This window comes from Mytilus californianus, unplaced genomic scaffold (genome assembly GCF_021869535.1).
Source record: "Mytilus californianus isolate M0D057914Y unplaced genomic scaffold, xbMytCali1.0.p SCAF_3, whole genome shotgun sequence".
Classification (NCBI taxonomy): Eukaryota; Metazoa; Mollusca; class Bivalvia; order Mytilida; family Mytilidae; genus Mytilus; species Mytilus californianus.
The window spans coordinates 60,436,933-60,581,111 of record NW_026262679.1 but is presented as its reverse complement, the minus strand read 5'-3'; the positions used below and the strand labels follow the sequence as shown (position 1 = coordinate 60,581,111).

General features: G+C 32.1%; 5 protein-coding genes across 6 annotated transcripts; 1 reads left to right on the top strand and 4 right to left on the bottom strand.

Annotated features, from left to right (window-relative positions):
• Positions 1-25,962: 25,962 nt before the first annotated feature.
• On the bottom strand, positions 25,963-36,444 carry LOC127733073 (uncharacterized). Its single transcript, XM_052242350.1, has 3 exons — positions 36,275-36,444; positions 28,901-30,412; positions 25,963-27,462 (listed from the first exon to the last, which is right to left on the bottom strand). The coding sequence occupies exons 1-3, from the start codon at positions 36,275-36,277 to the stop codon at positions 27,079-27,081; spliced, it is 1,899 nt and encodes a 632-aa protein (XP_052098310.1). The 5' UTR covers positions 36,278-36,444; the 3' UTR covers positions 25,963-27,078.
• A 9,344-nt stretch (positions 36,445-45,788) lies between these two features.
• LOC127733082 (phosphorylated adapter RNA export protein-like) lies at positions 45,789-56,265 on the bottom strand. The gene is made up of 5 exons (XM_052242367.1): positions 56,124-56,265; positions 51,080-51,854; positions 50,127-50,218; positions 48,159-48,304; positions 45,789-47,114 (listed from the first exon to the last, which is right to left on the bottom strand). Exons 1-5 carry the CDS (start codon positions 56,187-56,189, stop codon positions 46,880-46,882), a joined length of 1,314 nt encoding a protein of 437 aa, XP_052098327.1. The 5' UTR covers positions 56,190-56,265; the 3' UTR covers positions 45,789-46,879.
• A 31-nt stretch (positions 56,266-56,296) lies between these two features.
• Positions 56,297-64,081, top strand: LOC127733086 (uncharacterized). 2 transcript variants are annotated; one of them, XM_052242378.1, is made up of 3 exons: positions 56,297-56,326; positions 59,698-60,356; positions 60,935-64,081. In XM_052242378.1, the coding sequence occupies exons 2-3, from the start codon at positions 59,778-59,780 to the stop codon at positions 61,223-61,225; spliced, it is 870 nt and encodes a 289-aa protein (XP_052098338.1). In that variant the 5' UTR covers positions 56,297-56,326; positions 59,698-59,777; the 3' UTR covers positions 61,226-64,081. The 2 variants fall into 2 exon arrangements, with proteins under 2 accessions (XP_052098338.1, XP_052098337.1); XM_052242377.1 differs by lacking the exon at positions 56,297-56,326 and adding an exon at positions 56,455-56,588.
• Positions 64,082-70,604: 6,523 nt separating this feature from the next.
• On the bottom strand, positions 70,605-104,467 carry LOC127733063 (uncharacterized). The gene is made up of 30 exons (XM_052242326.1): positions 104,362-104,467; positions 100,501-100,627; positions 99,975-100,040; positions 99,147-99,374; positions 96,687-96,801; positions 96,064-96,211; positions 94,998-95,118; positions 93,410-93,602; positions 93,085-93,229; positions 92,709-92,934; positions 90,988-91,152; positions 90,302-90,444; positions 87,375-87,491; positions 87,051-87,123; positions 86,639-86,694; positions 85,662-85,811; positions 85,289-85,397; positions 84,971-85,024; positions 84,214-84,581; positions 83,745-83,922; positions 83,366-83,506; positions 82,223-83,172; positions 80,716-80,955; positions 79,876-79,955; positions 79,388-79,493; positions 76,609-76,762; positions 75,651-75,851; positions 74,501-74,636; positions 74,054-74,254; positions 70,605-73,397 (listed from the first exon to the last, which is right to left on the bottom strand). Exons 2-30 carry the CDS (start codon positions 100,591-100,593, stop codon positions 71,515-71,517), a joined length of 6,840 nt encoding a protein of 2,279 aa, XP_052098286.1. The 5' UTR covers positions 100,594-100,627; positions 104,362-104,467; the 3' UTR covers positions 70,605-71,514.
• A 5,037-nt stretch (positions 104,468-109,504) lies between these two features.
• On the bottom strand, positions 109,505-130,146 carry LOC127733543 (chitin synthase chs-2-like). Its single transcript, XM_052242890.1, has 9 exons — positions 129,950-130,146; positions 129,080-129,156; positions 128,795-128,900; positions 128,287-128,443; positions 127,515-127,661; positions 127,008-127,143; positions 122,878-123,078; positions 118,431-119,559; positions 109,505-109,508 (listed from the first exon to the last, which is right to left on the bottom strand). Exons 1-9 carry the CDS (start codon positions 130,126-130,128, stop codon positions 109,505-109,507), a joined length of 2,136 nt encoding a protein of 711 aa, XP_052098850.1. The 5' UTR covers positions 130,129-130,146.
• Between the last annotated feature and the right edge of the window lie 14,033 nt (positions 130,147-144,179).

Sequence of the window (144,179 nt, the reverse complement as noted above, 5' to 3'; positions counted from 1 at the left end):
AGATTTCATACTATTCGTTTTGATCCTAGTAAAAACACTTATAAAACTGGGAAATCATGGTAAATTCATTACAACCAATGTAAATATGTTCGTTATTGCTATGTTTGTATTTCTATTATTGCTTTCTCTTATACCATTTTCGAGATAACACTTTTTATCTATGTATTTTGATACTTTAAGTTACACAGTGTGATAGCTGGGACTAGTGAACAAATGTATTAGTCCCAGGTGATAGTGACTTTATTCGATACATACGGGGGTCAGTTAATTCCATATGGGGCGAGAGCGAGTGTAGCTCACACCCAATTGGGAGTGTACAGATCCCGTTTATGTTCAACGGAAAACACATTTTCAATAGGCTTGTATGCAGACAAAACCACGAAATCAAATATCCACGAAAATACAATGTTCTATTAATCCACGAAACATTGGTACCCTCATTGATCGGAATTAAATTGTAAGGGTTGAGGTTAAAACACTTAACTAGTTTAATGACGCTACATATGTAAATTAAGACCATGACAGGAATCTCATCTTATTCAGTGTTTGTCTTCAGATATAATACATGTACCTTAATGATTTTGTCACTAAGGGAATTATGTTTCCTAGACAAAAAAGTCTTTGCATGTTGTATACACACTTGTAAATGATTATCACAGTATGTTAGTCTCTAGGAGTCTTTCGGTTTTTGTGTCGTGGAGTTTCCATCATATTGACATACTCTATCCATTTTCTCTTTTTATATTGGAGCATCGGTGGCCGAGTGGTCTAAGTAGTCGACTACTATACTTGTATCACTAACCTGTCAACACTGAGGTTGTGAGTTCGACTCCAATTTTATTTGACTAAGTTTGTCAGTTTTCCTACCTTTCATGTAGGTCGTTAGTTCTCCTTAAATATAATATTTTTCTCTTTATATAATGAAGTTCATAATTGACAAATTCAAGATATTTTATTCAAAATTGAAAAAAAGTATTTGTACGTTTACCAAATTTCTGTAATGATAAAATAACACAGAAAATATTTTTTTTACCAGATATTGTTTCTTTTCCTCTGATTTCTGTCAATTTAATCTTTTCATTGCCTTTTTGTATTTAAAATCCTCCTTCTGAATTTAGTAATTAACGGTAAAGCTGTGAAGGAAGTTTTCGATCCACCTAATCAATACCATAAGATGAGTTGGAAAATCCCGTATGGAACAATGAAGAAAATATATGATGTCAACGTCATAGAAGTGTTTAAGGTAAGTTCATAAACTGGTCAGTTCTGAAAGAGCGTTCATGTTGACACATAACTCCAACAAATATGTGCCCTCTAGCGGCCTGTAGCATATCGAGGTCATTCAAGCGTCAATGTACCAATCGGAGATTAGTTGCAAATCGGCGGCTACAACGACTGACATTATTCTGGTTAGTTGATACACAGTTTTAGAATATATAATGCGCCATCAATAAGTAAATATGTGTATCGGTTCATCAATAATAGTAAACACAAACGTCTTGTTTACGTCTTACAAATGCGTATAGGATATTGCTAAGTGAAATTTATTTTTCGAACGTGTTTTGTTATGCGTACGTAAATATATTTTTGTGTAATAATCTGCTTTATTTCGCGATTTTTTGTATCCCATGTTTTAGTTACCTTATGATATTACAGATTTATTTATATTTGGAATGAATTGAAATTGGTACTTTGTGTATTTTGTATTTTGTCTTATGTCAGTTGTTTTATCTGCCTAGTGCCAATCTGATAAGTCAAACCATTTCAAACTGTTCAGGCTGTTTTTGCATGAATTGGGCATTTTATAAAATTGAGAATGGAAATGGGGAATGTGTCGAAGAGAAAACAACCCAACCAAGAGCAGAACCAATGTTAACAAAAGGCAAACCAATATAGTTTCTTTTACTGTACGGAGATCCATATATATGATTAAATCAACTTCATTAGGACTCTTTAACTACAATGTTATTTCATATATTTCAAAATTTTGCTTTCCCGAAAAAATAAAAAATGAAACACTTGTGATTAAACATAACAATCTTTTTATAAATTATTTTGACATGATTTAATTATTGCTTTTTTCGTTCAATTGAAACCGGGAGATGTTATTAAAGCTGTTAGTCGTGCTTCAATTTGCGGTGGATCTTTGCAATTAGATACCGAACAAATAATTACAGGTTGTATATTTATATGTGCTGGTTTTGAAACCAATGATATTATTTGCGCTGTTATGCCTCTTGTGTCACGGTCCTAAAAAAATTGTGTATATAAAATATTATGGCAAATGAAAAGTGACAATTTGACTAATGTTATGTATTTACTGTTTATAAAAAAAATGTACATTTTCATTTGTTGAAGATAATTTAATGAACTAGTTATCTATATTTTCGTATTTAAATGACACTCTAAAAAAATTAAATGGATTAAAATCTTTTTCCATTTTTCGTTTTGGCACAACTTCAAGAATCTAAGTATTATTATTAAAGACACTAGCGTTTCAACTTCCTCAGGCAAAGTTGACGTTAGATGAATTTAACTAATTTTTTGAGGTTCCTTTTGTTAATATAGCTCTTTGCGTATTTGTCTTATAAATAATGAGCTTTCAAATTTTTGAGTTCTAGCGTTTCTGATGAAGGTTAATCCAGAAAAACTAGTTAGACGCACGAAGTAAGGTGTATAATTGTCAGTAACTGACACATTATGTTTTAAATGATATTCAACTTCGCCAATGATTTGTCTTTCTAAACATGTTTGGTTCGGTTACTACAGATAAGTCTTATATAAACAAATCACTTCTGCTATTATATCCCTTGTAACTTTGGTAAGGCATAACTGGGTTGATGTAACTGCTCGGCGAATTTTCGTCCCCAAAGGTGTCACAACCTCAATAGTTATCACTTCTGTGCGGACATGCCGAATCATTCATGCAGTTAATTTCAGTGCATTTACTTTCCCTCAAATAAGATATTGATTTCATTGTTAACTCTACTTTAAGGTGTAACACCACTAATTCGGCCCGGCCAGAAAGCACATACCAGAAAGTAGTACATATTTAACACAAAATAGTTCCTACGCATGAGTGTAACTTTCAAAATATGTAGAGTAATTAGGTATTGTTGGTATCAAATGAAAGCTGAATGACTGGTGATCATTGTAGAACACTTTTTGACTTATAATTTTGTATATTAATAAAACTGCACTAAATTTTATAAAGAGGGTACTTTTTGCCTGTATGTCAGATCTGAAGTACCTGTTTTGGTACATCCGAAGTTCCGGGAACCAGTTCTTTCTTATATGCCATTAAAGGTATGTTGATTTTTCCAGTACAAGACACCATAAAGTGTTGCTTTGACATGCAATGATTGTCACTTTATTTGAACTTGAAACAAAAGAGCTGTGTCTGCTTGAAATTGAGGAATTTAACATAGAAAGCAATGGGGCCATGAATTAGTGGTGTACTTCCTTAAGGCACAGATGGCCCCGGACATTTGTGGCAGGTACTTTTTGACAAGTTTTGATTGGTTAACAATGCTCTCCAACTGATCAATGTATTTAATATCTTAATTGTTTTGATTCGAGCGCCACTGATGAGCCATATGCAAACTCAACGGGTTTATGTTGTATTAATATATCATACGTCCTGTATCTTTGAATAGTTTTAGTGTAACCTGGTGTATATATACCACATCTTATACTTATATATATATAAATAATAAGATGTGGTAAGAGTGACAATGAGACAACTCTCCATCCAAGTCACAATGTATAATAAGTAAACAATTATAATTCAGAGTACGGCCTTCAACACGGAGCCTTGCCTTACACCGAACAGCAAGCTATAAAGGGTCCCAAAATGACTAGTGTAAAACAATTCAAACAGGAAAATCAACGGTAAAAAAAAAACGAAAAACACTTATGAACCACACCAACACACCATAACCAATGAACAACAGGCTCCTGACCTAGGACATTTAGGATTTAGGATATAAATATATTTAGCTAATCTGCAATCAATTCCATCTTCATGCCTAATATATCATGTACTGTGTTACAACTCTAGATTCTACTGACGAGGAAAGGTAACACTATGCCACCGAAAGCTGAATCATTAGTTTAGTCTAGGTGGCCGAGTGGTCTAGAGCGATGGATACAGTGCAGGCGGTGTTGTCTCGATATCCCAATAGCTTGAGTTCGAATCCCGGCGAGAGTACTTATGTATATATATATATATATAATAAGATGTTATGTATATATACATGTATATATATAATAAGATGTGGTATGGTTGATAAAAAGACAACTTTCCAACAGAGACCAAAGAAGTTCGTATTACTAATACATTTTTGTAATCGCTAAAATGTTTACACCGGGCGGAACTACAAATACAATTATATTACATGCTTTCCGGTTTTACATTAAAAAGACTAGCAAATACTAATAAGTCTTCTTTCCCCACCTATTTTGTTCAGGACAGTGTATATGGTGTCAAATGTATATTTTCTAAATTGATCGAATACTTTCTGCCAAAATACAAATTTCACATATGGTTTAACCTGTTTCTAGGCATAATTGGTTTTATGTTTAAGGCGGAGTTAATGAGAATAATCAGTTAACTTTTAATTTATGTTCCCACAAGGAACAAAATGGAGTGACACCTTTACAGTTATCAGGCTTGCGGGGAGAATACTCTTGCTAATGTTTAGTAAGTCATAGGTAATCCATAAATTCGGGAAATACTGTTGTAAGATATTACAATTGAAAATTTCATAAACAGTATTTTTTTTTAATTACTTACGAACGGTTTTCGATGAGTGTATTGATTCTAAATTCAATATGAATAATTCATCATACAAATTATGAATCGGCAGAGACTAAACTTGATAAAATTCAACGAATCGCAAATAATTTGGACAACACAGAGCTTACAACTAGCTGTAAAACTTATCTCCAATACAAATAACAGTGCAATAAAATTTATAACTTATCCATTCTTGACACTTTTATATACTTACTTCTTAGAGGATCTGAAAGTAATACATCTTTGTTTCACATCACATCAGCAAGTATTGAAGTTTAAGCCATATGTATTAGATACAATACAAAGGTAACAAAAAAAAAACAGGCCGGTAACAACTGTTGCCGGATAGTTTTTCTGCACGAGTAGCCAGGTGAAGGTCCGGCCTGTTTTTTGTTACCTTTGTTTTGTATCTGACTTGTACGACGTTTCAAGAAAGAAGTAGTACATTTTGCATTTAGAAGGGGTAGCAAAATTACACAGATTAGAAAACTTAAATGGCCATATACATGTACCAGTTAATGTAAGTTACAGTTTAAACAAACTTTTTTTCACTTTCCTTCAGCCGAGAGTTTTTTCTCGAGAAATTCAAGAATCTAATAATTTTATAAAAATGAACCATGCAAAGTAAAAGATGAATGTCGTACACATTTGAGACTTTTTAAAATGCAACTTCTCAAGTAAGTAATGTATGAAAAAGATTTCAGAGGTAAGCAAGCTAACATTTGATTTTTATTTGGGGGAAAACGGAAAGGGGGGGGGGTAAAATAAATTTAAAATAAACAGGCTTGATCCTTATTTTGTTGAAAAAAATGCAGGATGTACCATTCCATCCTCCCATTCCCACTTAAAAAAATAATAAAAATCGTACGTTTGCTCCCAAATATATGAATTCAATATATATGAATTCAACAAAAGAATGAATTTCATATATCATTAGTGAATGAAATGTTATGCAAAAAATAGATTGTGTCTTGTTATTGGATATATATAGGCATATATTTTGGATTTTTTTTAAAATGTTCATGCTTATAGGTTTGTATATGTCTCTGATAGTGTTGATCAGGATTAAACACGTGTCACAATGTGATCCAATCGCATCTTACCGTCCAAAATTGGTGACATAAGTTGGATGATTTTCTTCAAGATTTGCTGCCTATTTGAACATGTATTACATGGACACTTTTTATTTATAGGATCGATCGTCAATTGGTGAGTTGATAGGGATTTTATTTTTTGATTAGATTTGATTTTTTTTGTATACATTTCCTGTCTTTTTTATTGAAATATTAACGTCGGTACCAGCATTTCTTTACTTTCAGCATTGTCCAGAATACTATGCATGTCCATATATATAAAAAAAACAAAAAACAAAAAAAGAACATTTGTGGACCGAGCATATAGCTTCAAAAGGGGGGTATATTTTTCTGAGTAAGAAAATTATTTAGTTTTTCAACGTTATCACCCAAATATTTTTTTTCGAAATTAGCACTATTATATACGGTATTCGGGAAATCAGGAATTAGAACATTATTTTGTCATCTGCTTGACCACAGTATATTTTTTCTCATAAAATTGGGGATCAGAATATTTTTTTTAGGAAAAAACCATAACCCCCCTTTTGAAGTTAAATCGTGTACTGATAGGAATAGTAATATACTGGAATTGTTTGAAATAAATATAGTTATTGATGCCAACGTAAATATCTTAATAAAAAAAGACAGGAAATATGTCGGTGAAAAAAAGGTCCAATCTAATTGAAATTTAAAGTGCCCATGAACTCACTGATCATGCACGAGTGATTCATTTCATAAAAAGTGTCCGTGTAACAACTAAAAAGTGTCCATGTAACACCCGTTAATGTACTGTTATTCTATAGCTCTGCTGGGGGCAAAGTCGTACAATTATATTTAAACAAGCAAATCATGATGCAGAAATAAAGTCCATTTTTCAATGAAAATATTTATACTAGTTATGTTAGGAATTTTCTTTACGATTTGTTTTTATTTTAGTAAAAATGTATAAATAGTTCACCATTCTCTGTTTCAAAAGTAGATGAAAAGGAAAAAAGCTAACCTTCATTTATTCAATTATGATATCACTTACACTATCCGGCGATTTTTGTTTTTATCTATTCTCAATTCTTATATATTTGTATAGTATTTGTTGCACTATAAGATTATATATATTCTTTGAATACACGAATCTAAAATAAATTATTTCTCGTGATTTTTACAGAAAGTACGTCCCAAAGAACTAAAGTGTCATCTATATACATTTTTTGGATACAATACTGGTTGTCTACTGAAATGCGAAATTAAACTGTAAAGAATTAGAAAATCAGAAATGTGAATGGGACGTAGACAAAAAGACAAATGTGTTAACATACCTGAAACTATATATAATTGTTAAATTTGAAAACAAAATACTGTATTTTGTTAAAATTAAAGAAAAAATAAAGGAACAGAGCATACAACATAATTGATTTCTTGAGTTGCTTTCATTTATGTTTGTAATTTGATTTTTAGTTGATATTTTACACTTTAATATAAGAATAATGAGACGCGGTATGATTGCCAATGAGACAATAATCCACCATAGTTCAAATGAAGTGGATGTCAGCAATTATAGACAACCGTACGGCCTTCGACAATGAGAAAAACACATACCGTATATTCGACTATAAAAGACCCGACATGAAAGATATGAAACAATTCAATTGTGAAAACTAACGGCCAAATTATAACAAAACAATTTACGAAAAATAAATATGACAGACATTAACCAATGACCACCACTGAACTAGGCTCCTGACTTGGGACAGGAACATAAAGAATGTGGCGGGGTTAAACATGTTAGAAGGCGCCAACACCCCCTACCCCTTCCCACACCTTAACATGTGACAGTGGTGTAAGAGTGCAACATAAGAACAAACTATAAAAATCAGCTGAAAATGGCTTAACTCATCAGATCGATTACAAAGCAGAAAAATATCTAACAAAAGCACAGACCGGACGGAGCAGGGTATTTCTACATCCCTCACAACAAAAACGACACAAAGTACAGATCTGAGAATATTCGCCGTTACTGGCAGCTAGTTCAAAGCCAATAACAACTAATAAAAAATTCATGAATCCAGGACTAAAATATCAATCAGTACACATCCAACATCCAATGGATTTTTTGTAAAGACGTCATTAACAATAAAAAGAAAAACGTGTTCATTGCACAATATAGGTATCGACAGATTGTAGTACAGTGAATGTGCATATGTGTATAACAATGATATTTAGTATGGTTTTAATTTACTGATAACCCAATCAATATTTATACCAATAAAAACAATATTCAAAGATCTAATTAGAGTGTTGAATTGCTAACATTTTGAAATAAGTTTATTAAAGGATTGATTAGTCTACCCGAATTGTATCTAAATTTCCGGGGTCCGTAAACAACATCACCGTAAAAAATAGGAGTTGCAATTCCGTTTGAAATACGTTTTGTTACACGTACAGCCAAACGTCCAAACCAAATCTTTGTATTTATTGAAGAATTTAGTAAAGGCTTAAGTAATTTGTAGTAATGAAATCCATGACTTCATATTTACCAGTAATACATAGATTACGCTCATTGAAATCCTAAACGCATCTATAGACACGGGCATAGCGAACGAGTTGGGATATATAAACATCATAAGACGGTGCCAAAGGAACATCACCGCCCAAAAAAGGATAATTGACAAAAGGGAAAGAAAAATCATCCCTTTTGTCGTAAATTTTTGTATAGAGTTTTTGCTTTCTCGTATAAAACTGAAGCATCTAAATCTAGGAAAGGACAGTTATTGCTGTTACATGTAATATTTGATTTATTTGAAATAAGTTCCTTTGGGTACATTTCGGCAGCATATTTAGATAATTTTTGATTATATAACGAAAAAAATATCACCAAGGTAACGGTAAGTGTTGTTGAATTTATCAATTAAATAGAATTTAGACGGGTATTTACTGAGCACATAACAGTACAGGAATAAGTCTGCTATTAAAGAAGCACAATTGGTGCCCATCGGAATACCTACAACCTTTCGATAAACTTTATTGCCGAAACGTACATAAATGTTGTCAAGGACAAATTTTACAGCTTTAATCATCTCATCACACATCCAGTAAGTATAATTTCATTCCTAAGGACTTCCGTGTAGTATTTACGTCATACCACCACCTCATTATTGGCTGCTTTGTCGGCCGGTTTGAATACAAAAAGCTTTGCGAATACTTCAGTTTTGTTTTTAATCCTAAAAATGGGCGTATTACTTACTCTTTTATTTATATCAAGACTTGTTCAACATTAGAATAAGGATTTTCGAATTACATTATATTTAAGTTATTGTCTGATAGTTTACTTCAACGTTAAATACAGACAAATACATATATGATGGGATTATATACTTCCGTTAATGCACCCGACAAATAATTAAGCGATTCAAATCACAAAGGAGAAAACAAGTAATCGTCAATACAGAATAAAATGTAGATTAAACTAGTCTTATTTTTAGTAGGACTGATATAATATCTTACAAGATGCCGATATTTGCGCGTGTCCCAAGTCAGGAGCCTATGGCCTTTGTTAGTCTTGTATGTTTTTTTTTTAAATTTTGGTTCATTTATATGTTTCGGAGTTTAGTGTGACGTCCATTTTCGCTGAACTAGTATACATTTTTGTTTAGGGGCCAGCTGAAGCCCACCTCTTGTTGCGGGATTTTCTCGCTGTGTTGAAGACCCTTTGGTGGCCTTTGGCTGTTTTCTGCTCTTAGGTCGGGTTGTTGTCTCTTTGACACATTCCCCGTTTCGACTCCCAACTTTATATCTACACAGTACTTCAGGAAAACAAAATTCTTCAACAACTCTGATATGTGTATGTCACGGCTTTAACTAATCAATTTATAAAACACATGTTAAAAAGTTAAAACATCCACATCGGGTATTGAATACAATAGACGCAAAGCAATGATATAAAAGTACTCACGATAACTGAAAGCTAGCTCAAAGACAATTACAACTGATAAATAAATCATATTCCCCCAGACTAAAGTTCATTGGGATATATATGTGAGGTGCAAGCATGTAATCCATGCAGAATGAGCTTCTTTTGTTTGAAGTGTTATGGACTCATGGATGCAACCAAACATCAATTTCTATGATTCACATCACAAGAAAAAAAATAAAACGTCAGTCCTAACCATATGACTGATGGTACAGATCTGTATATATTATATGTTTATACGTTTTAAAACAACAAGCTGTCTCTCAGAGCCTTTTGAAAAGATCAAGTGAAAGATTCCTTGCAATGTCTTTCCTAACTCTTCTCAATTGTGGTATCACCGAAGTAGGACTTGACATGGGCAACACAAAGGGTACAGCGTGTTAACCAGGATATGTTTTCTCTTCTGAAGCACCTAATATCATACCGGATTTTGGTCGGGTTTGTGTTACTCAGTCCTTAGTGTTGTCTCTCGGATGTCTTCTGTCCTTAGCCTTTTATAATCTATTTTGAGGCGATTTTAAGATCTGAAAGCGTTATACAACATTTGTTTGATATTTCTAAATATGGATGCATAATTAAAATGACTGATTATTAACACAGTGTTAAACATCGAACATGCTTTTTACCAGAAAAACGTGGCATAGACCTAGGTATGAGAATCACGTGTTCAAATCAAATATAAGGTGTATGAAATGATAAGAATTATTCGGTCGTAGGTCGTGACTGATCAAGGTTGTACATTAGTAACCAGACAGATAAAAGTAAGTAGATTTGTTTGTAAATAAATAATCTACAATGCTTTTCTCCATAAAAAGGTAACATACGCTACAAATTTATTGTTTTTGGATACAAATTCGACATATTTTGTGAAAAATTAACCCGCTTCACCAAGGAACAAGTTTTCCAGCAGGTTGTTCGCATTCCTTTTGCAACCAACTGTGCCCATCTCCTTGCCGACGATTTGTTATTTTCATATAAGTCGGAGTTCCTTTAGACACTTGTATAACAAGAAGATCAAAGAAGCTATATCATTTAATTTCACATACAAGAATATTAATGATGTTCTTTCCATAAACAATCCCATTAACTTTCCTGCTGGGCCCTATTTATATGTCCTATTGAACAAGATATTAAAGAAACAACAGATACAGCTTCCCCGGCCTCATTTTTAAAACTATATCTCGAATTTGAATACAGCGACCATCTCAGCACCAGATTTATGACAAATGAGACGATTTCACTTTTGAAACTATGAATTTTCCCCCAAGTTAGCAGCAATATTCCAACTTCACCCGCGTTTGGAGTGTAAACCAGACATTAGGTGTTTGATTTCAAAAACGTTTCACTACATGTATAAACTATGTGGTCTTCAAGTAGTTGTGACGTTATAACCATTAACTCCTGATTAAATTTTTTTTTTAAATCAGAAATTTAACATTCTTTTTTGCAGAAACAGGGTATGTAGTTGATAACTCTTTTGTTCATGTTGTCACTAATGCAGAATGTATGTTTTGGTTGCTCATGTAGACAAAAGAGACATTTGCAAGAGGCATTTTGTGAAAATGCTTTTGGTAATGTACCTATTAGAATAATGAAATAATTTAAAACTGATAACGACTAACAGAAAGTGTAACCTGATAACTTTATTAATCGGTAACCTAGCGAACAATTAATTGTGTTTCCAAAGTTTAATCAAATAAAGTCGGACCACAAAAATATCTTGAAGCCTTACACATTGACAGAAAAAAAGATGTATATGTATTATTGTGTCTTCACTTCCTTCAGTAAAAAAGAGGCCGAAGATAGCAAAGAATTATTCAAACTCATAATTAAGTGTTAGAAAAACTGGCAACTACAATGCAAAAAAAATATTATTTATCATAATGTTTGACTATTTGCAGTTAGCGCATGTAGTTTTAAAAGTATGAATGCCATATTAAATAAACAATCCGTCAATGTCTTTCGTTAACAAATACTAAAATTTTAAAATTCAGTATTTATATGTGGGATAAAGGCAACTCTTTAGTTCAAAGAGGGACAACCCGGATAAAAAAATTATAGTTATATAAACATCCTGATTGACTTAAAATTCGGGGTATTTTAATTCAAGTACTGTAACACTAGTTGGTCAACTCTGAGGTTGTGAGTTCGAGTCATGCACGTTGCAGGTGCGTTCGACTTCAATCTTATATGAAAAGAATTGTCAGTTTTTCTGCCGAAGGTCGGTGGTTCTATCCGAGCACTCCTGATTCCTCCACCAATATAAAACTGGCCGCCATGAAATATCCAACAGTGCTGAAAGTGGCGTTGAAACAAATCAATCAATCAATATAAGCTATAATAGCTGTAGTAACATAATAAAGTTTATGGTTATATTTAAAGACACACATGAATTTTTCCTGATATATATTTTAACCTTACTAGGACAAACATATGATGAAATATTCAAAACGTATTAATAGTATCTATATGTCTATATACTTTTGTTGAAAACACAACTGTGAAATTCAAATACTCGTACATCAAATAAGCAGATGTGCTTAGAACAGCAATGTCCTGGTCTTTCTGTCATACTGCTTTATTCAGTACTCTGATTACTCAAATTGAGCTAGAAACACCAAATCCCGTATTCTGATTGGTAGATTTCTGAGTCAGATTTGAAGATATACTGCATTTGCATAAATAGGGAAAAGGTCCATCATAGCCACACCATCACATGCAAAATAAAACCATCTGTTGGTGTCTCACCGTAACACCAATTTCTAACTTTATAATCTCAATATGCACAGAAGATTAGTTTACAATGAATTTCAATTCTTCAAATAGTATTTTCTAAATGAGAGGTGAAAGATAAATTAATTTTAATTCTTCAAATATCATTTTCTAAAAGACAGGATACAGATACCAAACTCACAATGCCATGGCTAAAAACAAAATACGACCAAAAGACAAACAACAGTACACAAAACACAACATAACCAACTAATGATTGAGCAAAACGAACCCCACCAAAACCTGGGTTTGATCTCGTGTGCATCGTAAGGGTAAGCAGATCCTGCTCCACATGTGGCACCCGTCGTGTTGCTCATGTAAGTTAAGTATAAACCCGGTGATAAGTTTAATTCGGTAGGTCACATTCGAGGAAAAGAAAACGGGATTGTGGTTTCGACAATTGGAACATATCCGTCGTCATCTGTGAAAAAGATATTTCATTCCAAATTTTTAGATAAATATCACGTTGATATTAGAAAGTTCTAAAGTTGATCAAATACTAGTTTACAATGACGGTGAAATAAAAAGAAAAAATGTAGAAGAAAAGGAGATGTGACACACACGTCAATGAGACATCAACCAAACGACAAAACTGACCATAAATGTAGAAGAAAAGGAGATGTGACACACACGTCAATGAGACATCAACCAAACGACAAAACTGACCATAAAACAGGAGCATAAGATACTAAGTGGACATTCAAACCCCATAAGTTGATAAGAAATTGACAATGCCATGACAAATTAGAATAACGACAAAACGATAGATAACAGAGTTCATAAAAACAAATACACAGAAAGATGAAAACTGAGCAATATGAATCTCATTGAAAACCGAGAATGGACTCATGTCTCATTGGCAATCATACCACATCACCTTATTTTATATCATGTGTTCCTGAAGGGTAAGCAGAGCATGGTATACTAGTGAAACCCGTTATGTTACTCGTGGTCAGTATAAATTCGCCGATAAGTTCGTTCGGTTATGTCACTTCCGAAGAAAATAGAGACAAAAGACATCTAGAAGACATCAGATATGACATAAGAATAATAGTATTTTTACCTATGATATTTCTGTCATTTTTACTTATTTATTTACATTTATTTATATGTAATTTATCAACATATGCATAATTATTCATTTATATTTTTAAGTTATCAATGGGAAAGCGATCAAGGACGAGCTGAAAAAACCTATTGATAGAGATTTGCCAAGCAGCATCGCTCCTACTCCCACTAAACTTCCACTATGGAAATTAGACAGGATATACGACGTCAACGTAACATAAGTGTTTAAGGTTGGTCAACAATGAATCGACACACGAAATAATTCTGTATACATTTTTAAATATTTAAGTTGTTTTGTTGGTTCATCTATCGGACGCCTGAAATTATTTTTAAAGGTCATTCAATAGAATGAATAAACCCTGACGAATACGTTAGATGTTGAAGAGCAAAATTGTTTAAATGAAGGAAACGCTTCGAGCTTTGTGTGTGTGTGTTTTTGTTTAGCGTTTGTTCATTTCTTGTTATCATTTCGCTTTTTTTTTCGCAAAATCTTTATCAGTGAGCTAAATAGAAGTATTTGTATCCCAATAAAAACTATTGCAAGCATCTAAAATCAAGCAAAAATAAATTGTACCATGTGGTCTTCGTGTGTATAAATAACATATGTAATTTTGTCTTTATTTATATGGTGTTGCATTGCCTTAGAAATTGGGGCTCTATTCTGCTCAACCAGAGTTGGCTCATTGACACTCATACCACATCTTCTTTTATCTATGTAAAGGACCGCATGTTTTTTCGGCTCACTGAAAACCTTGTATTGACGTTTGTATAAGATTAGGAATTGTCTGTTAACTTTTTGAATTCACTATAGCTAATATTATACACCGAATTGATCTAGATATAGGCAACCTGTTTGTTATTCCACTTTTAGTAATTTGAATACTTTTTTCTTTCATGAAGAGGTATGTCAATTTTCCCTGAATCTATATCACATCATGAATATTTTCAAAATGTCCTCCAATCTTTACTAAATTCCCAGTATCATGCACATTGCATGAATGTACTTAAAGGTTTAAACAAGATTTGTTGAATATATCCTAACATCTGAAAAACTTATGAATGCCAAAAGATGTCTCACTCAGAACTGCAATTGTGAGAGGAAAGTATTTAACCATTATGAAAATTATATCGGAAGGTTTCAATTTTTTTCAAAAAAAGGTTGAGGATAACATTTGGTGCCATTTTTTTTTTTTTACAAAAAATGCACACTTTGCAATATTGTTTCCAAATAGTAGTTATGCAAAAGCAAAATTTAACGCTGACTACGAGCTAGTTGGATTCTATGGTTATTTATACAATACTTTAAGCATCTTTTAGGTAAATAATATGTAATCTCTGTGATAATCAAATTGAAAATGATTAAGAAAGTCTTCCCTGTTATAATTTGATTGATGGTTTTGTCTTGTTTCTAAAATAATTCACATTTCAGACAGTGCTTGCATTTGATTTTGCTCAATGAACCTGAAATTAAGGATACTACTGATACTCGAAGGTCCGTTTAATATCTTGATCGTTTCCTTGATATTGACAATGATGAATGACTTTGAACTTAAATCTGTGACAAACGTTATTACTTCAGTTTTTCCATTGTATACCTTCATTTCTTATCAAAAATATTCCATCAGAACGACTTTAAGGTAGATAGGGGGTCTAAATTAAAATCCATAGAATTTTTTAATAATTTGTCAAAAAGTACTTTATGTCATGCTTTTTTCAAAAATATGATAAAAAGTATGGGTCACCGGGCTTTTTTTCGAGCTACAGGTTGTGCAAAATTGTCATATTTTGTATAGATTATGCATGGAAAACCCAATTTTTTGTGATAAAAAGAAAACTAAACCATAGAATTTTAAGATAAAATATGAGAAGATAGCTCTAATAGTATGCTTTCAGATAAGAAAAAGAAAATGTGGGGTAACCGAACTCGTTTTCTTGCTACGTAAATTCATAACACATTCTATAATTAAAGTTACTTTATCTGAGTTATCTCCCCTTATGTGGCACAGTTGAAAAAATTGAATTAAAAAAAAATCGATTTTTTGTAAAATATGATAAAACACATAATTTTCTATATTAACACGAAAAGTCTTACACATGAATTACATACTACTCTCGAAATTTGCACATTTCATTAAAGATCTATACCGATTGTTATCTGCTTTTCAAAATCCAAGATGGAGGAAGACACCCCAAGCTCCTTAAACGACTCTACTAAGTTTTCTGCTTACTGTCAACAAAGGTTTATAAAGATTGTTTTTCTGATGGTGGCTTTTTACTGAATGTGGAAAAGCAAGGCTGGTGATGCATGGATAGCAGTAGACACACCCTTCAATGTATCCGGTCTCGCTCCTTTCGGAGATCATGCGATCCCTTCAGGTTTTGATTTTTACCTTGAATTGTATGTTCTAAATGGATACACTGTCGTATTTAATTTTGTTTTTTGCATCAGGCGCCTGTAAACGTAGGATTAAAACCAGGAGATGTTATCCAAGCTGTAACTAACGCAGAAGGTTCAGTGTGCGGGGGATATTTACCATTAGATGCTGAACTTACAATTACAGGTCGTATATTGATTTTTGGTGGTTTTAGTATTATTAATTATTTTTACGGCCGTGAATGAACTCGAATAAAGTCTAACGTTACCGTAAATTAAATGTTAATCACAATCTTTAAGTAATAATGTGTTTGAAACACGTGCATACTTTCATTTGATATTTGCTGTCGATGGCGTTAATTCTGCCAATATCTGTATACAGAAATGAAACTTCAAATTTCGATTTGATTGTCGATCATTTTAAATGAGATTTGTGCAGACAATCGTAAATGCATGTAAAAAATGTTGTTGTGTGTTCGAACCTTAAAAATAAAATTCTGACACTCCAAATTGTTCACGATCTAAACACTGGAGATGTTTCGTAGTACGCATGCGAACATTTTTTACAGGTCATTATTGATTGATTTTTCGCAAAATAGAATGACAGGATTATATATCTTTTTAACTTTAAAAGTGTTTCATTTCATTCATCAAATATTCCCGGCTCACGAAACAAGCTGAGCATGCTGTATATTAGATATTCGCTTGCTTGATTATCATCAATATCATTTTTACTACTGTCCAGTATGTATAACTGCCGTGAAGGAGCTTTGCATATATTCTTATGTAATCGTTGTCTATAAAATATAAAGGCGGATGTCAAAGTTGATCATTCTTATAAAAACTGAGGGAATCGCATGAACTCCAAAAGGATCGAGACCGGGTACGTCGACAGGGTAAGTGTCTCCTGCTAAACATGCATCACCCGCCATGCGAATTTACACTTATTCAAAATGTCAATCAGTAAAAATACACTGCTGTATAAAGATCTGTAGTCTTGTTTCGGGGTAATACACACAAGAAACAATCTAAGGGTTACAGATTCTTTATTTCGAAGTATATATATCGCAATCCAAAATATTACCCTGTAATAACAATATATTATATTAATGGATGTAATCTAATTAGATAACTATTTAGCTTTAAAACATTATGTTAACAATTATGAACAAGGAAACTGTTTACTTTTCCAAGAATTTCAATAATAAAAGAATAATATAATTTCATTGAGTTCGAAAGTGGTGATCTCCAATTCTATTGTTTTATGGATATAACTTAATACCAAAATCTAATCATAATGCATATGTCGGTGCATTAGTAATACATAATAACAGTCATGTAATAAACTGTTAAATACCAAATTTAAATAAACATATTTAAAAATAACATATACATGCAAAGCTAGAATACACGTGAAAACAAAACATTAAGCACTTTCAAAAGCAGACATTACAATAAGCAAAACGCACATAGATTCAACATAACAAAACCTAGCTCACAGGTATTTGTGAAGGCTTGAAATACGACAATATTCAAATCACATGAGGTTGATGCCAACATGATGCATCATCAATATGGTGAATACCTGCAGTACAAATATTAAAATCATAACTAACCTATTTTAAATATAAAGCGCTACTACACGTACATATTAAAATACAAATATCCTAAAAATACCACTTTACCACACACTCCCCCCAGCTGTAAAATGACGTCCGTCATTTCCAGCTAGTGGTGGTTGACAATATCTAAGATGGTCCTTTCTGCATATCTCTCTGAGCCAGTGGATTTAAATAACGGTGTCTGTGCCAAAGACGAGATGTATTCAGCTTTCTGTCGCCACTCTGGAATACTAGTTGGTGCAACAGCAGCCATACTTGTCACAAACTGTCCGGATCGAAACCAAGCAGGTGGTCTTCGTTCCCTTCCAGAACGTCTGAGTTGTACCGGTGGTGATTCTTCAGCATCCCGAGGTACATCATCATCATCGATCGTAGTATCTTCTGATGCAATAATCTCAGCATCTTCGGAAGCGCTTCCAGTAGTTTCAGTCTCTTTAATCTGGGCGTCCCCAGGAAGACTGGTTACCTCATCAATGTTGTCTGTGTTGGCATCGGAGTCTTCAGCGAGAGATGGTTCGCTGTCCACTGTCAACACATATCCAACCTCGGAGTCCTCTGAAATCGTTGATGCTATGTCATAAGCTGATTCCTCCTTGGTTGCCTGAACCACTGGTAACTTCTGCTGCTTGCTAGCACGTGGGCGTGGGTCTCTGTTTGGTAGATTGTAACACTACTGTTCCTGGTCTCTTATGTAGCCGACTGGAAGAAGTAGGTTTCTGTGAAGCTTCTTTATTTTCTTCTTCATTGGATTCGGCATCAACTCTGTAAGTGGCTTACTGACCACGACCGCGAAAACATGCCGCTAATGAGTCGAGACACCGACAAATTGTATCGGTCAACCAATTCGTGAATGTGATCGTAAAACTTCGGTTGTGTCGATTTCAGTCGTTTTTCCTCATAACTCTGTCAGAGCAGTTTTTGCGTAAGGTGCACACCCTTGTAAATGACGAGAGTAACGTATTAACTGAGAAATTTAAACGCCATACGATATCGATGGAGCAGCCTTTTTCAACTGATTTTTATAGTTTGTTCTTATGTTGTGCTGTTACGCCACTGTCGCAGGCTAGGGGGAGGGTTGAGCGCTCACAAACATGTTTAACCCCGCTACATTCTTTATGTGCCTGTCCCAAGTCAGGAGCCTGTAGTTCAGTGGTTGTCGTTGGTTCATGTCTGTCATATTTGTTTTTCGTTAATTGTATTGTTATAAATTAGGCCGTTAGATTTCTCAATTGAATTGCTTCATATTTTTCATGTCGGGGCCTTTTATAGCCGACTGAACGGTATGGGTTTTTCTCATTGTTGAAGGCTGTACGGTTGGTTATAATTGCTTACATCCACTTTATTTTATCTTTGGTGGATAGTTGTCTCATTGGCAATCATACCTCATCTCCTTATTTTTATACAGAAGGTCTGTTTCTGCTAAGGAACGAGGAGTTGGTAATTGGAAATTTTAAATCATCGGGTTTTTCAAAGATTCTAGATGTGCTTAATCTATGTCATTAACACAATTTAGAATCAGAGCTTTGATCGGTTAGATGTTTGTGTCGCTTATGTGAGATTTGAATACCCCACAAGGAGTCATGTTCTGTTCAAGCATCCAATCAAATATTTGCCGACACTAGAGTTTGTATGTTTAACAGTGGGCTATCAAAAATATTGTAGGGTAAACTGTGAAATATTTCAGAAACTAGTCCGGAATTTTTATAATTTGATCTTTTAATTTCCAGACATCATTCCGATTTTATGCACCGACATAATTGTTAACATTTCATTGATTTGTTCAGTTTTTCAATTATTATTCGGTTAGTCCGTTAAATTATGTAATCAAGATAAAAGAGAGGCGAAAGATACCAAAGGGACATTAAAACTTGACTCGCAAGTCGAAAATAAACTGACAACGCCATTGCAATAAAATAACAATAACTTTACAATGCATTTTCAATCTATTTGCACCATTCTATGTTATCGGGGGAAATTTGTAAATAAAGTGCAAACGTGTGACAAGAAATGATTGATTGATTGATTAAAATTTTGCATATAAGGTCATACATTGTATTAACATGATGCATTATGGGACTCTTCAAATCTTACAATTTTCGCAGTTTTCCCGACAATATTTCTAAATACGAAATTATGTGTCGGATCGGATTCTTAAAGTTCATCGAACATGATCCGTTATAGCGTCTTTAAATCTTACACGAGCGACAAACAAATCTCACAGAACAAAATAATTATTTCCTTGAAATAATAGTCCGTAGGAAATACAATAGCGGTAGACTAAGCGTATATTCTGTAATGGTAATATTGGTACAACATTGTATAACCCGGTGTAGATTGAATCATAAATAATTCGACAACGATCATAACATAATTATAATACATAAATTTATAAGACTTATGTTATTAGGAACAATTGAACAAAACGTGTTACAGATAAATATCTATATTATGTGGATGCATGTTTGGTAGTTTGAAGTTATTAATTAAATTGAACCCGATATTAGATTTCGTTTCACAAACACCAAATACATTTGATATTCATCGAGCTTTTTTAAAAACATTGTGTAATTTGTTAGACATAACACACTGTACATCTTGATTACCTTCTACCTTTGTATATAGATATTAAAAAAATCTTATTAACGAATAATCGTTAAACTCATTTATTTCTAGTTTTTAAGTCAAACATTCTTGCTAAATATTTACAATTGCTTTACGTTTCAGGTGGAATCAATGACCATGGCCAGTTAACATTTGGTTTTTGTAGCCACAAGGAACATGGGCTGACGCCTTTTCAGTTAAAAGGTTTGAGAGGAGGTTACTCTTGTGAATGTTTAGTGAGTATTACGAAGTTAGGTAGTGACATGATTTAGAACTATATTTCTAAAATGCAATACCCCATTGATTATGTAAAAAAAATTACAAAGAAACTATGGTTCCAACTCCCTCGCGCAGGCAATGTTTACCGTAGCTGAATTTGGCCTATCTTTTAAGGTCCCTTTTGGTTATTTGAGGTTTAAAACAATGCCGGCAATGGTAGATCAATGGGTGTAATCCGGTACCCTTGACCCCTGATCTTCTTCAAGTTTAGGATTCCTTATGAATATAAACCTCGTACATACGCTAACTTAATTAAACTTGTCATTTAAATACCGTTAATGAGATCTCTTTTTGGTATGATTTAACGAGAATTAACGGATAACAGCTTCTTTTATATTGATTGATTGATTGATTGTTCTTGTTTAACGCCACTTTCAGCACATGTTGCAACGTCATGGAAGTCAGAGATTGTCGGTCGTGGAACGCTCCACTCAATGAATTGATATTTGTTTGTGAATAAGACTAAAGTGAAGACCCTACCTTATATTAAAAAATACATGGGCTATTGCCTTTGACAAAATGTATTAACAAAATCACTGAATTCCATAGTCAATTAAAAAATGGGGGAAACCATAAAACCTGACAAAACAAAACGCTCCACTATATCATGATCAATCAATGTGACGTCACGGCAGGAAAACTGACGTCATAATCCTGACTTGGAACAGGCATTTTCTGAAGAAAAAAAATGTGGGTTAAAACTGATTTTAAAGCTAGCTTAACTTCCCACTTATATGACAAGTGATCAATATTTGCGTGAAACAAAAACTATACTCTAAATAGGAGGAAATGCGAATAAATTAACATGCATGCCATTTCGAAAAAAAACCCCATCGAATCTGCTTTATTATCGATTGCAAGTGCCGTGCTGATAGCCCGTGATAGGGTGTGAAAAGAGGATGAAAATATATATGATAAATGTTTTGCCCTTTATTTATTCCTGCAGTTATGTTAACATTTATTTTCGTCGAATATAATTTACATTAAGTCTACTTCTATCGTAAATGGGTGTAGCTTTTTCTTGTAATATGTTTCCGTATTATGTTTTATTTGTTGCTTGATTATTCTGCATTTAATATTGGAAAGGTGAACTAGAAACCAAACAAATATACAAAGTTTCGTGATATTTACAGACAGGAAGCCATTCGTACAAAGAACTACAATGTTTGCTATATACACTTCCTGGATAGAACACAGATTGCCTACTGAAATATCATGGTACATGTAAAAAGGTACAAAATCAGACATGTGAATGGGAGGTAGGAGAACATGACGACTGTGTCTACAATCCAGTGATTGGTTAATTAAAAAAAAACTATTAAGATCTTAATAAACATATTCGGGTTTGTTCCTAGGGAATATGTTTATTGCAAAGTCTTAGAAATACGTTTATAAGGAACATTCACCCAGACATTCGCAAGTCGTATATTTTTTAACTCCCAGTATTGTGTAATATAAAATATTAAAAATGTCACGACTACGTCACTGACTATCTGAAAACTGGGTTCAAACGTTATATTAAACATATCATTACGTCATAAAATAGATGACATTTCGAACTTTCGCCTGAAGGCTTATAGACTTCCATTAATGTATCCACACACCAAGACATTGTATAATTAATATCACATAGAGTCAGAGCATGGGAGGTCCAGAGTCGTCAATAAATAAACTGTTGACACAGAGATATGTCTCGCCTGTCTGCATAAAATTCAGAAAAGACAATATGATGGACAGTGACATTGCTAATCAATTCAAAGTCGCTGGACCCTGAACTGGTGGGTAGGGCCTCGAAACGGTTAACAAACTGAGATGCACAGACAGTAATGTAACTTTATAGAAAATATTGTTGTCTATTGAAAGTAGTTGCTATCAAACTAACTTAAGCAGAAAATTTAACATTACAAATTGCCTGTTAATTCAAAGTCACTGGACCATTACCTAGGGATAGGGCCTAAAAATAGTCTTCAAACTGGTATGTACTGATAGTAATGCAACTTCATACAAAAATATAAATATCATTGATTTATCACAAGCAATTCCTATCAAACTAACTTGCGCAGAAAACTTAACATTGGAAATTGCTAATTCATTCAAAGTCCCTGGACCATGACCTAGGATCCAGGGCCTGAAAATAGTCGTCAAACTGATATGTACTGATAGTAATGCAACTTCATACAAAATAGCATTGATCTATCACAAGTAGTTCCTATCAAACTAACTTAAGCAGAAAACTTAACATTGAAAATTGCTAATTAATTTAAAGTCATTGGACAAAATATCATTGATCTATCAAAAGAAGTTCCTATCAAACTGATTTACCTAGGGAGCAAAATTTATATGTACTGATAGTAATGCAGCTCCATACAAAATATCATTGATCGATCAAAAGAAGTTCATATCAAACTGATTTACCTAGGGAGCAAAATTTATATGTACTGATAGTAATGCAGCTCCATACAAAATATCATTGATCGATCAAAAGAAGTTCCTATCAAACTGATTTACCCAGGGAGCAGGGCCTCAAAACAGTCATCAAACTTATACGTTCTGATAGTAATGCAACTTCGTATAAACTATTGTTGATCTTTCACAAATATTACCTATTAAATCAATTAAGTAGAAAACTAGCCAATTGTTGACGCCAACGACGACGGAAAAAGCAATAACTATGTCCCGCCTTCCTCGACTTACATAAAAAATGTAACAAAGGCAAGAATGAATTTTATATGTTAGGATATAGTACTTTACATGATGCATGTTTACACGGGATTACTGTTTACCCTGGATTACATAAAAGGAATCTTAACTTGGCTTTCGAGGATTTTGAAAGTCATTATTTGAATGAAACAATTTTAAAACACAACCACATAGAACTTTCTAAAAATGAAGAATGATAAAGTAATGTGTCTACACTCTTGACCTCTCGACTTCAGATGAAATTATTCACAGTACATGTAAACTGAATTCATATGAAATTCAAAAGATACCAGAGGGACATTTAAACTCATAAGTCGAAAAGCCATGGCTAAAAAAGAAAAAGACAAACAGACAAACAGACAAACAATAGTACACAAAACACAACATGGAAAACTAAAGACTGAGCAACACGAACCCCACTAAAAAACAGTGGGTGATTTCAGGTGCTCCGGAAGGGTAAGCAAATCTTGCTCCACATGTGGCACTCGTCGTGTTGCTCATGTTCTACATCTATACTATTGATCTTCAGTGTAAATCTATAACGCAGATGTTAGTACAAACTTGGTAATAAGTCTAATTCGGTAGGTCACATTCGGGATTGTAGTTACGACATTAGGAACATATCGGCTATCATCTGTGAAACGGATATTCCATAACGGTCAACCAACTCGTGATGGCGTCCGTAAAACTTTCGAAGGGATGATTTCAACTTCACCACTTGGAACTCTTGGTTTAATAGCTTACTTGTGAGCAGCAACCCTCTATCAAGGAAATCATGATAGGAAATACAAGCCCTGGAATATCGTACATGTATCAACTGGGAGATATATACTCCGTATGCAGGCGCTGCTGGAAAGTTACTACATAGAAATGGAATGTTCACAATTGGTAAGCTGAAATCCTCACTTTTGTCGTAAAGTTTTGTTTTCAACCGACCCTCATTGTCTATTTCTAAGTCAAGATATGAGGCAGACAACGAATACGACACAGAGATAAAAACGTAACAAACAAATAAAATACACAGAAAATATTACATAAGAAGACTATTACTTCACCTAATAATAGGCACTCAACAGTGTATACCATAAGTAATTGATTTCGACAAATTACCTGAAAGAATCTTTCAACCAAAATCTCGAACGATAGTATTAGATTAAACAGAAAAAAAAACATTCTGTAAATGTGTTCACAAAGTGAACTAGGTGTCCATCTTCAATGATCCAAAAAGAGGTTGCAACAAGGATAAAATCAAAATGTATCAGTTTGTGACATCCAGACAATACCATGACAAACTTTATTAAGTTACACGAACCCTCCTTAATACTGGATATGAAAACAGTTTCTGAAATGGTCGTGATGCTCTTTGCAAGTAAAAATACTGTTATAATTCTCATTTGGTGAATTCAGCATCGACAGGGAGGATCTGTAGTAGTTATGACAAGTAGAGAACTTTCGTCGTTATATATACCTGGTACAGATTTTCCATAACAGTAAACCAACTCATGATGATGTTTCATAAAACTTTCTGAGGGATGACTTCAACTTATCTATTAAGAACCCTTGGTGAAAATGCTTCATTTTAAGCATTAACTCTTTATCGGTATGGGTTTTGGTCATTGTAGAAGGCCGTATGGTGACCTATAGTTGTAAATTTCTGTGTCATTTGGTTTCTTGTGAAGTGTTGTCTCATTGGCAATCATACCACATCTTCTTTTTATAAATACTAGCGGAATTAAACATCAACACGTCAACGTGGTCTGGGACATCTGTGAGCGATAATTTCAGGTTAAAACATAAACATCTATGGGAAAGCACAACAAACATCTGGAACAACAATCTGACTTTGCTCTCTTATGCCATTTCATTATCATAAACGTGGGCGCTAAATGTGATCGGAGAGTAGGTGTTTACTAGGAAATCACATTATCACTTCCGTGACTTAAAAGCTCAGGACCTTTGTGTTGGAAGTCAGCTTTCTAACCGACTAAGCAAATGAATTACTCAGGCTTAAAATTGTAGGTGTTAATTGTGCATAATAGGTAACTACCATTGTAACTGCTTATAAAAGTGACTGGTATCACCATGAAAATAGCAGACAATTTCATGAGCGTCCAATGCGCTTTTCTAGATTTACCTTCATCAGAAACACTTAATACCAAACATTTGAAAGCCAAAGGTTGTATTTCTATTCATTTATGTAAGAAACATATGACCACAAGGGGCCCGATAGCAATAGTCACATCCATCTAATGTCTGCCTGAGATGTACGAACCTTAAAAAAAGTTTGTTTCTAAGTAATATGTACATTTAACATGGCGAGGTTAAGAAAAGTATCACTTCTTTACTTGATCCAACCTATTAAAACATTATCTGAATTGTGTACAACAAATGAGAAGTGTATTTTTAATATATATACAAACCTATCGCTCGGGATAAAATAATCGAAACTAATGCCAAACCCATGGTTAAATGAAAAACAAATCTACGGCTGCTATGAATTATTTCTGAAGTAATAGTGAGTACCACATGAAAGGGGGTGTTCTTAAAAACAAAATATTGTAGTGAAATATTAAGTTGATACTTGCAAGTGCTCTTTATTTGCAGGTCCAAAAACTACCTGAAAATTATCAAATTCTATGTATTTTTGGGAAAAAGCGTAGAACAGCCTTTTTTCAGATGCATTAACTGTGGCATCATGGATCCAAAACTACTTGTTTTTATTTTTACATTTTATTGAAATCAACTTTATAACAGACATAAATGGAAATCTTGATTAAAATTTTAAAATATAAGAAAACATTGGCTTTTTTGCACAATGTCCATTGCTGTGATATCTTAGAAAATAATTTTAAAGTAAGGAATGCATCTCCCTAATACATATCTCAAATGCCTTGTCTGGTTTATCTATACCTTTTGGTCCTTCTCTGTTATGTTAATCAGCTTTTTAAAGTCTTTGGCTTTGGACATCACTGAACAGTCGCCTAAATTGTTCTGGACCTGGCAAATCAGTCAAACCAATCAATGCTCTTATGATATGAAAGACAAGACATTTTTTAAAAGGAACCAATGAAAAATCTTCCACAAAAGGATAAAGAACCATGTTTCATTCAATTGTCGCCAATGTATTATATTGTCCCAACCAGAGTAACATTGTGTATTGTCAAAAATGAAAGCACACATTATCGAAACTCATTTTTGAAGCCAACAACATTTGGAATTAATCGGGTCTGTATATTGATATGAATTGATGAGGTTTTTACAGAAGATTTTATATGAAAATAAGGAGATGTGGTATGATTGCCAATGAGACAACTATTCACCAAAGTTCAAATGAAGTGGATGTAAGCAATTATAGGCAACCGTACGGCCTTCAACAATGAGAAAAATCCATACCGTATGGTCGGCTGTAAAAGGTCCCGACATGAAAAATATGAAACAATTCAATTGAGAAAACTATCGGCCTAATCTATAACAAAACAATTTACGAAAAACAAATATGACAGACATGAACCAACGACAACCATTGAACTACAGGCTCCTGACTTGGGACATGCACATAAAGAATGTGGCGGGGTTAAACATATTTGTGAGCGTTTAACCCTCCCCCTTATGTCATTTAATAAACATAATATATACACGCACATATGTTTCAACATTACGGGCACTATTTCAGCAATTATATAACCACAGACAGAGAATAACAGATGAAAATCAACTATTAAACTATGCAGATGGAAAGCTGGCAAGCACATTATCACTGATCAGATTTTATTATTAAACATTTAAAATGTCAAGTCTTGTTTAAGTAAATGTTTGCAAATAACTATTCATTCGTTAATTTTACACCATTTAGCAAAATGACTTGACCTGTTTTTGAAAGTGTTGAAGTTTTGTTCATCGAGTCGTGATTTTGCTCTTCTAACTACTTCTTCTGGTGGGTAAATATCACATCCGGTGTAATCGTGAACGAATATGTTTTGATCTGCAAGTTTGAAAATGAAATCTTCCTCTACTATGGTCCTAGTTCTAATGACCCCAGCATAATTGTAATGAACAACCGAACATTTGATGGTTTCGGGATATTCTACCTTAACAACTACGGCTTCGTGAGACATGCTATAGTACGTGAAATCAATAATATCTCCAGGGGAAAAATGTGTTATCTCTGTAGCTGTCTTAAATGGCAGTGTCTTTAGCTCAGTTTTCCCAGTCTGAAATATAACAAAACAGAAAACAGTCCTAGTTAGCTAGGGTACGCTCCTTTTGACTATATAAAAATTTCAAACAAAAAGTTACATTTTCTACCGATTATAGTGTTTCACTTTAATTGTAAAAGATGTTAAAACTTGTAAAAACATCGTCATCTAAAGGGCAATAACTCGTTTGATAATTTTGGTAAAGATAGTGAGTAGATTATCTTGTCATTCTGGCATTTTAACTTCTGCTATCTTTTCTGTATCTATTGTTGTTTTCAATATATTCATTTACTGGCATTGGATCGATACCATTGCTGGTTGATTGTACTGATAGGCTCAGTAGTCAGCTCAGTAGTCAGTTAACATTGGCTAGAGGTATAGGGGGAGGGTTAAGATCTCACAAAACATGTTTAACCCCGCCGCATTTTTGCGCCTGTCCCAAGTCAGGAGCCTCTGGCCTTTGTTAGTCTTGTATGTTTTTTAATTTTAGTTCATTTATATGTTTTTTGAGTTTAGTGTGACGTCCATTTTTAGTACAAAATTTTATTTAGGGGCCAGCTGAGGACCACCTCCGGGTGCGGGATTTTCTCGCTGCGTTGAAGACCCATTGGTGGCCTTCGGCTGTTGTCTGCTCTTTGGTCGGGTTGTTGTCTCTTTGTCATATTCCCCATTTCCATTCTCAATTTTATGGTCATTACAGGTCTTCTTCCGACAGGTAGTAAAACCGTTGCCAAAATGGGGCGTCCGTTTGGTTGTGCGGTGCTTTGGTACTAAAATGATTTAATAACATAGAACTACTCTTCTTAAAATCTCCGTTGAAAAAATAAGAAAATTTATTATTAAGAAACTTCTAATATCTTTTTGTCTAATATCTCCTAACATATGCATGTACTTATACATCATTGGCTTTTAAAGTTTTAGGTCTGAGCGTTACTGTTCAAGAAAAACGCTTTGGATGCACAAAATTATCAAGTATTATTTTCATTTACGAATTTTCTTCACTTAATCAATAAAATAGAATAAATTGTTTGCCTTTATTGGATATTAATAGATATCAGAAAAAGGGCAAAGGTTTGGTACCATTAAAACGTTTAAACCCGCTGCATTTGTTTGCACCTGTCCTAAGTCAGGAATCTGATGTTCAGTAGTTGTCGTTTGTTGATGTGGTTCATAAGTGTTTCTCGTTTCTCGTTTTTTATATAGATTAGACCGTTGGTTTTCCCGTTTGAATGGTTTTACACTAGTAATTTTGGGGGCCCTTTATAGCTTACTGTTCGGTGTGAGCCAAGGCTCCGTGTTGAAGACCGTACTGTGACCTATAATGGTTTACTTTTATAAATTTTGACTTGGATGGAGAGTTGTCTCATTGACATCCATACCACATCTTCTTATATCTATTCTCTTCAGTAAACCTTTATATTTGCATAAAGATATTAACATTTCTGTATCTTACCTTGCAGTGTCTTGACATATGACTAGATCTGTTCGAAAAAGTAGAGAAGTTCTGATCCCCACACCTGTCTAATGCTCTCTTAACTACATCTTGCGACTGAAAAGGTTTTTCCTGGCTGAAATCGTACACGTAAACATAATCTTTTTTCAAATCAAAGAAGAATACTTCTTTGACAACAGTTCGAGTGCCAAACAAACCTGGATAGTTAAAATGCACAAGCGTTAATTTTACTTCGTGTAAATCGTTGGTGTTGTAAGGGGAAACACTTGTTACAACACCTTCATGATTCAGACCAACATAAGGGAAGGTAATGACATCTCCATTCCGAATCATATTACATCGTTTCACCACTGGCTTTGGAATCTTTGATGCTGGTTGTATCAGGGGCATTATTGTGTCCATAACAAATGAAGAAACACAAGGTAAAGCAACAGCAATAGCCGCACTTACAGCGAAATAGAAACAGGAAACATGGAACATCACTGATATTCCGATACTTATTAAACAAAATATGAGTGACACCGTCATTTTTTTGTGTTCCTTTTCGTAGCATTTTAAACACATCAATCCTTTCTTTAACTTATCCTTTAATGTTGCCATTCTGTCGACCATGGAGAGTAAGCTAGCTATAACAGCTATATGAGCAAATCCTCTTATGAATGGTTTTATTCCTTCGCAAAATTTTATTGCACCTTTAAGCAATAGTTTCAACAACCATGAAATGGTATATTTCACATAATTCGCAAATGACGATACTTGGTTACTAAATTTTGAACCAGTCGCAATTTCATTTGATTTTTCTTCGCAGTTATTTCCAAATAAATTGTAAGATTCAGCATGTACATCCTGTTCAAATTTGTCAGCCATTTTATTTGCCCTGTCCACGATCTGTTCAGGTGTAAATGGACGCCACTGGTACCGTACAATTTCGATCTCCTCCTTCTCCATGTCATATTCTTTTGTCTCTCGTAATACCGTAATTTTTTGCGTACCTTTCTGAAAATGAATCAATGTCATTTTTCCGACTCTTTGATTCTGTTCAGCCTCCACGTCAGTAACGATGGCATGGTGGTTATAAACATTCCAACCGACGAATCTTTTATGGAATCTAATGTGATCTCCAGGACTGATCTGTGTAATCCGATGAACTTTTTCATACGTCATACATTCTTCACATGTAGGGCCTAGGGTCTCAATAAACTCGTCTATATTGTCATTACTTTGTCCAAGATTTGTAATATCAGAAAAATCGACTTGTTCAAGTTCTTGCAAAAATTCTTCACTGTCTAGGACTTCATTCGTTAAGCTGTCTAGCTCCGACTGAGAAAAGTTTAAGTCGACCTTCCTTATTTGTTCGTCAACAAATAAATGTGTTTGCTCTGATTGGAGTATACTTTGCAGCTCATTTTTACTGCCTTGAAAATGGGACAGCAGATTTGTAAAGGAGGAACTTTCATCTTCATCTTGCGGAATTGTACTTCCTGTTGGTAATATATGACGAAGCAATGCCATCTACAAAGAATTAAATGGTTCAATCGTTTTCGTGATGGTAAAGCTTTAAGCTCGAGGAAAGAAAATAGGTGTTGTCCCAGACTTTCGTAAGATTTTGCATACATGTTGGACAAGTACTAAAAATTGGAAAATATATTCAGTTTGACTGCTTTTCTAGTGTTTAATTGAATGAAATTTGCAAAACCAAAAAACTTTGGCTGATTAGCTGGCAAGGGTTGTAAACTAACCTTCCTTCCAAAACTATCTTCAGAGTTTTGTGATCAAATTTATTTTAAAACGACAAAAAAATACAATGGAACGTTTTAGCTGGACCACACATTTTATTGTGTTGATCCGCGACTGCAATCGTATAGAATGCATTTAAAATCGTTTAAATAATTCGTTTTCAAAGTTGATATCTAGTTAAAATTACAAATATGAGGTATAAATGTAAATATGGACATTTTGGTTATCTAATTTAGACAATAAAAGTTTATTGCAGTCGAATAATCTTAAGATTTTTTTCTACGTTTATACTATACTTATTGAGGATAAAATATTTTTTTCTAAACGTTATTTATGTGTAAACTGGGCCGATTAACTCACCAATTGAAAAAAAAAACGCATCGATAAGCTATAGAACAAATTTTTTTTAATCCTTATAATTCTTAATACAAACATCTATTGGTTTTTTTTCTTTTAATTTCAACCTACTGGAACCCAGTGTACTACGAAAACCAAAGTCGTTATGCTTTTGAATATATTTTAAAGTAAATCATCATCTCCATCGTCAAGGCCGTACGGTAGCTTATAATTGCTTACATCCACTTCATATGAACTTAAGTAGAGAGTTGTCTCATTGGCAATCATACCACATCTCCTTATTTTTATATACATGTATAGTTATTAATTTCTCGACAATTATTATTTTTTTTTTTTGAACTTGTTTTCTGATGATTTAACAGTTTATCTCTAACTTCTATAGTTTCTGCCAAAACACCGAAAAAATCACAGTGCAAGGGAAACACATGAAAGAAGTTAACTGACTATTTCAGTTTTGTTGACGTAATTACTGAGTCTTTTCTATTTTAATAGTTTTTGCTCTTTCTTCTTTAGTTTTTGCCAAAAACGTTAAAAAGGTAAAAATTGTCAGGGCAATCACTCATATAAGGAGTCGACTGACAATTTCGACCACGTTAACATATTTGTAGATCCTGTCCTGCTGATTATTTTTTCTTGTCAGTGTTTCTCTTTATCTTTAAATAATCGGGTTTAAGATAATATGACATAAATGGAGAATGTGTCCCCATGGACACATATGATGCCCCCGCTTGCATACAACATTATAAAGGGACATAACTCAAGAACAATAAAAGTGACGCTACCCAAATTTGTATTTAATCTGAGTTTTGTGGTAATAAGTATTGTGTAAAGGTTTCATAATGTTTGGTTGGGGCAAACTTTAGTTACAGAACGGAAACTAAAAATTTTGCAATTTTTCCATTTATAAAGCGGCATAACTCTATAACGGTTAAAGTGCCGCCACTAAAATTCAAACTTGATCTGTGTTTTGTGGTAATAAGCATTGTGTTAAGTTTCATAACATTTGGTTGAGGCAAACTTAAGCTAGAGAAAGGAAACTAAAAATTTGGTAATTTTTCCATTTATAAAGGGGCATAACTCTAGAACAGTTAGAGTGACGCTACCAAAATTCAAACTTGATCTGTATTTTGTGGTAATAAGCATTGTGTATAAGTTTCATAACATTTGGTTGAGGCAAGCTCAAGTTAGAGAACGGAAACAAATTTTGGGACGTACGGACGTACGTACAGACGGACAAGGGTAAAACTTAATGCCCCCTCCGCTACGGCGGGGGCATAAAAAAATCATTTGAGAACAATAACTCCTATAAGGTGTCGGTTGACGATTTTGGTCATGTTTGCTTATTTGAAGATCTTATCCTGCTGGCCATTGTTGCTTTTCAAAGTTTCTCTTTATCTACTAGTAATACATTTTAAAGATAATGAGTAAAACTAAAAATTAAGATGATAAATTTTAAGAGTAATAACTTCTATGGGGTGACGTCCGGCAATTTTTGACAAGATGGAAAAAGGTATGTGTTGACAGTCTCCACATTTCTGGCCCTGTCAAAATTTCTCTATTTATTAAGGTTTTCAAGACAACAGACACAACATGCATTGTATTCCTATGTTATATTTTTAGAAATCATGCTGGTTAGATTCAAGATTCAAGATTTTATCAACCAATAATGGACCCTCAACGGGCATACGTATAAAATACAACAATTTCACAATGATTATTATAGCATAACAAATTAAGAAAGGATAGAATATGTAAACTGTGCCACTTGCTTGAGGATGAAAAACACTTCCTCCTTGAATGTAAAATTAACAAAAAACTTAGGTATAATCTATTTGAAAATTGTTTACCTTCTCAAAATTTTATGTCTTTTACCCAAGAACAAAATGTAAAAGAAATGCTAAACCCCTCTATCATGGAACATGTTAAAAATATTGGCTCCTTTATAAAACAGTCATCAAGTTAGAACTGAAGTCTTATAATTTTTTTCCATGTGTTCATTTCTTTTAGAACTGTTATTTCTTTGCTATATTATGTTTATTTTTGTTTTTGGTCACACACTAATTATGTTTATATAACAATAAAGATATATATTAAAGGTACATTAATGGGTACCAATGTACCTTTAATAATATGTTATGCTATGATAATCACTACCGAAAGTCTAAGTTACCTATCAATTACGGGCATGGGCACACTTTTCCGTATTTGAGTACAGTCCCCTACGGCAAAGTTTTTATCCACTCCTAGTGTCATTGAAAGCTTGTTCCCGGCCCTTTTATTCATGAAAATGCCTGGGTGGGAAAGTGCACCGGTCCTTTTACATAGTATGGTAAAAATAATAACCATTGCCCTAAGTTCAAATAATGTGACAGTAATTTTATAACTATACATTACATTATCCTTACTTCTGGAAAAATTCAGCATACCTTTATTTCCGCACTGGTTTCCGGAAATTTGGAAGTACAAAAACAGGTACTTCTGATCTGAGCAACAGGGCAAATATTCCCTCCTTTATAATTTCTTTTTTTTTAATTACCCAAAAGAGACTTTCAACAATGGTCCTATAATGATCCCAAATCCTTAAGCTTTCATTTGATACCAAAATAAATCTAAAAATATTTATGGACAATTAAAGTTACAGCTAAATGCGTAGGAACTATTTTGTTTGAAACGTATACTACTTTCTTGTCTGGTCTGTTCTTTTTGACCGGGCCGATATAGTAGTTCTATACCTAAAGGGTTTTAAGGAAATACTTGATATTTGAGGATGCCGAGAGTATATAAAGCTATTATATGATTTTTTTTATAGCATCGTTCTTGTTCAGTTTAACTTTTTATTTATCTCACCGTAAATTGACATCTGCACTAAGATTGTTTTATTCTGTTTAAGAATACTTAATACACCTCTGAATCTTGAGTCATGGTTTAGCCGTTATGTACTAAGATGGCCTTTCATTAATTCAGTTATACTATATGTAGTAATTGTTACACGTTAGAACTCTTAGTTTAGAGTACCGCAAACAAATAACATTCCAGATACTTTTATTTTTTTTACTTGTTTTGTGGTTGCTTTTTTTGTTTTTATGTTTTTTTTTTGTTTTTTTTTTGTTTGTTTGTTTGTTTGGTTTTTTTTCTTTCCTTTTTAGCAAGGAACGAATATTTCGATTTAATAAAAATGTATAATGCCATGTAATATAAAATCTTCAAATACTGCATTACTGATTTAGATAATTAGCCTTGAGCAAGCACGCTACTCATGTAAATAGTTAGAAAGATTTAAATCCAAAATAAAACTTAAACAAAATTAATTTACTTTTTCCTTTCTAAAAAGTGCATGTATATAATATTCCGTCCCTACTTATCACAAATGTAGACATCTGTGGTCAATCAAACACTTAAAGGCGATATATAACGTACTGGTAGCTATATTTTTGTTTTATTAGAAGAACGTTGTAACATTATGTCAATTTGTGATTTTCAAACATATATCTCTGAATGTTTCTCTAACTTGTTAAAAAATTCTCATTGTAAACTTTAGTGATCGATAGAATTGGTCGCTAGCTTGATTGGTCGCTGGAATCGGTCGCTAGCTTGAGTCTGGTGATAATCACTTTGTGAAATTGTTGGGTGTTTTTTTTTTATATGTATGTGCCCTCTGAACAGCAGAACATGATGCTCAGGTATTTAATTGATTTTACACATTCCAGGGGAGTCCCATTAAGTGTGAATATGTCACGTAATAATTTTCCAGATTTATTAAATATTACAATTTTGGTTTTTGTTTATATTTACATTTAAGTACCAGTCATCACAGAATTTTTGTAATCTACAGAGCTTGTTTTGGAGGCCTAGAGCAGAATGTGATAGTAAACTAACGTCTGCATATATACATAAGACAATCAATTCTAAGTTTATTTAAAAATAATGGACTAGATGAATCGGATAAAAAATCTGGAAGGTTATTTATAAAGATTTTAAATAGATTTTTGGCTCGGTACATCCCCCTGCCTGACACAAATACTTGAGCCGAACGGTTCAGTAAGCTCATCAGATATTTTAACAGATAATGTTGATTTAGTATACATATCTTTGAACAAATTGTAAAATAACCCACCAACATTTGCTTTCATGAGTTTAATATACAAGTATATAGCAGTATGAATAACTGTGTCGAATTCCTTTTGAAAATCTACAAGACAGGCGTTATCGTTTTCTTCTTTGAGAAATACTTATCTATAAGGGCTTTGAGAACAAAAATATGATCTAATGTCCTTGATTCTTTTGAAAAACCAATTTGAACAGGATGGAAAAGGTTGTGTTTCTCCAGAAAGTTATCTAATATGTTAAGAACAGAATTAAGTAGCTTGCTTAGGACCATGTGACTGCAATACCCCTGTAGTATTTTGGTTTTGATAGATCTCCAGTTTTGGGGATTGGATAAATATACCCTTTTATCCATTTAGTGGGGTATTTGCCAACTGTTAAAATTTGATTAAACAAAAATCAAAGAGGGGATATATAAAAAAAATATTTTGACCTGCTTTAAGCATGTCATTAGTTATAAGTTGTAGATCTCCAGCCTCATTGATTTTAGAACGTGGAATCATGTTATAACTTTTTTAACTTGATACCCAATGATGATTGTGGTCAAGTTTGGTTCCAATTTGCCAAGTAACTCAGAGAAGGGTTTTGTAAAAGTTAACGGCCCACGACGGACGCAGTGATGGCAATATCACATACTGGCACTTTGGGGCCAGTTATTCTAATAAAAGAGATGTAGATTATACCACAGAGACTTGTGTAGCCCGTTAAAGTCAACGTTCGTTCATAAATTCACTATTCTTACTTTTTGGACCATTTTTCTCCTTGCTTTATTTTTTCACCAATTATTTTTTATCATAAAAAAACCATGCATATTGGGTTACTTTGGCAGTAACGAAAGTTGTTGGAAAGGTATCATGTTTAATTTGACGACATGATTGGAGAAGATTTATGACGAGACTTTTTAATTATTTCGAGGATTAAAAAAAAAACGTTTTAAATTACTAAGCAGCAATAATTGTCCAATTGTTCGGATTCATGAACCTAAAGAGAAAGTAAATCAATTTCAAATATATAACAACTTCTTATAATAGTATAGGTCGTAGAAGGCGTGTAGCGAAAAATCAAAAAAAAGTATTAAAAGAGGAGTATCGATACTTCCTTATATTAAGACAAAACGAAAGTAGATATGTGTATTTTTGTTTACGCTTTTTTATCATTTTTCGATAATAGACTTACCATAGAATCTCTAGAAGTTAAAACAAAACTCCAATGCGTCAAAATATTTGCTTTATAGATTTGGCTCTTTGCATGCAACGCAATACTTTTCAGAACTTTATCGGACGATAATGGATACTCCGACTACAACCATTCCGGATTGTTTTTTTATTTTTATTGTGTCTCCATTGTTTGTGTGTTAGTCTCTTTTATTATTTAGGTCATTCTTTTGTATTCTTTGTTTTTTTATCGCATTATTTTGTAGTCTTTATATTTTAGCACCGCATTATAGATCTCGATATATATATATATATATATATTCTCAATTCTTACTTTTTTTTGATCATTTTTCTCTCTGGGTTATGTTTGCCCTATTATTCTGTATTATGTAAATCCAGGGACGGATCCAGCCATTTTTAAAGGGGGGGGGGTCCTAACCCAGGATAAAGGGGGGGGTTCCAACTATATGTCCCCATTCAAATGCATTGATCGTCTAAAAAAAGGGGGGGTTCCAACCCCCGGAACCCCCCCCCCCCCCCCTAATGGATCCGCCACTGAAATCCCATGCAAACCTTCATAATAGTTTGGTTATTTCGGGACGGCATAAATAAAAGTTATTGGAAAGGTGTCATATTAAATTTGACGATTCGATTCGTGGTAAGGGGAGATTTCTGACGAGACATTTGATTATTCCGAGGACATGGAGGAATAAAAAAAAAGCTTTTCGCAGTCTTTTTTTTTTAATTATGTTACTGTAGTTTCTTTGGTGGTATTCTGGAGAATAAATGTATACAATATATGCTCAATGTCAGCAAAGTATCAACTTTTTTGTATGAGGCTTAGATACTGGAAAAGGCCGGTCTAATCAACGTTTATATTTTTCTTTATTTTAGGATTTTCTCTTTCTTTGAAGTTTGCTTGGAGTCTTTGATAGGCTCGGAAGTTTTAAACGTCGGTAGACTGTGAAGTAAAATACCCTTTTTAACCCAACCAACTTTTATGATAATCCGATATGGGTCAGAAAAATACAAAATATAACACAGTATCAAAACAACAGTCTACAATTACAAGAATAAACATAAAACAAAAAATTAGTCATGATAATGTGTTTATCCGAAATGCCTTTACGGCGGTATCAAGTTAAACAGTTCCATTGGTTGATAAATGGTAATGATTGTATAGGGTTTGCCTTGTTCTTGTGACTTTCTCTTTTTGTGAAAATAATAAACCTTCAGAGGAAACTCGTGTTGTGTGACACATACAGTGAAACCCGTTTTAAGAGATCACTTAATAAAGTGCAAAGGAGCGGTCTCATATGACAGGTGGTCTTTTGATAATTAAGGTTCAATCTTTATAAAATGCACTAAAGAGGGACCTAAACCTAATGGTCTTGTAACACAGGTTTTTGCTTAAGCAGGTTTGGCTGCACTTGTTCTTTTGTCGATCTAATGAGTTGGGGCTCCTTTCAAACGGTTACTAGTGTGCTTTTCGTTTGTTATGCTGTTACATCCCTGTCAAAGGTTGTTTTTGTTGGGTTTTTTTTCGGGGGGGGGTCAAGCACTATTTAAAATGTTATGTTTAAACACCATCTGTGTGCTTGATACAGGCAAGAAGCTTAAAGACTAGTGATTAGTCGTTTGTTGCCATATTGTTATTTCGTGTATTGTTTTAGCATAAATCAGCATGTCGGTTTAGCCTTTTCAAGTGTATTACATTTTGGCATGCCGGAACCTTACATAGTAGGTTACTGTTACTTTATAGTATTAATTTTGCTCATTGCTGAATGCTTCTTGGTAGCCTATATTAAATACAGAGATATAGTATGATTGGCATTGGGAGAACATTACTATCCAAATGACGTGGATTAAAGGAAATATAGGTCCCCGCAAAATTTCAAAAGTAAAAAAACCCATACCGTATAGCCAGCTATAAAAGGCCCCTGACATGACAAAATGTTTAACAATTAAAACGAAAAAACCAAGGGCCTGATTTTTGGCAAAGCAAATTGCCAATAAACGAAAAAAAAAAAAAATAGCAGACAGCAACAACGACAATCACTGAATTACAGGTTCCTAAGTTAGGACAGGCACAATCAGAATGTGGCGGGTAACCCATGCTTGTGAGCGCTCAACCACTGTCAACCCTCCACTGACCTTGGACAGTTGTGTAACAGCACAACATATAAACAAATTATCTGTTGAAAATGGCTCGACTCGGATAAAAAAATAAAGAACCCATTTTTGAAATTGATTTAAAATGTTAATGGATTGTTTTTGACCACCTGAGACTTCTATACCCATGTTATAGTAGTCTCAGGGACCACTAAACACAGGTAAAGGTCGATTTTTATCCGGCGTTTTCACTTTTACCGTTCCAGAATTATGGTCCTTGATTGTTGGAAAAGTTCAAAATTTAACAGGCCTTGTGAACAGGTGAACTATATATATTTAAAGGGGCTTATGAACAAATTAGGTGGGGATGTTTGTTTTTATTTGCTTGAAAGTCACCCGTGACCTTGTGATCTAAGTGGGTACCCTACTAGAGCCTCCTTTTTAATATTGGTTGAAATTTTAATGTAATATTTTGGGCCACTAAACACAAACTGTTAGCACAGAGATATGTCTCGCCTGTCGGCAGAAATTAGGTGGGGATGTTTGTTTTTATTTGCTTGAAAGTCACCCGTGACCTTGTGATCTAAGTGGGTACCCTACTAGAGCCTCCTTTTTAATATTGGTTGAAATTTTAATGTAATATTTTGGGCCACTAAACACAAACTGTTAGCACAGAGATATGTCTCGCCTGTCGGCAGAAAATTCAAATAAGACAATCTGATGGACAGCAACAATTCAAAGTCGCTGGCTATGACCTAGTGGGCAGGGCCTCGAAATAGTTCGTCAAACTGATATGTACTGACAGTAATGCAACTTAATATAAAATATCATTGATCAAACAAATTTCAGCAGAAAACTTAAAATTGAAAATTGCTTATTAGTTGAAAGTCGCTGGACAAAGGGGACAGGGCCTCAAAATAGTCGTCAAACTATTATGTATTGATAGTAATGCAACTTAATGCAAAATATCATTGATCTATCACTATAGTAGTTCCTATTAAACTAACGTAGGCAGAAAACTTAATATTGAAAATTGCTTATTAATTGAAAGTCACTGGAGCTTGACCTAGGGGCAGGGCCTTGAAATAGTCTTCCAACTGATATATACTGATAGTAATGCTCTATACAAAATATCATTGATCTATTACAAGTAGTTCCTATCAAACTGTCTTACGCAGAAAACTCAACAATTGTTGACGCATCCTCCATCGCCGTCGGAAAAGCAACATATATGTCTCGATTTCCGCGACTATCGTCGCAGACGAGACAACAATCGTGATTTGTCAGCTGCTGCGAGCAGGGGAATCTGGGATCAATAGATCACCTCTCTAGTTTCTATTTGTAATCACACATAATAATTTATACTGCAGATACTAACATTGGTCTAAAATTGTTATTTATAATTATGAAAATGTTAACCCACGATTAAAACTTATTTCCATTCCTATATATTCAGCCCCAAATTGTGAAGAAAAGTGATGTGATATGAAATTGATATTTCACAAAATATCCATTTGTTGCTATATTTAGAATATAGATAAGTGCTCTCGATCAGTTGAATTTTATATCTATGCCATAGGAATGATAAGTGCTCTCGATCAGTTGAATTTTATATCTATGCCATAGGAATGATAATTTCAACATTGCAACAACGAAATAGATACATTGAAAAGACCTTTACATAAACTGTTGACACAGAGATATGTCATACCTGAAAGTAATATTGATGATAAAATGAAAATGTTGATATTAAGATGGAAATGCTGTAATGTGATGATGAATAGCTGTTCAATGTCCAGCGGCAATTTAAATGCATATTCAGGACGAGAACATGTTAATGTCATATGAATATTAACCCTGCTTTGTACTAGACCAACATGCCTAAGCTAGATTTTTAACATGATAGTTCACAAGGTAACAGTCAACAAGAAGACGTACATGTCACCCTACCTGCACAAATTATTCTGTCTCCTAGCTAACCAGTCTTTACTCTTACTTCTTTTTGCCACGTGCTTAGTTGGGAAGCAGCAAATACCAATTTTAAAGTCTTTGGTTTGACCGTGCAAGGGTTTGAACCCAAGACCTCCCACTATGGAGACTTTATACTTTAATATGTAAACAATACAAAACATTTAAAGTCAATAAACCATGACTTAAGGTGCAGGGAATAATCATCTCTTTGAAAATGAGATATGCCAATGCTAATACAACTGCATACCAAATATCATTGATTTATAGCAAGTGGTTCACTTAAAACTAACCTAATCATAAACATTAACATTTTAACTACATGTAAAAGTTCATAAGTCAATAAACCAGGACTGAGGGTGCAGGTCCTAACAATCTCTATGCAAATGAGATGTGCAAATGCTTATACAAGTGCATACTAAATATCATTTACTTCCCGTTAGTGGTTCCCTTTAAACTGACCTAACCACAATCTTTAACAAATTGTTGATGCCTCCTCTATCGGAAACAGCACACCTTTATCATGCCTTCACGAATTCATTAAGGCGAGACAAAATAAGATATTCAGTTAAAAATGCAGTGCAGTTCCATTCCAATGTGCAAATTTTGATTTTCATTAGCTCAAGCTGGACAGGGAGTTCCAGTTGTTCCTTTTGGAAACAGATTTGACTCTGTGATTACTTTTCAGCAAATAGTCTATATGCAACTCATAGGTGACAAAAACTAAAGTGTTAGAAAAAAACCCAACATTTTAACCTGATGTTTAAACAGAATACAGAGGCAGACACTGTAACTAATAAGAGACAATTTGAATAAGATTAACTTTAATCAGACTCATATTTTGACCAATTTGTAATAAATGTTAACAACTATTAAAGGTTGACAACATTCTCATATTGTAGGAACTGGAAGCAACTAAGGTTTATAAAAATCTTATAACTCCAAAAAAATTTGATTTAACTGCTATTAATATATCTCAATGTCAAATATATTTATACCAAAATATGTAATATTTTTTTTTAAGTTATAATATTGTTGTACATGTATTACAATTCATGATAATTTTGTCTTAAAAATTCGCTTTACTACAAAAAAACAATAGTACAGTATTTTTGTGAACAGGTTTCAGAAATTAAATATGTCAGTCATTCGCTGTATAAAATTAAAAAAAATAAACTAGATATGGACAATGCCCCCCCCCCCCCCTTTTTCTACTCTGCCATATGCAGGAGTATAGTTCCACATATTTTAGATTTGACAAACAGTGATGTTGGCATACAACTTGAAATAGTTACGCTGTCTGCAAGACACAAATGATGCCCCCGCCTGACCATAGGAAATTATAAATTTAACACTATGTATGATGATGTAACTGTAGGAGGAGATAGCCGGACAAACCATGATCTCTTTATGCAGCTAGTACCAAAAAAATGACTAAGTCCAACTACCTGTCATTTTCAGAATATTTGAAAAAAATCAAAATCCTGTGGTCATGCACACCTTCATTATGTGTATGAACATCCTACAAAATATTAAATCTGTACCTCCAAAACTGTAGGAGGAGATAGCTGGACAAATAATGTATCCTAATCTGGATGGACGGATGGACGAACGGACAGACAGATGGACAGGGATAAGTTAATATGACCCTTGAAATTTTGTCGCAGGGGCATGAAAATGGTTAAGGCTTATGACCATCATAGAACTACATATTCTATTACCTTATTCTAGTAAATTCAAATTAAACAGTCTATTCTATCTCCATAGTTCAATTGATTCATATAAAACAATTGCACCTCCTCGTCAAAACAAAGTAATCAGTACTTGTTAAACTCAATTAATACAATAGATACAAATATCTCCTAAGTACAAACTATATTTGACTCATATATAAAAATAAAGGGGTATAACTTCAGAACAGTGAATGTGATGCACCCAAATTCTAACTTGATCTGCGTTTGGTGAAAAAAAGTGTTGTGTCTAAGTTTCATAACATTTGGTTGAGGCAAAGTATAGTAAGAGAACAGAAACTAATTTTGGGAAGTATGGAGATAGAGACAGACAAGGGTAAAACTTAATGCCCCCTCCACCAAGACAGGGGCATTAAAATTGTACTTCCCCTGTCAAGGCAGTCAAATCAGTAAAGCTAGTTTGAGTGCTACTGATGAGTCTTATATGTAAAGTATTAAAGGGTGTATTAAATTGTAATTTTGGCATTTTTTTATTTTCTGTAATCATTCAAATGAAGCAATCATTCTAGTTGGTTTGACTAGTTTGGCTGGTTTGATAGCGAGTTCATTTGAATCAGTTTTATAGTCAGCTGAGTCATTTGCAATATTCTATAATACCAATGGCTTGAATGGTTTTTACTTTTTTGGAAATTGAGTTCAATTAAATGGGACTGAACAGATTTATATGACAAACCCACCAATTTCAACGCCTCTTATGTCGATCAAGTTTTTGCTTAATCAATTGAACCAATTTTAGTATTGATTTGTAGACTTGCTTCTCAGGATTTTTTTCTGGTAACCATTTCAAACATGAAAGTTATCAAACAAAGCAATTACCACTTCAAAAGTAACTAAAGAGAAACATTTCTATCATATCTGTTTTTTTGTTAATTTTCAAAATGTGGACGTCATCAAGTACAATTCAAAATCAGTACCAGTAATCTGCAGACATATAAAACAATTTTAAGATTTTTATTCAATAAATGAAAATCATACAAAAAAATCTACATTTTTACAAATTTCAAACAAAGTAAATATTTTTTTCTAGATCTCTAAGTCATTCGCATTGAGAAGGAATGTTAATATAAAAGGTTTGAAAATTCAATATACAAATTATTTCAGCTATATTAAATGTCACAGCCTAGAATTCATTTTTACAAAATTCTATCATATTATAATCTTACTGTCATTAATTTATACTACAATAATAATAATTATAATCTTGTTTCAAGAGTTTAAGCTCAATAAGTACAAACACTACTCTCACTCGAGGCCCTCAATAATGACATGTATATTGCTGATTATTCAAGGCCTTATACTCTATTCCTTTAGTAATCAAGCAGAGGTTTCCAAATCTGTACAAGTGTATAAAAAATATTATTTTTTTCAATTTGTAAGATGAGGAGAAATCCTCACAAGCTCAGCATAAGAGTCATTCTTTTAATTTTTACCTCCCTTCAAATTAAAATGATTGCGAAAATACTTCAACATACTCATTAACAGCCTCAATGTTTGTCATAATGTAATTCTAGAAGGAAACTGATGTATTTTAAAAATACTATTTAAACAAGTGAAACTGTGAGCTACTGTTCACTGATGATACCCCCACCCAAATATTTCGGTAAACAGGAAGTTGTTGAGTGATGAATCTGAAAACGCATCACACCATATAGCTGACTCATATAAACCCTGAAACCAAATTTCAGAAATCCTTGTAATGTAGTTCCTGAGATAAATGTGACGAAAATTTTCAACTTCTTGGATGTCATGTGTAAAATGATGTAAATGTTCGGTTAACAGGAAGTTGTTGAGTGATGAATCTGAAAACGCATCACACAGTATACATGGTATAGCTGACTTATATAAACCCTGAAACCAAATTTCAGAAATCCTTATGATGTAGTTGCTGAGAAAAATGCGACAAAAAATATTCATGGGACAGACGGAAGGACAGATGTAAAACAGTATACCCCCACTTTTTTAAAGCGGGGGTATAATAAAAACAAGAAGGTGCCAATAAAGACTACAATGTTTCAAAATATTATGGTTTGTTGACAAGAGAGACCCATTCATAAAAAGGTTGGCTATTTTTTTCATAAAAGTAGTTTTCACAGAGCAATTGATCACAAAATATATATTCCAATATAAAAAAAAAAATTTCATAAATTTTAAATTGTATGTTATTTATTTTATGATATGTACATGTACTATAAGACATGTATCATTTTGCACTTTATCTTTTGTTTTTTCGTGCCAGCAGAAAAGCCTTCAGTGTTAGCAAAAACAGACTTATTCTCACTGACAGTTTCTATTGTACTGTAAATAGACATTAAATCATAAAAAATCCAAGAATTCCAAGTAAAAATAGACCATATAATACAATACATATGAAAATACCAATTCCCAACTGGTTTATCATATGCCCAGGCTAAAAGCATGAATACATGCATGAATAACAGAACCCAATGATTCATTTACTTAAAAAAAAACATTGCAGAAATTGGCTTCTGAAAATTAAAGCACTTTCACAGAACCATTGTTCAATATTCTTTTCAGCTAAAGCAGACATCTTAAAAATGATGATTAATTTGTAAGTGTGCATTTTGGTACAAAACATCTGTAATTTCTAAAAAATATATACTTTTACCTTTAATTACAATATTTATTATAGACTGAGTACAAAAAGAAACTGAATTTGTATCAAAATTTAAGGTTAGAGGCCAATGAATGGCAAAGTTTAACATGGCATCTCTACAAGGAATGGTTGAAAAAGCATATGTTACAGTAATTATTACATACAATAATATGTTGACAGCAGCCCTTGTATCCAAAAATCAGTTACAGAAAATGAGAGATATTTCAGAGTGATTTACACAAAATCAAAAGCATTCATATTGAAAAATTACCTTCAAGAGTGATTTTAACATGCTCACATTGTTTGTCCTGTACTTTAACAGTCAGGGATATAACTCTATAGGGTTATTACTGAAAAATAACATACATTTGTTATTGTGGACTAAAAAATCAAAGAACTGTGATAACATATGTATGTTACATGTTTCAAAGGGACAATATACATCACTAGTTTAGTTAAAATGCATACAAGTTCTATTGATATTACTATTGTCTTTATGTATACTTAACTATAGAAAGATATAACAGTTCATAGTTTGCCAATTTTGCATAGTACACCTATATGTTATTACAGAAAAAATATGCCTGTAATAACTAAAGGGTGTTATCACAGCTTCTCTATATCACTCCAAAGCATTTTCTCAGACATACATCATGCTTAATTACAATGTATTTTAATTTATTGCAAGAAATAATGACCAGAGCATGTAATGAGGTTCTGCACAAGCTTCCCAGTAATTCCCAAGTGTTTCATATAATAAGTTACATTCCTTTAATAACTAAGCTATGTCATTACAGCTAAGTTTATCCCTTAAAAGCCTTGTCTCATTGATTTACCATGGTTAATCAAAAATGTATTAATTTAATTAAAAAATTAATTATCAAGGCTATGCATTTAGTTTCTGCGCAAAGTCTCAAGAGTTCCCTAGAGCCCATTATAAATAAAAATATGTTTGATTTATTTTACAAATAACAAACATATGTTATTGCAGATTTAGAAAATTTAAGGAATAAAGAGTAGACAACTCATGAAAGTGTCTGTAATAAAACACGCAAGTTTTTTTCTGTAATAACCCTATAGACATGATAGAGTTATATCTCTGACTGTTTAAGACTTTTCTTCTTGAAAAATAATATAAAAATAAAGAGATGTCGTATGATCCCTAATGAGACATCTATCCACCAAAGTTCAAATGAAGTGGATGCAAGTCATTATATGCAACTATACGGCCTTCAACAATGAGAAAAACCCATACCGTATTGTCGGCTATAAAAGGCCCTGACATGAAAAATATGAAACTAACAGCCTAATTTATAACAAAACAATTAATGAAAAACAAATATGACAGACATGAACCAACAAAAACCCCTGAACTACAGGCTCTTGAATTGGGACAGACACAGAAAGACTGAATATTACTTTGAGGTCAAAAAGTAGAGCATGCCATATTCTACTCTTTATTAAAAAAACCCCTTAAAAATCAAGAACTCTGTAATCCATTTATAATTATGTAATTTACAAATGTATACAACAATAACACCATAGACAAGTCTGCTCTCTAATATAAAAAAAATACTTAATACAACAGACTAAAAAAACAGTACAAAATCATCACAAATTATAACTAGAGGTTCTAAGGAACATAAAATTTTGCCTCCTGGCACTTATGCATGATTTTCACCATGCTATGTAGTGAAAGACACCCTTGGGGGAAAATGGTCCTTTTAAAATAAGACAGTTTTAATGTCAAGCAGTGCACATTGCAGTGCAGTACTAGTGTTATTATGAACAGATTTACTCAGTTTTACCAACAATGGTGTTCATAAGTAGATTAGTCATAAAAAATTTCCAGAGGACTATTAAGTGACTGATTACCCGAAATTAGGTTTTGCAAATTGCAAGCTTTGCTGAGAAATTATAATCAAAAGTTTTCTTTTATTCCAATGTTCAATTCATCAAAAATGTCTCCCATGAAAGTTGGTTGAGGGCATCCTCAACAAAAAGTCTGAAGTAATATTCTGAAAAATTAGTTATCTTTAGTGGTTTCCAAGGAGAAATTTCTTGGAATTGCACAGAAAATGGATGACAGGCTCAAATTAATGACAATAGTTCACACTGGTCCATATTATGGATTTGGGCTGAGCTAGCTAACTATAAATCAAAAATGAACACTTTCTTTTCTTCATGCCATTTCATCTCCAAGAATAATGTCCAATTGTTCTTCCTCTTGGTTCAAAAAGTCCTCATCATTACTTCTAAGACTTGTATTTAATTTCTTTTCTGCATCTCCTGTCTCCATTTCTCCTTCGTCTAAATCCTTTGTTGCTTCATTTTTTCTCTCATTCCTTGCTTTATTACCACTATGCAAGAGACGGTTCTGGGGAAGCATTTTCATTAATTTTCTTCTATCCCTTTGTCTATAAAAAATATATAAACTAACAATAATATCTTTAAATACTTGTAAACCTCTTCATTATTCAAAATCCCCAGGTTTCTATTGGACAATGGCTTTTTATCCATTTCATGTGTATATATATCGTGTATATTGTCACTTGCAGATTGTGTCATCCTTGCCATTTAAATATAAAACAAAGTGATTTAACATCTTCTGTCACACATATTGTCCATTTTACTGAATGCTGCAAAAGCTGGTCAATACCCTTCAGGAAATACAAAGAAAAAAAGATTTACAGATTCTCATTATCATGCTATTTCAATATACTGTGAAAGTACTTTTATTCGTGGGGTACCAATATTCGTGGTTTTTGTGGATTGCTTAATCCACGAATTTAAGCGTCCAATGAAAGATAACAATGAGAAAAAAAAGTACTTAGACATTGCAGGGAGGCAAATTTTTTTATGGGATTGCTACAGACATTAGCATTATTATCATCAATAAAACTCTATAATGATTTAAGTAACAGTTCTATTTTATTAACAAAGCTCCAAGGAGCAATTTTGAAGGCATTGAACAGTTACTTTACATCTGTTCCTAGTAGATTTCTTTGTTTAGTTCTCAAGATAAAAGGTTGAACCAGAAAAAACTGACCTCCAGAACTTGGAGAATTTTAAGGGGTTGTAATAAAAATACTGTACTTGTACAAGTGATTTTTTTTTTTAGAAAATTAAGGGGAGATTATTCACACGATGAAAAGAAAATTAAAACCTTACAAATTTACTAATACAAGTAAATATTCCTAACATCTTCCAGTAAATAAACAAGTAAATATTCCTAACATCTTCCAGTAAATAAACATAACTTTTATATTAAAGTATTACCCCTGACAGCTACCAGGGGATAGTTTCTATTTTTATTCCTTTTTTATAAATCAAGGGGTAATTCAGAAATCAAATTTAATCCAACAATTCTTCTAAATTATCGTTCCAATTTCCATTTTATCACTGTCTAATGAACATTCAAAATAACTGCTCACTAACAATAAAACTATAAAATTGCAAACCTTTTCTTTGACTCAGCTTTTAATTCCTTTTTATATTTCTTTTGTTCTTCCGCAAATATTTCATCCACCATATCTTTGGTAACGTTTTTATCTTGTTTAATTAACTGTATATAAACACCTCCTGGTGTTCTTCTTCTTTTGCCATCCTACAATTTGTTTTCAAATAGGATAAAATGAATTTATAGTAAATTTAAAGCTATTTGTGTGGATGCAGATTTTCATTCAGTGACATTCAACAGTATAAAGCTATATATATAATTACTTTTCAATTACAAGCTGATTTACTTTGGATCTGTGTGTCCTTAAATGCATATTAGAACAAAAACATTTGCAAGTTTGAAAAAAGTACTGAAACTGTCTTGAACAACATTTTGGTTGGTGGATAAATATATTAATTTCTTTTTAAAATCTTTAAGCATTTGGCATGCTTGGTGTGACTTTGCCCAGAATACAACCGGGACCTAGCACACTCAAGCAAGCACACTACAATGAGACAATAAAGGTGGTTCAATTTCACAGATAATTGGACCATTTGGTTATTTACTGTTATCATAGACACCAAACATGCCAAATCTACAGATTTACAACCCTGCCAATGAAAATATGCGAACTTGTTTTTAACAGTAAACTAAATTATTAGTTTTCAACTTTCTCATAATACATAGTCATAGATCAGACACACACAAATCTATCTTTGTTTATGACTTATAGAAGTCAAATTATTTATACTTATATATGATATCAAGAATGTGTCAATAGTACATGGATGCCCCACTCGCACTATCATTTTCTATGTTCAGTGGACCGTGAAATTGGGGTCAAATCTCTAATTTGGCATTAAAATTAGAAAGATCATATCATAGGGAACATATATATGCATGTGCACTAAGTTTCAAGTTGATTAGACTTCAAATTCATCAATAACTACCTTGACCAAAAACTTAAACCTGATGCGGGACAGACGGACGAACGGAACGCACAGACCGAAAAACATAATGCCCCTCTACTATCGAAGGGGGGACATAAAAACGTACATGTATTTACAATTTTGGACTTGTTTAGGTCAGAAAATGATAGTTGTGTTTAAGTTAATTTACACTTCATAAAACAGGATGGAAACACATTATTTGACTTTGTTGTCAAAGTACATCACCTATGATTATAAAACTCCTTTGAAGAAATTACAAGGACATTAGCTATCTACAAGTAATGATCAGTCTGAACATATATTCCCTCACATCAAAGTTTTTATTTTCTTTTTCAATGAATAAAAAATTGCCTACACTAGTGTTTTTTTAGATCCCCACTAACAATGTTTTCTTAATTTCATGCAGATACAAGTCAATCTTTGGTACCAAAATTATATTTCAATAATAAAAGTTAGCTCAAGGGAATTACTGCCCTTTATAAAATGGTTCAAGTAAACATATCACATATTATTTATCAGTTGAGCTGTCATGCAATTACATATTTTTCAAAAGGTTCCATTTTTTTTTATTTCTAAATAAAACTTTTACCCCTAGTCAAGGGTCCTGAAATGATCATATAGTCAAACTGGTGCTAGGAGCCATCTTTGAGATGAAGAAGAGCAATAATAGCGCTGTTCCTTTACTTTTTGTGTGTTTTTTACTGTACATGTACTGATTTTATGTCATGGATAGATACCCCATATCCTTTGTTTTTCTATTATATCTATAATTAATAGTCATAACTGATTGAAAATGCTAGATTTTTACTGAAAGGAAATTCCTAGTTTTGGCCAATATGAAATTTTTATATTTAGGTAGATCAGACATTTTTAATGCAGCAGAAAAAAATGTTGCTATTTTTTCCAATCACACAAGATAATGATGCCTTGAAGTAAAACATTCATGGTGGCCATGGTGTGGAAAATATGTAAATGACTGTAAATGAGTATTTATGAGGAGTTAACAATAAACATTTGGAGTTTGAACTGTTTAAACTTACAAAAGTTTTCATACCACCCTCTTCTTCTATGTCCTCTGTAGCATACATCAACTCAATTGCTTTTTCTTTTCCAATCACACCTAGAATACGCTCTGAAATGGATAATTATTTCTTAGATTTTTTTTTTTTTTTCAATATATATATAAATATTAACTTGTTTTTGGCTCATTTCATAATACATCATGTACATATTACATGTACATGATGTATTATGAAAATGACCCAAAAACACCTTTACTACTTTTGCAAAAACCATTCTGTTTCTACAGTTGTTCTATTCATATCTTTACTTACACCATGTTTAAAGTCATATGATCATATGGAACATATTGAATCACTTGTAATCATTAGTATGAAATTAATGTTGATTATTCTGCTCCTTGTGGGCGCTGTGATTAGCAATAAAATATTTGTTTGTTTGTTTTTTTGTTTATGGAACGAGATATGATTAAAACACTGTATAATGTTCAGGTAATTATTGAACCACTGCATCATATAAAATTCTAAATACTAAACTAAGTCATCTGTGCTTGTTCTTTAAATTTTTTACAAATCCATGATGTAAAATTGACAAAAAAATTTCATTCTGTGATTGTTCATCTAAAATGTGGGCTGCTAATTAACCTTCAGGTTCTGGTGTCAAAGGTTATCGATTGCTACCTACATTATGTAGATAAACAATCAACACAAAATCATGGAGCACATGCATAATAAGTGAGATGATAGTGAATTGTTTATTTGTTTTTTTTTCCATATTATCAATGCATTTTAATTTGTTAATCAAACTTTTAGGTTGCAGTAGGTAAACTTCGGTAAAACCTGGTTTAAAGCAATTTTAAACTAAATCCCCTTAACTATAAGCATGATGTGTATATTGATACACATCCCAGATGATACAATTATAATACTTCTTGGATAGACATCCAGTTGGGCCTAAATCAAATCTTCCATACCTACGAGATAAGGTTTTTCTTCACGCAAATTTTCAACAATTGTTTGAACTACAGTTTCATCACTATCGTCAGGATTACAAGTACGGTAACGTTTCTGTCTTTTATTACTATGGTTATCGTGGTGTTTGTTATGCTGCTTTTTACGACGCTTATGTCCTCTTTTATTACTATCTTCTTCATTATCAGAGTCAATTACTTTCTGAAATGGGTCAACACTCTCTGGTTTCTTACTTGTTTCTTCGTCAAATGATCTATCATCCTCGTGGGCTTGTAAATAATCATAGGCTTCTACATTTCTATAACTGTTCAGAACATGATCTTTCCTTTCCACCCCTATTGACCCCATGGTCTGTGTTAAAGATTGTTCTGTAAGAACTGAGCCCCAAACATTATTCTGCCTTTTGCGCTTTTCCCCTGAACCAAAGTTAATATTTCTTCCGGATACGGTTCCATTTTGAGAAACACCATTGGTCGATGCCCTAATTGGTGACTTTATAACACTAGACAATTGAACATCTTTATTGTCCGTCTTTTTAGAAAAATATTTTGACTTTTTCAATTTCCACAAATCAGTGTCTTCGTCACTTGTAGCAGAAGAATCATTGTCATTGTCACTATTACTCATCAATGTACTTCTCTGACGATATGCATTATTCATGTTATTTGCAGAATCAGATGGACGTGTTATAACGGTATATGTATCTAAAGGATCTGGGTCAGGTTCCTTGTCACTAGCTTCTTCTTCAGATGAAGATTTTTTACTCTCTTCATTGTCCTGCAAATTAAAATCAAAAACAGAGTAATGCAATGAATGCATAGAAAATTCTAAATCACATATGTACTTTCTAGCGCTACATTGTATATCTAGTAAGTAAAAAACCAATATACATGATACATTGTTATAAGCTAGAAAGAAAAAAAATCAAGTTATTGTGGACAAGTTATGCTCAAAATGAAGTTAAATTACTCTTGTTAATAGTACATTGTATCAATTACAACAACCTCTATTGACATGATTGACATGATATTTGAAAGATTTGAAAGACGAAGAATTTTTTTTTTTACTTTGACTGCCAAGGGTAATACTTATACATACAAGTGTTTTTTTATTTACTTGTACAGGTCAATTATTTTGGAGGTAAAATTAAATCCCTTTTACCCTTAGATATTAAGTTTTTTTTTTCTTAATCAGTCAGGGGTGCTACTTAAACAAGTGATTTCATCATCACTTATTTCAGTGATATTAGTGTTTTCTTTGATCTTCAAATGCTAATTTCATTGATATTCCATATTTTCAATATCTTTTCTATAATTTTCCTACATAAATCAATTATCCCTTTTTCTTTGTATATTAATTTCACCAGTGCGCTTGGGCAGTAAGTTAGTGCAGTGCGCTAAAGCTTTTAAAAGTACCCTTGGGAATTTTTCTGTAATCAAAAATTCATTAACTACTCTTACTATCAGACAAAGATCAACAATATTAAGTAACCTGATTGGTTTTCTTTAGAGTTAGAATGATCTACTTCAAGGTTATGACCTGATCTACAAACTATTCCAGTTTTTGCATATTTTAAAAAAAACTGTAAAAGTGTCAGGCTTATCAAGCAAAAGACAATTTCTGTATATACATAGTTGTTTTTTCAATGGAATTGTTGTCTTTTTACCAATAAAAAAATCAAGCTTGTGGGAAAAATATCAAGAAAATGTTATTAACATTTATTAAAGTGATTACATTTTAACTTCTAAAATTACTTGTTTCAGTGATTTTAAAAAGTCTGTGTGAAAATTTTTAATATTTCACAGCCAAAATCACTCGAGGGAGTGATTCTGAAATCACTTGTTTAAGTACATGTAGTGCCCTGACTGTTAATATTTGAGTAAAATCTTAAAAATTAAAATTACTTTTCTTTTAAATTTCTCTGACTGCATTTCTATAATTTAATGTTTAATTGTCTGTCATTAAAACAAATGTCATAGAACTTTATCTTTACAATACATCATTGATCAAGTTAGAATATTGTTTTTGATCGCTACCAAATTTTTTTTTTATCAAATTGAAAATCTTTAAAAATCTGCTGTTAAGTCTAGAAAAACTCTTTTACTTGAGTTGATGCAAAGGTCAATAAGTATAAATGACATCATTGAACATGTTGAACAATCGGTTCTTACTGTGACATTACACATGTATTATGTTATAAGCAAATGCAAATTTGTCATAATCATGATAATATGACATCGTCTTAAACCAAACACTAGTTTAACCTGCCACATTCTATATGTGCCTGTCCCAAGTCAGAAGCCTGTAGTTCAGTGATTGTTGTTGGTTCATGTCCGTCATATTTTTTTTTGGTAAATTGTTTTGAATTAGGCCATTAGCAGTCAGAGATATAACTCTATAGGGTTATTACAGAAAATAACGCGTGTGTTATTACAGATACTTTCATGAGTTGTCTACTCTTTATTCCTTAAATTTTCTAAATCTGCAATAACATATGTTTGTTATTTGTTAAATAAATCAAAAATATTTTAATTTATAATGGGCTCTAGGGAACTCTTTGAGACTTTGCGCAGAAACTAAATGCATAGCCTTGATAATTTTCTAATTAAATTAATACATTTTTGATTAACCATGGTAAATCAATGAGACAAGGCTTTTAAGGGATAAAATTAGTTGTAATAACATAGCTTAGTTATTAAAGGAATGTAACCTATTATATGAGACACTTGGGAATTACTGGGAAGCTTGCGCAGAACCTCATTACATGCTCTGGTCATTATATCTTACAATAAATTAAAATACATTGTAATTAAGCATGATGTATGTCTGAGAAAATGTTTTGGAGTGATATAGAGAAGCTGTGATAACACCCTTTAGTTATTACAGGCATATTTTTTCTGTAATAACATATATGTGTACGGAAGCAAGTTAACTCGTACCATTGTTAACTCGTACCACGTAAACTCGTACCAAAAAAGTTAATTCGTACCAACGTAAACTCGTACCACTGGGAAGTCGTACCAATCAGAACTCGTACCACTGCAAACTCGTACCATTAAAAATATTCAAAAATACGAATGTTTTATGATTTTTTTTTTTGGTAAACTAAATAAAAAAAGTTGAATTACTTGAATTTTATACTAGATTTTAATGAAAACTTAGACAAAAATACGAATGTTTTTATGATTATTTTTTTTTTAAGCTTTATACAAAAAATTAAAATATCTTTGAATTTTATACCAGATTTTAATGAAAACTTAGACAAAAATACGAATGTAATTTCTTAATTACCATGCTTATACATATATTAAATTCCTTTGATTGTGTGATTATTGGTTGATTATTAACTAATCAACTTGTTTAATCATATTAGCATGATCATATTCTGCTAAAATGTGCTGAATATTGTATAAAAATAAATTTCATACTTTCTAACTGTTGGTCATAAACAATTTTAAACCTTTAAAACACAATAAATAAATTCTTTCATTAAATAAAATTCCTTTTAGAACCAATAGAAAAATACTATTCAATGTTACTGATTTGGAATGATTAAAAATTAAGTCAAATAGTTGTCAGTAAAAGTTTAAAAAAGAGTCTATTCAAGGGAGACAACAAAGCCAATCTGCCACGGTTTTCTCTATCCAATTAGACAAGGAAAATTAGCTACAAATTGGTCATTGTAATTTCAAATTATATACATTTTACAGACTTAAGAGGTATTGAGTGAAATTAAAGTATATATTCATCATTAAACACCATTTGAATGCATTTAAATAAGTTGGTACGAGTTTACAATGGTATGAATTTACCGTGGTACGAGTTAGTAGTGGTACGAGTTTGCATTGGTACGAGTTTTTTTTAGTGGTACGAGTTGACATTGGTACGAGTTTACAATGGTACGAGATAACTATAATTCATGTGTACTATGCAAAATTGGCAAACTATGAACTGTTATATCTTTCTATAGTTAAGGCCAAAAAAAATATATGTCTGTTTACGGTTACCCGACCTACCCTACTTTTGAGCGCCGACCCTAAGTAATTTTATTTCCGTCGTAAAGTGAAAAATAAACTGAACTTGTGTCAAAAGCGAAGTTAGTGTTGCAAATGATATAAATCAATTGCCTGATACATCCCAATGTTCACAATCGTGAATATGACAGCTGTTTTAAGGAAATTCGCAACTCGTGTGATGAAATAAACACTTTGCCGCCATTTTTTTCCAAGGGAAATAATCTGATCATCAAAAATACGGGTAAACTTGGCCCATGATCAGCTCGGACCTAGACAGGTCGAAACGGCACGACTCAAAATCATGTCACAAAAAATAAAATGAAAAAATAAAATGAAAATACCGACCTACCTACCCTATTTATTTAAAGTATGTAACCTTAAACAGACATATATTTTTTTTTGGCCTAAGTATACATAAAGACAATAGTAATATCAATAGAACTTGTATGCATTTTAACTAAACTAGTGAAGTATATTGTCCCTTTGAAACATGTAACATACATATGTTATCGCAGTTCTTTGATTTTTTAGTCCACAATAACAAATGTATGTTATTTTTCTGTAATAACCCTATAGAGCTACATCCCTGACTGATTAGTTTCTCAATTGATTTGTTACATATTTTAAAAGCCTAGGCCTTTTATAGTTGACTATACAGTATGGGTTTTTCTTTGTTGAAGACCGTACAGTTGCCTATAATTGCTAACATCCACTTCATTTGAACGGTAGTGGATAGTTGTCTCATTGGCAATCATACCACATCTCCTCATTTTTACTTTGAACAGTTGAACTGTATATCTATTTGAACCAAGCGTGTAGAAATTATCAATTCTTATATTTTCTGTTTATAATATTTTCTTCGTGGATCAAGTACTTGGACATCTCATACATCTATGCCCTGTCTAAATATAATTTATTTATCAGCATGATGGACAACGTATTATAAACGTTTCTGTTGTCTACGAACTTGCTTAATTTGTCAAATTTGGTGTGTATTATTTGAAACGATTCAGTCTCTACATATTGCAACCTTATTTTCTTGCTCGTCCTCATCAGAATCCAAAATTTCTCCCTCTTCAAAATCGTCCTGTTCCATGCTTCCACACCTTCTTAAAATCTGGAACTTGCAGTAAAACCAAAGGCTTACATATGTATTATCAAACCGGGAACCAGATGTAGTTCTTTATTTCCTCCTTTCGAAAGAAGAAAAATGTTTTTGACATTACAGTTCAGGTAGTTGTTAATCATTACTATGTTGACTTTAAACTATTTATAATACTTATACACATTCCCAAGCCATTTTATGTAATTTATTGTAGATTTTGATAATTTTCCGATTTTTGATATTTTTTAGACAGACGGAGAGATTCTGTGGTGTCCCAGATTTTGACAGGAGTTGTGCATTTTTTTACATACTTGCTGAGGCTGTCCAATATATATATACATATTTGCAGATCCAACACACAGGTCTCAAACAGTCAGAGATTAGTTACTTGTATGTGATAGTTTCTCAATGCAATTTGTATATGTTTTGCTGTTTGAAGCTTCTATTCGTAATACTTTTTTTTGTTTTTCTTCCACCAAATGGGGAATATGCCTAATAAATTTTGATTGATTCATTGTTGTTTACTATTAAAACGTCCAGTGGCAAGTATTTTATGCATCTTCAGGACAACAACAATTTAATAATAAGTTCAATAGGTAGGTCACAGGGTTTTTTTACAATTTGCCGGGTTTACTATCCATACGAACCCCGAAAAGGGTTCGTATGGATAGTAAACCTGGCAAATTGTAACAAACCCCTGTGAGTTGCAACAGGCCAAATCACAGACCCTTAAAGATTTGTTACAATGATTCTAAACAAGAAGAGAGTAGCACTCTCTCTCCACTTGTCATGGGATTCATTGTCCTCATTCTTACTAAATGTGGTTTCGAATAATTATACATCCTGCATAGCCAAACAGATGCTCCTTTTTTGCCAGGGATATCAATGTAATAGTGCAATGACATGTGAAACCTCGTAGCATAATAATGTTAAGCTTCTATTATATTGCCAACCAGTCGAAAAATTACGTGACTTGGTGACGTCACGGCGGAAATTTCTATAATACTGTTGATCGGAAGAAGACTAAGGGATGACCATCAGACCATATATATCAATTCCCCACTGGCCCAGTCAACACTTGAAACAAATGTTTGAGATACAGCTGTGTATTCTTCTTCTATTATAATTATATTCAGTGGCAAAATTACCTTCCTTTCACGTCAAAATTGTATCAAACACTAAGAAATAGCAATTTCTACTAGTCTGCAACTTGATCTTCAATGTTTGGCACTAGCTTTCTCTGGTCAAGTAGTACTTACTGTCAGAAATTTGCAGTTTATGTAAAAGATATTTAACATGTTCAGATGTTTAACACTGCACTCATTTTGGTAATATTCTTTTTTTAAACATTAAAAGAGTCCCATAAAAAGGTGAAGACTTACTTTAAATCCTTTTATAAATTTAATGAATAGCACATTACTTTTGTGGCAATTTTATAGGTACATAGACCAGTTAATTACCATCACTTATGAATCTTCATGTAGCTATCAAATGATTGAAATTTCCTTTTCATTTTTCATTAATCATGTTAATTATATCATACTTTTGTATTTACTTTTTTGTGGTAGGAAGAGAAGGAGGTAATTGAAATAAACAAGCACAAAAATTCCTAACCTCTTCCTTTCACTAAATTAGAAATGATTATAAATTTGTGTCACCTAAAATAAACGAGTGATTTTCATACATTTTTTTTTGTACATCAAACTCAAAGAGCTAGGAGCATAGAGATGATAGAACTATACCAAAAAAAATTTTTTTTTTTATTCATTCGAAGAAACTTCTTAATTGAATGACTGTGTTTGAAAACAGCAAGTTTTCTAGAAATCAAAGACTTAAAAAATTGAACTTTATAAAGTGATAATGCCATGTACCTGCACTTGCATCTACCCAGTGAGTGTTTAAAAACCCAGAAAAACAGAAAAATTGTCATTTCCTTATCTTTATTCGATAAAGCTAATTTTTACACAGTTTTTAGAAATAAAAACGTATTAGAATGAAAATAAAAGCAGTTTGCCATATGCATCTGTTTTTGCATAAAATGCAAGCTGATATTATTTGGTAACCTTGATCAGTACTGATTATTACCCCGTTATATAGTCATGATAGTCGACAAGATAAAGTCCTTGTAATAGTAATAATGAAAAAAAAAGTTAAAATAAAAACAGGAATACTATATTCTTGTTATGCATTCAAATGATTAGAACAGCAGGATATAGGACAAATAGGAGTTTTGTGTAATATGTTGTTACTTATGAGAATAAATTCCTCATGTACCACCCTCAATCTTTCTTCTCTACTGGCTTTATCAGTCGCTGGAACTCATCAATTTTAAATATTAATATAAAATATAAGGTCAGTCATAATGGAGTAATGGAACTTTAAATTTGTGTTTATGTTTTCAAAAGGCTAAAAATTTAGCAGAAATCTGATTGAAGATTCTTTCCACATCCCCCTTAATGACTTTTTTTTTCAGAGCAAAAAAAAAAAAACAATTTTATTTTTTTATTAATTTCTCACAGTTTTCTTTTATTTTGCAAGAAGTTTTCACCAAAAATCACAAAAATATAACTATCAAATTCGACCCCCTTGTTTATAAAAGTTGGATGAAAACCAAGGTTTTTTTTTTATAAATGACCTCATAGAACTTTCAAAGAAAGTCAATGGACTGAGTCATGTAAGCACAAAACAACCATATGTGACAGTATATGGCATAGAACTTAGAAAGTCTATTATCCATAATTATGTCAAAAGTATAGTCGGCATAAAGGTGAAGTACTGTAGATGTAATTGTATGGCATTTGTGTTTAATGTGAGGATGTTATTTTGGACTCTGCTTTTGTTCGACTCTGATCTTCATTGACCTTTGGATTGCAAGTTATCCTCAACAAGGTTTAAGGTCAACAAGTACTACAAGTATTCTGGCTTCCTCCTTCAATAAAACTGGCAGCCATAATACAAATATATACCCAAAAGTGTTGAATGAATAGATTAATATAATCTGGAAACTTTAGTGAAAAAAGGTCACTCATTTATGTCACTATGATGTCATAAACATGTCGAAATTTACATATTTGACCAAAAATGGCAATGAGTAACAGCTTTACCCAAAAAGATATTTTTTATCTACATCAACGTCTTTGTAAAACACATGTGTAGCAAAAAAATAAATGACGAGATATCAAAACGAGGCTATTTTGACAAATTTTTGCTGTTTTGCACTAAATGCCATGAATGTGAGAAATTGGAAGCCTGAACACAATGCTAAACATGCTTAATGCCAAAATGTAAAACAAAATCACCAAGTTTTTATACTGATGTCTAACAAACTAATGTCATCATAAACATCTGAAGGATGTTTTTTGGTCGATTGATAATACAAAAATAGGGGCTTTATCATACATGTACCTTCTCCTTTATCTATTAGATATCAGAGCAATATTTGCAAGATGTAAATTAATATTTCTAACATACATGTATTTAATATTATTGTATTTTTCAGTTTGCTATGCAATATGCCTCTTAGACAAACACATTGAATGAATCGAATATGAGCATACATATTTTTGTGAAACTGCTGTAATGGAAATTAATGTACAACAGAGGTCATCAGAATGGTTTGAGTTGAGAAAATCTGTTGAGCTGACAGCATCAAACTTTGGTGAAGCTTTGGGTGTTGGGCGAGGTAAACCATATGACTTTCTTGTTTATTACCTCACAGAAGAAGAGGAAGAAGAGACATCTAGTTCAGCTCAACATGGTATCAACATGGAAGTTATCATTAGTGAAATGTACCAGATTTTAACAGGAAACCAGACAAGGGAAACTGGATTATGGATACCAGTTAAGGGAGATGACCTAGAAGGTTTAGTTGGAGTATCTCCCGATGCAGTTATTTTGGATAATGCTAGGAAACCAGTTGGTCTATGTGAATTTAAAGCACCTGTCTTCTCACTGTATGGACAAAATGCTCCACATGGCATACCTAGACATTATATGGCCCAAATACAAGGTCAGATGGGTGTTTCTAAATTACCTTGGTGTGATTTTCTAGCTGTCTGTGTGAGAACCAAAAGTCTTATATTAAAACGGGTGCATTATTGTCAAGATTACTGGGGTAATGCTTCAAAAATGCTGAAAGAATTTTGTCTTGCAATAAAGGTAATGTTATCAGTTAATACTATTAACTTTTGATAAGGAATGTTTAGTTTAAACATATTTTGTTTGAAAACATGACATACAAAATTTGACTGCAGTATTCGGAACCAAGATTGTCCTTACCAGATATTAATCATTTTTTCTAATGCATATTTGGTCATACATGTATTATTATTTTAAGTTTAATCAAGTGTGTAGGGGATTTTTTTTGTACATGTATGAGAATTTGCTAAACATGATACAAAATTTAGATAATTCTGACTGGTGATTGTACAGTCTTTAGATACTGTTGTGCTAAATTATAAGGAAAAAACAAACCACAAAATATTGATAAAACAAACAAAAATTTGAATTGAAAATAGCAAATGTTCTTCATTTAATCATGTTAATAGTACAACCTGTTTATGGATATATTGCAAAAGATTGGTATTTGGCAGCATACAATATATGTTGTTTTTATGTAATGTGTGTCAGAAATGTTACTGACAGATTGCCTAAACATGTACATGTATATATATTCAAGTGTTTATAAACATGACAAAGCGCTTCAAAACATTTGTTTGTTCATTCATACATTATAGGAAGCCAGGCAGAATGGAGGCAATGTAGAAAAGCTTAACAATGAGTTCATCAACCAGCTGAAACAAAAAGGAACAAACTACTCTAAATTTCTGAGTGGAGAATCCAGTATACGTGTGGAAAACCTGCTTAAAGTAAATACCATTAACAAAACCTTCGCTGGACCTTCAGATGTTTGGTTTACATTTGATTGTTTGATGGGTAATCACATAGACTTCCCTCCTGCTACAAGAGACTTTATAGATCACAGAATTAAAGAAATTGACAGGGAGATTAGGTTTAAAGATCAATAATTTGAGACATAGGTTATTTCATGTATTGACTACAGAAATTTTAGACTTTCCGTTATAGAATTGTCCTATGGCAGCTTGAGTTATATCTAGATCTGTTATTATGATTTTTTTAGCAAATGAATTACTTAAGAGATATGACCTGATTAGTTAGTTCTTAAATCATTTGTAATTTATGAAAATGGCTTTGTAACAGGGGAATGTTTTATACCAGTAAAGGTATTTAGATAGTTAACTCTTTCAAATATTATATGATATTTTTGTACAAATGTATTACTATTTTATGGGAATATTACAGAAAATATACTTGTGTACAAAGAATATTGAAATGATGCTTACATGCTTGCTAGCTAGGTGAACCATAAAATCAATAAAACCTTTGTTTACTACCAAGTGGAAGAAGAGCAAAAGTTAATGCTAGCCAATCAAATTATGAGACAGGTATAAGTAAGAAGGTGACTGAAAAACCAGGCAAAAAGATGCAACTTTAGTCATGAAGTACCAGTTTTCATACAATTTGAATGATAAAAACCATGAAAGTGAAGTAATTATTTATGAACATACTTGTTTTTGTATGGGATGGAGTTAAAGAAAGGAAAGAGAAAGCACTAGAGATAATAATACCTTGCAATAATATTAATATACTGCTTATTCATGGCATTATCTATTGATTTCTTATCCTCACATTCGGGAAGAATTGATTCAAATGTATAGAAAAAACCCGTTAAAATAGGAAAAAGGAACTTTTCACATTAAAATGTTTCGTGACAATTCTACTTTTTGTAAACAAACCATTTATGGGTACATTAATTCTAAACAGGAAGTAAGATTTAATTGAGAAGTTTCCATTTCAGAACAGTATAATTTGATTAATATACTTGTTGTATTGTACAAAAGTTTTGGCAAATGAAATCACATTGGGTAGAGTAAATTCCAGTGTCAAACTGGTTCAACCAAGAAGAATAAAAAGTTGGCAACTGTAGCCTTATTTAGACTATTTCTGGGTGTTTGAAGGTACCTAGTAATTATATAATCAAAAATGGTCATAAAATGTGATCACATGATAATCAAAAATACCATTCTACTCTTGTGATTAAATTTTGTTAGTGAAAACTGCTTTGATGCTGCATAATGAAATACTGTTAATTCAGAAATTATTGTGAGGTTTTTATTAATGCAAATATATGTGACCTGGTGATTATTGCAATAATAAGAACTCTCATTCTGATATCTGTTTGCAGATTTTCCTGAAATTGCAATATACATGTATAATTAATCTCACATTTTTGTCTACATGTATATTCTTCAAAAATTGCAATAATAAATTCATGCAATAATTTCTGAATTTACAGTCACTATTGCATTTTTGAGTTGTTATATGTATTCTTACATTCATTCTTATAGCGACCAATTACAATTGTAATAAAAAAACTCATTAGAGGCCTTATTATTGGTAACTATATAAGGTTCATTAAATTGTAACTGATGACAAATGCCAGATCATTTTTTAAAAAGAAATTGGTTTCTGAACTAAGTAGTATTGTACAGCCTTGCCTTCCATTCTTGTGATGTAACCTTTATTTCCATCAATTTTTGTTGTTACGGCAAAGTTTACATACTTAGGTTACAGTTCAGTCTTTTACAACCAGCAAAATATATGCATTTTTTTTCAATTTAAATTGTAATTTCCTCACAAATTTGTCAACCCAATATTTGTTTGAATGATATGTTTAATAATTTAATTCTGATAACATTGTGGTTTTAATGATATGAAGTAGCTGGAGGTTATCATATATTTTTTACTGTTTAAACCGTTAATTTGAAATGAATTTTACTATTTATTTGATGTTTACAGTTATTGTACATGTTGTAAAGTATGAATGATGTATGAGTTATAATGAAAAACTAGATGTCTGCAGAGTCACCACAATAGGCTTAGTTTTTACCGCTTTTTTTCATTCTGTAGATGTTGAGATTTATTGATTTCTGCAAATAAACAAATCTGTTGACTTAATTTTATTTTCATATTTTTAAAACTGAAATATATATACAGCAATCATTTTTGAAAATAATTCTGTGACAGATTTTTGAGAAATTGCAAATAAAAGTGAAAATGCATATTTTTTGCTCCTTTTAGGTACACATGCCTCTCTATATTTGTTATTATTAGCAGTGATTAAATCATACATGATATCAAATGCTTTCACTTATTTCATCAGGTCATTGTGTCTTTCTATGACTTATAGTTTATTATCAAATCAAATGAACTATTTTTTTAATTGAGAAACAAGCTTAATATGATAATATCCTATAGTTTTTTAATCTTGAAAAAGCTCAGCAAAGTTCAGAACGTATTTAAGACGATTCATACATATTTCCTGGGAAGTTTTGAATATATAATACATTATTATATCCAAAGATAATATGTGTTTTTAGCTCCACTTTATATGCACATGATTTCATAAATTAGTGATAAATTTGATTTTTCATTATTTAATTCTGTATCTGAATGAATTGATTTTGAAACCTTGGATCATGTGGATAAAATGGAAAATATTTATTTATCAGTCCCAACTTATTATTCTAATATAAAACACTCAATGTATTAATAGTTAAATTATATTTACATGTACTTTACAACAACTTTTATTCTGACTTTGATAAAAAAAAAATGCTTTCAGTTAAAATGTTTTCATTAGTGCTTTTAAATTTCTTTTAGTTAAGTTTTGAATAACTTACTTGTTGCTTATTGTTTATTTATTATAATTTTGTATCTTTGATGACCTTAAAACCAGTTTGTCCTGAGGCTAATCCAATGTGGAGTAGCTATTTTGAAGAATTAAAAACAGATATAATATATTTACACGTTTTTCTGTACTTTTAATTAGCCTACATTCAGAAATTGACAATGACTTTCGGTTGAGATCGAAACCCTACAACCAAAGAAATATTTCAGCTTTCCGATTGTGAATTTTCAATTTCTTAAAATTATATGTAGCAAAATTTCAGCAGCGCCTGCATGTGAAGTATATTTCTCCCTGTTTAGTGTACAATATTTCAGAGCTATCATGATTTACTTAATAGAGAATTGCTGATTACACGGAAGCTTTTGAAGCAAAGGTTCCTAGTGGTAAGGTTGAAGTGATGCTTTAAGAAAATTTAAGATGCCATCATGGGTTGGTTGACCATTGTAGAAAATATTGTCATAGATAACCACTGATATGTTCAAATTTGCATAGCCACACTCCTGTCCTCTTTTCCTCTCCGAATGAGAATTAACACCAAATTTTGTACATGGTGTCCTATGTGCAGAAGGATTAAGGATCATCTCTGATTCCCCCCTCCCCCACATCACATATGGTGTTGCTCAGTACTTCTATTTTTCCATGAATTTGTTGGTCTCTCTTTGACTAAGTTTTTATTCTTCATTTGGTCTCGTCTGCCTTTTTATGCCCCCCACCGTCACTGGAGGGAGCATTAAGTGTTACCCTTGTCTGTCCGTACGTACGTAAGTCCCAAAATTGGTTTCTGTTCTCCAACTTTAGTTTGCCTCAACCAAATGTCATGAAACTTATACACAATGCTAACCACAAAGATCAAGTTCCAATTTGGGTAGTGTCACTTCTACCATTCTGGAGTTACGCATCTTTATATACAGAAAATTTTTTGAATTTTTCGTTTCCATTCTCTAAATTTAGTTTGCCTCAACAAATGTTATGAAACTTATACACAATGCTTATTACCACAAAACTCAGATCAAGTTCAAATTTGGGTGGTGTCACTTTTACCGTTCTCGAGTTATGCCTCTTTATAACATTATATGCAAGCCGGGGCATCATCTGTGTCCCATGAACACATTCTCCATTTTTTTATGCCCCACCCGTAGTGAAGGGGGCATTAAGTTTTACCCTTGTCCGTCTGTACGTCCGTCTGTCCCTACGTCCCGAAATTGGTTTCCGTTCTCAAACTTAGGTTTGCCTCAACCAAATTTTATGAAACTTCTACACAATACACAGATCAAGTTTGAATTTTGGTGGCGTCACTTTAACCGTTCTAGAGTTATGCCCTTTTACAAATAGAAGTATTGCTGTGTTTTTCGTTTCCGTTCTCTAACTTTAGTTTGTCTTTACCAAATGTTATTTAAATATACACAATGATTAAAACCACCAAATACAGATCAAGATTGAATTTTGGTGGTGTCACTTTTACTGTTCTAGAGTTATGCCCTTTACACAAATTGAAAAATTGCTGAATTTTTCGTTTCCGTTCTCTAACTTAAGTGTGCCTGAACCAAATGTTAAGAATCGTATACACAATGCTTATTACTACAAAACACATATCAAGTTTGAATTTTATACCGTTCTAGAGTTATGCCTCTTTTCAAATTGAAAAATTGCTGAATTTTTCGTTTCCGTTCTCTTAAGTTTGCCATAACCAAATGTTAAGAATCGTAAACACGATGCTTATTACTACAAAACACAGATCAAGTTTGAATTTTGGTGGCGTCACTTATACCGTTCTAGAGTTATGCCCCTTTTCAAATGGAAAAATTGCTGATTTTTTTCGTTTCCGTTCTCTTACTTAAGTTTGCCTCATCTAAATGTTATGAAACTTATACACAATGCTTATTACCACAAAACTCAGATCAAGTACGAATTTGGGTAGCGTCACTTTTAGCGTTCTTGAGGTATGTCCCTTTATATCGTAATATGGAAGCGGGGGCATCATCTGTGTCCCATGGACACATTACCCATTTTTTATACGACCGCAAAAAAATTTTGCAGTGCTATATTGGTATGACGTTGGCGTCGTCCGAAGACACATTGGTTTTCGCACTCTAACTTTAGTTTATGTGAATGGTTTCTATGAAATTTTACCATAAGGTTCAATACCACAAAAGGAAGGTTGACATTGATTTTGGGGGTTATGGTACCAACAGTTAAGGAATTAGGGGCCAAAAAGGGGCAAAAAATAACAATTTTTTGTAACTTCCAGACACAACTTGTGTGTTAATGTATGGATCTCTCTGACATTGTACCATAAGGTTCCATATCACAAAAGGAATGCTGGGATTGATTTTGGGGGTAATTGCCTCAAAATTTTAGGAATTAGGGGCAAAAAAAGGGGCAAAAAACAAGCATTTTTCTAGTTTCATGACAATAACTTGTGTGTAAGTTTATGGATCTTTCTGAAATTGTACTACAAGGTTCCATATCACAAAGGAAAAGCTGGAATTGAGTTTTGGGGTAATTGCCCAAAACGTTTAGGAAAAAGGGGCCAAAAATAAGCATTTTTCTAGTTTCCAGACAATTACTTGTGTTCAAGTGTATGGATCTCTCTGAAATTGTACTGCAAGGTACCATACCACAAAGGGAAGGCTGGGATTGATTTTTGGGGGTAATTGCCTCAAAATTTTAGGAATTAGGGGCCAAAAAGGGGCAAAAAACAAGCATTTTTCTAGTTTCAGGACAATAACTTGTGTGTAAGTGTATGGATCTTTATGAAATTGTATTACAAGGTTCCATGTCACAAAGGGAAAGCTGGGTGTGAGTTTGAGGGTAATTGCCCGAAACGTTTAGGAATTTGGGACAAAAAAGGGGCAAAAAAAACAAGCATTTTTCTAGTTTCCAGACAATAACTTGTGTTCAAGTGTATGGATCCCTCTGAAATTGTACTGCAAGGTACCATACCACAAAGGGAAGGCTGGGATTGAGTTTGGGGGTGATGAATCATAAGGGGGTTCAAAAAATTTGGGGGGGGATTTTTTTTCCCTTTTTTTCTTTTTTTTTTCCTTTAAAATTTTCCATTTTAAATTGGTTATTTCTGATTTATATATAAAAGCAAATAATAATGATATTGTTTGAATAGGTAAATTAAAAATTTGTAAGTTCTTAGACCACATTCATTCTGTGTCAGAAACCTATGCTGTGTCAAATATTTAATCACAATCCAAATTCAGTGCTGTATCAAGCTTGAATGTTGTGTCCATACATGCCCCAACAGTTCAGGGTTCGACCTCTGCGGTCGTATCAAGCTGCGCCCAGCGGAGCATTTTATTTCAATTGTTCTAGAAAAAGTTTTTTGGAGTATGTAGTTGCAACTGTTAGGACGTTAAGCAACCAACAATCAATCAATCACCTCTGTTACTGATGATTTCTAGATGGCTAAGTTTAATTTAACCTATATATTTCTATATTTGCATTAGTATTAATGACCATTAAACAGTTTGGTATGTTACTGATACTGATATGAAGTAGGACCATTTAAAATGAAAACCAGCAAAAGTTATACGATTGATTGATTTTGGTTGTTTAACATCCAGTAGTAAATATGATATGCACCGCGTGGCTTGTATATACCAATGTTGTTACATTAAAATAAGTTGTAAAATTTTTGGAAATCATTTTAAATTGAGAAATGTTTCCCACAGAAACATCGGAGTTGGCTTTACTTATGGTCTGTCTGCCCGTAACACATTTTGTCTACTACAAGTCATAGCTTCTTGATATATATAACCAGGCTTAATCTGGTTATGCCAAACCATATGGCACATTTTAGGTTCTTTCGATCTAATACCTATTAAAAGTGTTTAGGAGGAAATATGATACGTCATATGCTAGTTCGGTACCACTGCTGGTTCCCTATAAGGGTACCATCTGCACAGTTTTTCAAAATCACAACAAACTTCATTTTGCACAACATTGTATCTTACTGTAGTCAGACACAACTCTTAGTCTATGGGCCACTGTTTTGAGTTATTGCTCTTGACAACGGGCATACATTTTAAAAGTGAGCGAAACTTGTTCCTAATGGCCTCTTGTTTTTTTTTTAAATGAAATGTTAGTACCAAGTTACAAGATAGATCGACCTGTACATTTAACGGACTAGCATTTTTCAAAGTTTTACGTTGATATACTAAATTACATAAAAGAAGTTGCCATAGCAAGGGTATGTATGGTAGGTGAACATATGTGCAACGGTAGTTAATCTGATAAATCGATTAAGAAGATAAATCAAACAAAAACTGCGGGAATCGTATGCCCTCAAAATGGAGCAAAATGGGCTGCGTCGAATGGAAAAGCATCTTTTGCTATGCATGCGTCACTCAAAATGTGAATCAACACTCAGTCACAATAGGGAACAGAGCATATCAGTAAAATAACAGATTAGGCGACTATTCTTGTATCTGAAGTTTGAAGACTGCAAAACCATGTCGGCAGTGAGTTGAGACACTGACATATCATATCGGTCAAACAACGATGGTTATCATAAAACATGTATTGTGTCGATTCCAGTCTTTCTTCCTCGTAAGTCTGTTGGAGCAGTTTTTCTGTTAGATTAGGCCAATGTGTTCAGATTAAAATTTTAAAATGTGGAGAAGATATCAAGGGGGCAATCAGAAACAATAAGTCTATAATTTAATTTTGGATGTAACGCGTCTTCTGATTGGCTGACGTTGTTTTGTTTATCAGCTCATAGACATAATTTTGTCATGTGACCGTGACGTCATCAACGTTATTTCATGGTTTACTCCGGTTTAAAATGGAATTTAGAATTAAATTATAAGAAATGACTGTAATATTGTTTCTGTCTATTCGAAATTACATAAAAAATGTGGTGCACACTTTAAAATAACCCGTTACACGGGTTATTCAGTGTGCACCACATTTTTGATGTTATTTCTTAATAGACAGAAAAAATATTACAGTCATTCCTTAAATAAAGAAAGAAAACTATGATCAAAAGAAAGAATACGGAATTAATCCTGTTCAGCAGCTCATAAAACAATACACATACAACAAAAGATTGAGTAACATGAACCTCATCGAAAATCGGGAGAACTCATGCAGATGTTCAAGGAGAGTAAGTAGCTCTTGCTCTACTAGCAGGTATACATATAAAAGACACATAATGAACTGAAATATCTTGCACACGTCTATACGGTCATGATAGGACCTAACAATGTCATATTTCACAATTTCTAATAGAGGAGTAACAAAGAATACCGGTATTGTGGATACTCCTATTAAATACAAGGAATATTAACGAGATTGCCTAAGTAATATTTGAAAATCAGGATCAGTCATTTTGCAAAGTAAAGCAGTTTTGACATTTTTCAAAAACAAAAGTGATATGTCGATTTTAGCGGTTTCAACACTTGTTTCTTGAATATATGCCATGATAAATGCTTGAAACCAAACATTTGGAATTCCTAATGCATTTAACATTTAGAAGGATCAAGATCATTAGTTTATTAACAGAGTAGCCAATGTGTTGGTTTACAGAAAGGGAGTCGGAAGATACCAAAAGGGATATTTAAACCCATAAGTCGAAGACAAACTGACAACGCCATCGCAAAAATAAAAAAAAAATCAACCTAACGACAAGCAAAAGTCTTTAAAACATAACAGAGAAAATTAAAGTCTGAGCAACACGAAATCCACAAAAAACCGCTGTGATCTCAGGTACCCCCAGGGATAAGAAGATCCTGCTGCACATATGAAACTCGTCGTGTTGCTCATGTAAATACAAATTCGACGATAAGTCTAACTCTTGGATGTCACATCTGCTGAAAACTCGTGATGGCGTCTGTAAAATTTTCGAAGGGAAGACTCAACTTCACCACTTGGAATCAATGATTTAAGTTTCCTTGTAAGGAGTGACTGATAAGACAGGCCAATATGTATAATATAGAATATCCATCCCTAGTAAACTACCGTTGTTATTTTATATTTTTCCAATGTTTAAAAAAAAGTAAAATAAAAAAAAAAAAACTCCAAGGAAAAACATGATCAAAAGCTCAAATACATCAAACGAATAGAAAACAACTGTCATATTCCTAACTTGGTACAGGCATTTCCTTATGTAGAAAATGGTGAATTAAACCTGGTTTTATAGCTAGCTAAACCTCTCACTTGTATGACAGTCGTATAAAATTCCATTATATATACAACAATGTGTGAACAAAATAAACAGACATAATAGGTAAAAATGTCAAAAATTGGGGAACAGCAATCAACGTTGTGTTATTCTTAATTAAAGACATTCGTGGCTTTCTTAACTCCTGGCTATGAGAGTTACAGATGGAGGTTACTCCAAACATTGTTTATATAAATCTTGTAATACATCATGTTAACAATGCCCTTAAAAGATTTATATGCTGAGAGTTGGTTATACATTTCTAGATCCGAACAGGAACTGATAGTAATTCTGTCCTTGCTATATTTGTTTTCCATTTACAAAAACTAAATCGAAACAAGCAATTTTGGATTGAACTGAGCTCTAAATATTAAATCACTAAGTTCATAGGTAACAATCTGTATGGTGGGTATAGATAGATATGATTCTATGGGTAAACGATTAATTTGCTTCATTGAGGTGATCATGGTTATTTACATTTTATTCATATAACTATTTATAACATATTTAATTGAGACATTTGGTTTACATTTTGGTTCTAATCTATTAAAAGTGAGATTGCTTTTACAGGGTGATAATGTTATCATTAAAATTACACAAAATGAACCCGCATCCACAAGCTTTATAAAACAGTACACAAAAGACAGAGACAAGTTCTTTTCTGTTACTGGTTACACAGCGGAGGCAATTTCGGTGCATTTAAAACAAAACAGCATTATTTTGTAAAATAGCAATATGACTAAAACAACTACATGTTATTATGCCCTATTTTTTGTATCATGAATTTGATATTATACACGTTGTATATGTGACCTTTGGTTGTAAACGTTTGCTTATGAAAAAAAAACGACCGCCACATATTCTTACCTTCTTACAATATTTATAAACACAAAGCAGATATTCGTTAAGCAATACCTTTGTTTAAATAGTTGATTTAAAAAGCATTCCGAAAAGCATAATCGTTTAAAGTGAAAATATTGTCATATAATGTCAGTACAGTGTTATCATTATGATAAAAAGCTACTTATTCATTGTTATTGAACATTTGATATGTTGGATGAGAATTGGTTGCACGACTTCATACAATTTAAAACTCATGTGTGACCAATGAAGAACATTAAACAAACACAAACACTATAACTTTCTTTAAAAAGATAAAACATTTTTATCCTTCTCTTACAACAATTTCGTATTTGTTGATGTGTCAATACGATTCTGGAAAATCCACATTCCAAAATATTGAATACGTAAATACCGTATATTTTATGTCTTACGTTTTTTTTTTTATCATAATCACTAGTAGATTCTAAAACTGAAACTTGATCTTTAAAATTTCTATTGCTTGTATACTAACTCTGTATGTTAGTACAATGTTAAATGGTATCTATTTTGATAGCAGTATGAATGTTTTCGTCTGTGCTGTTCTTTTTAAAACTTCTTTTAAACATTTTCTCGCGCATAATATCATCTTTTTGTGAAAATCGGTTATCGTCAAATCTGTTAAAACGTCTTTTGTCACTATTTCGGAAGGCCAATGTACCTTGCTTCCATTTTCTATGAATATTTTCAAGTCGATCTTCAAATATTTGCTGGAGTAAAGGAATATTTGGGTCGCTAGGACCACTATGTCTTTTTCTTGCTTTTGGTTCCGATTTTATTGTGCCGTCCGGTGTTGGAGGTAGAGACGGAAGTTCGTCATACTGTTCATCGGGCATATTATATGTGGTTGTTGTAGTGTCATCGTCGTCATAGTCAGGTGGAAGATCATCATAATCAGGAGCTGGTTCCATTCTTTGTAAACGCTGAGCTTCGTTGACTACAAATCGAACAAAGTCCTCCTCTGTTTGTACTGTTTTTAACCAATCAATTCTTGTACTTGACATCAAATGTAAGAATGTTCCCCATCGGTGCATAAACATACTGAAGAACTGCAAAGTAATAGCAATGGCAAATATCGAAAGAAAAATTAAGGACAACGGTTCGTACTTTTCTATGATATAAAAATTTTTAAGCTCGTCCTCCATAGATTGTAACTGCAGTGTGATGACTGTCCACAGGAAGTTGATCATACAGTAGATGAACACTACGTTATTTTTTAGCGTAATGAGATCTTGCTTTATCTTTTCCTTGTGTTGCTTATCTTCATTGATGGGATACAAATATTTCTTAATCATGAATTTCCAAAAATCAGTTTCGTTCCTTGAAAGGTGCTTGACTGGACCTTTGCCCAAATCATCCATTTGTAACCAGTAAGGATTATCTGGATCTGGTTCCCATCCAGGAGGTACAACATCTTCGACATTCATATTCATTGATGTATCCTTTGATTTGACAGAGTTGCGACTATTTCTTGAAATAGTTCTTGCCAGACAATTATTTTCATCAGTTTGACATGAAGCGGAAACCTTTTCTGTAGCGGCCCTTGTTCCTAAGAAATTCTTTATTAAATCCCGTACATCACTGATTAAATTAGTGATTCCAAGACGATTCAGAAAGCTTTTACTCTCTTTCTTTTTCTTCTTATCCTCGTTTGCACGTTCTTGCTCTTCTTCTTCTTCCTTAGTAAGTTTCTTCGGTGTTTCCCTTGTTCCCCAAGAAACGTTATTAAGATTACACAGATAGAAAATAGTCAGGAGAATAAATGTCGACGGTACGACCATGAAGTATAAAGCACCATACACAAGACAGAAGAATTCCTGAGGATGAAGAATTCCAGCTATTAAAAATATTGTTGTCAGACCAGTCAAGAAGACTACATTTGGACTTCCAAAATTTTCAGTAACAATACTAATGACTGTTCCAACTGTTGCTATCATCATTATAACTGCATACAGAGCTGTAATGACTGCCGCTGCCAATATCTGAATGTCACTTTTCATAGTCAAACAAATTCCTAGATATATAACAACCGGTAATAATGATAACAGATATGACTCAAATATGCTCAATTTAAACACAGAATGGTATGACCCTGTTATCATCAAAATAACGGTAGATGGGGCTATGATAGTAGACGCCATTAGGACAAATTGATAAAGCATATATGGTCGACTAATATTATCGTTGATTCGAACTGTATCACGCCATGAAGCTAACAAATCCATCATATTTGCCAAGGTTGAGGGAGACCATCGTCGTCTTTGGTTAAAGAACTCGTTGAATGTTTCTGGAGCAAAGGTAAGAGCGTCTGAACCAGCACAGTAGTCAATCCGATGTCCTTGTTGAAGCATTAGTGTACAAAGCCATCTGTCCTCCCCTGAAAAAGTAAGGCTTAATTAAAAAAGACAAAGAATACATCATACGAATAATAGGCACACACATTATGCCTTTAAATATTCATAAAAAAAACTGCAAATTTAAAATAAAAACCTATAACGTTTTCAAATTATTACCAACATATTTCGCAGCGGGATTCAGTTTTATTTGAGATCATTTGACGTAATTTTAGACAATAATTCCTAAGTTTTAGTATAATCATTTATATTATATCTGAATCTTGCATGTATTTGAAATAAGATCTTGATGACCGAGTGGTCTAACTACTACTAACTACTAGAGAAAAAAAAGGAGTTCATCTACGGTGATCATCAGCTTGTCAACATTGAGGTTGAGTGTTCGAACCCGCTCTCGGAAGGTGCGTTCGACTCCTATTTTAATTGACTATGATTGCAAGTTTTCCTTCCTTCCTTTGCGAATAAATGCCGTCAAGAAATTGCCAAGAAGGCGTTAAACACCAACAATCAATCAACGTTTCTAAAATACACTGCCTTCAATTGAATGTAGTTTTCGTTTTGAAAATCAAAGATACTACTCTATACAAAAAAAAAACCAAATGAACATAGATCTCATCGTTTTCACATTTCTTAAAGATGTATACTTATTTTAGATGGATATTATTTCGTTATGACATACCTTGTTCAAACTGTATGTAGTGTCTGGCTTCTGTTGGTGGTGTTGTATACATCTTCAACACGTTGTCATCCATTACAGCAGACCCTCTAAATAAACTAAAGCATCCAGGACAACAAAGTACACAACCAAAGACATGTTCTGCAGCTTTCTGAAGCCAATGACCAACTGCATACTCAAACTCCTGGTACCACACCATTGGACCTAGACGGCAAAAACACACATTTATTGTGAATATATGTAAGACTCATGTAACTGTTTAGCATTTAGAACTTTGAATGAATTAAACAGATGTTATGCATATTTTAGATATGATACAACCTCATCAAGACTCACACATAAAACATGTATATATATATATTGTCATCTGGAATAGTTGAAATAGACTTTAAAATTAAAAAAGATGTAATAAAATTGTTTTTCTGGGCTTAAATGAAGTTTTGTTCTTACCTGATCCGATGGGATGAATTCTGCCACAAACAGCTCCAACTTTTCTGTTTTTCTTCATCCTGTCTATAAGCAGTTTGACAGCATCAGGCTTAAAATCTACATCTCCATCAAGTGTCAAAAGGAAAGTATTTTCAGCCTGAAGTAGAACATGTAGAAGTGTACTTTTACTGTTTTGGAAAAACTAACCAAATTACAAACACGTGTATATTTGTGTGTGTGCTAAGGCTTTATCTGTATTTCTATTTGTTTTTACGTCAAAGCAAGCCAGTTAGAAACACACACACACTAATAAACTTCACATGCTAAGCAGTGTGTCGCCTTTGGTAACATCAAAATCATTCTAGCTTAAACAAACTTTCTAGTAAACTTCAAATCAGTTTTGATTATTTTTCCTTTGAACCAAGCTAATGAATTATTTCGGACCTACATATGACAACAGGTCTGTTTAAGACCATGTTGATCATATAGCTGATTACGTTTTAGCGTATTTCCGCATTCCTGCTTAGCTTTCAAATGTTCATGTTTGAGCGTGCCTGATTAATCTAAATCCTGATAAAGGGGAAAATCAAGAAGAGAGCTTCGGACGCATGAAATTATATCTTTATTTCATTCACTAGCATTCGGTCTATATCGCAGCTGGTAGAGTGTAAGTCCCCGAGCGTATAATCATCGCATTATTTAGTGTTTTTGTACTGACATGTTTTGCAACATATTCCTTATTAAAAATTCCCATTTCATAGATTTAGATATTATTGAGAAACTAAGGTTCCAACTCCCTCAAGCATAGTTGACTTCGGATGAGTTTGGCTAGTCTGTTTATGTCCTTATCATAATATAGCTTCAAACTTTGTAGCATTTTAATGCATCCTTGGCTTTCAAATATATAGGTTTTAGGTATAAAATTATATAAAGTGTTCATGTCATTTTTCCCAAAAATATATTTATTTCTTGATTTTCAAAAGGATAATTGCAAAATATGTTTTGTGCTTGTTTTTTTTTTACTTCAGACCATCAACCTACCAGCCAGCGGCTGCAACAAACAAAATCACAACATTGGCATTGCTTGAAAGCAAATGACTAATATTCATTTAAAAAAAATCATTTTAGATGTGATTTTTCATTTTATACGTTACTGTACGTAGCTATTTACCTGATCATATTGTTCTGCATTCATACGAGAAAACAGTGATTTTAAGGGTCTAGATTTTTCCTTCTTTTTTGCTTTACTCTTCTTTCTCTGTCTAACATTCTTTGACATTGGATTTTCCTTTTCCATTTCTTCCATCATCATTTTGTCGGCCTCGTATGCACCAAACAACTTGTAACCAAGTAAGTAGTACATGTACATCACCTTTTTAAATACACACATAAATAAATTATAATAAATTAATCAATTAAATCATGACGATACTTTAAATGATGATAACGACAGTATTATCTCTGATTTTTGTGAGCAAGTAAAAGACATAAATTGTCGAAAGAATTTGCTACTTATGGCATATATTTAGTATTCACTTAAAATTTATTCATAATATTGCTAGTATCAGAACTTTTTTCAGACTTACGTATTGCATAGACATTTGTCTATTTTTGAAAACATAAGTTTTCTCTCTAGATGTGGTTATTTAGTATTTTATTGTGGTTGCAGTGTACCATTGACGTATCTTTCACAGCCTTTTTCATTCAAACTTATTAAACACATTTTTTTGTTAATTGTAATCACTAATCGTATCATTTTACTTGTCAAGTAACAGCATATATTTACGTATGACTGTCGCACCATATTTTCTATCCTACGATTTGATTTACTAGTTATATGTACGTACTGGTTGTCGGAGTAATGCATTTTTTTTTTCGCTGCTTTGAAAATAACAAAAAGTGGAAAATGTTTAAATGTTACTTTTTGTTTTAAATCTAAGACAAATCCTTCTCGTTTTTGTTATTTTGATGGATCATTGAGGATGCCTCCGACATCCACACATCCATACGGTCCGTTCCAAAGACAATACGAAGGACAACCATTGATTTTTATGTCATTCTTTATTTGTAGTAAAACATATTACGCCAATATAAAATCTTAAGTGATTATTTCATTTGTAATTCAATACCTGTGACCATCTCTTTCGATGTCTCATTTTATTTTTGTCTTTCATATGTACATGTAATTTTGTATGTCCAGGCATGGTCCATATGAGCTTGCCACCATATGGTGTAGGAACTTTTTCCGGTGATGATAAAATAACAGGACCCTTTACAACTGATCTGTAACAAAACATTACATTCATTGTTAAGGTAAAAGAAAAGAGCTAGAAACCTTTTTATGATGCCATGACAACAATCTAAATTATATCCGTGCTTGGAATAGAACTGATTATTATCCATTAGCAAGCATTTTTCACATTTGATCATGTCGGCGCCTTTTATAGTCGACTATGCGGTGTTGGTTTTTCTCAGTGTTGAAGGTCGTACGTTGGCCTATAATTGCTTACATTCACCTCATTTGAAATTAGGTGCATAGTTGTCTCATTGGCAATCATACCGCATCTTTTATTTTTATATACCCCATTCTTTTTTTATTTTTTGCCCTTATAGTTTGATCTCCTACAGATTTATCAAATTGTAAATTCTTTTTTATTCCTTTTTTACCGGTTCACAGAACGCAGTATAATTTGGAATTTTGTAATGGATCTCCTAATCTCCTGAATGAAGATGTATCGGTAGTTTATGTCAGTAAAATGTATAGTTGAGATGAAAACAAAAGTTTTGTCTTGACTAACAACACACACATTGTCTAATAGGGCGTCATAATTAACAAATCAAAAGATGTATTGATATGGTTTTGATAACATGAAAACACCTTTAGATGTAATTGACCACGTAATTACCACACAAATAAATAAAAAATTTGAAAAAAATGAAAGTGTTTCGAATTTGAATGTTTTGTATTATTTATCATTAGTAAACAATTCATTCTATTTAATAGAAAATAATTTACTCTGGTCAATTATGAATTTTAGATATGGCAATACTGTCTAAATTTTTCAATTATCACATAAATTTACCTTTCAAAAATTTGATTATGTCCTCAGTAGCAGGTGTGTCGAATTAAATGAAGTATGATTTTTGAAATGTGATAAATGTATTAAAAAATCTGAATACAGTATGAAATAGAGGAGACAGAGGATGCAAAAAAAAGACATCATCCCATCATAACAAAAACCAAACGAAATTTAGAGGTCAACTCACAAAAATAGTTATTCAGTTGAGTGTTATTTTTTAATCTCTTGTGGTAACATATTTCATGGATGTTCAACACTAGTAAATTCATTGCGAACTTGCGATTTGTGATATTCATAATTGATTCAAATAAACCGGCCAAGCAATGTATTTTGTACCTTCCAAAATACTATTTTTGCAAAGTATGAATGTATAACTATATGCGCGATAATCTGAATTTGCCTTCTACAAACTGGTTTGTTAATTTTGTAATTTTATTTGTTATATCTTACTCAATAAAAGTATCTTAAATATGTTCTAAAAAAATAAGTTATCTTCCTGTTATAATTTATTTGAGTTAATTATTATATTTATCCACTGGAGAAAGTTAAAGTTTCCTTGCCTCAATCAATTAAGTTGTATTTTCTGAGACAATGCATAAATATTCTATCTCCATATTTTAATTGTTAATTATCATTAATTGAATTCAAATATGTAATGTAATAATTATGTGACCACTTTCCTGCAGGCTGTTATATGTATTAAACGTAGATTAATGTCATGTCATCAGCTGTCCATTTATAGGCACAGATATACATGATGTTTCAGTCTATACTTTTTTATTGTAACATGCAATACATATCTGTTAAAATGTATTTTCAACAAGAAAAAAGTAAGCAAAGGAAATACCAAAAAATATATAATTTAACCAAAACTCCCTCACAACTTAAAACAACGTATGCGAACTGTTATAACAATGAAATAAGTGTAAACACACCAGTATAACAAGGATATTTTGTGTTTTTAATGTTTGCAGAAAGCACAATGCAAAGCTTATATATCATAATTAAATGTTAATTTTAATTTTAGAATTGCAATGCATTTTGTTGTTTTAAGTTGCCTTGTTAAATTCGATCCACATATTTCTAGTGTCTGTCTTATCAGTATGCAGTAAACGTGACTACCATAAATCTTGTCCAGTAAACTTACACTTGCAGTACTGAGTTATTATGACTATGACAGGCATTATACAGGGCGTTTTCCGGAATAAAGTTCATATCAAAAATATCTTGTTTTAAAATACACCCTTTTGTCAAACTTGTCAACTACATGGTTGTACAATGACACGGTTTATCATAAATTATCTGTTGTCAATACCACGAATCAAATGTAAATCAATAATATTAAAATGAATTCGTTTTCCATATATTGTATCCTCTAAAAGTATAAATAAAGTAATTAAAAAAAAAGACAGTGGGTGTGATGAAATTAAAACATCATTTTATTTTATTAAGAGTACATATTTAAGAAGGTCGTTTACATCTCTACTTAAAAATAGAAATCTCCATCCCAGATGAGTTGTATAATTTTTTGTTTTTAATTTTCATATTTCAGTTACATTAATTTCTAATAAGTGCTTTGAATTTTTGGAAGGACAATCTCCGCCTTATGAGGTGTATTCTTAGATTAGATTATTTGAAAAAGATGTTTTGAAAATTATTATTCCCGTACATACTTCATTTGCTAATTGGTGCAAGCAAAGCTTATGATATAAGTTCTCTTTTTGAGGCCCAAAAACTTTTGAAACACCATGTTATATTTCGTTTAAAGTAGCATATAGTTAAACTGCATTTGAACTTTCCTGTAATCTTATATAATTAATCTACGTACCTTGCTGCGTCTTCCATACAGTTATATAGTAGTCTAACAAAGCCATTCGGAATATACTTATCCACTGATTCATCCAACTCAAAGGCATCGTCAAATATTATGTGCACTGAAATAAGATATTGTTGTTGTAAAGTATTTCAAGTAAGGTGACCATTTTGAAAAAAAATCAATTTGTCCCTTTGTCCTGTCTTGTCCGATTCAATATTACTTAACGAATATAAAATGAAAAAAAAAGAATGATAAAGTAATTTGTGCGAGAAATGAACTAGTTATTTTTAATGTTTCATTTGATGATACAGTGTACTTTACAAATATAAACTGACAAAAGAATAATGTAGTATTTTTTCAATTATGGAATTCGTCCTTTTAATGTCTCGTTAAATGATATCTAACAAATATAAAATGAATCAAGAAATGCTATATAAATATTTTTTTAAAGTTGATATTATTTTTTACAACAAGTTTGTTCCATTGATATCAGTTCTTACTTTCAAGGTCGAAGAAGTCTGGATCTTTGATTCTAAATTTATCTTGGGCTAATTTACTTGCACAGTGGACATAATCAAGTCTGAAAAGAAATAAGAATGAACTCAAATATTGCCTCTGATAAAAATAACTGGTAATGTATTTTGTGCGCTCCATTAGAGTGTGTGTAGTTAACAATTTAAGACATACTGAAGCCGAAAATGGGACATTTAGATAATTTACATAATTTATCGAAAAAATAAATGAATAAAAATACAATAAACTTCATTGGAAGAACCTGTTTCTTCGGCTTTTTTTTTACCTTGATTTGTATCCTTTTAATGGATTTATGAGATTTGAACATTTGTAAACAATTGTTATCTCTAATAAGATGAGTTTATTTAGAGTAAAATTGAAAAATCAATGATATGAAACTCTAGATTAAAAAAGTTTTAATCACATCTTTGTTATAATTCATGACAACGAGGAATCACTACTATCTGTATTATTATGAGAATGTCGTCGGAAACAGACGGTACACAGCAACAATATACATCTAGGAGCAACATTTAACCTAATTTTGTTGCTTATGGTTCGTAAATATGCTTTTTTTTTAAAAAACCTAAAATTCAGCATTTTGAAACTAAGTACTTTTGTTTTCAAATACGAAAACTATCATAACCCTAAACATAAAACAAACAAATCCGTTTTAAAGCAGGTTAGTATGTGAGGTTGAACCTTATACAATTTCCTTTTTATAATCAATAATTCAATAATATTTCAATTACTGCATTCAGGTTAACAATCTAATAAGTTTATCATAATCCGTCATACCCCTTAAATATCTGTGTATCACAACTTACCGAAATAGAGATTTGAGCAGTTGGGTCATTTCTTGTCGTGTTTCGTGCCACATGGTAGCACATACATACACAAATGGTATTCTATTGTTAACTGAGTATATTTCTTCACAATAAGTATCGTCACCGACATAACGGAAGGTATCAAATCCTGTTATCTTTATTTCTTTGTCGTTCCTTCTTCTTTTCATGGTTAGTGTAAAATCTGGGAAAATGGTCTCAAAGTGGGGTGTTATAAACAGCCTGTTGATGTAAAATGTTACAAATTGATTAGAAATTGTTAACATGTAGATATGCTTAGTCAAACTAACGACTAAGGTATATTTTATAGGTCTTTTTAAATTTCCAAAATTTTAACATGACATTTTATACTGTGGCCCACAAAATAAAGGCGACTAACAATGGAAGTCGGCACTGCCTAAGGTAAATTACATTCGGACTTCACAGAAAACAGTCTGGTTTTTTTTCATATTATTTTCTTTGATTTCTCTCAAAATGGAGCATGCGGAATTTAATTTAGTTTTTGGCGTGGTTGCAAAAGGAAAATGACAATCAAGAGTCATTGTTTTGACAAGTTATCACAATGATCATAATGTAGTAGATATACAGAGTGCAAATAGAAACGCAACACATCATATTCCAAGTCCTTTTTGGTCCTTTTTCTTACAAAAAAGAATACAAAGTCGTTTTTTATGTATTCCACAAACATTAGGCTACAGTTACTTACCAGTTTTGTATCGCTATGACTTTTATCAGTTCAGAAACTTCCGATTAATCCCATACATATAAAATGAAACTCACAATGTGTTATCCGAATGTGATCACACTGGACCAAATGCAAAGGAAAATTGTTAATCTTCATCGTTTTGATAACTTATTGGGGCTTATGCCATTCAAAGTGTAAATTTAAATTTTGGGCTAAATATATGGTATTTTTAAACATTGAAATCATAGAATCAAAAAGCTTTAACAAATGCTAGAAATATTTTGTACGCATAACCTGCGATTGATCAACTTCCAAGAAAGATCTGTCGATTCCAATGTTTATTTATTGGAAAATGCATGTAGGGATTGCTTTTTTACTGACACTCAGTCTATTAGTATATAGAAATGATAAATCTTTCATTGTCGCAAATGCTTCTTTTGGAAGGTTATCGGAGGAATGAGTTTTAAGGAAATACTATTTTGTAAATGTCCAATGTTTTTTGTGACTTTCTTGGATAAAGCAGCTTATTTTGTTACAAAAAAAGTATAACAAAAATATTGAAGTCCAATTGTGAATTACATCTGTATTACAAAAAAATAAAAAGCAAATGTATAGCAGCATATGAGGTTTTCACTTTTGACTTTGTGTACAGTACAATAATTCAAAAGCTGTTTTTACTCAAAATAAAATAAATATTAGAGCCTACCGAGATGTTTCAACATGAATTTGTAGATGCTAAAATTGAAGAAAAAAATAGTCATTCTTGTTTTGATAAAGCCACTAAATATATCGTTATGAACTTACTTTTCAATTTTTGCCATTCTTTCACATTGTGGAAACCAGATATGGGATACTGTAATTGAATAGGACAACCACAAAAGAACTGCACAAATCAATGGTATCAGCAGGGAATATAAATCCAGTTTTGGACAAAACCATCCTCCAATATGCCAATGGGCTGGCAAAAATTGGTATGAACATTGCAGAAAAACTACTACTAACGTTAAAGGTGGTGCAAGTGTCAAAGGCAATGCAAAGGCTGCTTTCTGCATGTGTAATTTACAAGCTAGGCCAGCCAGATATGTGCAAATTATTCCAGATCCAAGCTGAATGAACATTAAGCTATATGACACACCTACTTCTTCTGCTTTTGACGAAAATTCACTTGTCGTTGCATTGAAATCCCCTGTTGCTGGTAGAACCAATACACTATCGTTGGTTAAAAATCCCGAAAGAAATATGCATAATCCAATTTTCAATGGACCAACGAGCACATAGGACGTTTCACGTACGTCCTGCAAAATAGATCGCCATTGCTTGAATGGTATCGTTATCTTTCCAAAAACTGTCCATTCCCCAGACACATAATTCTCCCACCAACCAATTGATATTAATACAAGTGCTACTGGCAGTTCCCATTCACCACCACCTTTACAAATCACATATGTGTTGCTAAAATGAGTTTCGTTATATCCTGTCAAAAGAGTGTGATTTCCTTCACGAAGAAATTCTCCAATGGTGAAAAAAGGAATTGCAGAAACTTGTACCAAAAATGCTCCGATGTTCATCACAACAGCTACGATTTCACTAATACTTAGATTCGGCCGCTTCTGATGTACTATTACTTTTAGCAAACTAGGAATTTGACAAACTGCAAATGTTATCACCAATCCTCTAAAGAAATCGGTCGATGGTAAAACTCTAAACAATAACAGACACATTCCAAATGTTTGTAGGCCTTCAAATAACAGCAGCTAAAAGAAATAAATTCTAATTTAAATTTTATTTTTAAAATGTACACACTATAAATGTAATCAAAGATGTGCTAGACTTTTAAGAGTTGTTATGAAAAAATAAACCGAGCTTTCATTATAATTGTAAAATTAAAAGATTTATGTAAACTACACCAAATTATGATTTGAAGGTATAACTTATGAGAGTACTTACAACAAAAAATGTTTTCATAGAGGGCCAAGTTTTACCACCAAACAGTATCTTCATGAATGAATTAAGCCAGTTCCAACCAATTGGCGCACATAAGCATATCACCAACAACACTATGTTCTCTCCTCTAGACTTTTCATCTTTCTGCAAAATATTTGTATTATTTACAGACATTACAAATTGCATTTTTTTCTATATGTTAAGTCAATATATTGTTTTTACTGAAATATATAGTGTTTTAAAAGTAAAAAAAAAACGTAAACAAATAACCAAGTATTAACATGAGAATCTGATAAGTCGTATACCTTAGAACAGGCATTTGAAGCACTATTTTTAATTACTGTTCATGGGAATTTATAAATAAACATGCATCACTTGTTACCTGAGAAATTCCAGATGTAATAAGAAGTAAAGACATTTTACTGGCCACAGTGCACCCAAGAATCATTACAATGAAAAACAAGTACAGAAATACTCGAATTCCTTTCATGATTTCTTTAAACACATAATCATTGTCCTCAAACTCTCTCTCTGAAACTTGGAATATATCGTAAGGTCGCCTGAAAAATAAAGTTCGTTAGTACATATTCTGAAATTTTTATATATATATATATAAAACATAAATTGATAAATTTGAGAATATTTCAGTAGGTTTTGTTTGATATCGAAAGAAGACCAGTCGTATAATGACATATAAAAAGACTTTTTTGTTCTACTCAGATTTTAAATGAAGTTTGGTATTATATTTCCACCATAGTATAACCTCATTAAAAACACAGAACAAATTGCTTTGCGCAAATAGCTGAGCGATGGCATTGTAATGTAGTGCTAAATGAGCCCTTGTTACATACCACATATCGAAATCTTCTCCTAAATCAACAGATGTAGATGTTGATGTACTCTTGCTGTCCACTGATTTCCTAATTTTCCCTTTCTGTACACTGACACTATCATTGACATCAATTGTATCAGCAACACTTCCAAAATCAACCCTGTTTTGTGTATATACTGGTTCAAATTTCTTCTCTGGAGTGGCAAATTCATTGTTGCTATGTGCAAATATAGGTCTGCTTGGAGTACTTGTATCGATGAAAAATACATTATCATTTGTCGTCGTGGAAATTATAGACTCTAACGACTGTCTTCTGAGTGCTTCCATTCTCTTTTGTTCTTCCTGTTTTGCTATTTCTTCCTTTCTCTTTTGCTCTTGTTCTGCAATCTGAAAGAATTGTAACTATTTTTAATTTATTGATATATGCAAAAACAAAATTAAAGATGTGTGATTCATGATAATAGTAATTTCTTGTTGTTATGTAAATGTTTGTAAACAAAAAAGCTTGTATGTACCGTGTCACTGAACACCAAAAATTATGTCAATACATACTGGCGTGGTCAAGACAACACTAGGTTTGATGTCTTAAATGACACGAGAATCATTGTTTCGTGTTCTTTATGATATTGACTTCTGTTTATAAAAGGAATAATGTAATTGTTGGCCATGTATTAATCTTTGATATGTTGGGGCTTTTATTGACGTTTCTGCACTGAGGAATATGTAAGCATTATAAATTCAAACATGAAACATAAGCAATACTATATTTCACGTACCTTTTGTCTGAGACTTTGTTCAAGAAGATCTCTCTCCCAGGTTTTCATGAAGATCTATAAAAAAAAAGAGAATAAAACATTCATGCAATACAATTGTCATTCAACATTTGAAAATAACTTATTCGTCGTATGTTATTTTCAATTTCATTTTGCCATTTTTGAAAATCTTTCAGGATGGTAATTTTAAAAGGATCTTTGTTGCGCTTACGATAATCAAGATGGTTTTTAATTTTGAAACATTTTTCTTCGTTATAATATTTTATAAACTAACAACATTTGCTAGGACATTATATTCGCTTTACACAAATATATTGATACCTTTGATTTGCCGAACTGTGCTCCTTCAATGTTCACTGCCTTAAGTATATCAACACACCTTCCATAATCTCCGTACATTTCATCTGATGAACCACATAATATTTCATACCTAATCATAAAATATAAATTAAATAATTTGAAATATATATGTATGATACCGATTTCATTGAGCAATATACGAGATTATTTGTTAGTATGATATAATGCAAAATCGGTTTAAATTCTGCACTGAGGAATATGTAAGCATTAAAATGTAAAATGTAAAATCGGTTAATCGTGTTAACAAATTTGTTAACACGATATTTTTTATCACTTACTCTAAGTAAAAAAAAATAGTTTATAAAATGAACACACGGTTAAACAATAGATATACCTTGCAGCAAAGTCTTCAAATTTCACTCTCACTGGATAACCATATCGTCTTAGTTCTGCTATTTCCATTAATCCGTTGCATAACATCTGTCTCCGTACCAGTTCAGCCTCAAATTTATCAGCTGCTATACTTTTGTTTGGTTTAATACATCTTAAATGTCAGAAGCATAGACAAGTAAGTTGATGGCAGATATTTGATAGATTCAGCTTTCACACCTTCATTAATACTTGTGACTATTTAGAACTTGGTATGATATGTAGACACCAAACTGTTGTTGGATGATCTTTACAGAGATAACGTATCATAAAAAGAACAAATGCACTGCACTTCTTTATAAATCAAATACACCATGTCAAATGATTTTTTTATTTAAATTTTGAAACACTGGTTATACTTTGAATATGTTATAATTAAAATAGCACATACATTTGAGGCAGTTGTAGTGTATCGATGTGCAGATCTCATAGTTTAAAATACAAATAAAACTTGTCTTCACATAAAGTATTTTTTAATCTAGTTTTGAAACGCTGGTATTACTTGGATATAATATAATCAAAATAATACATACATTAGAGGCAACAGTATGTTACCGATGTTTAAATCTCATGTGTTAAATACAAATAAAAGTTGTCTTCACATCGCCATCATTATTGTTATAATAATTATTATTTTGCTAAATTAAGTAGATTATGTTCCTTGTTAAAGAACAACTAATATTACTCGTTTGATCTTTCTTCTGTTCTTAACTTATTCATATATCAATTCCGTCTGCAAATAATGATATTCAAATAGTTTTATAAGTACATTTTTATTTGGGTTCATGTTGATGAGCAGCACTCCCACAAGATATGAATATTAAGGAATGAATTTTAAAGGCAAACAATACATTACTATTTTTTAAGAACAATAATTTACACGAAACAGACCAATTAATATTCAAACTAATTACATGATGGTTATATCAATTAAAAGCATACCTAACAAACAGTGGTTGAGACTGTGTCAGCTTTGTCATCAAATCAGACAGTGACCTCTAGAAAAAAAGAATCAATCTTGTTATAGTCTGTAAGACTAGTAAAAGTTTATTAACCACAATTATTCCAAAGCATACCAAGTTTTATGTAACTCTCACGTTCGTACACATCTACCTACTCCACATGAAATTAACATGCAATTAAATTACGATACATTTTTATCATTAATTTTTTCCTTATCACTAGATTTGTATCTCTGGCAAGACAGAATTACTTTAAAGCTGATTAATTTTTTCCTTAATTTTTTTAACAAAAATAAATTTAACTTAAAATGAACAACATAATGAATTCGAAAATACTTGAATAAAGGATAAATTTTGGCAAATTGACCATTCAAACTTTTCTTAAACTATACCTTGAAGTGATTCGTAACAGTTGGTGATGTTCTGCCATTAATAGTGCTAGCAATACTGTCGCATGAAATACTTCTGAAATGGAAAAAAAAAGTTCAAAATCAATATGAAGTTAAAAAAAAACGTATAACTAAAAGACAGAAACTGAAATAGTATTTACAGTACAAATTATGAAAGTTTCCATACGTTATACATATCGTTTAACCATAGCAAAACGATTTTTTTTTCAAATTTAGCTAAAAAATATGGTTATTGCAAACTTTACAGGAACATTCATATTTCTTTATTTAGGAGATATTAGTTTTGTTTTTTTTTATATAACAAACCTCCTTTTTATGCGTAAAGATGCTTGTCGGGATAAGCTTTCCCGGAGTTTCTCTGGATCTATTGCGGATGGCCAAATACTGGGTAGTCTTGGACGTGATGAACATTTGCTAGCAAAGCTGTAATTAAAGACATCAGACAATAAAACAGTGTAATAATGATGATTCTCATTTACGAAAATGAAAATCAGTCATTACGTAAGAATAGCAAAAGGACATTGTTGATCACCTATTTTCTTAATTGTATATAATTTTATGTTTGCCATAACAGATAAATAAAGAACATACAAAACCCGTCTGAAATTAAGGTCCTCAATGCTCTTCAATTTCGTACTATATTTGGCTTTTTAACTTTTTTATTTGAGCGTCACTGGTGAGTGTTTGGAAGACAAACGCGCGTCTTGCGTACACAATGATAGGCCTGGTATCTTTGATGAGTTTGTTTTATATCATTGTAGAAGGCAATACCGTTACTTACTCAGATTTTGGACGCAACGTGACTTCTAAATACGCAATTATTTAATGACAACACGGTTAATTCCAACCCCTAATTAATAGTTGTATTTTCATTTAGTACAGCTAGTCTTTTGATATTTGTTATCACTTTATTATGTACCATATTTTATTCATTTAAGAAACTTTCATAGATAAATTCACCATAACTCATTGAATTGGTACATGCAAATAGGGTTATTAGTTTAATTATCATTACTACTATCATATCAGTCAAACAATCCAAAATTGTTCCATTCATGTCACATTTCTAGATCAATTTTGTATGCGACTGTCAAACAAGTGAGAGGTTTAGCTAGCTATAAAACCAGGTTTGATCCATTATTTTCTACATAAGGAAACGCCTGTACCAAGTTAGGAATATGACAGTTGTTTTCCATTCGTTTGATGCGTTTGAGCTTCTTGTTTTGCTATTTGATAAGGAACTTTTAGTTTTGAATTCTCCTTGGAGTACGGTATTTTTGTTATTTTACTTTTTTCATAAGAAACGCTCACAACAAAACTGTGACAATCTTATTATGGGTTGATAAATTTAAATAAACAGATTGGATCTAAATGGAGGGGGGATCTAAAACCGACTTTGGACGTTGTATCTTTTAAAAAGATTTAAACTTCAATAATGAACAGTCCGTTTTTAAGACAGAGAAATTTGGTGTTATTTATGAGTATATTTTTAAACAAAAAGGCGTATGTCAGGACTGGTGGTTGGCATCTATATCAAGAACCCATAACGCAAATTTTAATTTTTTGACCTTGTGACTCAACTTCCGTGAAGAGGCACACTGTTAATACGTCAATCATTTCATTAACGATTCCAGTTACAAGAACATTCGTGTTAACATTAATTGAATGTTTGAATATCTGTCAAATAATAAGGGAAGGAATTTTGCTATTACTATGATATAACTTAGTCAAAATATATCATGTGATAATTTCCTGACCATTATGACATTAAGTATGATCCTTAAAAGTGTCGTGACAACCTTAACTGTTTTAGGATCATTAAAATTCATGAAACGACTTAGCAACATTTGCTGATTTTAATTAAAACAAATTAGGAGTCACTCGTCATAATTTATACAGACAAGGTGACGGTATGTCATGTTTTAGGGTTGGTCTTTTAATTAAATAAAAGGGAGTTTATTGATTTTAAATTGATTTTTTGTTATATAATAAAATCTGTTTACGACAAAAAAAAAGCTGTAAATCAATGAGTAATTACATTTATTTTTAACTCAAGGTCAGAATTGTTTATTAATTCAATTAATCAGGGCATGACTAAAAAACAAGATAATTAAAATACAGGTATTGTTTGTTCAGTATTAATTATCATTCTCGGCTTCATACACCTTTATATATATTTAAGAATTTAGAAGTTGTTAAAGCTTTATAAAAAATGGACAAAGCCAAAGGCAATATGAATAAATTACTAGAGAAAACAAATATTTGACAAAAACAGAAAATGATAACACCAAAAAAAAAAAAAAAAACCTGAAAGTTTTGGCATTAAGTGTATTTAACACATAACATAAGAAACCAAAAGATAATTTTGTGTTTTCAAATATTATGTTGCCTTCAAGAACGAGTTATTTAGCACTATGCGACGACGAAGGGTTGTGATTTACGAGAGATATGAAAGCAAGGCTGAAATAAAGAAACCAGTTACCTGTAAGACAATTAAAAATCCACAGAAAGCTAAAAAAAAATGCGATGGTCAATACGTTCCCACTATTATTCGAAAGTAGCACATATATGAAGGATGATATGAGGTTTCATCAAAGCGTAAAAGAGAAAGGGTCAATTTTACCTGATATGTTTGAAACCAAGAACATTTTTCAGACGTCTTTCAATCTTTACTTAAATTCACAGTGTTAGAGTTCAATGTGTGAACTAAAAGGTTCTAATCATATTATGGCTTATTTCTAAACAGATCACAATATTATAAATGTTTGAAGATAGCCCAAAACTGAATTATCGACCGGTTCGGTCAAAGTTCAAGTATTTGTCCAGAGAATGTATAAGAAGGACAACCCTAACCAAATCCAAAAATCTGTTGGAAGTAAAGCTATTTATTATTTTTAGACTGCAGATCAGTTCCACGTAGTTAGCGACGTCTATCGAAGCCAAATTTAACAAAAATATTTAAAATTAACAAAATGCCTTAAACAGCATTAAGTAGCGCTGAATTGCAATTGTTGAAAACGCTTGAGGTACATGATATAGACTCTTAAATCTTCAATTTTCAGTAGGAGTTGACAACCTTTAGATTTTTACCCTGTAAGTGATACTAATACAGGGAAATTAGACCGACCTCTTTAATGTTTCCTTTGATACATGTACATGTATGAGTGACATTATTCAGTTCAAACGTCCATGTTGAAGCGGTTATAAGATAAAACTTGGAAATATATACGTACTCTGAAATAGTCCCTGTTGGTGACATGGATGCAGTGAACAAGTCTTTGATGAATTCATTGTTACTATTTAGCATACACCCAACCAGGTCAGAACTTAAATTATCCCTGTTTCTTTCTAGGAAACCATCTGCATTGTATACAACCTATGATTACAAGAAAGTAAAACTCCAGTAATGCTCCTAGCGTATAATACACAATTGAATAATTTGTATTTGTTACCGAAATAATTTGGTGCATATTGTGAAAATTTTATTCTAACTAGTAGTGTTCGAACAAGGTATTGGAAGTCCAATACTATCAATCGTTGAAGTCCTATAGATGCAAATAAGGAACAGAAAAAAGATGCAGGACTCTTATCTAAAAGAAAAAACCAATACCATCCGTCGCGAGAATAATATCAGAATAGGGGGCTGGTATTATCGCCAATCTGAAAAGACAAGACTTATTAAATCTAAAACGTTTCATATTCTTATATGTTTTGAGGTATCACAATATTTCAGTCTCCTAACTGGATCAGAACTCTAGATTATACTTGGACCTTTATACATTATACTCTGGCAAACCAGTACTATTAACTGCAATGCATACCGTCCTTATTTCATTCCTAAATTCTACACTGATCCGTACAAATTAATTTTTAGAAGTAAATAATTTAAAGCATTGAATTGTGAAATTATTTTACAAACCTGTTCAGCATAATGTTGAATTTCAAAGCAGGTTTTGTTTCTTAGTGATGGAATATATCTATCACTTTCACTACAGTATTTATTCAGCTTCTGTACTAAACTCTTGTCACTGGATTGTGGAAAATGAGACTCCTCGTCCAATAATGATAAGATTCCATCCGGTTTCTGAGGAAAAAGTAACATGTTTAGTTATATATCTCCTTAGATTCCATCCGGTTTCTATGAAAAAGTAGCGTATTTAGGTATATATCCCCTTAGATTCTATCCGGTTTCGTTGGAAAAGGTAACATGTTTATTTATTTTCCCTTTAGAATCCCTCCGGTTTCTGAGGGAAAAGTAGCATGTCTAGTTATACTTCCTTGTCCATTAGCAGGCAATTGTTTACTACAGCAGCCATTTTGATCTAGACATTTCTATAAAAAAAACTATATTCAACAGCTTGATATTCTAAATGAGAAAATAGTGAGCTACCTGCAGAGTTACTGAATAAACCTAAAATAAATGCATACAATGTGTATAAAATATCGGAACAAAAATACCGAAAAATCTATGAAAAAAGGGCAGGCGAGTTGGGGGTCATAAAATCGAAATTATCATGCAACACAGATAAATGCTAAAAGACGAGTATAAACGAGTGTAAACCAAAAACAGAGGTTTACACACAGCTAATACAAAAAGATATGAACGGTAGCAAGGGCGAGCGAGAAAGTGATATCAGATGTCTCCGAAGGGAAGGCATATTTTTCTGCTCATGTTCCGGAATTGTAAGCAGACTTTAAAATATAATTTGAGTAGTATTGACCTTTTTCAAATACAAATGTGTGAAATATTATTAATAAAGTCTGACGTATGTTTTAGATCAACCTCATTTCGCAATGACACAATCAGTCTTCGTACCATTTCCGGAGATATATTGTTATTTTTTCATTTGCAAAAACTTTGAATTATTTGATGGAAGTATTGTTCATTTATGATATGTAATATGCATAACTTATGCATAACAACAACGCGTATTAAAAATGAAATATAGGGACTTTTTTTCCCTTTCGATGCCTTATACATCATTCTCGTGCTGTTATGATGTTAATATATAACAAAAAATACCTTCTCCTAGAATTGTATATATATATAATTAATTAGATTCGAAAATAAAAGTAGAAAACGACTCTAACGTTTCGCCTATTCATCATTTATTGTGAATGTTATATTATAAAATTCTTTGCAAGTAATCATTTCTGTTTTTATGAGATTGTCTACAGATAAATTCGTTTCCCTTAAAACTTTGAATTTAAGAAAATGAATTACAACAGTTTCAAGTATAAAGAAACATCTGAGGTATCAATCATCTTAGCAAAAATCGAAAAACAAAACTACATGTATAACAAAATTCTCAAACATAAATAATTTGTGTTTCTGAAAATGCCAGAAATATGAGAATACATATATACGCGCATGGAGTTACAAAGGCTTTTTAATGAATTGGGACTACTTTTGAGATTATGTGAATATCTTATTGCTATCCCACAACTTATTTTCATGCATTTTACTTTACACTGCAAGTAAACAACATTAAAATGAATGGTAAATGGTACATTATGCTTCTCCATTCTTTTCCCTTTGTCCTATTCTCTCCTACTTTCAAAAAAGAGGTCTAAAACATTATCATGAATGGTATATGATGTTTCAATTTATTCTGTTCTTTTTATGTCGTACTCTATTACCTTAAACAGAAGATCTAGAACGTCATCATTAGAATGGTACATGATGTTTCTCCATTCTATCCCTTCTATATCGTACTCTCTTTGTTCTCTAGGAAAGATATATTCCATGAAATATTGCTGTAACCTTTCATTGGACACATTGATGAAAAATTGGTCGAAGCTGTTGTTTGTAAAATTTTCAAATCCAGACAGGTCAAGCAGGCTTATCGATGGTCCTCTGGTCATGCTGAAATGAGTATATTTTGTTTTTAAAAGAAATATATGCCAAGTATTTATTTATTACAGAATTACAGAATGTTAATAAGAATAATAATAAATTAAGTAGTTAAAAGTAGAATTTTGACGATTATATCAAAATAGGAAATTTAATTCTTACTTCGATTGACGTTTCTTCGCTGTCCATATTTTTCTGTTGATCTGTCCAACAATCCAACCAAATAGTCTGGAATAAAGGTCCTTGGCTAAAGCATCTCTACTATTGTTTGCATCTCTGAAGTTTTTCCACGACTGAATTCTCTCCCCTTAATAAATAGAAATACAGTTAATAAGTTATATATTTTAACATACTAATTGTGGTTGTGTAACGTTCTATGCTGTCGTAGAGAAAAAGTTTTAAAAAAACTCACCATGTGTGTACAATATAGACGACATATGGTACGAGAAACGCGGTAGGATTACAAATAAAGTAACTGTTTACTCACCTTTTATGTAGTTGACGTTGGAAATTAGTGCTTCAGTTAGTTCAACTTCATCCTCTATTCCGAGTAACTTAGCAACAGCATGTAGGGGATACTCGTCTGCCACGGTCACTCCATCTGTTTCCTCACAAGTTACAAACTGAATATTGGCTAGATGTAACACGGCCGCTAGGACTAGGAATATGACTGAGATGTGCTGTAATAATAAAGCAAACAATCTCATACATATTTTCTGGTGTACATGTTCTTCTTACGGTTATAAAAAAACAGATCTATAAATTCTCCTGTGATAAATATTTATTCGATTCAAATATGCAAGTTGCCAAAAGTCAAGCAAGAATTGTGTACCATACACGAGTTCATATTTGGTTTTCAATGAGTTTGTGTTGCTAAACTTTAGTTTGTATAATGATTTGTAGACTATCGCTAGTCTTTTTGTCGTGTTCTCTTATGACCATAGAGTTGTGTCCATATTCGAGAGATATAGATTCTACCACTGCATCGAGTGTGATACGATATTTATCCACTCGAGACAGTTAAATTTTCAAATTTAAAACGCGAGTCTCGCCGAGCGTTTTAAATATTTAAAATTTAACTGTCGAGAGTGGATAATGTCGTATTACACGAGATTTGGTGGTGGAATCTGTTTCTCTAATGATTTTCTAACAATATGCAGGCAAAGTTATTCCTTCTTTTCGAATGATCTGCAATAAAATGTGTTCTTTCTATGTGACGTCACCAGACATGGTCGCCTTTTTTCATGCCGTCACAATAGGAAATTCAGAGGAAAGCAAGAAAATTCGACGTCATAATCGGATTTTAACCAATGATGAACTGAGATCAAACGAACCACACGTTGATTAAATTTTTTTTATACAATGGGTGCAGAAAGGGATAAATTGACGAAGAATTAGAGAAATATAGATTCTACCACTGCATCGAGTGTGATACGATATTTATCCACTCGAGACAGTTAAATTTTCAAATTTAAAACGCGAGGCTCGCCGAGCGTTTTAAATATTTAAAATTTAACTGTCGAGAGTGGATAAATATCGTATTACACGAGATTTGGTGGTGGAATCTGTTTCTCTAATGATTTTCAAACAATATGCAGGCAAACTTATTCCTTCTTTTCGAATGATCTGCAAAAAGATGTGCTCTTTCTATGTGACGTCATCAGGCATGGTCGCCTTTTTTCATGCCGTCACAATAGGAAATTCAGAGGAAAGCAAGAAAATTCGACGTCATAATCGGATTTTAACCAATGAAGAACTGAGATCAAACGAACCACACGTTGATTAAATTTTTTTTATACAATGGGTGCAGAAAGGGATAAATTGACAAAGAATTAGAGAAACGCGTTTATCTTTCACCTTGGTATCGTCTTAACTTTTCCCGTATTAAGCCTTTTACACCTGAAGGCAAAATGTGATAGCAACATTGGGATATAAAAGCAAATGAGAACATTCCAAAATGGCATTCATCTTTGTAACCTTATTTCGACCTATATATAAGGTTAAAGCTACTTGATAACTTGGATTTTGTGATACAGTTACAATGCTGTATTAAGATAGTTTTACCATTATATTACCTCTTCAGAAAATCCTATTTCTGCCATAATTTTGGTCAGATTTGTAAACATTTGATGGTAGTATTCATATTCTTCGTTGTCTTTGAACACACTACTACTCTGATCATCATCTCTCATGATCCTAGGAAATTGAAAAATTGTGATTTTAACATTATGGATATTTTGAAGAATGTTTTTTTTTTCCATAAACACGTGCTGTACGCACATAAATCATATCATATTTAAAAAAAAACAATTTCTTTGAAAATAAAACACATTTGGTAACATGTTACACGACCGTTTTATATTAAATTCTACAAAATTCAACGGTATTCGAGAGCAGCCATTAACTTGTATTCAAAGATCACTCTTTTCCATAATTAGTCACGATAAATATATAACGTACTAAAAGATTTACGTTTCCTCAGCATGTAGGCTTCATGTTTTTACATTTATTTGAAGAAAAAAAATATATACGACTATATAGCAAAGAAAAATGCTACATGAATGTGTTACAGACAGACGAACACACGGACAGAAATACACATGATCCCCTTAGATGTATATTGTGACTGGTGAAGAGAAACATAGAATTTGTTACAGATACTGAACATTTTTTTTTTGTATAAGTATTCTCATATATCAAAGGTGCCAACGTTACATTATTCATAACAACAACTAGGTGATTCATACGTGCACTTCAAGAAAAGAGCATATTATTGGAAATCTGAAATTTGTTTTATGGTGAAACTTTATTTAAATGGTTAAATCATATTATGGTCTAGTGTACCGGTTTTTGTACCACGAGGATAGCATTTAAATAAGTATTGGAAACGAGGGGAAAGACATACATATGACAATAAAATGATATTTTTATACTTTTACTGTGACATTTATTGTATAGCGCACATAAATATATGATGTTCTTATATTTTTGTTACATGTTTTCGTAGTCATGATACCCAACACAAGAGCATAACTAACTTTTAATGTTGAATAACAATGTACATGTAAGTGTGTACATTTTATGTAATGGTACTAAAGAACAATATAGGCATTCGGTCTAGCTTTATTTATGTGTAGATACCTATGGCAATCAGGATCTTCCAAAAAGTAATAGAGCAATCTGTCTCTTGACATCCCAGAAAATAATGCATAGAAGACATGGAAATTCTTCTCACCCGGACTTCGATGGACAACTCTTGACTTCTCCAAAATGTAATCATCAATTTTAGCTGTTTTAGAAATTTATCAAAAAAATCAAATTTTATATTGCATAATTCAAAAAAATATTGACGGTTCAATATTATGTCACATTTATTTGAAATAATAACCACAAAACTGAATACACATTTTCTTGTGGTAAATAGTTATAATGATGCATTGATGTTTGTGAAATTTTATCTTGTTAAATACGAAGAAACAAGAACTTTAAATGCTACAATTTTGCATCGAGACAGTGCCATTTCGTGATATTCTGTATATTTTGTTTTCACATTATTTTGAAAGCACTTTTTCAGTTTTTTACATGATGAAGGTTTATATGGTGATGATGTATTGGAACACGTCCATACATTTAACCTTTTGGTTACTTGAGAAATATATTACAATTAAAAGTGAAAAAAAAAATTAACGAGATCGTGGTTTTTTTATGGTGTAATTTACATAAGAATAAAAAGAGAAAAGACTTGTGTTATAGTCATTCATTACCTCCCAACAACGATCCATCTTCGGCATACTGCAGTTCAATGAATTTACCAAAACGACTTGAATTTTTGTTCATAACAGTAGATGCGTTACCAAATGCTTCTAGCAGTGGATTGATCTGTCAAAATATAATACAAGTAAAATGACTGATTGATTTTTGGTGTTTTGACGCCACTTTCAGCACTACTAGCTATTTCGTGGTGGCCATTTTTTGTTGGAGGAAGCTGGAGTGCCCGGAGAGAACCACCAAGAATACTGGAATCTTAGACAATTCAGGTTTGCGTCGAACGCAGCTACCACGTTCGGGGTTCAAATTCACAACATCAGACTAAGTGTTGGCAGGCAAGTGGTATAGTAGTTGAACTACTTATACCACAAGGCTACCGTGGCCCCAAAAAGTTAAATGAAAATAGCACTTTATAAGCGCTTTTCTAAATTAATCTTCACAAGGATCGTTCAAACCAAAAAATATTAAAAAAAGCCAAGGATGTATTTATACTGGTATACACGACGAGGTACATGTAAATGCCCGAAACAAAAGGAGTCCCAAAGAATAGAAAAATCCAGATCTTTGCCTGTTGGGTTGAAACCGTAGTTTTTAAAATAATTTTAATACAGTTGTCTTTTCAGTCATATATTTGTAATTTCACGGTACAAAATATATTTCCAGTTGTTGTGTTTCGAATTCAGGATTAGGGAAAAAACAACTATATATATACTGTAAAATTAAAGACAAATCATGTCATATCTGTTTTTCTCAGTTTTTTTTTTTTTTTTTTTTTTTTGGAGGTGAGGGTGTTATTAGATTAAAACAGGAAATTATAGTTTTCTCTTTTATTTTTTTACGTGTGGTTTTTGCGGGATTGAAAGATGACTTGTAATTGTTAACATCCTTATTTTTTTTTCTTTGGTGGGTAGTTGTCTCATTGGCAGTCATATCACATGTCCTTATTTTGAAATAAATACATTTTTTCCCCAAAAATCGTGTCATGACTGTACTTGTTAGAAACCACAGTATTGTGTGATCATGAAAAGTCTATTGTTTTAGTAAAAATAAGTAATAAGATTACAAATAGTGTGTATCTATTGACTGCTACATTGTAACTGGTTGACGTCTGTTCACCAATATTTGACGCAGATACCGGAAAATATTACAAAATGTGTGACAGTATTAGCGTATGGTATACGGGCATGTCAGTGATTAAGAGATATTCTGTTTCCTTCGTGTTGTTTTTTTATTTGATTTAAGTGTCGTACTGCTGTCTCATTAACGTTTCTATCACATCGTTGAATCCAGTTTCATGGGTGTCTCCTTTTGTTAGGATTTTTTTTTTAATCTTGTTGAAAAATTATGCTTCCCCTCCGTTTTTAGTCGAAACCCTTTGAACACTCCCACTTTTTTTACATTTCTGAATCCGTACATGCCTGTCATCTCATTTTGTTCAGTTCAATAACATATTCAAATTTAATTCTTGTTCACTTTTCTTTAATACAAGGTTAAAACCTTTCTTTCTTATAAGAGCAAAGTTAAAATTATTTATTCATATTAGGTATTTCCCCTGGCAAAATTGTACATTTATCATTGTGCAGGTATGACAATTGTCACTTCACCTGTAAAAAAAGGTGAACTATCTCTTAACTATATCATTAGTCCCATGCATAAACATGAAAAAGCAATCATTACTTCAATCATATATCATTTGTTCGCCGATGCAATAACTATATTGAACATCAATCGGTGAATGTTTATAGGTCAGTGGTAGTAAATGCAAAGGAAATGACTTAATTATTATTATCTTTCTAGAAATTAAGTGTCACAAGGACAAATTGTTTGACAAAAATCATGTACTTATTATCACAAAATATGCATTAATAAATACCATGGCAAGTCTAGAATTTGTAACTGCTTTCGTTGTCACATTTTGCAACAAAAATGTAAAAATTAAGATAACATGAACGGTATTAAGCCTTTATTGACATTGCAGAATACTACAATTTTACAACAAAAATCAGTTATGATACTTCAAATCTAACAGAACAAGCTTTAAAAAAGCTTAACTTTTATCAAAAATAGTGTAGTTTATTTCAAAATAAGGAAAATTCTTAAACTTGACAATTGTTTTGTAAAAAAAAAAGTCTATTAACTTCAAAATGATTCATATTATTTTTCAATAAGATACCTCTTTTTCGGAGCGTTTAATGGTAGTTCATTGCAAAGATTCTCTGCAACAACTTTTTGATAAGTCGTTAGGGTTGCTAGGTGAACAAATATAAAATAAATGGATGAAGCGACATTGCCAAATCAAAAATGCAAAAGGTCTGCCCCAATACCGATCAATTAAGCAATTACATGTACTCAATCAGTCACAATGCAACAATTTGTTTGTCTTACAAAGAAATAATGTAGACTAACTTCTGATTATTTTCTGAAAATAATGTCATTATGCTAAATTAAAACAGTACCTGGACAATCTTATCAAGTAAAGACTCGTCATCACTTGGACTGAGTTTCATCAAATGTTGTATCATGTACTTGGTACTTTCTGTTTTGCCAGCCCCGGACTCTCCACTAACCAGTATACATTGGTTCCGTTTGGTATCTTGCATGGCCCTGAACGCTTGGTCGGCCACCCAGAATAGATGTGGTGGTCTTTGGGAACGAACGGTGAGGTTTTTGTAGTCATGATGATTCTAAGAAATAATGGTACTATACTTAAACATAAGGAAAACAGAAGATATTATTTTATTTAAAAAATTCTTTCAAATATTTTTTTTCGCAATCGCGCTTTTCTGATGAAACAAAACTCTGAAAGGCAATGCAGAGATGAATGTATGATTCATTGTTTCTTATTGTTCTATTATATGAAAATGTTCATATTCCAGTACGAAAATATGTTTGATGATCGTATAAGCCATTTGTTTGCATGGGCCACGTGAACATATTTCACCTTTAACTTAGCAACTGAGTCATATATAGAAAATATTTCTTCGTTTTTTAATTATATTATAGGCGTATTTGTGAAAAGCCATTCTACTTCTTTTACTTGAATTTAATGCAGGTATTCTTCCTAATACTGTCCAACTTATATTTTTTTTTGTTTAGCTAACAAATGTCGACGTCTATATACAATAAACATTATATTGGACTAATTAATTTTTTTCAAATATTTTATAATATCTTTAAAAGCACAATTGTGAAATAAATGTCAATCAATATCTAAATAAAAAAAAAACAATATCTTCAATCAGTTGTGGTTCTAAAATAGAAAAATTCTTAACAAAGATCTATACCTTTTCGTCAAATAGATGTAGTGGTTTACATGGATTGATGGCAACCAATATTTCTCCTATGTATGTCTACAAAAAAAGTGAACAATTTTCAGTAACACATTAGATGTAAATTTTACTTGTACAACTCAGGGTTGTTAAGTATTTAACATACATTTTCACATGTTTAAGTTTAATTCTACACGTTTGTAAAATACGAAGACCACCTAAAAAAGCTGTGTAGGCATGAACAAGATTGATTGATTGATTGATTGATTGATTGATTGATGTTTGCTTAACGTCCATTGGTATAAGATAAGAACAAGGAGACACTTTTGTAAAGCATTAGACGAATTCAGGTGGAGCAGACCATTTGGAAATTAAACGTTTCATTTTTTTTATTCAATTTCAGCAACATGACGGAACACATTTTTTTTTTTTTTCTCAAATACTTTGCAATTTTTGGGTTTGGAAATTTCAAATTTTTCATTTAGAAATTATCAGTTAGAAGTAAGTTTGAGAACGACTTGCAGTTTAAATGTTTACTCACATAAAATATGTCTTTGTTGAACCTGCATCTTAAAGTTTGGACAATGGAAGTTTCATCAAGAATTTCTAATTCACTTAAATCTTCTGTTTTCATTTCGTTTTATCCAATTCTATTCTTTACAACCTTCCTGAAATTAGAATAATAAGGGCATAAGACTAAAACAAATCAAGAGTTATTATATAATATATAAAGATGATAACTGGAATTCGCTACAAAAATCATTGGACAGCACATCAGACCAAACCAACTACCAACAACCTCAGAAAACATGAACGTACAAACAAAACAACCAACGAGCAACACTTGTTCTAGATAGCCTGACTTTGTACAGGCACCACGAAATGTGGTGTTGTTAAACTAGTTTTACGTGCACATAAACATGCCGTGAAAAAATAATACACGCAATAAAACACATGCACACACAATGATGTTACCAACAGGATGACTACTAAATGTAACAAGGAAGTAAAAGACGATACATAATTTGGAAGCAGGGTCATAAATTGTGTCAAAATGTATGTAAAATAAAAATAAACAAAAAAATCTGAATCTCAAGAACACTTTAAAGCAGAAGAAAAACCCTCAAACATACAAAATTTAAGAGTTGAATGGGGTAAAGAAATATAGGGGAACAGAAATTCTCTCGTCCATCAGTTAAGTCTACATGCTGAGAGGTTTCAGTTTGTTTTTCAGTGTGTATATCTCTAATTAATAATCCATCGGGTTTTGAAGTTAAATCCGACGAAGGGAAAGTCCCATGATAGTTGTTCGTTCAAAAGGCATTGCAACAACTTTTGAACTTGCATGATACAAGTTTCTATCCCTATCCAACATACTGTTGAATTCAAATGGCAGTTCAAATTGTACACTTTTCGTCCTAATCGACATCTTTTATGCTTATTGCATTAATTGTTCATGTGTCCTGAATATATATGAAGTGTGTGCCACTGAATATTGCGCAAAAAAAAAAAAAATTCAATCAGTAAAGAAATGATACAGTTCGTTATTAAAGAAAATGTGCAAATACGTAAAAACCGTCAGCTTTAAAGGCAAAACCATTCGACAATGCAACAATAAATAGAAACTTATAGCGATGTCAGAGCAATATCTAGTAATTATAATGTCTGATAATTGGCTAGTCTTGTTGGAGATAAAAATTCCTTCACCAAAATTTGTAGAATAAGAAAAAACACACATTCGTTTCACCATAGGATTCATGCCCCTTTGTTTTAGAAGTCAAGTTTAGTGTTCTTTGGGGTTTATCTAGGTTCAGTTTAAGATTATGGTTAGATTAAAGTTTGGTGTATGCATTTCTAAACTTATGTCTTCAGAAATAATTGACAGTTACATGTCCGAATTATAGGCATTAATGAAACATTGATAATTTTCGTTTTATCCATAATGGAAAGAACAGCCTGATTTTTTAAATCTATTTTATTATCAAAATCAATTGGATAATCATGTTAAAAAGGTATGTTTCACCTCCAATTCATCGTTAAAATTACTTTGAACAGACTCGTTTACGTTGCTACATTTGAACTTTATTTAAATAAGACAGAATGACGGAAGCTGTATTGTTCTACGACTTAGTACAGACAAGTTCAAGAGAAAAAACTTAGTGTACAAATAAGGAGCTGTTGTAATATATAAATTCTTGGCACTGGAATACATTGGGATAGGGCCTTTATTTCTTATCATATCCTCATCAATATGAAAATATAGAGACCTTTTGAGGTTGCATGTGCCATCTAGACGTATATCCACTAGATGGATGCGGATGTAAGCAACTATATGCCATTCAACGGACCCCAACAATTAGAAAGACCCAAGGAACTTCGGATGTAAACATGCCAAGCTTTAAAACTGGCATCTATCTTTTAAGTAATGCTAACAATTAATTATAAGTCATAATCGGGGATATATTTGTAAGGCTTTAATCAATAGGGTTATTGTAGGGTGGTTGAAATCTCCTTGGAATAACCTTTTAACATACACTCAAATGGTGTCTATTTTTTTTAACACTTTCTAAAATTAAAGTTCAAAAACAAAGCATTACCGTAATACGGACTTTATGTCAATTTTTTTTATTGTATTTCAGGAATATTAGAGAAGTTTTTCAGTTTTATACAATAATGATCTATATTTCTATTTAGATTTGATAGGTCATTATCTTTGGAATTTCATAGTCTTCATATATTACCCTATTTATTAGAATCTATAAATCAGTAGTTTTGACAAATCATTTGTCAATTGTTTCTTAAAACATATTAATTAGGCAATTAAAAAAATTTCAATACGAAATATTTTAACGTCACCATATGACTTGGTAGATATTTTCTGACTCACTTCTGCAATGTACTAATATATGATATTTTGTTCACAAAATATAAATTCATTCTAGATTATATAAAAGTACTATTGTAGAGATATTTTGAATATTTCCAATTCGTCACTAAGCCGAGCACAATGATATTTTCCAATCAAACCGGGCTAATTTAGTATTATTGCTACGTACAACTAAAGGTTTACAACGAAGGTTTTACACGAACGCAGATGTCTAACAATTTCTCTGTACACATTGGGTTTTTTTTATATTTATAATGTGTCCGTAGGATATTTGTATTGGCATAGACTTGACATTCTGTCAAACAGGAGAAGTACACTGGTTCATGATGCATCTAAAAGCATTCGTCTGGAAGCGTTTTTTTTTTTTAAATATCTCACACGAGCCTCAAACCTGTCTCAAACGGAACATTAAACCAAGGATTTAAATAGTATAATATATAAGTCCTTGATTAAACAAACTTTACCTTAACTTCATTCAAAAAGAGAAATGTTAATCAGATTCAAGATGCTAAGGGTTAAGTGTTTCTTTTTTTCCCTCTTGTGTAGGTACAACATAACTCATTTTTAGAGAGGAGTGTGATTGTCATTTGTATTTGATGTTTATTTAAGCTTTATATGCTAGGGAAATTTAAAGACACAGAAATTGTTACTATTTTTTGCTATTTTCAAAGAATTATCAATAAATCATAATTTTGAAATGTTTTGAGTTATTTAAGAGATCATTTATATCAGTTATGCATAGCTGGCGGATATTGCATATTTAATTTGTAATAACTTATTATAATGTAGCCTTACGCGTTTTAATTTGTGTTTACATTTGCATTTTTTTCTTTTTTTAAATTTCTTTTTACAAATTTCTTTTTGTATAACATCAGACGAAATATTCAAGAAATTTGTTGTCATAAGAAGTAATGTGCAGGTCACAATTCGAAAACAGTGACTTAATGGAGTTTTTTGTCTCACAATATGGAAACACTTCACTTTCCGATAATTACGATACTGAGAGCTATCCAAAGAACGTTTAATCATCTTAAAAATGTTAAAGGTAGCCTTAAAAATCACAATGATGAAAGAAACCCCCAAGCACTTTACCGTGAGTTGCACTTGACGTCACAGAACAAATCTAACAAAACCAAAACCAAAGAAATTAAAAAAAATATAATTGATTTCTGCTGGTCTTCAGAGAGGCTTTTTGGGCAATGTTGAAGGAAACCCCCAAGCACTTTACCATGAGCTGCCCTTGACTTCACAGAACAAATCTAACAAAACTAAAACCAAAAGAATTAAAAAATGATAATTGATTTCTGCTGGTCTTCAGAGATGCTTTTTGTGCAATGTTGAAGGAAACCCCTAAGCACTTTACCATGAGCTTTCCCTTGACTTCACAGAACAAATCTAACAAAACCAAAACCAAAAATTAAAAAAAATGATAATTGATTTCTGCTGGTCTTTAGAGAGGCTGTTTGTGCAATGTTGCCGAATGTATGTTTACGCAATAGAAAAGAAGGTACTTACAGGGTAAAAATCTTGTTAAATCCAATCACTAAACATTATATTTTTGTTTTTCGTTCGAATGTAGACTATTAAATCCAAAAAAATATCTAAATCCCTTTTGTGTTTTCAATTCCTCTACCGATTCCGTTCGAATGAAAACACCAATGTTCTGTATTAATTGATGATCATGTGACATCATTTAATGACAATGAGTGACATGTGATTCCCATTTGACGAATTCGTAAAACAATACATAAGACATTAAATCTATGTTAGTACTGTTATAGCTTCGGTGTCTTTGTAGAGGTGTTATTGGCTGTTTATTTTGATACATTTACAGTTACTTTGAGTCTATACCGATGCTGCTTTGAGTCTATACCGATGCTACTTTGAGTCTATACCTATTCTGCCGTGGAATCGTCTACCATTTGTGGGTATTTGAAATCCCAAAATAAACCGCTTCTTAATTATTATAAGTTGGAATTCATAAGCGATATGAAGTAGTGTTGGATATTTTAAAGAAAATTTAGCTTTTCACATGAAAAATTGCCTTCAAATTAATATTTGTTTGAACAGATCAACTAGTGAATTTGATATACGTGCGAAAAGAAAATTTACCTTGATAATAAGTATAAAAAAAACTCAATCTTCTCTCATATAAAACAAAACCTACGATTCTCTGTGGATTTCGTAATTAATTTTTCTTCCACTAAAACAACTGAATGCATAAACATGTAACTTTAGTCTGTTTTTGTATAAAATGTTCTTTTTCTCTTTTTAGGTAAACTTAATCTTTATTATCCTGAATTTTATTACCCAATCGGCTGTCAGACTAACGATAAAAATAGAATATTGAAATCATAAAAGTTCGAAAAGACATTTTTGTGGCTACCAGTAAGAAATTGACGTAACAACTTATATTTTCACATATTGTATATGTATTATAGATAATAATGTAAATATGTATTCAATTGTTGACATCACACCTCTAATGATAGGTCGATAGCTTCAGGACGTATACAATGACAACATTACACAAGGCGTGTACATATGTTTATTTCCTAGTTAAAACAAACCGTGTCATGGTGGTTGATATAGCTCAGATAGGCTAATTTCATTAAAGAAAATATTATGGAACCGGAATTATATTTCTAGTTCATCTTGATTTATCTGGAGGCGCGGGGGGGGGGGGGGGTGTTGTTGTTTGATGTTACTTCCAGTGGCATATCTTTCGCTTTCGTGCATATTTAGGACGAGAAAATAATGAATCACAAAGAAGATTCTGCCAAAAAGAGTAGACTGGTATATAAACCTTAAAGAATTGACATGCAATTGTTCAAAAAAGGATATGTAGTTTAGGGACAGAAAAGCTCTTTTAATTCTAATATTAAGATAACGCACAAACTTTAAGAGTTGCCATAAGGTCTTGTTAAATAACGTGCAGACGATGGCATTCCCCAAACAATTGTATAAGAGGGTTTGGATGGGGCAGCGTTGTAAGCTACACATTACGGAATTGGTCATTATCTTTATAGATGAAACCCTTCGAATACCTGTAATATCATAGTTATTCTCATTCCTTTAACTTTGTTTTTAGTAAATAAATAGTTTTTCTTGTTTTACCTTTTCTCTTTTGCTGTTCTTCATTGAAATGCACAAAAAAAACTAGAGATAAGTAACAAACTTAGGTATTGCACAACAAGTTTTAGTATGTGGGATATGGAAAAAACTTCACATTTTAATTATTTTGTGAAAGTATTGAGCTGAAAATTTATATTAAACATTTACAATGGAAGGAATCAAAGGAGATGTAATGTATAACGCCAAAGAATGCAATCAAACATACAAACATACAAAAGCATAAGACAGCTAAATGTAAAATTACGGAATTAAAAACCAGAAAAGTATAAATGCAATATTTATTATTTCGGACACTTAATCGTCTCGAGTCTAGACAGGTTATGAATAAATCTAACATAAAATTATTTTTTTGTACAAATGTAATATCATAAGTATACAGATGTTAAATTTCCTTGTGCAGATGAAAATGACAATTGTAATGATATAGTGCAACTCATTTCTGGTGAATTTGTCATTTGGTGAATGGGGGTTGATGGGAGATTTCTGATTTGTTAAACTTAATTGCAGCTTTATTTTCGTTGGGGTGATTTAGGGCTTGAAATATTATTTAGACACCTGTCTCTTGTTGAAGACAATATATTGACCTTCAGATGTCTTTGAGGTAACTTTTTTTAGTCATATGCTTTGCATCTAATTATTATCGCTAATGACCTCTTTACACTGCAATATAATCTTTAATTGCATGTTAGTTAAGAATAATAAGTTTAGCGCGCACGAAAATTAATACTATTATAGTATTAATTTGCGTGCGCGCTACACTTATGTTTCTAGAGTTATCTTCATCAGAAATGTTCGAGGCTATAAGTTTAAACGCCAAAAATAGAACACTTTTGAGGGCATACTTAACAAATAGGCCTAAAGAGAATAGTCAATAACTATGTCATGGACAACTTAGACAATGACATAAAAATTGGCATATCAGATTGAAAACAGTCACGATCAAAATCTACATGCCTCTTTTGCGATTCTGTGAGAGTGCGCATGATGCTAAATGTAAAAATAAGAAGATGTGGTATGATGGCCAAAGAGACAACTCTCCACCAGAGACCAAATGACGTAGAAATTTACAACTTTAGGTCACTGTACGGTGTATGGTTGAGAGGGGAGTTCTGGTTCGATCTGTTAGACATATGACCGGGAGAAAGTACCAATGAAAGCGACTTATCATTGAAATTTTACTTGCAACGAGAAATACGACAGGCGAAACTGGTTTAGCAGGAACTGCCTACTCTTCAGGAGCTTCTGAGTTAACTACATAATTTGGTGGGATTCGTGTTACTCAAAATAAAGTTTTGACTTTGTTTGCACCGGTCCTAAGTCAGGAACCTGATGTTCAGTGGTTGTCTTTTGTTGATGTAGTTCCTAAGTGTTTCTCGTTTCTCGTTTTCTATAAAGATTAGACCGTTGGTTTTCCTGTTTGAATGGTTTTACACTAGTCATTTTTGGGGCCCTTTATAACTTGCTGTTCGGTGTGAGCCAAGGCTCTGTGTTGAAGGCCGTACTTTGACTTATAATGGTTTACTTATACAAATTGTGACTTGGATGGAGAGTTGTCTCATTAGCACTCATACCACATCTTCTTATATCTTTATACGGTATGGGTTTTTCTCATTGTTGAAGGCCGCACAGTTGCCTACAATTGCTTACATCCACTTCATTTGAACTTTGGTGGAAAGTTGTCTCATTGGCAATCATACCACATCTCCTTATTTTTATATTTTGTGGGTTGTGTTTTGTTGACTTCTGTTTGTATTGTCATCGTTTTTTTTTCTTTTTTGCCATGGCGTTGTCTGCTTTTATTCGACTTGTGGGTTTTAAATTACCCCCTTGGTCTCTTTATCTCTCTTTACGTAAAGACTTGTGAAACATTTTCTTTGGAAAGGATAACAAGAATAAATCAATATTTTTCGTTGTTGATAACAATGTTCATATCATTAAGCATTAAGAACAAATATTTCCTGTATCCCAAAAAAAAAAAAGAATTACTTACACTTTAACTGGGCGCTTAATTTGTAGTAAACTCACTATAACATTCTTTTGTCAACACACAACAAAATATAAAGCGGAACAAGAGATGCACTCGTTTTTGACACAAGAATTGGGCGAATGTGTATGATCATGCTTAAAACCACATAAAAATGGGATAGTATATCAGACGTGTAATATGGTGATGGTTTATACCGATCGTAAATCAATATATTTGAACCACATGATTAAAACTCAAGTAAACTGTATGATTTTTTTAAAATGATTCCACTTTCCCCTGCAACCAACTAACTATTGTACAACAAAAAAAATAGGTATATAAAATTGTATAACTTGTTTTTACTTTGCTTTTTAAATATATGTACAAATGTCCTCTCCAAGCTATCTTGTAAAAATAAGGAGATGTGGTATAATTGCCAATGAGGCAACTATCAACCATAGTTCAAATGCAGCGGATATAAGTAATTATAGGCGACCGTACGGTCTTCAACAATGAGAGAGAAAAAAATACCATATAATAATCGGCTTTAAAAGGCCCCGACATGATAATTGTGAAACAATTCAAACGAGAAAAATAACGGCTTAGTTTAAAATAAAACAATTAACGAAAAAAAAATGACAGAAATGAACCAACGACAACCACTGAACTCCTGACTTGAGACAGGCACATAAAGAATGTGGCGGGTTAAACATGATTTTGTATCTATTTTGAGCGAACAGTAATATCAAAATTACTATTTTCGTCACAGGTAATTTTGTGGTCCTCTTTGCGGTCTGCGTTAAATTTAAGTAATGTATATTTTTTTTAACTCAAAGAAAACGATTGGAATTAACACATTTAACGCTGATACACCTTATGTTAAATTGCAGAATATAAGTAATTTACAAAAATGTACTTATATTGTCGGACAATATAAAATTATGTGTACTCCTAACAAAACAAGCTTCGCTTTTTTACTTGTTTCTAAAGCTCGTACAATTAAAATTTAACATTTTCCGACAATATTGATTTCGTATATTGTATAAATTCTTGAACTATATATCGTTTTAAAAGATGTATTTCAATCATTTCAAATTTCAAATTTAAATAATGAATTTAATAAAAATAAATCAATTTACAATTTATTGAATTATTGTATTAAAGCTGAGATTTAAAACTTTTTCAATGCAAAATTGTGCTTAGTTTAGGCTCGTTTTTGGTTTGAATTTTCCGAAACTATTTTTCCAAACCTTAAGTCACGAGCGTATACCTTTAGAACGTGAAGACTACATGTATTTCCGAAACACGACTTCTCATTAGCACACAATTTAGTATGTTCTGGCTATATTTACAACCCTTTGGACAGGTGCTCAACCTTCCTAAAGATTCTGGTTATATTATTTTAACAGAATTTTGGCAAAACCTTTCGGAATTTTGAGTCCCCAATGCGCTTCAACTTCGTACTTTATTTGACCTTTTTAACTTTTTTGATTCGAGCGTCACTGCTGAGTTTTTTGTAGACGAAACGCGCGTCTGGCGTTCAAAATTTAAATCCTACTACCTATGAAGAGTTTATTTACAATACGTTAACAGATAAATTGTGGGTGAAAAGTTCAATTCAGAAATTTATTTACATAATTGTTCTCGAAAATTAAGGTTGTTGCTCCTGTAAGTACAATTAACCTTATGCTAATGTGTTATTCACGCGCTTTTGATTTTAATTTCCCCAAACATTTTATGTTCTTGGTTCCGACGCTGTTTTGTGTCGAGTGCATGTATGTCCTACAAACACATGTCGTCCGTACTGCAATCAGTATCACACATTTTGGGAATGAGTTCTCGGAATAACAAAAGAGATGTATCTTACCATCACATTACACCATTTGAAAGGACGTATTACAGTTGGTTCGATAGAAAAGGGTTAGGATGCGGTCCTTCATTTCTGTATTCTGCCATTTTTATGCCTTTTTTCTCTATTCTTTATACTTTTTGCCCATTATTCTCTATTTTTTTTATATTTTAGCACCTCATTATTCTCTATTCTTTATTTTTTGGTCTATTTTTCTCTATTCTTTACATTTTTTGCCCATTATTCACTATTCTGTAAACCCCCATCCACACCCTCATAGAATATTTATAAAATTATTTGACAGACGACCCAAAAGTTGAATAACCGAAGTAAGTAAAATCTTTACGGACAAATGAAACATACAGCTATGAAAGTCGGCGTGACAGAGCCTTGTGGATTACTCCGTAGATTAATGCACATGTATTTCAAACTGGATACAAATTACACAAGAACACGTTTATGTAAATTATCAACATAATAAAAGAAAAGATGATAATAAAACACTAATTCGTGGTTAGATAATATAACTATTTTGACACTTTACAGTTAATTGTCACTTTCATATTTGTACGTACTTCTAAATAATGATTCCATATTTTAGACATGAATTAACAATAACAAATAGTATAATATTTTGATTTGTCGGAAGAGAGATTTTCCCACAAATTTAAATGTGGGTTTTCTATTCATGTTTCATAATTAGTTGTCGTATTAAACAAAGAATAACCACATATTATGCGTAATATAAATATATTGCAGATCAGCAGTTTTAACGCCACGTAGTAGTATGGAAAAAAATATGTTAAAAAGATAAATGAAATTAAATTCGATCATTAATAGAATCGTTTAATTTGACAAAAGAAATGCAATCACAAAATAAGATTTTTCGCGAAGTGTTTCAAGGACTGGATACACAAAAATGTACATGGGATAATTGCATGAATGAAGAATTTATTGGGTTTTTTTAATGTCCAGTGGCAAATTTTTCATTCTTTTTCGGGACAAGACAAATTCACAAGAATTCAATACACAAAATCTGCATAAAGGGTATATCGGGATGAAAGATGAGACATTTAGACTGTCAAGAGAAAAGAGGGTGCGGTGAATGGGGCATTTTTACAATCTTTCAACAGTTCGCCTATGGACTCTCAATGAACTGTTTGAACGGTTTATGTACACACAGAGAGCGTGGTACTGGTACTGTATATCTATTCATCCCACATGGTCAAACGGATGCCCTCTTTAGCATGAATTTTAGCAGTAGTTTTACTGCAGTAAATTGATCATATTGCACTATGCCTATTTTTAAGTAAGTCATAGGTATGCATCATATTATATAAATGATGAAAACTGTGACCATATCTAAATGTTCACATTTGTATAGGTAAGTCTAAGTCGAAGATTTCCTCAGAGGATAGGAGGGGTTCAAACCTCAAACCCTCTCTGTGTCCGGCAATATAATGTGCACCGGTCATTTTACAAGTAAGATTCAATAACACCTAGTCAATTTGTAAGGTGATTTGTGATATAAAAAGTTCTGATAGGCGAACGAATAAACACACAAAATCACTGTATACACGGCTTCATTTGGTGGCTGAGATTAAGACATAGGCAGTGATCTTCTTTAGAACACATGTTTTCTTCACTTTTAAATATTTTAAACCTAAAAATTGGAACGGATAGAATCATTCCCAAACTCACCAAATACTGTTATATTTTCCAACCCGTAGTATACTTGCTCTCAGACACAAAGCATTCATCTTTTGTGGATGGGCATGGTATTCTAATAAATTGTTTTATTATTAAGTTTTTGAAATATAATATTTTTTTTTCAGAAAGTGAAGATGGTTTGTTTCTATTGAAAATTAGGGAAAACAATAAATTTGACATTGAGTTTAAAAACAAATTGTGTTCCTCTATGTTATTTGTGTTTTAGTAGTAATATAGTAAAAAAAAATGTGTGACCCGAAAGGGAAAAATCATGCCCTCCAAAAAAAAAGATGAATGGGTGGTGCCTAAACGACAAATTAGCTATGAGCGTACGTTTTAATAATGCATATGCGTATACAATGTATGAAGTTCACTTGCCTTGACTAGTTACAGCTGTAACAATTTCTCAATCTTTAATCCACGTTCTGGTCAGCTAAAACCATCAGATCGTCAAGGATTCCGGAGCTTTCTTGGCCCCGAATAGGGCTAGCTCGGAACTACCATCTTGACGGCAATTCCACAGAAGGCCCTAGTACAAGTGGAAATGCTCAAGAGAAAACAAATGCTAATTACAAATTTGGAGAGAGGCTGCTTAGGGTTTTCATTTTCGAATGGACACTTAGATATTTTGTGTTATTATACAGGACATCTCCCCTCTAATATAATTGTATATTTTCTCTTTCTTTTTATTAGTACAGGAAGTTAGATTTTTTTTATAGTTAAACTTCAAAGATATCATTCATTTGTCAAACCCTTTATTTTACCTAATTTTGACAAGACATTTTAATTTATGCACAAATTTTGTGACATAATTAATTAGTTAAACACCAAAGTTCTATCTTGCTAATTACATAGGTGGTTCCGTCATTTGTCATGAAGATGTATTACTTTTAGCAATGTATCTAAAAATAACAAATCTACACTTTATTTGTTAACAAATATGAAATACATGTTGTTTTATTTTTCTTTTTGATCTCCGTTGCGTACTTTTCTAAACAGTATTTGCAGATAAAAGTGTCTGATAAGTGAAATACGACGCGACATTAACATAGTAGCTAAATACCCCCCTCCCCCCAAAAAAAAATAAAATAAAATGGGATCGAAAATAGAAAAGACATACCATTATGTAAGACAGATTTTATTTATTTTAAAGAGTTTGAGTGCATTTACAATATACCTGACGTAAACATTTACTACAAGTTTTTTTTGTAACAAAGAACCGTCTGTGAAGAATGACGTACGACACATTGCACGTCTTGTGTACCTTAAGCGACGCATCGACAACCAGTGCCCCATACGGATAAAGAGAACATGTTTTTTGCTGTAACTTTTAGATAAAATTATCTTGTTTATTCTTATATGATTTGCAGAATAAAGAATCCTTACTAATACTTGTTTCAAGCGCTTCCGGAAGTGAGACCGTTCACCGGACATCATGTCGACTACAAACCACACAAGCATTTATTGACGGTTGTTGCAAAAACAAAATTCTTAATGATTTAAATGGATTTTTTCCTTCATATCTTCATTGATTGTGAGTGAATTCGTCAATTTTACATAAAAAATCAACCATGCAGAGGAGTACCTGGGATCACTCCGGTTTCTGGTAGATTTCATGTTGGTCAGTCTTTAGTTTTCTATACAGTGTTTTGTATACTGATGTTTGTCTATTAGTCGTTTTTCACTTTTTGCCTTTGTTTTGACTGTTTCTGTTTGACTTATGAATTTTGATCGACTCTTTGGTATCTTCTGCCCTTTTATATACAAAGATACACTCTGGAAAAATGTGTATAATCCATTAATATAATTATGTGTTTTGAATCAGTGATTGCAAAACTAGTTTAACCTCTCCACTATCATATGTTCCAGTGTTGTTATTGTCTCTTTATTTTTTAAATATCTAAATAAACAAGTTGTATCCCTACTTATAGTTACTAACCTACCAAAAGCCATGAACTTTGTTATAGTTGTTGTTTCTTAATTTTTTTAACTACAAAAGATAGTTTAACACTTCTATGTGCCTATGCTTTAGACAAAGCCAAACATTTTGTCAGTTACTGTTGTTACAACTGTTATATGTTTACATTTTCATAGTTACCTCTCCATATGCATATATGTATGTACCTCACCCGTATGGAAGCCGATTACGGCCACATTGAAGATTTTAATGACGACATAATTTGTTTTCCAATGTGGCCCTAATCGGCTTCTGTACTTATATGTGTATATCTCATCCGAAGCAAGGAATATTGTCATTTTGATATTTTTATCTGTTATTTGTTTCAATTCTCATAACTAGTGTAACACCTCATTATGTGTACTTCACCAAGGCAAAAAACCTTGTCATTGTACTATTGTTGTTTTCTCTAAATTTTTGAAACTTTTTTTAACAATATTTCATTTGTATTTGCACGCCCATGATAAATCACACATAAATATGTGCTAAAAAAATACAACATAGTTCACAGTAAAATTATCAATATAGATTAGTACCTTTTATGATTATGTCGTTTGGTTGCTGTGTAAAATTATATTTATATGATGAACAAAGTCTAGGTACTGTACCTATATAGGACTATGTAATATACAATTACAAATCGTACTATAATGTAAAATACTAAGGTTTGTACATATATGATATTAAGTATGCTTGAATTTATTGCATGCATTTAATTTACCTAAATATTGTTTTTCATCTCTCTAGTATAAGGGTCAGGATAGGGGTCCTTCAATTCTGTATTATTTAATTCACTACAAACCAGTAAAAGTCTGAAATGGCCTATATCTGTACTCGACTGTACTGATTTTTACTCGACCAGTCTGAATTGGTCTGAATTTTACTCGACATTACTCGACCCCAGTCTTAACCATACTCGACCGTACTGATTTGTACTTTACCCTTATCTTTGCCAGTGAAAATAGTCTGAACTATTACTCAATTCTTGACCAATTTTTTCAGTCTAAACCGTACTCGACCAAAGGTCTGAACAATACTCGACCAGTCTGAACCATACTTGACCAAAAAACCTATATTTTTTTTTAATTTTAGCTGTTAAAATTAATTTCTTTTTTTCTGACATGACAACAGCCACAATAAAATAAAGATATATATAAAAACATATTTTTACATCCTTACATGATTCTCAGATTTATCAAATAGAGATAGTTAAATTAAATTATCTTATATAATAATTTAGTTATATTAATTTTAAAGTTTTAGAGTTTTGTTAAAAAAAAAATTTCTTCTATCTAAAAACCACACCTTTACTGAGGGTAATAAAACCTTATAAAGGTGCTTCTTGTTTAGCATGTGTTTTTTTTTTTTTTTAAACTTAATTTTCCTAAATTCCTAAAGAAAAACTATATAGGTTTCATGGTTACATACAATAGTTATATAATTATCTTTTTAATGAGGTAACAACAGCCAAAAAATCACTGAAATTGTTTAACCTTATATTAGAAATATATCTATTCTTATTATAATTTGGGATATATTATATATCAAAAAGGGATAAAAAAAATAAAGAAATAGATAAAATTTTTCTTCTGATTAGTGGTAAAGTATAAAGAAACACCTCCTGCTTGGGGCAAACTCATTAAAAAGATCACACCTGGTCAGAGAGTATTAATTGCTAATTAACATTCATTAAAAATTGTAACACCCTGTAAAACTTAAATCACAAGGCCTTTTGAATTCACTAGATAAGTAATACACGAGTTTAAGAAAAAAAGGGCTTTTTTTTACCTGTAAAACACACATGTACTAGGTAATTTAACCTTATTAAAGTGCTTCTTGTATGCCATGTCTTTAATTTTGACAAAAGTTATTTAAATTTAATTGAAATAAATTTTTTCTGCAACTTTGGAACACATTTCCTTTTTTAAATGGTTATCAAGGATTGCTATGGAAGTTCTATTATCATGATTATATTAAATTCTTGGTTTTACAAAACAAAGGTGATTTTTAAAATTTATTAAGTTGCTTTATATACTATTTTAAATATATTTTAATAAAAAAAAATGTTCACTGCATTATTAACTAAACTCAACTGACACCATAAATCTATACAAGGCTTAAGTAAATGGTGAAAATTGTCCAGTAACCATAAAATATATCTGAAACATTCAAAAAAAAATTTGAATAACATTGAAAATATAAGTAACAATTCAGTTTTGAGATTATTTGATCAGCTTGTTTTATTTTTATTTTAAAGGTGATATATATATATATGTAAGTGTTGATAAATATGGTTTTGAATTTATATTATGTTTATTGTGAAAGTTTGGTTTCAATGCCATAATGAATACATTTTAAATTTCAAATTGTTGTTCAAATTTCTAGCCAGGGGAAATAGCTGTTAAAAACAGTTCCTAAATTGATGAAATACAATAGATAGATACAAAAATTAGGTCTAGGTTGGTTAAGACTTAGTCTAGTATGGTTCAGACTAGGTCGAGTATGGTTCAGACTAGGGTTCAGACTAGGTCGAGCATGGTTCAGACTAGGTCGAGCATGGTTCAGACGAAAATGAAATGGTTAAGTACTGGTCGAGTAAAGGACGAGTACAAGTTCAGACTGTTAAGTATGGTTCAGACTACAGTCGAGTATTATCAAGTAAATTTCAGACCAATTCAGACTGGTCGAGTAAAAATCAGTACAGTCGAGTACAAATATAGGCCATTTCAGACTTTAACTGGTTTGTAGTGATTGTTTAAGCAATTCTTATTTATTATTCTTTATAATTTAGTCCATTTTCCCCTATTCTTTATATTTTAGCACCCCATTATTTTCTATTCTTTAGTATTTTTACCTATTTTTCTCTATTCTTTATTTTAGGGCCCATTTTTCTACAGTATTGGTCCATTACTCTCTATTCAATTAACCCCATCCAGACCCTCTAGTGTTAACAAGACGGATTAAAAGGTTGCGGACTGAACACAATTTCTAACAATTCAACCAATATTTATGTCGACAACGTTAAAAAAAAACTATACAAGGTAGACAACCATAACATATTGTTTGTTTTTGTTTTATAGCATTCTTCTTTGCGTGTCAAAAGTTGAACCACGGACTTTTTCTGATAATGGCATGATTTTATTCATTGAAACAACAATTATTATATTTCTCATACAGTTTTATTGGAGGAAAGTTTCTTTTACGATATTTTATGTTCTTTTGTTGCTAATATATATGTATGTTTGCATGCGTTTGCCTGTAACGTGTTCCACTTATTTTCCCACTTTCCTGTGTAACAGTATGTGTGTGGGCAAATGCTCACTAAATGTGCTTTATCGTTGACACCTCAAAACTGTACTCTATACTTATTGTACACGAAAAAATATCTGTTTTCGAATGTATATTCTTATTCATTTTACTAAATTTAAGTACATAATTGAACCAATGCATGCATGTGTACTAAACTAAGTCCTCTGTGAATGCTTTTTACATTTATCACAAATCCATAACGTATGATAGAGAAAACAAATATTTGTCGGTGATTGTTGATCGAAAACTTTGGCGGCTAATTAACTCCGAGTTTTGTTGCCGAAGTTTACCGATCACGACCTTGATAAACAATCAACAAAGAATCATAGTGCACGTGTTTATAAAAGTGAGAAAAAAAGTGATGTTTATTTGTAATTATTTACATTTTCACTGCGGTCCCATTTGTTAATTACACTTCGTCATAACAGGTGTTAAATTATTTGGTGTATTAGATTTTTTCTTTAAGAATCTGTAATACTATTTTTCTTCCAAGTGTATTTACTGTTTCTACCATCACGGTTTTCGCACGACACTTGCGCTGTGTGATTACCGAATTTCGAAGGAGGTGTCAGAGTAAAACACTGCATACGGAATAGTTGTCGATGAAATAGAGTACGGGAAGACAATAGTTCAATATCAGTACATTTCTATAAGATTTGGATAACATAAAGGATTTTCTTTTAAAAGAAAGTTATGTACACATGATTCACAGTATTCAAGTATATAATACATAGTCATCTTTTTTGTTGAATTTGAAGTATCAACTTTAAGTTCTTGATTATCTAGTATTTTTCATTATATAGATTTCATATTGGAGTCCCAAGAATAACGGGAGAAATATTTTAAATCTCTCAGGCATTTCAAAGGAAATGAAAACCCTCTCATTTTCATTTTCTGCTCATTCTAATTTTATGCGCAAAAGCATTTTTCATAGAAACCTCACTGAGGTCTTTTAGAACAAATCTAAATATTTTAAAATATATTCTTATTTCTTTGTGATTATTTTAATTGTATTGATTTAAAAAATAATAAGCTTAAATTATTCACAACATGTATTTTACATTCCTGATTAAACGTTATGAGCATGATTTATTCTAGCTACTGCATTTCGACCAAATGTTCTAAGGTACAGATTTGTTCTGTTTATATCTGTGTTGTGTGTGTGTATACTTTCGATGTTTAATTTCTTAGACGGACCCAAATTTCTCCTTATTGTCTCATATCTTCGTCGAAAGTTTCTTTCATATTCAGTATGTGTCTGCTCGTCATCGTGTGGATAATCACGAACCGGTTCCCAATCACTTATAATATCGAAGTCGTTTACCCTTGAATCATATGATATAGTTGATAAACTTATGGTTTCCTGGTAGTCAACTTCGTGATCAGCAGACTGCAAATTTCCTGTTTCCTTAAGGGCTTGTTTTGCCCACTCTTCTTCTGTTGCTTTTGAAAAAAGTCGTACACTTGATATTAGATGTAAAAAGATTCCCCACCTGTGGATAAGCATTCCAATAAACTGCAACAATATAACTAGGGCAAACAATACTAAGAATGTGACTGACAAAGGTTCGTATTCGTTTAATATGTAAAAACTCTTCAACTGATCCTCGTTGTTCTGAAGTATGAATATAGCCGTTGCAAACAGGAAATTCACTAACAAAAATCCAAATGCTACATTGTTTCTGAGAGATTTAAGTTCTTTTTGAATTTTCTTTTTTTTCTGTTTGTCTTCTACGATTGGGATAAGATACTTGTCAAGTATTTCATTCCAAAAATCAGTTTCCTCCTTCTTAATATTTTCTTTTCCCTTTAGTCCAAAGTATTCTTTTGACTGCCAAGCATCTGGATCTTTTCTTACTGCTGGACGTCTTCTTTCTGTACGAGGTACAAGTGTCGCTCCTATAGGTGGTAAAATACTTGATTTTGTTTTATTATCATCGCTTTTCTGATCGACTCTTGTTCCCAATAACTGCTTAATAAGCCCTGTTCTTTCTTTCACTAATGCCAAAACGCCTAAATTCTGCAAGCATTTGATTAGTATTGGAGGAGTTGCTGAATTAGTAGAATTTCCCGACTCCGTTTCAGCAATAATATCGTCTTCCGTTTTCTTTTCACGGGTACCCCATGACACAATATGAATATTGCATATGTAATACACGGTTAGGGTAATAAAAGTGGATGGAACCATGAGGTAATACAGCAAACCATGAACCAGACACATCAACTCCTTTGGATGAGCAAATCCTGCGAATACGAATATAAAGGGTATTTCTACGACAAAAATAAAATTTGGACTGTGCGACTTTTCTGTTGCGAGATTCACGAATAATCCTACAGTGACGATAACCATTACTAAGGTGTACACTGCCGACAGTAGCCTTGCAGCTACAATTTGCTTGTCATTGCTACATTTTATGCATATAATAGCATACAAAACCACTGGTGTTACAGCGACGACGTATGAATCAAACATTGTTATTTTCAGTACAGCATTGAAAGATCCGGTGATCAATAACGTAACCGTTCCTATACCAAGTAAACTTGAAGAAAGAATTATGAATTGGTATATAATGAACAACGTGCTGATATTATCATTCACTTTTGTTGTTACCCTCCACGATGAAAGCAAGTCAATAATATTTGCAAGTGTTGACGGTGCCCATCGTCGCCTCTGCACGAAAAACTCTTCAAAGGTTTGTGGCGCAAATGTGAAGGCATCTGCGCTAGCAGCGTAATCTATTTGCCAACCCTGCTGTAGCATTAATGTACATAACCATCTGTCTTCACCTGTAAAATAAAGGTTAACATATGAAACAAGAGGCTCTCAAGAGCCTGAATCGATCACCTGTCATTTTTTGCTTAAATCTTTCATCAATGATTATTTTTGCTTTTCAATATATATTAATGTGTGTCTTAAAAATGCTATTTAAATGTTCTTTGTATCTGTCATATTTTCTTCAAAAGCAAAAAATGCATTTTACTCCTATGTTCCATTTTAGCCATATTGGCTATGTTTCTTGACGTACAAAAAAATAAAAAACAAAATTTATACTAGATACTCCGAAACTCATTCAGCCCAAGTTTGGCTTAAATTGATTCAGCAGTTTCAAAGGAGAAGATTTTTTAAAGTAAGCAAACAAGATGAAGGGGTCAATTAACAATTTTGGTCATATAAACTTATTTGTAGATCTGACTTTGCTTTGCTGTTTACAGTTTATCTTTATCTATAATAATATTCAAGATAAATTAAATAATCGAAAACTGCAAAATTTCCTTAAATTTGTCAATAATTTGACAATCAATTCAGGTCAATAACCTAAAAATCAGATACCGGATTTGGATGATCATTTCAGGGCAGGTAGACCTTGACCAAATGAATACTTCTTGTCTGATTTGCTCTTAATGCTTTAGTTTTTGAGATATAAGTCAAAAACTGCATTTTACTCCTATGTTCTATTTTTAGCCATGGCGGCCATGTTTTCTGAGGAAACAGAAAATAAAACACAAAATTTATTCTAGATACCCTAAGAATCATTCAGCTTACGTTTGGTTGGAATTGGTTCAGTAGTTTCAGAGGAGAAGATTTTTTAAAGTTAGAAAACATGATAAACAAATTGTGTAAAATTGTCCTTAAAGGGCAATAACTCCTTAAGGGGTCAATTGACAATTTTGGTCATATACAACTTATTTGTAGATCTTACTTTGCTGAACATTTTTGCTATTTACAGTTTATCTTTATCTATAATAATATTCAAGACAATAATCAAAAACTGCAAAATTTCCTTAAAATTACCAATTTAGTTGCAGCAACCCAACAATGGGTTGTTAGATTCATCTGAAATTTTTAGGGCGGATAGAACTTGACCTAATGAACATTTCTACTCCTATCAGATTTGCTCTAAATGCTTTTTTTTTTAGATATATTCTATGTTCTATTTTAGCCATGGCGGCCATGTTTTTTGACGAAACAGAAAATAAAACACAAACTTTATTCAACTTACCCTAAGGACCATTCAGCTTAAGTTTGGTTGGAATTGGTTTAGTAGTTTCAGACGAGAAGATGTTTGAAATAGTTTTCACCGGACGGACGACGACGGACTCCAAGTGATGGCAAAAGCTCACATTTCCTTTGGAAAGGTGAGCTAAAAAGCAAATTAACTTGAAAAAAGAATGTCAACAAGGGCCCCGACTGCACATGTTTGTGTAATGCACAGAAACAATAAATTGATACTGATGCAAAAAAAAGCATTTACTGGTTAATGGGGAATCATTTTTCATAAATTTTGACACCAGGAATTAAATATCACGGATGTTTTCTTGGTAAATATAAAGTTTTGTCAAAATTCACGCATCTGTATTTTGGCAGCCATTTAAAAATGGTGGCCGACCAATATTTGTTTTCATTGGCATATACTTAAATATCAGTTTTGGTTGAAATCTTAGCAAAACATTTATATATCTTAAAATTTGTGTTTTTTTTAACGGAAAGTAAGTTAATACCACAAGTTTGACATCCGGGATCAATTCAAAATAGCATGTTATGACTACATATCGATTTTTGTTGAAATCCTACAAAAAGATGCTTGTTAAATACTAATTAACTGAGTTAACAGAATCTTCGCCCAGTTTACACCTCCTGCAAATTAACCTGAAAACTTGTAAAACATATTTTGTTGAAACATTAGAAAAAAAAAGTTTCACAAGATTTGTAAGAGTTTTTCACAAAAACTTAATTTTTAAGGTCATTTTTCCCTAAATTTCATATAAATCAATTGTTGACATCGGGAATAAATTTGGAATAACATGTTATACCTAAATATAAACTTTCGTAGGAATTCTAGCACAAACAGATGTTTCTCAAAATATGTGATTTTGTAAAAAAAATGTTTTAACAAAAAATTTGTTTAAGATTGAAAAAAATCGAAAGCAAACTTCCTTTTATGAGTATTATCACTATGTATAAAATTATGGAACTTAGTTGAGTGATCGTAGGACATTAAATTGCTGACGGATATACACAGAGACAGAGTTGTAATAATAGCGGTGCGCCAAGGGCCCCTTAAGGTAGTATGGGTATATTTCTCCATTTTGGATTGAAAAAAAGCAGAGCACAATAGGTCCAGATTTTCAATCAAGTCAGCAAAATTTGATGAGGAATGCAATTAACTAATGAGAGTTTTCATTTCAAAGAACAAATTTATAAGATTTTAACTTATAATTACTAAATATGTTTTCAAACGTAGATTATTTTTGCTTAATTTTCTATGTTTTTAAATTGGCGGAGGTAACTCTGAAATAGTACATTTTCTAAAGAAATATACATGAAATTTTGCTATTTTATGTTTTAGCGGGAAAAACGTACTGTGACCCTATATTTTTTTTTTTGATATTCTGAAAGCATTTTCTATAAGCTATCTTCTCGTATTTTATTTTACTATTCTATCATTAGTTTGGCTTCTATTCATATAATGATGTTTTCCCTGTATAATCCATACAAAATGTGTCATATTTTAACAACCTGAAGCTTGAGAAAATGCTCGATGACCTATCATTTTTCGTATATTTTTTTGAACATATCACAATATATATTACATTTTGGCAAAGTATGAACAAATTTTATCATTTTTAATTTTTACTCCAATACCACCTTAATTAAGGATGTATTGATATTTAATTTTGAACCACCTATCGTGCTGAAGCAAAAATATTTGTCAAGAAGATGACGGTCAATGCCACTGCTGGTTGACGTTTAGACCCCGAGGGTATCATCAGCCCAGTAGTCAGCACTTCGGTGTTGACATGAATATCAATTATATGGTCATTTTTATAAATTTCCTGTTTACAAAAGTATGAATTTTTCGAAATACTAAGGATTTTCTTATCCCAGGCATAGATTACCTTAGCCCTATTTGGCACAACTTTTTGGAATTTTGGGTCCTCAATGCTCTTCAACTTTGTACTTGTTTGGCTTAATAACTATTTTGATCTGAGCGTCACTGATGAGTCTTATGTGGACGAAACGCGCGTCTGGTGTATTAAATTATAAGCCTGGTACCTTTGATAACTATTATTTTGTTTTTGTCTGTCAGAAGGGAAATTTTGTACCTTGTTCATACTGGATGAAATGGCGTGCTTCCGAAGGAGGATTTGTATACATTCTCATCACATTATCGTCCATTAGAGCAGTAGCACGAAATAAACTAAAGGCTCCTGGACAACAAAGCACACACCCAAACACATGTTCTGAAGTTTTTTGTAGCCAATGTCCAACAGCATATTCAAACTGCTGATACCATACAATAGGCCCTACATTAAAGAGAAACGCAATGATTTAAAGAAAAACTTGAATCAATATAAATGTTTGTAATTTTACACTAACAACCAATAACTGATGTTCATGATATTCAAATTAGAATGCACATGCAGAATATGTTATTCTAAGTTATGTTTTCCAAAACATTAACCAAAACGTTGTGATTTTATTATTTTATTAACTCACAATTCTTAAGATTCGAAACGGCAAATTAGAGCAACTTAACAGCAGAACCTTCGGACATTACTTTCACATCTCGGATAAGGTCATTCTACCAGCAGTTCGACAACTTATCGATACAGACATCTTACACATATGCCTAGGAAGACAGATAACCTTTTAAAAGGGGGTATTTCAAGGTAAAAAATTATCACAGCATTTATATGTATCTGATCTTCTAGTGGTTTAATTATCTTTATATAGTGTATAAAACATTTATTCATTTTAATATGTTGGCACATTATTGACTAATCATTCGGCAGAATACAAATGCCCCCACCTTATAATGTACACAAAATTAGATAGATGTTCACCAAAAAATGACAGCGTAAAGCAGTCTTATAAAATACATGATATGATATATTATTCAGTAGAACACTGATGTAGACGATTAGCTTGAATTTCACTGATAGCAGATATTTTGTAGGTGTTTATAAAGCGTTCAAAATGTTTTATGTTCTACCGTTACACGGTATTCGTTACAAATGTAGACAACAGTGTAGGTTATTATCATAATAATTGTTTGGACTAGTATTGTGAAAATAATTGTATAAATTTCAAGATTATATATTCGTTACAAAAATACGTCACTGTTTGTGATGTCCTGTGCTGTCTGTCGTTAATGGAAGATGTTCGTTGTTATTCTGCGGTTTACATGTTGTATCGACTATTATATTATTTATTTGTGCGTTTCTCTGTGATGAGTGTTCTTGCGTGTGCTTGTGCTGTAACTCTGTCACGTAGTGTTGTCATTTTAGCGATATTTTTCAACATTGCCATATAAACGGGAGGTTTGGCTAGCCATAAAACCAGGTTCAACCCACCATTTTTTTTCTTAAAATGTCCTATACCAAGTCAGGAATATGGCAGTTGTTATCAAATAGTTCGTTTCTATGTATGTTGGCGTTTGTTTTTGTTGCACTTTTGTGTTTCTGTTGTTCCTTTATTTTCCTCTTATAGTTGATGTGTTTCCCTCGGTTTTAGTTTGTAACCCAGATTTGTTTTCTCTCAATCGATTTATGACGTTTGAACAGCGGTATACTACTGTTGCCTTTATTTACCGATGTCATAATCTCGTCAATCCATTAAGAAGATGCAAATCAAGGTAACAAACAAAAACTGAGGGAAGTACACGAACTCCAAACAGGAGTGAGAGTCGCGACATGGTAAGCGTCTCCTGATATGCATGCATAACCCGCCATTTGAATCCACACTTAGTCAATATGTAATAATCGGGAAAAGGGCACAAGTCGCTAGATATTAAGAAAAATCATCTTTTTCAATGAAGAGGTCTTGTCTGATATTAGATATGGACAACTTGAGCATGTAGCTTAACATTCATATATATGCTCATTGATCCTATTGATATCTTCGTTTAGTCGACAACAAAGATTCCAATCAATAATCTTCTTGGTTTTTTACACAAACATGCAAGATTATTACTCTCATTTTCTGTCAATTTTCGTTGCAAGTTAAAACGTTGTAGAGCAATAGTTAAATAAATCTTCCAGCGTTTATAAATAATTCAGACGCAAGAACTTCTAGTAAACAATTGGGATTAAAACTTTAGAGTTTTTTCAAAACAAAAAACAGAAAAAGAAAAAAAATGTAGCTTCCTTTTCCTCCTTAACAACCGAAAAATTCAGTATTGATTGCATACTTTAGAAATATATAAATTAAAGGTACACAAATATAATAGTAAATTAATAGATTAGTAAGCCTAGAAAAGGTATTACTATATCATGAAATAGGGTTTTAGATGAATAATTGGGTAAACATATTCATGTTCATTCTAGTAAAAGAAGCTATATATCTATAGAGTAAGCATTTGGTATGAAAAGACAACCGGTTGGGTTACTAACGTCTTTTTTTGAAAAGATAATATAATTCAAACGTTAGGTTTTTAGTTATTACTATTGTTGACATTTTTTATTAAAATAAAAATGTTATTAACTTGCAAATGTTTGACAACTTTCATCAAAATGAATTTGTATTATACTTGCAAATTCTTGAGAAAAAAACTAGGAAATTTAGGACTGTCTTTTAATTTTACTACAGTATTCAATGATTGTTTCCCTTATGAAAAAATCAAATATCTTTTCACATTTAAAAGAAAATTTGAAAAAAAACTAGAGGCTCTAGAGAGCTTGTGTCGCTTACCTAAGGCTTAGTACATCTTCAACAATGGACACTCTTCAACATTGACGACTAGAATATAATTCATGACTCAAATCTTTTCCTTTTCTGTTTAAATTTTTCTCTTTCTTCTGTAATTTTTGCCCAAAACACAAAAAAGTGTAGACGTTATTTAAGGGCAATAACTCATATAAAATGACAACGGTTAATTTCATCTATGCTGACCTATTTGCTGAACAAACTTGTCTTACTAATTATTTATGATTTTTTAAAGTTTCTATCTATCATATATTTCAGGGTTATAAGCAATATAGGAAACAAATTGGTCAAATACCTCATTTAAGGGCAATAACTCTTATGATGTAAATAGACGGTAGTTAGATCTCACTCAACATTTTGAAAACTTTTGCTTATGTCATATGATATCTATGTATAGCGTTTTTCAAGACAATAGTTAAACATTGCATTTTACCCTAAGTTCTATTCGTAGACATTTCGGCAATGTTGGTTGATACGTGGGGTTATGAGCCATTTTTTTTAAAACTAGATACCCAAACGATGATTGTGGCAAAGTCTGATTAAATTTTGCTTAGCGATGGGAAGAGCTCACACTGTTCCTTTTAGTCAGGTGAGCTAAAATGCTTTATTTTTTGTATCTTTAATTGTAAATACACTTTAGCAAGAGCGGATCCCAATTTTTCAAAGAGAGAAGAAAAAAGGACACATGGTGAATTTTCGTTGTTTAAAAAAGAAGGGCTGTAAAATATGACATATGTTGTCAAACAAATTTGCAATTATCTAAATAAGGTCCTTTTGCACACAACCATTATTCGCATGTTAATCTGCGTCAATGTTGAGTAACACTTCAGATTAATCTTTCTTCAAAATATTATTCAATTGTTTGTTGACGGACTGTAATCATGCAAACGAATAATTCAAATGACAAAAGGATCACTCCGCATTATGATGCGTGAAGGTAAATACAGATTATCCGTTTACTAAGCCATGAAAATTGCAATACGAGGCCTTAAGACCATCCAACCATTTTCAAAATAATTGAAGACGTTATTGGTCGAAATCTATTTTTGCAGATATACAAAAAATATAATATACGGAAAATGAAATTCCGCAATCAAAAAGAAGATTTCTTTTTCAAAAAGGTATTTATTCCCTTAAATTACTTATTAATTCCCCAAAATTAAATGCATAAAGGATGTTAAGGTGCTCACACCGAAGCAACTATAACATTTGATGTTGTTTAGAAAAAGTACAAATTACAAAAGTAATACAAATAACAGTGTTTAAATCTTAAAAACAATAATAAGTCCTTTCAATAACATGATGGATAAATAAAGGCAACAGTAGTATACCGCTGTTCGAAACTCATAAATCGATAGAGAGGAAGCCCCAAAACCGAATCCATTCCATAAATATAACAAATATTTCGAACAATAATAAACCAATATTTTCTTGCCTGTGCGAATTAATTTTTAGATGATTTATCATATAAAAAGAGCCTGTAATAATATTCATCGGAAGTTGATAGAATAACTTAATATCTGCTAACCTGATCCAACAGGACGTATTCGGCCACATACAGCGCCAACTTTGCGATTCTTTTTCATTTTGTCTATCAGTTTCTGTACTGCTTCAGGTTTGAAATCTACATCTCCATCCAAAGCCAAAATGAAGCTGTTATGAGCCTAGAACAATTAACGATTTTTAATGTAAATAAATATATATCAGATAAACGCAAAGCAGTTTCTAGAAGATAAACATTTTTTCTAATTTTTCTAAATTTTAGTTTTATAGCAAACATGTTTTTTTCATATACATACACACACTGTATTTTGTTCCATATATTCTTTCTTCGTACTAGTTGAATTTATTTGGCAGTGATTTTTTTTCATCTATAGAATGAATAAAAAGTCATAGACAAATATTAACAGAATTAAAAATAAAATCAACCAGGGATCGATCGAGCGATCGTGAGAGAGAGATGAACAGAGAGGTAATGACTAGATAGCAACATCTTAAGTGTCGATTGACCGTTTTTACTATAAATCAAATTTACCTTGTCAACATTATATTTGGGCAATTGGTTCAGTATCGATGCTATTCGTCTGTAGTGACATCTTTTAATTGTCTCCTTCGCAAAAAATGAATCTTCCAAATTGACACCCATCATCTTATATCCCAATAAGTAGTACATGTACATGATCTAGATTTACAATAAAGTATCATAGTATATATTCAGATGGCTTAGGAGTACGTTACTTTACCAATGTATAATATTTGGGATATCTTTCCATTGCATTCAATGATTCTGAATTCAAAACCTTAATGGGCCTGTTTATTTCTCTTGAAATAAACTTTCCTTTAAACAAAAAATGTAATTCACACGCTATATGTCTCAAAATGAAATCCTACTCTAATATACTATCAATCAGTACAATGTAAGCTTGTATTTCAATTTCATTTAACAGCAGCTGAACGTTGAGGTCGCCATTACGCGGAATGATCGTTTCCTGAAATCTAAGATAATGAAATCGTAAGTGGGGAATATAGTCATCACATAATATTTCCCAGAACAACCATATCTATCATTTACGGAAGTTGCTTCATTCAAAAACTGTTTTGACTACCTCCATAATTCTATTTCTAGTGTGTCAATATGGTTTACTAAAAAATTGAGTTTCTCAATTGTTTATTCAGTATGTCGACTATTGTTTTTCCGTTCGGATTTTCCTTCACCCAACACCACTTTATGTCCTTCGACTTACTTGTTTTTAGTATTTTTTTATTTCAATTAATAAAAAACAGATAAAACAATTGATTGACTTTACTTGCGACCATCGCTTTTTGTGTCTGATTTTGTCTTTATCTTTTAAATGAATCGTCATTTCTGTTCCACCTGGCATCGTCCAATTCAATCGTCCCCCATATGGTGTAGTCGTCTTTGTTGGCTTACTATCCCATGTCAGATGGCCCCTAGCGACAGATCTGTGATTGATAAATAAAATTACATGATATCAATTCGATTGAATACGGAATAACATTAAATTCAAAGCCCCCCAAAAAGATAAAATTATAATTAAAAGGTCCGTTTACAATCTACGACTAAAAACAAAAGTCGTCTCCCTGTGTCAGGATCTCAGTCAAACTATCATTGAGTTTATCAAACATTACATAACTGCTATCAACGTAGTTATCATTTTGGTTGAAAAAAAAGAAAGAAAAACTGATTATCATATGCCATCATTGCTGGAGACCTCTTTTGTATAAGGTTGTAGATTTGAGAAAAATAATCTTTCTTAAAAACTTAGAAATAAAAACTAAAAACATAAAGCTTACGTTGATGCCTCTTCCATGCATTCTACCAGCTGTTTTACCCATTCGTTTGGCAATCTTTGTCCGGATATCTTATCAGTTTCAAAAGCGTCATCAAAAATTATATGAACTGAAAAATATTCAAATGCTATATTGAAGGCTACATTGTAATTACTTGTAAAAAACGAACGTTTTGATTTATTGAAAATAAAAACACATCTACATGAGGAACTTGAACATAAAGGAAATGGCATGGTATTTAATCTGTTCACAAAACACTAGACGTATTATAAAAAACGACACACTTACTTTCGTGTTCAAAGTAATCTACATCTACTTTAAAAACTTTTTCTGCTATCTTATATTTACTCCGGTGAAAATCCAACCTGGAAAAAAATAAAGAAAGTTTTAAGCTAAAAAGTGATAAGACCGTCTGTTGTTTGAATAAATAACAATGCTTAAAATTGATTACATTTGTAATTAATGAATGTATGAATAAAACTGCTATGAAACAGACAAATACGATGAGTCGAATTCTTAATGTACTAGCTCACAAAATTATAACTTGCCGGTTAAAGACATGATTATACCACCGACCGATTAAGTTGTATTTGTGTAATTCAATTTTTGTAAAGTTTGTGTTGTTTATTCAACTATCAAGATACCAAGATGGTTCAACCAACTTCCGGTTTCCATGATTTGACAATCCAATAGCACATACTCTTGAAACATCAATTTGTGAAGCAACAGCATCGACAACGGTCTTGTCTTTCGTTTTTTTGTTTAAACAATTCTCTATTTAACACGTTCATATTCGGTTGTGAATTAGACATTTTGTATTGTTCTACGGCTAGATAAGGTATTTACATATCCGCTATTGTTTGATGTCGCATCACAAAATCGATGGATTTTCACAAGAGTAGCATGATGGGTTTCACAAACGAAGAGGAAAAGCTTGTCCTTTCGGAACACATGTCTTAACCTATAGTTTTTGGTTGAGTGCGTGTTGTTCAATCTTTTATAAACTTTTCATGAATTTCTGAAAAGTATTTTGTGCGTCTTTTTCATTGGATATTGTGCTGCCTGTCTTTCTTCGAAGTATGGTTTATATTGTAACTTGTAAACTTCTTCTTGTTCTGTAAAATATTCAATTATAAAAAAACTATTCGATCAACAAACCTGAATAATGATTTGAGGAGTTGTAACATTTCCTGTCTTGTTTCATGCCACATTGTTCCACATATGTAAACATACGGCTTGGCCTTTTTCCTTTTCTTTCGCTCTTCGATTTCCTTCGCTAATGGATTCTCTTCGTCTCCATTTCCTCTGTCAGTCTTTGTTTCGTCTTTCCTTTTCATCAGCAATCCAAGAGATGAGAAGAAATTATCTCTAGTTGGTAATACGAATAATCTAGAAAGAAAAATTAAAGGTGATTAAAAGAGCTTCAAATGTTCGATCTATATCTAACTGATCATTCGATTACGGATATACAATGCCTTCTACTACTATGTATAGGCAAAAGATAATGTTAATGTCTGGGTTATAATTCCTCGTTCTACTGAAAAAAGCACATAGTTGAAGGCAATACGATGAACAAATCATTTATATATGTGACTCATCATTTGGTCTTTCATTTACTAAATGTGCGTTCTTATTTACTATTAAAGTTTGAAATGATTAAAATGAATATTTCTTAGGAAAATATGATACCATGTAGCTATTGACTATTCGTTTAATACTTTTTTCTAAATATAAGTCGTTTGTTCGTATAAAAAAACGCATATATACCTTTGGTCTCGTTCCATCCCGTTCCACTGTGGATATATAACATACCATGTCAAAAATATAACAGACACCCACAATCCAATACTAGAACCAATCCACATATGTAGACTATCAATGTCAACACTTGGACAAGAAACAGCGAACCCAAACATATTACTGTCCTCTGGCCAATTATAGCAAAATCCTATAACTCCACCAAAACACCCAAGTGGCACTAACGCCAATGGAATAAAGAATGATATCCGCTGCATGTGTAATTTGCAAGCAAGTACACCTTCATAGGAACCGAAAATAGCACAGTAAATATATATGAACATTAACTTATGGTGTCTAAAGATTTGTAAACTTTTGTCAAGGAAAGTGTCTTTTAAACTTGCGCTATCTTCTGTAAATGTCCACTCTATATCTGGCAGCAACAACTTTGCCATCAATAAAAATATACCCACTTTTATGATGCACATTTTCAAATTTATTTTTGGTCTTGCTTTGTCCACTGCTATTCTCCAGTCTTTTATTTTTAAGTTGAAGGATCCAATTTTCAAGTTACAAAATAGAAAATTTTGACAGTATCCCATTGAAATTCCAACTAGACTTGCTACGAGACAGATTTTCTCTTGGGTAGTATACTGAGTCTGATTTGTATCGCTTAACACTATATTTGGTCTTACTATCGCACAGACTACGACTCCACATTGAATTAACATTGCTATTACCGCTATGGTTACACGTACCAGCCGCATTGCAAACTTATTTTTCTTCCTTGCTAACACAATTTGCTTTAAAATGTTTAGAATTGACGGAAGTGTGAATGACGACATGACAAGAGTTATTCCTGATGTCATGGAATGGTAACAAAAAACTTTGAACAACAGGTAGGCTGTTCCACACGTCTCTGCACTATCGAATATGAAAACCTATATATAGATAAGAACAACATAAAATTATGTTGGTTTTTTTTTCATTCATTTGATACTAATAGTCGTGGATAAAAGAATACACATGTTCAAAACTTTCCAAGATAATACGGAAGTGTATAAAATTGAGAATGGAAATAGGGAATGTGTCAAAGAGACAAGAACCCGACCAAAGAGCATAAAACAGCCCAAGGACACAAATGGATCTTCAACACAGCGAGAAAATCCCGCACCCGGAGGCGGTCTTCATTTGGTCCCTAAACAAAATTGTGTACTAGTTCAGTGAAAATGGACGTCCCACTAAACACTGAAGCATATAAATGAACTAAAATTTAAAAAAAAAACATACAAAACTAACAAAGGCCAAAGGCTCCTGACTTGGGACAGGCACAAAAATGCGGCGGGGTTAAACATGTTTTGTGAGATCTCAACCCTCTCCCTAAACCTCTTGCCAATGTAGAGTACACAAACACACAGCAATACGCACAGTAAAACTCAGTTTAAAAGAAGTCCAAGTCCGATGTCAGAAAAGGTAACCGAAGAAACTAAACTAAATAATTAGATATAAGAAGATGTGGTATGAGTGCCAATGATACAACTCTCCATCCAAGTCAAAATTTAAAAAAGTAAACCATTATAGGTCAAAGTACGGTCTTCAACACGGAACCTTGGCTCACACCAAACAGTAAGCTATAAAGGGCCCCCAAAATTACTAGTGTAAAACCATTCAAACGGGAAAACCAACGGTCTAATCTATATAAAAAACGAGAAACGAGATGAACTTATGAACCACATCAACAAACGAATAAGTCTGTTTAAAGGTTTGGTTAGCTTTGAGGTTAATGACGACATTGTTGTGCTTTGTATAGAATATTACCATAAAAGATTGGATGTGAAATACCTGAACGTTTAAGATGTCTGCATGTTCATTTATATTTACGAATGATGTCCTTGTACCGATGATAAAATTTAGTAAATGTTTTGACTAGTTTGTGATATCGAAAACCCTGGTGTAATAATTTTTCAGTAAATCAGAGATTTCTTTCGTTAAAATCAAATACGTTGTTACATACACGAGCGAATTTAACAAATTGAGATATATAAACACCATAAGATGTTGACAAGGGAACGTCACCATCTAAAAATGGATAATTAACAATAGGAAATGAAAAATTGTCTCTTTAATCGTAAATTTTGGTATTAAGCTTCCCGTTCAACATGTTCAGGATATATATATCAAGATCCAGGACAGGGCAGGGCAGTGTTCAGTGTTAGTATTAGCTTTATTTAAAGTCAGTTCAGCAGGATAAATCTCTTTAGGGTACATACTGAAGGCGTCATTATTGAGAGCCAATGTAATATCCAAATATCTAAAAGTGTTATAAAATATTTGTATCAGATGTTGTTTCGATGGGTCTTTGCTAATTTTAGTCATAAATTGTAACTCATAACAATACAGAAACAGGTCTGCAATACGTTGTGCACAGTTAGTCCCCATTGGAATTCCGATAACTTGACGATATACGGAATCTCCATAGCGAACAAAAATGTTATCTAGTAAAAATCCAAGGGCAGTTATCGTATCAAAGCAGGTCCAATTGACATAGTTCATTTCTTTGTTGTTACTAAACAAAAGACCTATATATATTCGCATTCTGACTTTTCATCTTTAATTATGTGTGTGAATTTTTTCTTAATGAGATTATGAGGCAAAGTGGTATATAGGGTAGAAAAATCAAATCTTTGAACAGATTCGAAATCACTAATATCAGCATGCAATTTATCAAGTACTTCCAACGAACTTTTGACACTCCAAAAGTTATTAATTCCACTATTTTCAAATGTCTTATTTGAACAATTTATTACCAGGTTTTTGATTGTACCAAGTGTACTAGTAAGTAGAATAGACAGTTAAGAAGTGGAACAATGGCTTGAAAACGAAATAAATCTATATTTGTACGGTGTTTTGTGCAGCTTCGGAAGCCAGTACATAGTTGAAACTTTCATTGTATTTGGTTCTCTTGTAAAGAGCTCGAGGAAGCTTAAAGTTTATGTTTGTAACAGATGTCATTTTCCGAAAATGGAGTCAGTTGGAATGTTGGTGAATTCGTGATTTCCTTTTGCAGAACCTCAATGTAAAATTTACGTCAAACAATAATGATATTATCGGCAGCATTATCAGCCGAGACAAAAACAAATTCCTTGACGAGTTCTTTTAGCTTATGTTTGGTACGAGAAATAGGGCTATTATGGTTGTTGTTAGGAGTAAAATGTTCTTTAAAATGTTCAATACGAATATCAATTATGTTCATTACTGAATTAAAAAAGAATTTAAGGAATTTTTGTCAGCTTTTTCTCGTTTTATCCATTTCGTGCAGTAAGTGCGGAGTGAGTCGTTGATGATGTTACGACACTCGTTCCAATTAATAATTGACGGGGGCGATATTTATGTCCTTAGCAATGATTTCAGCTCTCGGTCATGTACGATGTTAAGGTTTTCTGTTATAACATGGGAACTGGGGCCATAAATGTATTCGGAATTACTGCAATTTCATGACGTAGGTGTATTGTCACTGATATTAACATATTTACACACTTCGCTATGATTAAATACATGTTTCCGGGTAGATAATTTTGTGAACATAACAAATAAGAGGGAGCTCAGTATCATCAAAATAGCCAAGAATTTGTTCTTTGACAGAATGATCATTAAAAATACCGGCAATAATTACAAAATCAAAACCTTTATTGACATATTTGATTTTAATAAAATGTTTTTTATGATCTTCAGGACGATCAATTTTGGGAAACAGTTTAGAATAACAATATGCAATTATAATTTGGACGATTTCATACTTGGGACTGCAATATGGAACTGTGTTGCCATCCTCTATTTGATGTAATTTATTAACAAGTAAAGAACAGAACTTGGTTAACAGATAATGTCTGTCGTTGTTTTTTGAAATAGTAATTAGGTTCGAAATATTTGTATTGTTGGTACGAAATGTTCTCTGATGGTGATTTATTCTACGCCAATGAGAACGGTTTTTACGAACAGTTTTAATAACTATATCCAAAATGTTAACAGAATCGGTTCTTGACATATTACCAATTCCCATGATTTTATCATTAAGTCCGAGAGGACAGACTGTCTGTAATTTTTTAATCCAATTTAGTTCAATTATTTTCCGTGATGGTACAAACTTTGAATGAGATTCCCCAGGGTGCTTATTTACTACTTCTAAAGGTTCAACTGTTAAATATTTAATATGATGATTGTGCTTCTTAAGGTGTTGATAAATGATACTTTTAAATTTATGGTGTCTTCTAAATCGATAAAGGTGTTCTTGTGTGCGTTTGGATAAATAGCGTCCAGTTTCACCTACGTACTGAATACTGCATCCCGGTTTGTTTCATGTGGGTAAATATATAGTACTGTTAGTTTTTCAAATTATATCCGTTTCAACATTTAAGGAAAATGTGCGACCATTAAACGTGGATCTTACCGTATTGTTGGTGACAAGACGGGGACATGTAAGTCATTTTTTAGCATGACACTTATCGATAGAAGGGTAATCACGATGTTTATTATTAAAAATGTCAGCGACTGTAGTATTTTTAGATAAGCGATTTTGAAGATTGAGACGTGTAGATATCCTTTGAACGAGTTTGGTGTTTAGTATTTTTCCATTTCTGAGTTTCATTTTGTTATCAGTATTTATAGTATATCTATTACTATTTAATAGTAAACTGTTTCTTCTGCAAATGTTAATTTCTAGTCCATTGAAAGTCATTTCAATACTCAATATAAAGTTTAATTGAAACTGAAAAACCGCTTACAATGCGGCAATTATTTCAATCTTTCTACTTCATTATAAAATTGCAAATAGCGTGTAATCTTAAGACATAGTTGACTAAATACTTACTGGTAAAAAGAGCTTCCATCCAATATTTTTTACTCTCCTAAAACACACTTTAAACAAAGACTGTATAAACGTTAAGGCAATTGGTGTTGAGTAACAAAGAATCAGTTCTGTCAAAGCATAAGACTTTTGACCATCTTCCTTTAAAACATAAGGAGTATAATATCTTATATTAATGTATTTAAGAACTAATCACATCATTTGAGAATTGATTATACAGACCAAAGATGCATCAAAAAACACATGTAGAAAAGCTCATACACTAAGTATGCATTCTACGTAATAATAGAAAAAACATTTTTGTAACATTTTCAGTTGTTGTTGCATTCCAAAATTAACATTCACAAGGATTCGGCGCAAAGTTAATCGTGACGTGTTTATTAATAGTAAAAACTTTAAATATTTTAATATCTAACTGTAGTTTTGAGTGTCAAAACTAAGCCCCCGTCTCTGTCAGGCAAAAGTTATTTTAGTCTTTGGGTTTCTTTAAACCCGTTTTGCTATCATGCTAGGGTACGTAACAAAACAAATGTACAATTTTACATAGATGTTTGGATGTGTGTATTTTTCCAAGTTTTTGTTTTAAAACATTTTTGCGAATTCAATTTGTTTGTGCAGGGTCAGTAATATATAGTCCGTACCTTTTCTGTGTTCAACTGTGACGCCAGGAGCAGAGGGATTAGAATGGTAGCAACACCTTTTGCTGCGATTCCAACTAACAATCCAATACACATAAAAAATCGACAGAACTTTAAGAAACATTCTTCCACTTCTATACAGCCTTCAAAATCTCTTTCTGTATTTCTAAATGCATCCCATGCCCTAGGAAGTAGACCATTATAATTATTGTATGATTTTTTAACAAAGGTTCTTATTGGAAATCCATTCATTTATAGAAATTTCAATTTTTTCGAATATGAACAATTCTACGACCGTCATATAATCTCTTAATCTTAGGTAATCACATGTTTGCTTTATAAATTCAATCATAATGATCCATATAGTCGAGTGAATTTTTTAACATTATCAAAAATCATGAAGTGTTTGGTTTTTTCGTGAATTTGAAACTATATTGACTGGTTCTATTGTCTTGATTTTGGTTGGCAATAATTTCATGCAAAATGTTTTTGTTGTTTTTTAAACAAAATTTTAGTCAACATGTATATTGCATACAATTACCAAATTACTGCTAACAATAATCAGCATTAACTTTAACATATTGAAAACATGCCTACAGTTACTTCCCACTTACAAGTATGTGTCACTTAAATATTATAAAGTCCTTCTTCTGACTAAGTTTTTACTCGGTTTTGTTTATTACACTTAAATATTAAGCAATCCTACCGTCTCTTATTTTGATTTCTTCTGTTTTGATTTTCTACATATGTATATGATGGAGGAAAACTTTTCTCAGATTGCGTTTCTGATGTATCATCTTGAACCGTAGTACTTGGAATATGCTGCATTGGAATATCATGAGTCATTGTGTAAATTGTCGTTCTGTTTTTTTTTTAATTTTGCATTCCAAGATAATCTGTAAGTGATTGCTCTATTTCCCTTATTCTTGTTTGTTCTCTTTCTCTTTCCTGTTTTATTCTTTGCTCCTCTCTTTTCTATAATTAACATAACCAGTACAATAAGTATATTCAATTTAATTAGGGTTTATTTATTTGTCGTTATTAATGTTATGTCAAAAGATAACTTTCTATTGATTGCCATACGTTTCTTAAGTCATTCGACCCTCGATATCAAACTCAACCAATCATGTAGAGTCTTTAGATTGAGAGAAGGAAGTTTATATGAACTATGATATACATGCCAGAACTGTCTGAAACATTAATTCAAAAGGTGTCAATCTGACATATGGCATATGATCTTGACTCTATCTCTTCTATGATACTATGGCAAATTTCATATATAATGTTTCTTCTTAAGTAATTATGTAAAACATAACTACACTAATAGAATTTAAGTCTTGTACTTAATTCAGTTATCACGGTGCGCTGTACCCTATATGTTTTGTTTGGTTATTAGTGAGTTTACGTATACATTTATACCATAATCTCATTGGTGGTAACTAAACCTTTAAATCTGACGTAACGAGCCTTTTTCAATTTTGATCCAAGGAGGAAGGCAGGAGACAATTGAACTCCAATATAAAACCAAAAACCCGCCATCCCTCCCAGTAAATTGATTATTTTGTAAATATAAACAAGTGTGGACACAGATTTGTATTATTCGATCGGCCAATTTTTGTAATGACTTATGCAGGGGTTAATTGTGCAGAATGTCCGTATGTGCACATGACATGTAAATTAAACGTTTTGTTGTGTTTGGTTTGCAAATGTGGACACTGTTTTACATCGAAATAGAAACAGATACTTGGATAAGTTTAAATACAATAACAATGAAGGACATCTCTGAGAAGAAACACTTGAGAATTTCAGTAAACATATTTGTTACTGATATTGAACATGCAATTCTTGTAAATATATTAAGAAGTAAAAACTGCTTTGGTTTATGTTATCTTTTCAGGTGATGTATGAGTTGACATTTCTGGAAGCATACGTGTATTTTGCAAATGGAAAGATGAAGAATTCCGCTTGATGTAAACAGAACTGTCGTCAAAGAATGACTTACAAATGTACTCGGATTGCAAAATTCGCTACATCAAAAAAGATTTCGTTTTATAAATAGTATCATTCACTACAGATGAACAATGTAAGGGTTTTGATCCCTCACCTGTGTTCCCACGGTGATCCAAATTGTTCTAATCTTATATTCAGTTACCACAATCTGTGGTAATCATTTATATATATATTTGATAGTACGGTTGCCATAATCAGCGATATGCCGGTAACCTCATATTTTCAGATATACAAGTGACAGTTAAATTGCCAGCGATCTGCGGCACATACATACATTTATATTGAGATTACTTATATACAATATGTATAAATTTAAATAATATTAAAGGCTGTGGCCAAATACTGCCAATTTATTGTTGGGTTTTAACAAGCATCTGGGATAACTACACTATTTACCATCCGACATTTGCGTTAGACTTTAATCTCCGTTTGAAGTTTTTATCTATGATATGAAGTTTCCTAAGATATATCATATATCGATAATCTAAACTTTTAATCGTGAATACCGGTTATGTTATAGGTTTCTTTATGAATTATAAACCTCGATAAAAGACAGAATACAATTTGTTTTATTCAGCCTGTTTTTCATTTCTTTATTCAACATTCATTATCATTCCCTAACATAATTCCATATGAGGCAAACTGACTATATCCGAATTAATGGTCAATATATAATTGAAATGTGCATTGTAGGAATACAACTAACAGTGTTTGCAGGAATCAAACTCATACATTTGAAACAGTCAACATATAATCATCGGTCAAGTTTGAGATCAATGATGTTTATTTAAAGGAAGTCTTTATTTGCCAACGCAATGCACCGTTTTCAAAATGGTGAAAGCTACTAGTATGTGATCTCTGTCTTATTAAATTACTCTCAAAAACGTCCGGCAATGTTTGATTTTTTACCATATAACAGTGTTTCTGAGCTTGTCCGTGTCATAAAGCGAAACATTTCATTGATACACAAAAAGCCTAAAATACAATTTAAAGTATTTTCTCAACTGTGAGTCCATTTTTTTCAAAAATAAAATTTCAATGTGTGCAGAAATGCTTCAAAATCCAGGATAAGCACAACTTAAAATTATACAAAAAAGTAAAATAACAAAATTACCAAACTTCATGGAAAATTCAAATCGGAAAGTCCCTTATCAAATGGCAAATCAAAAGCTCAAACACATCAAACGAATGAAAAACAACTGTCATATTCCTGACTTGGTACAGGCATTTCCTTATGTAGGAAATGGTGGATTAAACCGGGTATTATAGCTAGTTAAATCTCTCACTTGTATGACAGTCGCATAAAATTCTATCATATTGACAACAATCTGTGAACAAAACAAACAGACAATATAATAGGTAAAAAAGTCAAAAATAGGGGTACAGCAGTCAACATTGTGTTATAATCTTAATTAAAACATGTTTGTCTTCTTTCGAGTCCAATTCTCTGACTATTATCATATATAATTATTAAATATCATATCATTGATATTGTTTAAAACACAAACATGAGGAAAATGAGGTATTTCTCAATCAATACTAAATATTTCTAAGAATAAAAAAATTGTTAATTATATTATTTTCATTGACATATTTTCTCGTGCACATCCAGTTGATCAGTTTGTATCTTTGATCAGTTTTTCAAATATAAGGCAATAGATATTGCTAGCCGCAAAATTCCCACTTTTGCTATTCCTTCTTGGAAAATTTGTCAAATGGGAAATATAGGTATCTGATGCATACAATTAAAACGAAACGTTTAATACAGTGTTATTTTCTAGATGGATAAGATACCAATGTCATACATCCTTTATCAAATGACACATCATCTAATTTGTCTTCATCAATAAAATAAAAAGCATTTTAACACTGCTAAAAATTCGTCGCAATCTTAAAGATTACTGTTGAACTTACATGAACCATGTAGTTAAATGTCTAAAAAGTAGTATCACCTTTGTAAAAAAATTTTTTTTTTAATCAACTAATCTGTCTATAAAAATTACAAGCGTTTCATGAAAGTATCTTTGTTAGAATTGACGTAAGATGAAAACATGCTAACATAATATATATCAATCTCTATAGGTAACCGATGTTCGAATTTCATAAATCGATTCAGAACTCAGTTCAAAGTAACATACATTAGCGTAGAGAATTACATGAACTCAAGAAGGAGCAAGAATAGTGCAACTGACAAAGGCAAGTGTCTCCTGCTTTGCATGCATCACCTATCATACGAATCCACACTTAGTCGAAATGTGGAAATTGGGAATAGGACAAAATCTGTAAAATTACAGATAAGACGACTTTTCGTATGTAAAGATCTAAGCCTGCAAAAACTTGTCGCGAGTGAGTTGAGACACAGACATATCGTATCAGTCACCCAATTCGTGATGGCGCCCGTGAAACTTATGTTGTCTCGATTTCAGTCATGTTTCCTTGTAACTGTGTTGGAGCAGTTTTGTTTCTGGAGTACACCACTGCTAATGAATGTATTTGTGTGAACATTCACGAGCTTTTAATTTGAAATCAGTAGCGCCTTACACTTCAAAAATTTATTAATCGTATATTGGAAATTCATATGAATTTAAGGAGTAATTGAATATACGTTAATGAGACAGAACTATAATGAATGACAGACATACACACACACAAAATACCTTCACCAGGTATGACCGAGACAAAACATTTTCAAAGCTTAAGTTTTAAACGTTGTATTCAAAAGGACCTAGAAAAAAGAGCTAAATCTTGTCTAAGGTCAACTGTGCAGAAGGGAGGTCCGACATTATCTCTGGCACATTAACACAATTTTATGAACAGGATTGATACAGTCAAAATGTATCCTTTGAGTTATGATTATGCTGGATGATATCGTTGAAAAGTAAATAACGTTTGTGTAATCGTATTAACGATCAGTTTATAATTTTCGGAATAAAATCTAGACCTTACCGTACGATATTTTATTGTTACTTTAGCAGTGTCGACTTATTATGGAAGTTTTTGCTCTCATTTAAGATAATAACATTTCTTTAATTTAGAAAAACAGAAATCTAAAATCAAATTATGGAATCGTATTAAATGCTCGGACGGCAAATATAAAAATTACAATGATTCAATACTATCAGAGCAGGTTGAATTTTGCTCCGAGTTGATTAGCACTGAGGGTTGGGACGAAAATAGCGCAGAAAAACTTATCGGATGTAGTGACAGGAAACTGACGGACGATAATAGACAAAATATGGAACGACAAATTGACGTTGATGAATTAACAAAAACAGTTAAAATCTTTAGAAAGATAAGTCTCCGGGAAGGGATGGGATTATATCGGAATTTTATCAAATATACCGGGACCTCATCAAAACGGATTTCACTGAAGAAGTTAAGGAACTGTTTGACGAAAATGAACTCAGTAAATCGCAATACCAGGGAATGTTAACTTTACTACATAAGCACATGGAACAATAATTAATAAAAAAAAACTGGAGGCCTTTAAGCTTGATGAATACGGATTCTAACATTATATCAAAGATGTTGGCAGAGCGTCTAAAACCGTTGTTAAATAAAGTTATTCACCCTGATCAAAAAGGGTTTGTAAAGGGGAGAAATGTTAGATGGAAATTTTACAGGATATTATTAAATATGTAGAAAATAAGGATATAGAGAGATTAATTATATTTAATAATATTTCTAGACCAGAAGAAAGCTTTTGATAAAGTCGAATGGGGATGGCTGATGATAGTTATGGAGGGCTTCACTTTTGGTAAAAAAAAATTGTAAAATGGGTTTCTGTCTAAATCTTTTTCAATAAGCTGAGCAAAGAGACAATGATGTCCTATAGCCCTTTTTTTATTTATAATACAAGCGGAACCAATGAGTGGCCATTCGTGTCATTGACGTTATGAACATACGGTATAAAATTTTTAACGCGTTGGTTTTCACTTTTAACGCGTTTTCACTTTTAACGTGTTGGTTATCACTTTTAACGCGTTGATTGTAAAAACTAACGCGTTAATTCGAAATTCATACGGTATGAAAAATCAACGCGTTAGTTATGCAATCTATACTGTTAGTTTTCACTTTCAACGGTATAGTTTTTCGTTTTATATCGTAAGTTCTGCACTTGTATCAACTAATCAAAATGTTTCTTACAAAGTCCTCCAAAAACTGGTTCTTATTTGAAGTCTATACTAAAAGAATATGTTTATTTATGTTTAGTTGGATATATTATAATGTCTGTGCCGAATTATATATTTATATATTATACAATATTCAAAATGTCTGTAATTTTTGTTTCTTTATTATACATAGATCTGTAAAAAAAATCTTACATCAGAACATACATTTCAACTCGCAAGTCGTTATGAAAAGTAGATATAATGTTCTCAAAAGAAAAAATATATTGAACAATGGAATAACATTTTAATTTCTACGATCATCAGTAATTGTTTATTTCAACTGAATAAATTTTGATTTTCATACTTTTAATATTTTGCTGGCACTCGAAATCTCCTTTAATACTAGAAATAAGAGGCAGGAATTGTTTAGCTTCTACGAATGTGATGAAATAGACTGGTTAATATGTAATGATAATTCAATTAAAGTAGTCCTGCATAGGTTATCTCCCCATTTTTAATTTTAAAATATGTACGTCTATTTTTATTTATAAACTTAAACATTTATTAAATCTGTATTATGAAATGATAATACATTTAAATGAATTTGGCATATATTTAATTATGAAATTCGTGCCTATATAGGAACACTTGCTATCCTTTTACTACTAGTTTATGATGTAGATGTGCAATATCTAGGCGATTTTGTATGTGAATTGATAAAAACTCGTTTGTGTAAACGTGCTCGGTCACCATTTCAACATCTTGAACTTTCGAGGGAGAAAACAAAATTCTACTTCATCCCATTTTTATGCACTTCCTTAATTTATATATAATATGAGAGTTACTTCTAAACAAGCTGAAAGAGGGACTCTGTGGGATCTTTTTTAAACAAAGTAAATACAGAAAATGCATGTATTATTTGAAATATATATATGGTAGAAATGAAATATATGACCGTAGTTTTCATTTTCTTGTACGATCTTTTATCCCGAATATCTGCCTGTTTTTCATGAATATAAACATTTCTTCTGCCAGTTTCAATTTACAATAATAACACACTTAAAAAAACTTATTAATATAACTACAGCAGCATACGTCATGCACACAATGAGCCGAAAGGATGCAAAAACTAACATATTTCTATTGTGTATGACTATTGGACATCGACATCTTGTTTCTAACAGGAAAGCATGAAGTGTATTTCATGTTTAATAAGGCTACCATAGCTTATTGTTGGATGCAGAAGGCAGGTTGTTGGTCCAGAGGAAAAGACTAACAATCTATTTTTCCATTTTTCCATTTAATGTTCTTTTTGATAAGATAAATCCAAAGAATGTTAACATCTACATAAAACTTGAAGACTTTCTATAGATATGAGGCAGTAATAAAAATCTTAAGCATTTCGATTAACAACTGGAAGCAAAGCATGTCTTTTCTTTTTGGAAGCTTTTAGGTCGCTTTGTTTTATTTAATGATCAAAACAGAACTGATGAGATATATCATATTTAGATAGGTAAGCATTTACCATAGAAGATTATATTTTTTAAATGTAATAATGACGATCTTTATTAAGTTAAACATTTAGAGAAAGACAAAGATTATAAAACGGTAGTTGTGACAACAATACAGAATCAATGTTGTGCATGGATGGTTCAATTTCCTAAGCTTACACCAAAAACAAATTATGTGTATTATATAAAGATGATACTTGCCTAAATTGTTTTTTTTTGTATCTATTTTGAAATTGTTTTTGTGGTTATAATGTACGTTGTTGTCTTGTTGCTGCGTGTATATCTCCTTTTGCTCATATGCCAGAATGATTGATTGATTAATTGCTAATTGCTTTACGTGGCAAATAGTTCATGCATGTTCAGGACGAGAACAATACATACAATAGCTAGGTCCTAAAAAAGGAGCGACCTGGATGCAGAGGGGATGTATGGACAGTCTCTGGATAATGAGGGTATATTGGATGGGGACAGAAATTTCTCATTGCAACAGGCGACCTACGGACCCCTAAAGAGAGT

Coding starts and splice junctions, on each gene's coding strand:
- LOC127733073 (XM_052242350.1), bottom strand. Junction 27,463..28,900: donor ATATGTCAAGACACTGCAAG/GTAAGATACAGA, acceptor GTTATATTTCAG/ACTGGGAAAACTGAGCTAAA.
- LOC127733082 (XM_052242367.1), bottom strand. CDS start 56,189: ATGGAACAGGACGATTTTGAAGAGGGAGAAATTTTGGATTCTGATGAG. Junction 48,305..50,126: donor AGGGTGGTATGAAAACTTTT/GTAAGTTTAAAC, acceptor AACAAATTGTAG/GATGGCAAAAGAAGAAGAAC. Junction 47,115..48,158: donor AAAGCTGAGTCAAAGAAAAG/GTTTGCAATTTT, acceptor TATTTTTTATAG/ACAAAGGGATAGAAGAAAAT.
- LOC127733086 (XM_052242378.1), top strand. CDS start 59,778: ATGGAAATTAATGTACAACAGAGGTCATCAGAATGGTTTGAGTTGAGA. Junction 60,357..60,934: donor AATTTTGTCTTGCAATAAAG/GTAATGTTATCA, acceptor CATACATTATAG/GAAGCCAGGCAGAATGGAGG.
- LOC127733063 (XM_052242326.1), bottom strand. CDS start 100,593: ATGAAAACAGAAGATTTAAGTGAATTAGAAATTCTTGATGAAACTTCC. Junction 87,124..87,374: donor TCTTTACGCATAAAAAGGAG/GTTTGTTATATA, acceptor TTTCCATTTCAG/AAGTATTTCATGCGACAGTA. Junction 80,956..82,222: donor AGAATGGCAAAAATTGAAAA/GTAAGTTCATAA, acceptor TTACATCAACAG/GCTGTTTATAACACCCCACT.
- LOC127733543 (XM_052242890.1), bottom strand. CDS start 130,128: ATGAAAAGGAAAGACGAAACAAAGACTGACAGAGGAAATGGAGACGAA. Junction 129,157..129,949: donor CTCCTCAAATCATTATTCAG/GTTTGTTGATCG, acceptor ATTTTTTTCCAG/GTTGGATTTTCACCGGAGTA. Junction 128,901..129,079: donor AGATTACTTTGAACACGAAA/GTAAGTGTGTCG, acceptor AATATTTTTCAG/TTCATATAATTTTTGATGAC.